The sequence below is a fragment of the Salvia hispanica genome, chromosome 3, assembly GCF_029641045.1.
Source record: "Salvia hispanica isolate PSC_SH4W2 chromosome 3, Shi_PSC_v1, whole genome shotgun sequence".
NCBI classification, from domain to species: Eukaryota; Viridiplantae; Streptophyta; class Magnoliopsida; order Lamiales; family Lamiaceae; genus Salvia; species Salvia hispanica.
In genome coordinates, this window is record NC_142694.1 from 59,679,099 (window position 1) to 59,788,002 (window position 108,904).

At 36.0% G+C, this 108,904-nt stretch overlaps 11 protein-coding genes and 1 pseudogene across 12 annotated transcripts; 5 read left to right on the top strand and 7 right to left on the bottom strand.

Moving 5' to 3' along the window:
* Positions 1 to 2,784: 2,784 nt before the first annotated feature.
* Positions 2,785 to 4,206, bottom strand: LOC125210498 (tryptophan aminotransferase-related protein 2-like; annotated as a pseudogene).
* Positions 4,207 to 12,142: 7,936 nt separating this feature from the next.
* Positions 12,143 to 15,620, top strand: LOC125212770 (kinase-interacting protein 1-like). The gene is made up of 2 exons (XM_048113020.2): positions 12,143 to 12,362; positions 12,733 to 15,620. Exons 1-2 carry the CDS (start codon positions 12,269 to 12,271, stop codon positions 15,501 to 15,503), a joined length of 2,865 nt encoding a protein of 954 aa, XP_047968977.2. The 5' UTR covers positions 12,143 to 12,268; the 3' UTR covers positions 15,504 to 15,620.
* A 771-nt stretch (positions 15,621 to 16,391) lies between these two features.
* On the top strand, positions 16,392 to 16,886 carry LOC125215342 (protein SKIP34). The gene has a single exon (XM_048116729.2). It carries the CDS (start codon positions 16,466 to 16,468, stop codon positions 16,772 to 16,774), a length of 309 nt encoding a protein of 102 aa, XP_047972686.2. The 5' UTR covers positions 16,392 to 16,465; the 3' UTR covers positions 16,775 to 16,886.
* Positions 16,887 to 17,553: 667 nt separating this feature from the next.
* On the bottom strand, positions 17,554 to 20,900 carry LOC125215341 (U-box domain-containing protein kinase family protein). The gene is made up of 8 exons (XM_048116728.2): positions 20,667 to 20,900; positions 20,487 to 20,599; positions 20,286 to 20,416; positions 19,923 to 20,205; positions 19,448 to 19,588; positions 18,832 to 19,362; positions 18,058 to 18,744; positions 17,554 to 17,980 (listed from the first exon to the last, which is right to left on the bottom strand). Exons 1-8 carry the CDS (start codon positions 20,815 to 20,817, stop codon positions 17,798 to 17,800), a joined length of 2,220 nt encoding a protein of 739 aa, XP_047972685.2. The 5' UTR covers positions 20,818 to 20,900; the 3' UTR covers positions 17,554 to 17,797.
* A 15,663-nt stretch (positions 20,901 to 36,563) lies between these two features.
* Positions 36,564 to 40,065, top strand: LOC125216632 (AP2-like ethylene-responsive transcription factor AIL6). The gene is made up of 9 exons (XM_048118388.2): positions 36,564 to 36,969; positions 37,228 to 37,594; positions 37,713 to 37,795; positions 38,603 to 38,611; positions 38,703 to 38,791; positions 38,866 to 38,939; positions 39,028 to 39,078; positions 39,171 to 39,247; positions 39,335 to 40,065. Exons 1-9 carry the CDS (start codon positions 36,819 to 36,821, stop codon positions 39,769 to 39,771), a joined length of 1,338 nt encoding a protein of 445 aa, XP_047974345.2. The 5' UTR covers positions 36,564 to 36,818; the 3' UTR covers positions 39,772 to 40,065.
* On the bottom strand, positions 40,054 to 42,399 carry LOC125216631 (receptor-like cytosolic serine/threonine-protein kinase RBK1). Its single transcript, XM_048118387.2, has 8 exons — positions 42,146 to 42,399; positions 41,680 to 42,081; positions 41,329 to 41,586; positions 41,098 to 41,255; positions 40,948 to 41,027; positions 40,745 to 40,880; positions 40,517 to 40,666; positions 40,054 to 40,447 (listed from the first exon to the last, which is right to left on the bottom strand). Exons 1-8 carry the CDS (start codon positions 42,156 to 42,158, stop codon positions 40,232 to 40,234), a joined length of 1,413 nt encoding a protein of 470 aa, XP_047974344.1. The 5' UTR covers positions 42,159 to 42,399; the 3' UTR covers positions 40,054 to 40,231.
* Positions 42,400 to 47,811: 5,412 nt separating this feature from the next.
* LOC148931175 (uncharacterized) lies at positions 47,812 to 48,869 on the top strand. The gene is made up of 2 exons (XM_089069487.1): positions 47,812 to 48,137; positions 48,214 to 48,869. The coding sequence occupies exons 1-2, from the start codon at positions 47,898 to 47,900 to the stop codon at positions 48,712 to 48,714; spliced, it is 741 nt and encodes a 246-aa protein (XP_088925613.1). The 5' UTR covers positions 47,812 to 47,897; the 3' UTR covers positions 48,715 to 48,869.
* A 5,912-nt stretch (positions 48,870 to 54,781) lies between these two features.
* On the top strand, positions 54,782 to 59,106 carry LOC125214614 (RNA-binding KH domain-containing protein RCF3-like). Its single transcript, XM_048115713.2, has 7 exons — positions 54,782 to 55,639; positions 56,263 to 56,688; positions 56,822 to 57,094; positions 57,548 to 57,820; positions 57,930 to 58,006; positions 58,269 to 58,377; positions 58,659 to 59,106. The coding sequence occupies exons 1-7, from the start codon at positions 54,992 to 54,994 to the stop codon at positions 58,785 to 58,787; spliced, it is 1,935 nt and encodes a 644-aa protein (XP_047971670.2). The 5' UTR covers positions 54,782 to 54,991; the 3' UTR covers positions 58,788 to 59,106.
* Positions 59,107 to 60,562: 1,456 nt separating this feature from the next.
* On the bottom strand, positions 60,563 to 63,701 carry LOC125211950 (1-deoxy-D-xylulose-5-phosphate synthase 2, chloroplastic-like). Its single transcript, XM_048111923.2, has 9 exons — positions 63,544 to 63,701; positions 63,298 to 63,462; positions 63,054 to 63,218; positions 62,536 to 62,958; positions 62,193 to 62,466; positions 61,806 to 62,113; positions 61,457 to 61,738; positions 61,085 to 61,369; positions 60,563 to 60,769 (listed from the first exon to the last, which is right to left on the bottom strand). The coding sequence occupies exons 1-9, from the start codon at positions 63,634 to 63,636 to the stop codon at positions 60,623 to 60,625; spliced, it is 2,142 nt and encodes a 713-aa protein (XP_047967880.2). The 5' UTR covers positions 63,637 to 63,701; the 3' UTR covers positions 60,563 to 60,622.
* A 10,427-nt stretch (positions 63,702 to 74,128) lies between these two features.
* LOC125211618 (putative glycosyltransferase At5g03795) lies at positions 74,129 to 78,378 on the bottom strand. Of its 2 annotated transcripts, none has more exons than XM_048111494.2 (6): positions 77,726 to 78,378; positions 77,332 to 77,640; positions 76,108 to 76,394; positions 75,262 to 75,494; positions 74,679 to 74,770; positions 74,129 to 74,528 (listed from the first exon to the last, which is right to left on the bottom strand). In XM_048111494.2, the coding sequence occupies exons 1-6, from the start codon at positions 77,909 to 77,911 to the stop codon at positions 74,427 to 74,429; spliced, it is 1,209 nt and encodes a 402-aa protein (XP_047967451.1). In that variant the 5' UTR covers positions 77,912 to 78,378; the 3' UTR covers positions 74,129 to 74,426. The 2 variants fall into 2 exon arrangements, with proteins under 2 accessions (XP_047967451.1, XP_047967450.1); XM_048111493.2 differs by having other exon boundaries at positions 74,679 to 74,836; positions 77,726 to 78,374.
* A 14,870-nt stretch (positions 78,379 to 93,248) lies between these two features.
* LOC148931176 (geraniol dehydrogenase 1) lies at positions 93,249 to 95,590 on the bottom strand. The gene is made up of 5 exons (XM_089067776.1): positions 95,347 to 95,590; positions 95,127 to 95,240; positions 93,989 to 94,502; positions 93,739 to 93,892; positions 93,249 to 93,640 (listed from the first exon to the last, which is right to left on the bottom strand). Exons 1-5 carry the CDS (start codon positions 95,442 to 95,444, stop codon positions 93,438 to 93,440), a joined length of 1,083 nt encoding a protein of 360 aa, XP_088923902.1. The 5' UTR covers positions 95,445 to 95,590; the 3' UTR covers positions 93,249 to 93,437.
* A 6,788-nt stretch (positions 95,591 to 102,378) lies between these two features.
* Positions 102,379 to 105,424, bottom strand: LOC125210500 (uncharacterized). The gene is made up of 12 exons (XM_089066743.1): positions 105,291 to 105,424; positions 105,134 to 105,187; positions 104,939 to 105,058; positions 104,754 to 104,873; positions 104,368 to 104,503; positions 104,134 to 104,304; positions 103,719 to 103,871; positions 103,449 to 103,637; positions 103,075 to 103,373; positions 102,882 to 102,998; positions 102,696 to 102,819; positions 102,379 to 102,621 (listed from the first exon to the last, which is right to left on the bottom strand). The coding sequence occupies exons 1-12, from the start codon at positions 105,422 to 105,424 to the stop codon at positions 102,379 to 102,381; spliced, it is 1,860 nt and encodes a 619-aa protein (XP_088922869.1).
* Positions 105,425 to 108,904: the final 3,480 nt, after the last annotated feature.

Consider the following 108,904-nt stretch of genomic DNA (forward strand, 5'->3'; position numbering starts at 1 on the left):
TGCTTGTGAGCACCCCTTCTTTTCTTTGTTTACTCATTTTCACATCTTAGTTCTAACTGGCAGAATCGAAGCAGTTTAATCTTATTCACTGAAATGTAGATGAAAGAGAGTGTGTGTTACTGTGCAAATTTGAACTTCCCAGATCCAGAGAATCCACTAGACATTGGGTCTAGGAACTCAGAGAATCCTCGAATTACCTGTCGTTGGGCACACAATCACTTCCTTCCCCTTTCAAAACCCTCAACCCGCTATGTTAAAAGATTAGTACAGGGAAGCAGGGATCGAATCCACAGAGACGGATGTGTAAGTAAACATGTTAAAAGACCTGGAAACTATTTTTCGCTGCTGCCACGCAATTTTTGGGGTTGAGATTTAGTTCTTAGACTTGGGAAATGAAATGCTATATCATAAAAGCTAAATCTAGGCAAAGATAACAGAACATGCATAATGATGACCAGACGTGTTTGAAATGACTACTAGACCTGGTAAATGACTTCTTAAAACTAACCTAGACAGAGGAAAAGCAAAACGTGGGGACCATTTCCCAAAACAACATGATACGACAGAAAAGCTGCAGATTAACTAACTGAAGATTTAACTAACAGCGACATCGTCTTCTTTAAACTTTAATCACGAAATGCAGAGGGAAAAAAAACAGAGCAAAGCAAGATCGAAATAGGGTAAACTAAATTAAACCGATTAATGCGATCAACTACCGAAACTAAAGCAGATCTACTATTACTAGACGAGGTAAACAAGAAAACATAATTTAAACATCAGAACCATGCATGCGTGAACAGATCCAAACACTGGATGCTTCATCCACTCCAGATCCAAGCCATCCACAACAAACCACAACTAATTCCATCTCCGATCTCACAGATTTAACCAAATTCAGCCGATCAACTACAAATCTCCACGCAATTTAAACTTCAAACTCAGATCAATCACCAATAAGCATCAAAAGTAAACAGAAAATGCAACTATAACGTAAAACGAAACCAAAGCAACAAATTCCATAACAAGTAGTGCAATATCCAACAGAAACTGAGCAAAATACGACCGAATTTCGAACAGCAAAGTCTCGGAAAATCCAGAAACATAAACAGAAAGCAGGTAAAGAGATTGTATCTTCGCCTCTCGTGGAGACGGTGTTACACAACGACCGATAAATTTCTGAACCGTAAACCCCTAGAATGATTCCCCTAAACAGTGTGTGTAGAGAATGCGAAAGGCTGAGCTAAGAGCTGATGGTGAAAAACACGGATCCCCTCATGTTGGGTGTGTGCTCTTATTTATAAGGGATGGAGCTTCTAGATTCTTCCTTGTGCTTCCCATTTTGCCCTCCTTTCGGATGCTCCTTCGTCTGGTAAACTCCTCCTCTTTTCTACTCACTCTCTGCCAGGTTACTTCTCCAGGTGATCCTCTCCTTCTTCCTGGATCTGACAATTTCTTTACACACTTGACTTATAAAACCTTGTTAGACCCTGGAAATCACAGAATTTATCTCCATAATCAATGAATGAAATTAGCCTTATCATTCACCAATAATCTATTTTTAATCCTCCCCATCTTCTCGATTTTGACAATCCCCCAATTTAATGAATCCAGTGAATTTTCTATCATATCAATTCATTTATGCATAACTATATTTTCGACAGTTGTTCGACCCACCCATTTTCCAATCTGAAATCTTTCTCTTCATTGTTGCACATTTCCAATTTTCCATGAACTTTTTTCTACGACAATCCAAATCTCACCAATAGAATTTTTATCACATACAAACTCAAATTATTTCTCTGTTAGTTCTCTCCAAACTGAAATCACACAACATATCATCGTTTATTGTCGCTTCCATCTCTGCAATCTCCAATGAAGAACTGACCTGGCCGTATGTTTTGTTTAGTTTTCAAAATTCCGATGATTCTGATTGTTTCTATTTCATCACTGCAATCTCCTCTCCTGGACTTATCCCAAATTCGGACTCCAAATTTCAAATTTATAAGCCCTGAATTTTAGAGGGTGGAGAACAATGACGAAGTAATTTGTTGTAGGGGAAAGAATACAAGGGCTGGGGATTTGGATAGAGATTCAATTCGGAAAAAAACGGAGAGTTATGCAGGTGTGATTTTGACTGTTGTAGAATAAAACGGCATGAAGAAAAGACACAAATTCATTGAATAGATGAGAGAATTTCACATTGGAAAAATCGATTAAAAAAATAATAATAAGAGGCGCTCACACCAAGTCCCTCAGCATAGTAATAAGATAATATGTTGTATAATTTTATTAAATTTTAAAATTAGAAGAATGGAGAATAAAATGGAATGGAATGGTCATTCCTTAGCTAATGGGAAGGAATGACTATTTCCATGTGGAATGGCATAGTGATTTCTAAGAAAAGAAAATACTACCAAGCAAAGGAATGTCATTTCTACCCCATTCTATTCTACCATACCAAGGTGAGTGAGATTTCATAGTTTGATATACATATATAACATCCAATTTTGTCATTGAAATTTTGGATTTCATTGTAATACTCTACCAATTTAGTACTATAAGAGCAAAGTTGTGATGAGGGGAATTCTGGGATAGATAATATCTCTAGGATATTATTACTTGGTTGTGTAGTGATTTTATTGAATTAAACTAAACTATGAACTTGTAACTGTGGTTTATTTCAAGCTTGAAATTTAACTATAATTGACAATTTGAGAGTTGATGATAGAATTATGTACTTATTGTGACGTATGGCTTTGAATATTAAGATTTTAAAGGGTTTTATTGAATTAAGTTTGGAGGAGTATTTTTGGCACTCACAAAACACCAAAGCACCGAGACCTCTACGCCACATGGCTGAAACAGATGTAAGCTACGATCAAAGGGTACAAAGAGCTAGACGTTTAAAAATGGAGGGAAGCCTCTTTAGAAGCAAATCAACGTCTTTATCCCTGCCCAGCATACTAACCCTAGCATAATTGTTGGGGCACCCGAAAGTCCCGCCTCCTCGTACTCGAATTTTCTCCTCTTCCATTACCTCTTCTAGGTTGACTCCCTCTTGGGCCTTCATCCAGGCATAAGCTGTTCAAAATAGATAATATCATACAATATCGATCACCAATGCGAATGTACAAAATCAAAACAATCGCTAGATGTTTTTTTACCAGGATGGCATTCGTTATAGTCTTGTGTGAAGTTGCAGTGTTTAGGAGGAAAGTCAGGGACCTGCAATACATCAGTTCCTTGAAGAGCTTCTCGCAGCTTCGTCCATCGCTCAGTCATAACACACCGCCCGAACTCGAAGAAATTACTCGGGCAACTGTTGGTGGAGATCATCTCTAAGATGGCGACAGCTCTGAGTTGAGCCTCCTTGGACACCCCAATGGTGCTGATTTCCATGAACCTTACCATCCGCTTCGCCACATCAGGCCTTCACTATCGCCCACCTTCACATAAAAAAAAGAAATTTTTTTTTAAACCAACCACATATAAACAATGTCATTTAATGCCATGAAAACAATGTATTTTTAGGTCCTCTACCCAATCCTGGACCCTGCGTGTCCTGTGCATTTCGACATGGTGAAGAGCATGATGTTTTGGTCAACTGGATTTGTGATGGCCGTGAATTGAGGCCAGTAGTATGCAAGATCATGCACGAGCATTCCATTGGCTCTCTTCAACACAGGGCCCCTTAATTCACCATCAGGATTGTTCGGTGAAGTGACCATCTCTATGTAGGCTTTGTCATCGTTGTAAGCATGAGCATCGCCTCCCCACTTGAACAACCCCGATCTCATGTAGTCTGCTATCTGCGGATAGCACTGCAACCAGCAAAGGCTTAATTAGATCCAAACAATAGCTAAAATGAAACAATCGATGTCAATTGATGAGGATTTAAAGACTGACAGAGTAGAAGGGAGCCGCGGACACAACACTGATGGGGCTTGGGGGGTCGAGGGGTTCAGCCAGGGCGTAAAGGGCGGCTTGGATGAGCTGGCTGGAGCCATTCCCAACCACGATGTGGCGACCTTCCACGACGGCGTTTCCGACCAAATTGTGGAGATTCTTGATTTCTTGCTCGAGTTTAGGGAGCATATACCAGCATAAACTCTTGGGTTTGGCGAAGTAGCTGAGGGCTTCAGATGCTGAAATGGTGATTTTGAAATCATCACCAATTAATTTCCAGTAGGCTTCATACATGGTGGGATCACCCCTGAGATTATAATTCCATATTTCTTTAATTTGTCAAAATATAAAGAGAAAAATGCACACATGAAGCAAAGAAAACACACACTGAAGTAGCACTCAATGTCTGAAAAACATATCAAGAATTGGCGAAAAATAGTGTGTTAGTGCATGCATACACAGGCAAATGATAGATCAAACACAAACACTAATTAAACAAAACTGAACACTCTAATATACATGGAGAGAGAGAGAGAGAGAGAGGGAGGGAGGGAGGGAAGAGAGAGAGAGAGAGAGAGAGAGAGAGAGAGAGAGAGAGCACATAAAATGCTCACTGCACGCAATTTACAAAAAAAAGAGAGATCATAAAACAAAAATAGCAAAAATGAAGAAAAACAAAAACTATGCATACTTATCAAAATCGAGAATGGGAACACTTTGAATCTCAAGGTTAGTGAGCTCCGACTCGGTAGTGTTGATCACTTCAACCTCAGCGGCCGCCGCCATCGCAACCACAGCCACGGAAGCAGCAGCAGATGAAGGGACAGAGCTACTGCAGCTTCAGTGCCCACCATTTTTACTTCTTTTTTTCAAGAAAAATCTAACCAGTTTGATTTTATTTGCAAATTCTCTCTCTTGGACACAATTTTTGGGGCTGCTTCATCCCTTATTTATAGGGGCTGCGCACAGATGCAATTATATCACAATTTTTTTTTCTTCAAATACTTTATTTTATTGTGACTAAAGACTCATCTAACCAAATATTCATTTCTATCTAGCAATATTTAATACTTTTTACCTTGCATTCATAGTTTTTATTCATTTTTTTCTAAGTGGAATTTAATGCAATATGCCACTCTAATTTGAAAGCATGGCCTTTTTGCTACTGGATGATGAGATGAGAACAAAAAATCATGTAACATATCTTTTGATAGTATATTTTTCCATTTGTCTTACTCCTTTTAATATAATCTCTATGTTTAAGATGCAATCTAATTGAAATACTTCATATTAAGATTTATATTATGATATAGTGATATATTATGTTAGAGGAAATGTGAGAGTTTAAATATACTGACTAAATGGTTTCTTACTTCTTTCTTTACTGCAGTAATAGTGTATAATTTCATTGAGTTGACATTATAAGAAGTTTGTCTTTTTCTCATGAAACATTAAATACTTTCTAACAAGACAAAATATAGATAGAAATGGAGTAACTTTATGTTGCTTTTCAGGTATATAATTTCAGTTACAACTTCTCTCCCTTATGGACCCACATTTTTTCAAGGAATATAATTTTGAATAAGGATTACATAGAGACTAAATAAGGATTTAAATAGAGATATATACACTAATAAAATATACTACACTTTTTTTAAGATATACTCGTATAATTTTAAATAAATGATTTTTCTAGTATTTTTAATGAGGGTGTTAAACAATGTGTACCTATATATCTTCTACCAAATGAAATAGTTTGTGTGTTAAAAGATATAAATTATTTATTTTCTATTATAAATTTGTTGTGTGCGTATAATGATTACTCGATAATATATGACAGTATAAACAATGAAATAGTTTGTATGTTAAAAGACATAAATTATTTATGTACTATTATAGATTCGTTCCATGTGTATAATGATTACTCGATAATTTATAATGGTATAAACAGTGAAATAGTTTGTATTAAAATTAATAAATTATTTATATTTTTTATTTTAGATTCGTTGAGTGTGTACAATGAGTACTCGATACAACCAACTAATAACGATGCAAATGCCGAAACTACTTTTATGACAAATATTTCGTTCGGCAACGGTTAATGATATTCCATCATTTGTCAGCTAACAAATTTGTAGGTTAGAAAAGTCGTTGGTCAACGAACGACATATAACGACAATATACTCTTTCTATTTTGGAATTAATGTGTATATAGAAAAGGTCACCCCGCAACAGTCAAGCAATAAATGATTATTTCTCATACTCTATCATGAAAGAATACTGAACATAACGACATAAACGGAGATTCCTAAATATCCTATTTTAGTCCACAATTCCTAACTATCCTATTTTAGCCCAATATGTTTTAACCCAATATGATGAATAGGATGATATAAAAATAAAATACGTAAATTAAATAACAATAGGTAAAAGAAAGAAAAAATGTATTTATAATTGTAATAATTAAATTTAATAAATTACAAAGTTAATGCAATTAAAAACTCCTAACTTAAATAACGGTAAAATGTATATAATCGTAAGCTAACAATAAAATTACTAAAGTACAAGAAACTATAATACAAACTATAATACGAAGACTAAATACTAACGTGTAAAAATAAACGAAAAGGATTTGGGCTCAATTTATATTTTTAATCTTTAAAGCTAAACTATAGCTAGAGTATAAAAATTAAAATTCAGTTACCAACAATTCATTTTTTTCCAGCGATATTTATTGATTTTTTTACCTTACTTTGATGGTTTTTACCTTACCTTATTAATATTCCACTCTAATTTGAAAGCATGGCTCTTTTTGCTACTGGATGATGAGATAAGAACAAAAAATCATGTAATTTGACATATCTTTTGATAGTATATTTTTCCATTTGTCTTACTCCTTTAATACAATATTAATATAATCTCTATGTTTAAGATGTAATCTAATTTACATTCTTGATATTAAGATTTATGTTATGATATAGTGATATATTATGTTGGAGGAATGGTGAGTGTAAATATACAGACTACATGGTTACTTACTTTCTTTATCACATTGAGGGTGTATATTCGTGCGCATGTTTATTGAATATATACTACTATGTGATGTGGAGTAGATCTTACTAACAACTATATTTTCTATAAATTAAAAAGAATGGCTAAAATGTATTTAAATACTTTCTCGGTCCGTCAATATTTGTCTTATTTCGACCCACCACATGCTTTTAGAAATCATAAAAAAAAAAAGTGAATTGAAAGAATAAATGGAATTGGAAAAAGTATTTTTAGTATTATAATGAAATGTGAGTAAAGTGTATTATAGTGGAATGTGAGGTTCACGATCAAAAGTAGCAAAATAAAATTAGACAATTAATAAGGGATGAACGAAAACGAAAAAAATGGGACACATAATAAGGGAAAGAGCAAAACATAACACTTTGATAATTCACAGTCCGTATATAAAAGAGAGAGACCATTATATTAATAATAATAATGTTGCATTGGGATATATGTTTGCATGGCAGTTACAACTCAAGCATTTCAACGAAATCTGAGTATGCATTGAGTTAACATGATGAAGAAGTTTGTCCTTTTCCCATGAAACATTAATTATTTCATAACAAGACAGAATATAGATAGGAATGGAGTTAATTGATGTTGCTTTTTAGGTATATAATTTCAGTTACAACTTCTCTCCCTCATGGACCAATATTTTTTCAAGGAATGTAATTTTGAATAAGGATTAGATAAAGACAAAATAAGGGTTTAAATAGAGATATATACGCTGATAAAATAGAATACACTTTTTTAAAGATTTACTCGTATAATTTTAAATAATTGATTTTTTCTAGTATTTGTAATGGGAGTGTTGAACAATGTGTACCAATATATCTTCTGCCAATGAAATAGTTTGTTTTATAAAATATATAAATTATTTATTTTCTATTATAAATTTGTTGTGTGTGTATAATGATTACTCTATAATACTCCCTTCGTTTTCTAAAAATAGGAAGGTTTGAAACAGCTCGGGTTTTAATGCATAATTTGGTAAAGTAAGAGAGATGGAAGAAAAAAGTAACGGAATTGAAGTTAGTGGATCATGGGGTCCACTTTAAGTTGTTAATTGTAGTGGTATAAGTGGTAAATAAATTGATGTATAGGGGTGTAAAGATTTACTAAAATAGATAGTGGAATGTGAGGTTCACGATCAAAAGTAGCAAAAATAAAATTGGACAATTAATAAGGGACGAATGAAAACGAAAAAAATGGGTCACATAATAAGGGAAAGAGCAATACATAACACTTTGATAATTCACACTCCGTATATAAAAGAGAGATACCATTTATATTAATAATAATAATGTTGCATTGGGATATATGTTTGCATGGCAGTTACAACTCAAGCATTTCAACGAAATCTGAGTATGCATTGAGTTAACATGATGAAGAAGTTTGTCGTTTTCCCATGAAATATTATTTATTTCATAACAAGACGGAATATAGATAGGAATAGAGTTAATTGATGTTGCTTTTCAGGTATATAATTTCAGTTACAACTTCTCTCCCTCATGGACCCATATTTTTTCAAGGAATGTAATTTTGAATAAGGATTAGATAGAGACAAAATATGAATTTAAATAGAGATATATACGCTGATAAAATAGAATACACTTTTTTTAAGATGTACTCGTATAATTTTAAATAATTGATTTTTTCTAGTATTTGTAATGGGAGTGTTGAACATTGTGTACCAATATATCTTCTACTAAATGAAATAGTTTGTTTTATAAAAGATATAAATTATTTATTTTCTATTATAAATTTGTTGTGTGTGTATAATGATTACTCTATATTAGTGTAAACAATGAAATAGTTTGTATGTTAAAAGACATAAATTATTTATTTACTATTATAGATTCATTCCATGTATATAATGATTACTCGATAATATATAATGGTATAAATAGTGAAATAGTTTGTATTAAAATTAATAAATTATTTGTATATTTATTTTAGATTCGTTGAGTATGTATAATAAGTACTCGATAATATATAACAGTATAACCAAAGATTATCTATCTTTTGTCGTGAAAATAGACAGGTTATTGCATGGCCAGGTCCAACAACCAACTAATAACGACACAAATGCCGAAACTACTTTTATGACAAAAATATCATTCGACAACGTTAATGATAACAAACATTTTCCATCATTTGTCAGTTAACTAATTTGTAGCTCAGAAAAGTCGTTGGTCAACCAATGACATATAACGACACACTATACTCTTTCTAATTAATGTGTATACAGAAAAGGTCACCCCGCAACCGTTAAGCAATAAATGATTATTTCTCATATTCTATCATGAAAGAACACTAACCATAACGACATAAACGGAGATTCCTAACTATCCTATTTTAGCCCGCAATTCCTAACTATCCTATTTTAGCCCAATATGTTTTAACCCAATATGGTGAATAGGATGATATAAAAAAAATACGTAAATTAAATAACAATAGGTAAAAGAAAGAAAAAATGTATTGATAATTGTAATAATTAAATTTAATAAATTACAAAGGTAATGTAATTAAAAACTCCTAACTTTAATAACGGTAAAATGTATATAATCGTAAGCTAACAGTAAAATTACTAAAGTACAAGAAAATATAATACGAAGACTAAATATTGACGTGAAAAATGAAACGAGAAGGATTTGGGCTCAATTTAATATTTTTAATATTTAAAGTTAAAACTATAGCTAGAGTATAAAAATTAAAATTCAGTTACCAACGATTCATTTTTTTCCAGTGATATTTAATGATTCTTTTTACTTTACTTTGATGGTTTTAATTCATTTTTATTACATGGGAATTTAATAAAATATTCCACTCTAATATGAAAGCATGGCTCTTTTTACTTAATTTACATGATAAAAATTCACTTCACTTTTCAAGATTAAAACCCGATTTAAAAAAATATTAAATAACTAAAGTAAAGAATTATTTAAAAGAATAATAATATTTCTTAATTGGTTATCCGCATTTAACCCAAACCCAACTTAAGATTTTTGGGCTCTTAACGGATCAACCCAATAAGAATACGAACTCAATAAAATTAGACTAAATCCATTATTTTTATACGAATTTGTATCAGATTATTGTATCAGGTCAAAAATTATCAGTCATAATGTTAGTGTGAAAACACTATAGAGTCTTAGTATCTAACCTAGACATGCCCACGGTTCGTAAACCGGCGGTTCCGAACCGGAACCGCCGGTTCCGGTTTCGGGAAATGTGGAACCGGAACCGAACCGTGAGGCTATTTCACGGTTCCGGTTCAAAAACCGGCGGTTCCGGTTCCGGTTTGGAACTACCGGTTTTCCGACGGTTTTTAACGGTTTTTCACGGTTCCGAACCGCCGGTTTCCGGCGGTTTTTCAAAGTTCCGGCTTAGTTTCACGGTTTTCCGACGGTTTTTCACGGTTCCGGTTTGGAACCGACGGTTCCGACACGGTTTCGGTTCGTAAAATTTGAAACCGGAACCGGCCCACGGTTCAAAATATGGCGATTCCGGTTCAAGAAAAAAGTCACGGTTCAGATTAGAAACCGGAACCGGTGGTTACGGTTCCACGATTAACCGCCGAAACCGAAAACCTTGGGCATCTCTAGTCTAACCTACCTTTTGAGGCAACTCATTAGGGAAAAAAAAAAAAAAAACCTACCTTTTACTTTATAGTCTAACATTTCTATCAAGGGACGCTTTCTGTTAATCTAGGACCGGTGTCCGCTAGTTAATCTAGAAAGCTGTGAAAAGGAAACATGTGCAGAGAAATTCTTGGTTGGTTGGCAGAATTTGCTTGATATTTTGTGAATCTTTCATGATAGATTATTAGCAAAGTAGTCCCACTCTTCCAATAATTTCATATTCCCCCGTTTTATAGAAATATATCGTATTTTCTTTTTTCGTCCATTTCATAGAAATAATTTAAATCTATTTATGGAAATATTTTTCTTCTTCTTTTTTCTTTATTATTTATGACTCCACAATCCACTATAGAATTTTCAACTATTTTTTCTTCTTGTTTCTTACTTTATCAATTACTCCAAATATTAAAACTCGTACCGATCTCAAATAATCTATTTCTATGGGATGGATGGAATATTTTAAATTGATTGACGTGCGAGATACATCCAACATTGATTTTTAGTATGCCTCTTTTAAAATCCAAGTCGTTATACGAGTTTATTTTTTGAATTATGTTGTGTGTAAGCTCCCGTACACCTTTTGTTTTTCGCTTTCCAATAAATTTTGAATTAATAAAAACGCTTTAGCAGTAACATTTTGGTGTCAATGTGTCATGATAATAATTTATGCAAAATATTCTATTTTCACGTTGAAGTGAGCAACTAATTATACATTTTTCAACTTTATCACCGACTACAAACTCTTCAATAATTACAACTACTCCTCCCTATTTTCCACAGCAGTCATATTATAAGTAGTGCATGGGCTTTGTGCCCTTCGTGATGTCAAAACTCTTCATCTCCCGATTTTATTCCAATGCAATTCACGTGATCTATTGGTTGAATGAGAAATATTTTTCCAATTAAATTGTGTACCTAATATAGCTCAGAGTAGGATTTATTTGTTAAACGGGAAATATTTTACAAATTAAATTATGTATTAATTTTTGAAACAAAAAAAATTTATGTATTAATTAATGTAGCTTAGAGTAAGTAGAGTATGTGATTGCCATCTTTGGCAAAATACTTGCATTTTTGCAGAAGTTATAATACTCAACTAATTACTCAAAAGTGAGCTAAATCAAATGGAATCGAAACGTCGATACGCATACTTGATATATATGTCGAGTATCATTATTTTGCCAAATTCGTTTCTGCATTCATCATTCCTAACTAGATTTATGTTACATACTTACATATCATGTTTCATCTACAATCTTATTACCAAATAATAATCGGTTTAACATTACCTTAATGAGTTTGAAAGCAAAATAATAATAAAAAAAAAAAAAAAAAAAAAGAAATTTAAAAATTAAAAAAGAATTCGTACAAGAAAGTGTTGTATACATGGGTGTAAATGAGTTGTGGAGAAAGTGTGGAAAGGCAAAAAGAGGTGCCAGCTTGTTTGAAATGGCAATGGGTGTCACGTTGGCAAAATTGTTATATTAATGTGGAAGCTGAGATTCTTAAAATAGATTGTGCACCGAAAATTCCTCCTAACCGTTCAACCAAATCGTGATGTCTTCACCCAAAATTGTGATGAAAAACAAAACAGAGACGTATTTTTGAGTTTGATTGTTGTTGATCTGTCCCATGTCAATCGTGTAAGAAGGGAGAGATCAGAGATGTTGCAGAGAGCTGCGAACCATGCTTATTCCTGGTGGTGGGCCAGCCACATTCGCACCAAGCAATCCAAATGGCTCGAACAGAGCCTACAAGGTCACACCATATACAATTTTATTACTATTGCATTTGTTGATCATGATCAAGATAAATAGTATTTGTTGTTGTGGGGTTATAATGTCGAACTAATTTCTAGTGCCGAACTGTCGAACCCGTCATGATTAGTTTGTTTTAGGTCATTTTATAAAATCCGAATATGAAAAATACAGACGTCTTTGTAAAATCATTTTAGGTCTGATAGCATGGTCATGCTTAATATGATGACCTAAATACAGACTAAGAATGATATTGGTAATATCAAAAAATGATCTTCGTAGTGTGGTTTTGTGTTTTGCAATAATATAGAGTTCTGCATAGTATAAGAATGAGTTTTGCATATATCACAACTCTGTTGTTGCGTGTGCAGACATGGAAGAGAAGGTACATGGCATGCTCCAGTTGATAGAAGGCGATGGGGACTCGTTCGCGAAGAGGGCGGAGATGTACTACCGCAGGCGGCCCGAGCTCATCTGCGCCGTGGAGGAGGCCTACAAGGTCTTCCGATCCCTAGCTGACCGCTACGACCTTTTATCAAAAGATTTCCAAAATGCCAACCACACCATTGCGACCGTATTCCCCGAGCAGGTCCAGTTTGGCATGGCGGACGACGACGACGTCCTCCCCAAGATGCCCGACAACTTCGTCGTCCCGGAGATCAACATGTCCAAGATCCCCCAAGTCCCCAAGGCTCCCATTAGAGACCTCAAGACCATCATTTCCAAGGCCTCCAAGCAGGTCCAGGCCAAGAAGATGAAGGCGGCTCATACGCGCCAGAAGCCGGTTGTCGAGTCCGGCCTCACCAAGGAGGAGGCAGTTGAAGAGATCAACAAGCTGCAGAAGGAGATTCTGTCGTTGCAGACTATGAAGGAGTTTGTGAAGAGCTCTTACGAGAGTGGGATTGGTAAGTATTGGGGAATTGAGAGCCAGGTGATGGAAATGCAGCAAAGGATATCTAGGTTACAAGATGAGTTCAGTATGGATATTGTGATCGAAGATGATGAGGCTCGGACGCTCATGGCCGAGGCGGCTCTCAAGTCATGCCAAGAGACCTTGGCCATGCTGCAGGAGAAGCAGGAGAAGACTGCTATCGAAGCGATGGATGAGTACGAGAGGATTGAGGCCGCGTGTGAGCGATTGCAGTCTCTCAGGGAGAAGTACAGTCTCGAGCAAACAGATGGTGCACAGGATTCATCACGTGAGTTCAGTAAAGACGTGGCTGCTTTGCTGCAGGAGACCAAAGAGCTCGAGGAGCTGCCCGAGAAACTAGAGGAGAACTTGGACACAAACTCGTTGGCTAGTCTCTCTGCCACTCAGCTAGCAGAAAAGATTGATGTTTTGGTGAATAAGGTGATCACGTTAGAGACGGCTGTGTCGTCTCAAACGGTTCTTGTCAACACGCTGAGGGCCGAGAACGATGACCTTAACACGCAGATCAGGAGCTTGGAGGAGGAGAACGAGAGCCTCGGCGGGGACACTCAGGGGCTGAGCTCCAAGGTGATTCAGATGGAGGAGCAGCTGAACAAGGTGCAAGATTTGAATAAGAATGTAGAGAGCCGCAACAATACTCTTCAAACCAATTTCGCCAAGGCCAAAACCAGCATCGATACTCTTGCGGAGAAGCTCACGAGTGTCAAGCCCGACGATGATCTTGAGCCTTCTCCCGATGTTGTGAAACAATTGACAGATGTCGATGATAATCTGTCAAGCAATGTCGAGGATGAGAAACCGGCCAAGGATGAGATGCCCAACAGTTTGAAGGGAGATGAGGAGGCTGATGTAGATGATGGTGGCCGCGCCACAGAGACAAAACATAGTAGTGTGAAAGAAGACGAAGGAGAAGAAGATGAAGATGAGTTTAAAGATGTAAGAGAAGCACCGAGTGTAGAAGATGAAGAAGAAGAAGAGGAAGTAAACGTGAAGAAGATGCGAAGAAGTTTGACATCCACGCAAGAGAAGGAACACGCGGAGAACGTGGTAAGAAAGGCAACATCATTCTCGGGGCGAAAAACAATACAAAAGATACTGCAGGAGGAATCCGAAAATTCTCCAAGACACAAAGCCAAGGCCGAGGCGAAGGAGAAAGAAGAAGACGACTACAGTTGGCAACAAATTCTCCTCAGCGGAATGGAGGATAGAGAGAAGATCCTCCTAAAAGAATACACCACAATCCTAAGAAACTACAAAGAGGTGAAGAAGAGACTGAACGAGGTGGAGATGAAGGAAAGGGACAGCCACTTCGACACCACCATACAAATGAGGGAGCTCAGGAAAGCCATCTCAAGACGAGACCAAGAAATCACGAACCTCCGCAGAAGGCTCAACGAAGAGATCTCCGAAAATGATAAAGAAGAGGAAGGCGCAAGCGTGACAAAGGACATGAACGAGAAGAACGAGACAGCGACAGTGTACATGGCAAGGAGCCCCTCGCTGACGCTGGTCGAGGAGAAGCTCCGGGCAGACATAGACGCGATACTGGACGAGAACTTGGACTTCTGGTTCAGATTCAGCACCGCGTTCCACCAAATACAAAAGTTCAAGACGGAAGTGAGGGACCTGGACGAGGAGATGTCGAAGCTGCGTGAGAGGCGCAAGACAGACGGGACGCAGCAGCTGAAATCGGAAGTGGTGCCAATTTTCAAGCATTTAAGGGATATAGAGAGCGAGCTGACAGTGTGGCTGGAGCAGAGCGTGCCGCTGAAGGAGGAACTCAGGAGCAGATCCTCGTCTTTGTGTAACATACAAGAGGAGATAACGAAGGCGCTGAGGGAGGGCGTGGAGTGGGACGAGATCAGATTCGGCAGCCACCAGGCGGCCAAGCTGCAAGGGGAAGTGCTAAACATGAAGCAGGAGAATGAGAAGGTGAGGGAGGAGCTGGAGGCGGGGCTCGACCACGTAAGCATGCTGCAGCTGCAGATACAAAAAACGATGACGCTGCTTGATGAAGAGTTTGGGATACAATCGGTGCGGTCGGAGAGGAAGAGTAAGGTGCCACTTAGTTCCTTCATCTTTGGGAGTAAGTCGCAATCTAAGAAGCCTAAGACTTCTATCTTCTCTTGCATGCATCCGAGTAGGAAATACCAGGTCCTTAGAGCTGGGATTCGCTTTTCCTCGAGTAATAACTCCTCTTCTTCCTCTTGACTCTTTTTTGGTTTTTGTATCACTCTTTTTGTGTACTTTGCTCTCATGTACAGGAAATTCAATTTGTATGTTTTTCTTGACAAAACAAAAGTGGATAGTACTTTTAAATTTCTCTTCTTTGTGTGTTTATATGATTCGATGGTAATTGATTCAAGGGTGTGTGAGCCTGTTGGTGATAGTGTGGTAATGTCTAAAATCAAAAGTTTTGGATTCGAGTTCATTATGATAAGACATTTAAACATATACTCTCTTCGTCTCAAAAAAATATAGGCGTATGATATGGCACGAAAATTAAGATAAAATTAATAAAGTAAGACAGGTCGAGGAAGGATAAATATAGTGTTAGTGAATAGTGTGATCCATATTATTATTAGTTTTTTTATAGGACAGATGAAAATGGAAAATGCACATAACTTTATTCGGTGGAGGAGTACTTCTTCCGTCCTAAAAAAAGTAGACTATTTTTAGTCTTTAGGTAGTCTACCAAATTAAACCAAGTCTAAATATGGAAAATTTTTAACGAATAATAATCTTACACATCATTTGTAATGTGGACCTCATAATCTACTAACACTCATTCCACTACTTTTTTCTCATCTCTTTCTTACTTTTTTCTATCTCTCTCATACTTTATAAATTGCACACTGAAGCCCGTGTCATTTACAAGTTAGTCTATTTTTTTAGGACGGATAGAGTATTTTACCTAAAAAACAACTATTATTAATTCATGATAAAACAATTAAATTTGTTTAATTAGAAATAATATTTAATTTGGATTGGTAAAACGTTAATTAGTACTACTGCTCATTGATTGGATTTATTTAAGCAGAATATTCACGTCATATAAGGGCAATAATGTCAATTAGGTTTTGCTAATGATATAGATTATGTCGTGCCCTTGCAATTGAGGTACAACTCTCAGACGAAATCAAGGTACAACTCGACGAAGCTGCAATTGAACCATGTGCTACGGCAACGACCGGCCGCCGACGAGAGATGACCTCTTCGAGACGCCGCCGCCGCAGGAGAACGAAGACAGGGTGATGGCGGTGGAGAATCTGAGGGATCGGCTGGCGGAGACGGAAGCACGGCTGGAGCGAGCTAGGGCACGGGAAGCTGAGCTCAGCTGCTGCCTCGATGAGATGAGAAAGTTCGTCCGCGTTATGGAGATCCTCGAATCCTACCTCCGCCGCCAGTACGCCGAACAGCAAGATCGCCTCGCGCGCTTATACTCTTCTTCTTCTTCTTCGCTTTTGGTACCCTCAAAATAGCTGTTTTTTGCTTATTATTATGCAAAGAAATTAGGGATTATATAATAGTGGAACTAGTTTGGCTATGTATATTTTGGATATGGTGTTTAATGTGATGTGAATATCTGTTTCATTGATGGTGTTGATAAGCTTAGAAGATTGAAATTGGTGTGTTTACATTAGGGCATTCGTTGATTTGGGGATTTCATGTGGCTTTGACATAATCCTTGTTTCTTGGGTTTAATAGACCATTGTATTTGTTTCGTATTGCATTTGTGGAGAAAGAATCAAACTTGCTTGTTTACTCACAGAATTTGAAGTATGGATTAGTTTACTCTTTAAGAAGAAGCTCATTGTTAGTACATTTTTGTAGCCTCTTTGAGATTTCTCAGTGTTAGTATTAGCAGTTTATATTTTCCCAACTTCGTATATAGCTATACCGATTCTGCTGAGGCATCCTCTTATACGTGTGTGGTGGAAATGTTTCGAGCATTTGCGAAAGATATTTTGAGTAATTGAATTTGACTTGTCTGGACGAGATGTTGAAAATTGATGGTTTGGTGCATTGAATTGATGTTGTTATTCTGGAAACAATTATGAAAATATGTGTTTGGATACATTCTTGATGTGTGCTCTAATAATGCACACTGATCTCCTCTGATGATCCAGTGACATTCAACATTCAATCAAAGTGACAGCTTACACAAAAGTGGATTACTTCAAATTCTGTCCAAGTATTTGTGGTTCCTATTTAAAATTATAAGAGATCTAGCATCTAACTTCTACTATATAATTTCAAGTTATGAATGCTGTGCTTCAAATATAATGCTCGTTGTGGGATCCAGAAAAAAAAAAGTACTTTTATGCCTAACTCTGATTGTTCTTCTCTCCAGTTTGAGTGTTCCTTCATTGTTTGTCTAATATACAGGTAGGGGTTTCTTCCTAGCTCCCGTCACAGAATATATAATTTTCACTGAAAAAAAAAGAATGTAATGTGACAGTGGAGTGTTAACACCTTCAGTTCCTTGGCGATACGGATGCAGTCTATCTTTTTTTTCTGCAGTCCTCAATGAGAGACCGCAGAGTGTGATTTGGAACTAGGAGCTTGTGCTTCAGCCTTAAGTTAGTCATGGGTGATGTATCATGTCCTGTTTTCAGCCACTCCTCGATGGCTTCCAATTCGTAGGAAAAGCCATCTGCAGCAAGATGTGGATTCTGCATCACTTCCTGCAAATGAGAAGCAGTGAGAATAATGAAAGAGTATGGTTTCTTTCTAAGTGTCCGATCAGCTGATGGCATATTACCCGATAGATCGGACAAAAGAAAACTTCAGAGACATTGCACGAGTCCTCTGCTCCAGCAGCCTTTTCACTAGGCACAGATGACTCTCTGTTGCCGACTAGCTGGTCAGCTCTTCTCTTTACATCATTCATATCTGTTACCAACATTGCTGTGATGAATTCTTCAGCTATGTTCTTAGACAGACACCTACTTGCGATATTGGAAAGTTCAATAGCCAAATCCATCGGCCATTCTCCAGCCGTACCATCCAAATTTTCAATTGCTGCAGCAGGATCCCCTATTGCACTCCAGTAATTACCTGTCAGAAGTTGCAACACCAAATTCCCAAAAGCCCGGATGTCTAATGTGATATCAGGCTTGTCGTACGACCAAGGACACTTTAGGCCGTATATTTTTGCAACATCAAACCTATCTAGGAGAATCTTGGAGGGTTTCAAGTTACCATGGGCAATTGGATTAGGCTTGACCTTGTGAAGGAAACCTATAACTGAGCAGATTTCAGCTGCAATACGTACCCGAGCATGCCAGGCTAGAGGCTGGTGCTTTCGTTTCCAGCTTCTTCCAGTTGAAAACAATGCATCATGTAAGGTACCGTTGTGCATGTACTCATAAACGATACAGCTCCGCTGAGAGCAGAAGCCGATCATAGCTAGTATATTAGGGTGCTGTACTTGACTATGAAGTTTCACCTGCAATTCGAAGCTAATTGTTAGCATCATTTCCATGAAGTAATTTCTTTTATACAAGTTCTGCAACTATGCTTATTTATACATAACCTTGTTTGTGAAATCTTCCAGGGACTGCTCGTCTGCTGGATCATGCAATTTAATAGCGACCGCTAATTGATTGATTCGGCCCCTATACACATTCTTCCCACGATTCACCCTGAAACGCTCTGAGAAATCTTCAGTGGCAGCTATTATTTCTTCAGGAGAGAACTCTCTGAAACCGAATCCAGAGCCATTCGATCTTGATACTTTTGCTATTGCATCCTTTTCTATGCAGAACTCGATCCTGCGCTGTAAGACATTCTTCTGCTTTCTGAGCTCCTCGATTTCTGTCACCATTTCAGCTCTTGTTTTGACTGCCTTCTCTAGCTGAAGGTCAGCACCTGCTCTAGCAGATGATGACTGATGAAGCTTGAGGGAGAGTTCCTTCTGAAGCTCAACATTCGAGTCGAGCTTGCTTTTTTTCTCGTGCAGTTCGCACTCAAGTTCCAGTATTTCCTCCCTCGTGCTGTCGAGTGTTTTGTTAAGTTCAACCTTCTTTACGATTTCTGCTTGGATGCAGGTCTGAAGCTCCTCAGCCTGTGGAAAACATAGTAGTTTTTGTTCTGAATGATGGAGTGAGAACTATTTTTCTTGCAAGTACGATTCAGAAGCACAGTTTTACCCGTGCATTGCATATGATAGTCGCCCTTTTCGCCTTCTCGCGCCTCACTTTAGCAATATTTGCTATCTTCCTGTTCAGCTGGATTGTGCCTTGTGCATCCCGCATTGTGCGTTCGAGATGCTCGATTCTCGCTGCAGCACCCTACATAATTTTTAAATACTAGTATGATTTTTATAAATTTGATCATGTCAGATGATGTCAATGCTTTTAAATTTCGGAATTTTCTATATTGAACTACAAATAAAGTGGTAATGAACTCCGCGCTATTTTATAATCATGCGTTTGGCGTCTAACGTTTTTAAAATTAGTTTGATATATAATATAACCCTGATTAGACATACATCAAATAATGAGAAACCATAATTATGAATACCTAACCACAAACAAGAGTCAAAAAAGAAAAAGAAATTGAAGGCGAAATATGTGGAATTAAAGTCAAAAAGAGGAAAGATCTAAAATTATTACTCCTGCTTACCATATTTTGTGGTATGCTTATTTGTGTTAAACAACCTACATCCATCTCTCCTTCAACTTGATGCAGAGACAGCAATTCATCTGCATACTGCTCCATTTCATCCCTGCAGTTCTCCCACCGGGCCGGGGCAGACGTGTCTGTAAACATCCTCGTAACACCCTTGTCATCTTCCTCCTCGTCTCTCAAAACGACTCTCTGGCCTTGGCATATCACAAACACCTCGCACGATCTAGGCTTATTGCGAAGGACATAGAACGTCCCGCTTATCGCCCCCCTCGATTTCCTACATATCAGGCGACGCGCCACCTATAAACACTAACAAAAGAAGACGAAGAAGAGAGAGCGAGCAAGAGTGTGCGTTACGGTGATGAAGCCTTGATGTAGGCCAATGAGAGGACTAGTTTGGATATCCCGAGGCTTGAAATGGCTTCCACTATATGCTTGTGCAAAGGCTTCTCATCATGTATCTCTATTTTCATCACCTCTGCCTCAACCTACCACTTCAAATAATCACTACAACTCATACATATTTTTGTAAAACCAAAAAAAAAAAAAAATTTGAACCTTGCCGCAAAAGGCTATGTATTGAGCAAGGATTGCATCCGTCTTGGCTTCCTCGGTTTTGTCGAGAAGCTTCAACTTGTTCTCGCTGACTGAGGTGCTCCGCAGCTTCCCAACTGTGAACGGGAACGGTTATTAATTATGGTTAAGGAAGAGATGAAGAATGAGTAAAGTACATCATACATGGCGTGTAGACGTAGTGTTTGTAGGAGGCGTTTGGTGCATGAAGGATGAGTATTCGGATGCGATGATTGGCCCAACGGCGCAGGGCCCACTGCAGCGTCGAGAAGCCGTCCAACCCCTCCGTTCCAATCGCAACACACACTCTCTCCATCTCCGCCTCAATCTAACATTTGCCTAATAAAAATCATTTGTGTGTAAAAAGATAGGGAAAGGTGGACTTTTTTTATTAGGACTTGTTTGATTTTAACTTTTGTTAGTGTCGTAAGTTAACCAAATACGGCATCAATTCATGTTTAGAAATTGGAGATATGACTTGATCACGAGGATTTTCTTGGTATATTCTCTGACTTAGAAATATTATGACAAACCAAAATTATACATTTGCTCAAAGGAATTTACGAATTGTGGGACAAACTATAATTTGATTGCACTTCGTATTTCTACGAACAATTAACATTTTTAAATAGTATTTGGAAAAATAAGTCAAGGTAGTAGTTAGCTTTTTCTTGATGTCGCTTTCGCATGGGAATCAAAATATCAACACCTGTTGATTAAGATATGAATGTAAATTCTTTCTGATCGACTATTAACCTCACTTAATTCTTTTTAGAAATTAGTTATAGTTTTCAACACCTACTCTTAACATGCACGAGCATGAATAAATATGGAGTAATATGCAGGGGGGACGCAGAAATGAACAATATTAGTAAGGGCTATAGTTTTAAAAATATTGTTTTAGATAATTTATATGATTAATAAGAGCTTTAATATAATTATATGTATAAAATAGGAATAAATTATCAAAAATTATTAAAAATGTTAAAAAATGAATTCATTCAGGGCCGGAGCCCCACTCTCTCTCTCTCTCTCTCTCTCTCTCTCTCTCTCTCTCTCTCTCTCTCTCTCTCTCTCTCTCTCTCTCTCTCTCTCTCTCTCTCTCTCTCTCTCTCTCTCTCTCTCTCTCTCTCTCTCTCTCTATGTTATAATAAAAGATAAAAAAAAAAATTATTGACAAACATATTAAAAAAATAAAATAAAATATTGAAGAGAGTATAAACTTAAAGTTAATTCTTATAATCTTATACTCCCTCCATTCTCAAATACAAAGACTTTGAGGCTGACATAGATTTTAGTGAAAATTTAGTAAGTATGATAAAGAAAAAGAAAAGTAATTACAATAATATTATTTTATTAATAGTGTAACGTGTGATGAGAAAATTTTGCAAAATAGAAAGTAAATTAATTTTGTATGAAGGGCTAAGATTGTAAAAATTAATTTTGTTGCGAATATGTAAAAGCGCAGCCCATAATTTGATTAAGCCTCTAACTTGAATTCAGGTGGTACATAATGCAAGTCTCGGAGTTTAGCCCAATTCAAGGCCAGTGTTTTTAGTATTACTTTAATAAATGCTCTTTTCTTGAAATTATAAATTATGAAATAGTAAATAATAGAGGATGTCAATATTCTATATGGTTTTGTCATTTGTGCTTTATTTGTGTCAAAGAACAGATATATTCAATATATGCAATGCGCATAATATGAGATTTAATATGATACTACAATATAAAATAAAATCATGATTAAATAAATATTACTACGTTTTAATCAAATTTCATGCTTTGTTGGATGAGGGTGATAATTGACTAATTTTGATTAATACAAATAGAGAAGTATTGTTGAAAGATTGGATGAAAAAACAGAAGGATAACTTCCCAAATTTCGTTCCATTTAGCATGAAAAATGTTGGGCCAAATTTAAGTGTCTCTAAACATGCGGGTCCGGGTCAGCTTTTCTTTATAAAACAAATTACGTAGAAACAACTCCAAAACCTAAAATGTTTACAATAGTAGCTAAGTTAATCCTTTTATTTATGATAAAGAAAGAGAAAAATAATTAAAATAATATTATTTTATTAATAGTGTAATATGTGATGAGAAAACTTTGAAAAATAGAAAGTAAATTAATTTTGTAAGAATGCTAAGATTTGGACCATCAGATTTCAAGATTTGATGTTAATAGATGATAAATAACGTCAACACAACTTTAATCGGTTGACAATGTTGACGTTGTGTTAACATTTTCTGTTGACGCTATGTGTCATCTGTCGACATCAAATCCTGATATCCCACGGTCCAGGTCATTATTTGGAGAGATAAACTATAGAAATGTATCAAAGTACTTAATAATAGAGGTGGAGAAAATAATACTACCTCCGTCCTATATTAAGTGTCACATTTAGTGTGAGTACACATTTTAAGAAATGTAAATAAAAGTGGGTTGAATAAGTTAGTGAATTAGGAGTCTTACTTATATATATATTAGTTTTATAATAAAATGTGAGTAGAATTAGTTAGTGGAATATGAGGTCTACTTACCATTTATGGTAAAATTAAAATGTGACTTTTATTATGGGACAGACTGAAATGGCAAATTGTAACACTTATTATGGGACGGAGGTAGTATAAAATATTTAAATAAAATGAATGGTGAGTGAAGAGCTCTGGCATGGATGCTGACATGGCAGAGATATACTAGCAAGCATCAAAGAATACTTAATATGATGATAATTTAATCACATTATAAGCATATTAAAATTTAAAATAATCAATTAGTAGTAGTATTAATTATGCTAACAATAATTAATTCAAGAAGGAGACAGAAGTGCACGTGCGCTTCTCCGCAATCGTCGAGATATTAGAGTCAAAAGATGCCGCGCACGTGCCTCCAGTCAAAGGTCAAAAGCCAGTGATTGCATTGCACGAGCCTATTTTTCTTTTATTCTTTCCTTTTGTATTTAATATTCTATTATACTCCATTATTTAAGTATTCGTAAATTTTAAATGTGTATAAATTATTTCTATAAAGGGGAAAATATTAGACTCCTAAGTCTAGGATAAGAACGATGAGCAGGATCCGTCTTTGATTAAAAATACGCCCATGCATTCACATTTATTTATTTAATTTTAATTTGTAAGTTGAAAATATTGACTATTGTAAATCGTGCTTTGCATGCTCCCTTTTGAATATACACCATAACATACTACTACAAACTATCTGAATGATATTAAAATTAATTAAAGGTTCTGCAAAATTTGAACTTTTTTTATTTTTTACAATATAATTATTATTTTATTTCAGTAATATATAAAACCACGAATTGTTTTATTAATTCGTTGCGATTCTGTACACAATATAGTAAATCTTCAGTGCGGAGGAAAGAGATAGGAGGAATATTGTCAAAATTACTCCACTACTGTTTTAAAATGGAGTGTAATTAAATAACACTTACAAAAAATGTCGTATTATTAGAAGTATAATTATTTGTTTTTTGATAAAGAATTAATTAAGCCATAACAGCCAGAATAACTTTTATTGTTGAGCTATATATTCTTGTACTGAGTATAAGATATAGTAATTGGTTTATTTGGATTATTTAGTTGTTATGTTTGGCATGATTGATTATAAACTGTGTAGATAAACTGAAGCATTATGAAAAACAAAATCCGGTAATTAATACTTTTACAAGGATAATTTATAATAGATGATGATTTTTGAGTGGTATAATAATTATTCAAATTAGTAAAGTTAGAATTGAGTCAAGCTATATATAATAGATCTATAATGCAAATTAAATAGTCATCCCTAGTCCCTCCATCTCAAATCCCTTCTTTGGGCGACCCGCACAATTTTATTTTGTGTTTTAGTTGGAACGAATAAAGTAAGGGAGATGGAATAGAGTAGCGATATATGAATTCTATTTTTAGTAATAGCTTCTTAGGTCGGACAAATTAAAAAGAAAAGTTAATCATTTGAGTGGGATAAAAAAAGTACTTGATTAATTATTTATTTATAAGTAGGAGTACTATGTTTTAGCACTAACACTCCCTATGTGTATATACATACTAGTCAAATACTAGTCAATAGTTAGATTATTTAGTAACAAATTTATTTCTATCAAAGTTGAGCTCCATTTCCATTCAGTGTACCACAATTTGAGTGGCGTCGGTGGCCATGACTAATTATTATGAGACTATCCATCTAGGATTAAGTTGTGAGATGATTTTAGTTGGAGGAAGGAGGCTATGACTAATTATCATGAGACTATCCATCTATAATTAAGTTGTGGGGATCAATCTTATAAACCAAACATGATACATATTTAATTATGAGATTTAGTATTGTCAAACCAAACACCCCTTGTAATACTTATTAAATAAATGGGCCAAGCCAATTTGATCTGATCAGTTCCATAGATATTCGTCTGTGCTCCTGAATCTAGTGAGGTTTGGTGGGTAATTAAGCTTGAGCTTAACTATGCTCTGAGTCGTCAGCTCATTAAACTATTCTTACTCAGAATATGTAATTATGAACCAGATACAATCACCATTTCTATATAATAAAATTTAATTGTTCTAACATCTTTATCTGATACAAAAGTTATTACCGAGATAAGTGAAACACTTCTTTTGGGCACAACATTTAAGGAATTACTCCCTCCGTTCGCCATTAGGAGTCTCATTCCTTGGTGGCACGAATTTTAAGAAATGTTAAGAAAAGTGGGTGGAAAAAAGTTAGTGGAATAGGGGTCCCACTTGTAAATATAGTTTTAAATGAAATGTGAGTAGAATGAGTTAGGTGAAGGTGGGACCCGATTACCATTTATGGTAAAAATGAACTGGGACTCCTATTTGCGGACGGACTAAAATGGAAAAACGGGACTCTTATTCGCGGACGGGGGGAGTAATATTTAAATAGTTAAAATGGAGAGAGTAAAGTATGAGAGAGAAAAGTAAGAGAGTGAAGAGAGAATAAAGTAACATAGATGATTTTTGCTAAAAAGAGAAATATCTCATTTATGGTGGGACATCCCAAAAAGGAATGTGACTCACTTATCTTGAGACGGAGGGAGGGAGTATTATTATCCAAGATAATAGATTATACTCCCTCCGTTTCTTCATAATTGAGTCATTTCCATATATGGTAACTTTTTTCTCTTTCTTACTTTACTCTCTCTTACTTTATTCACTTTATACTTTATTCTTTCTACCTTTTCCTTTCTCTTACTTTTTTATCTATTTATTTAACACACTTAACATTCATTTCTAAAACTCCGTGCCGAAAAGTTTTGCCTCAACTATGAAGAAATAAAGGGAGTAGTACTTATAAACCCATCGTATAATATTTTGAATATGAATCTAATTCTATAGTTGCATTATGTTATAAGTATAAACTTCAAAATATTTGGTATACAATGCTTGAGACTGAGTCCTGCTCATGCTTAAACTTTTAGGAGGGTAAGAGCATTCGCAGCACATAGGTTCCGTCCTGATCCCACGGGACAAGATGGCAGGGGCCGCGTTGCAAGCACCCTGTCTCGCCGAGCTTCACACGAAACAATGAGGAGGCGAGGATTCCCCCCCCACCCCCCACCCCCACGTGGCTCTTTGTGGTTCGTGAAGCCCACTACCTCCCCTGCGAGTGTTGTGAGTGGACTTCTTTTATCCTATTTGAAAATTATAAATATTTATAAATAAATAGTCCATTTGTCCTAGTTAAGATAACTCATTTTTTTCGCACTTATTTTGAAAAAATGACAATAAGTAGTTAAAGTGGATATAAGTTAAAATAGGAGAGAGAATAATGTAAAAGGGACTCTCCTCTATATTATTCTCTCTTTTACTTTACTTTCTCTCCACTTTAACTATTTAAAAGTATCATTTTCCTAAAACACGTGAAAAAAAGAAAGGGATCATCTTAACTGGAACGAAGGGAGTATTTAATTATAATAATTGATTTTATATAAAATATTATAAATTCAAAATCTAATTCCATATTATTACTATTTTTTTTTATTTTTACAATTTTTTTTCATTTTATTGCATTCGTTTTTCCTTTTGTGGGCTTTTCTTTTTCTAATAGCATGCTTATAATTTGTTACTATTATATAGATTTAATTTGAATAATGTTCATGTTTTTTATTTAATGTGAATTTAATTTGAATATTAATCTAAAATTTTAATTAATAGTATTTTGTATGTGAATATTTTATTTAAAATTAATCTCATAATTTAATCAAATTGAAAAAATAATATACTTTGATTTTATATATATTAATAAAAAAAAATATAAAGTAATGAGATCCAAGAATAGTTAAAGAAGGGACGGTGAATTGTGGGGTCTATTTCTTGAGTGAGAGATGCAATAAAAAGTTGTGCGGGCCCAAGAATAGTGTAGGAAATAGTAGTCCCTCCGTCCCTGAAAATTTATCATTTACTTTTATTTTCGTTCGTCCCTAAAAATTGTAACCTTTCACTTTTATCATTTTTGGTAATAGACATCACATTCGACTAATTCATTTTCACTCACATTTTATTATGAAACTATAAAAGTAGGACCCGCATGTCACTTACTTTTTCAACCCTTTTTCTATGCATTTCTTAAAACTCGTACATGGTCAAATAGTGACAAATTACTTTTGTTTTTTATAAACAGAAATTTTTGAAATGGCACGAGTTTGATGGAATAATTAATAAAGTGAAAAAGAAATAGAAAAAAAAGTATCTTTGAAGTAGGAGTATTGTTAATGGATACTGAGTCTTTTATATAAAAAATTTATTTCTAATAGATAAATTAAAATAGAAATAATTTCTATTTTTAAAGGATAAAATTTTTTGGATGATCTATCAAACTAACTAATCAACTTAAAGCATCCGCAATGGTCGGCTAGCGACCGGCTAGCCGATCGGCTAGCCGAACCATTGCAATCGGCCAGAGCGAAATCGGCTAGCGCTTCGGCGTGGGCTGGCCGATCGCTCGTCGCTGGCCGAAGCGCTGACCGATCGGCCAGCGATCGGCCAGCGCCGATTTTTTATTTATTTATTTATTTATTTTTAAAAAAAACCTATATAAACGCAATTTTCGTTTCATTTTCATTTGCACCACTTGTTTTAACGAGTTTCCTCTCTCTCTAACTTTCTGTACAAGAGCATCATCGAGCGATGAGTAACGCGGGTGGTAGCGGTGGTGGTAGTGGTGGTAGTGGTGGGGATCCTGAGGAGTACGAACGGAGGATGAACGAGGCTATGGATGCCTACATGAACCGCGGGATGGAGCGGTACATGCGTATGGTGGAACAGCAGGCGATAACTCGCCCTCCACGAGTTGTCCACCACCGAGCAGTGATTGATCGGGATCACGTAGCTGCACATCAGCGGCTGTACGACGACTACTTTTCAGAGAACCCGCGGTTTCCCGCCAACATGTTCTGGCGGCGTTTTAGAATGCGCAGGGAGTTGTTTATGCGCATCGTTGGCGCATTAGAGCGTCGATATCTGTGTTTCCGCTTCAGGCACGATGCGGCTGGCAGACCCGGCCACACCCCTATTCAAAAGTGCACGGCGGCAATCAGGCAGTTGGCCTACGGAGGCGCGGCAGACATGTGGGATGAGTACCTCCACATCGGGGAGTCGTCAGCCCTGAGATGTCTGAAGGATTTCTGTGGGGGCGTGATCAGCATTTTCGGTGAGCAGTATCTTCGAAGCCCTACTCCCGAAGATTGTCAGAATTTGATGCAGATGCACGGGGAGAAGCATGGGTTCCCCGGGATGTTAGGCAGCATAGATTGTATGCATTGGAAGTGGAAGAACTGTCCGACTGCCTGGAAGGGGGCCTACACGACCGGCTACAAGTCAAAGAACCCCACGATAATCCTCGAGGCCGTAGCTGATTACCGGCTGTGGATCTGGCATGCGTATTTTGGGGTAGTCGGGTCGAACAACGACCTCAACGTCCTGAACTCGTCTCCCCTCTTCAACGAGAAGTGTCAGGGCGTCGGCTCAGCCGTCTCATTTGTGGCCAACGGCAACCGGCATGATATGGGCTACTACTTGGCGGATGGGATATACCCTCGGTGGCCGGTCTTTGTGAAGACGATCCGACAAACAAGTGATGAAAAGAAGGCCTACTTTGCGCAACGACAGGAGTCGGCGCGCAAGGACGTGGAGCGCGCATTTGGTGTGCTCCAGTCTCGATGGGCGGCAATTAAGGGTCCAACGCGTTTGTGGGATGTCGGATGCGTTTCCCAGATAATGTACGCCTGCATTATCCTTCACAACATGATCGTCGAAGACGAAGGCGTACAACTGACTAGTTGGGTCAGTGACGATGAAGCCGGTCCAAGCCACGGAACGGCCACCCCTAGTGTACGACGTGGGGTACCTCTCGATGAAGCCGGCCGCCTTCAGGAATTTGCCAACATGCGCCAAGTGGATGCTCATATTCAACTCCAAAAGGATATAATTGAAGAGTTGTGGGCATGGAGGATTGCACGGCGATAGTTTTTTTTCTTTATTATGCATGTAATTTTTTTTTATCTATGTAACTTTTTTAAATGCAATTAATGAATTTTCCCGTATATGTGTCGTAAATTTAATTCCGTATTTTAATCGTAATTTTAATTCCGTAAATGTAGTATATTTTGAATTATTTTTATTGCGGCTGGCCTATGGCTGACCTAAATCTGATGTGGCAGGTGGTTTTTTTAGTGTTGCTGACGTGGCAGGGGAGAGAATGGTTGGCCTATGGCTGGCCTAAGCACCATTGCGGATGCTCTTATGGACTGAAAATTTTAGATGATCTATCAAACTAACTAATCAACCTATATACGACTGTTTAAACCTATATATATAATCGTGTTATCCGTAAAATCGAAATAAAACTTCTTACTATGTGACTGTATTATCCTTAAACCTCTCTGCAGATTCCTTAATCCATTTATATACAGATCTTTTCAATTTACTTAGTGCGTGTTATGGTCTATAGCAACAGTTTGTTTAGAAATATTTTATAAACTTTAGTTAAATTTTGATATTTTTTGTAAAATTTTAAATTATTCTTAAAATTTAGATTTACATTTTGTTTGTTATTTATCATTAATCATCATAGCTAATTAATTTACGTGCAATTTTTTTTAGCTTACTTGACACTATACTAAATCAACGTAGTTTTTTATGTGATTTTTTATCCTATTTGCCACAATCTTAAAAAGTAATCTAAAATATCATAAATGTTTTATAGTTGCCTAACTAGAACAAGTTTAGCCTAAGATATCATATTTGAATTGAATTGTGAAATAGCAAACAAAATAAAAAATTAGTAATATTTTAAATAAATTTTAAAATTCAAGAAAAATACCAAAATTTGACTGAAATTTACTCCCTCAATCCCATATAAGTCTCACTTTGATCAGGCATGTGTTTTAAGAAATGTAGTGAAAAGTGAATTGAAAAAGTTAGTGGAATGTTGCCTAATTTTATATATTAGTTTTATAATAAAATATGAATATGAATGAGTTAGTGGAATATGAGGTCCACTATCAAAAATAATAAAAAGTGAAATGAGATAAATTATGTTGGACCGACCGAAATGGAAAAATGAGACAGATTATCAAGGACATAGAGAGTATAATTTTAAGAGCATCCCCATCTGTGCTCATTGGCAAAAGCACGGATGTGGGCCCGGGCCCACTTTTATTCATTTTTTATTCCCTTCTCTTAGGCAAGAGCACAACACCCACATCCATGCTCTTCCGCAAGGACAAGCTCAAGGGTCCCACCATTTTACTATTCAATTTAAATAAAAACATTTTCACAATATTAAAATGCATTAAAAATACCCGGAATACCATTACAAATTACAAAAAAAAATTAAAAATTACATAATTCAAATCCTAAAAATTAAAAATTACATTAATTAAAATCCTAAAAAAATTTTAAAAATAAAAAAAAAATAAAAAAAAAACGGTAATAAACGGCTCTATTTTTTCAGAATCCAAAAATAATTTTTTTAAATTTTTGGTATTATTTTTAATTTTTTTTTTTTAAAAAAAGGAAAATCCAACTGCTAAGCCGTTGACTAATCGCGTGCCGCCACGTCAGCCTACTCAGCGGTACGGACGTACTCTTATTATCGAACAGCGTCGTGCCGTCGGCACGGACGGACAGCGCATGTCGCGTCGTCGGCACGGACGACATCCGTCCGTAAGGACACCGCTGCTAATGCTCTAAAGTTCAATGTTCCTCTTTTTTTGTTTAGAATTTATTACTCGATTAATTACTACTCTACTTTAGACGATGCAACGTATCACGGTACGTGTTAACATGGTGATTATTTTGGGATTTCGTAACACGTGCTCAACTCATAGATACACTTCATTTGGTTCATTTGGTAGTACTATAATTTTTTATGAGCAGTGTAACGAGTACAAATGTATAACTCCAAACCTGCAATTGCAACGTTTTATTGTAATGTTAAAATACTTTTTTTTTCAACATAATATTCCTAATATAACTGTTCAAATATAGTCTTTGAAAAAGTCGATCATATACTCATTTTAGAGCCCCCCCTCCCCTGATCAAAACACAAAAAAGTCCAAGAAATAAAAAAGAGAAATATAGAAAATATCGTAATTTCACTATAGTAGCTTAAATAAAAGAAAGTTCATTTCATTCACCCACAACATATAATGACATAATGTGTATCCATTTTTTAAAAATAAAATGCTTCACTAGTTTAACACTCTTTATTCTTTGGACATTTAATGCCATTTTCCCCGCGTAATTCATAATTAATGTTTAAGAAAATTCATCAACATATTGATTTGTTTTGTCCTTTAATGAAAGAATATTCCATTCTAATTAAATAGTGTATATTATACAGTAAATTCTTATTTTAGGGATCAATAAATAAATTATTTCTATAGAAATAACTAAAGGTGCTATGCACTTAAAAGGCGCAAGTTAGTCCGGATAGGTCGGCATTGGTGCCAAAGCCGAGGACTCTCCAACTGCATTGGATTCTCTTTTACACATTTTTACTTTTCGTAGAGATAAATTTCATTTAAATAACTGCTACTATGGTCAATAGTTTAAAATTAATTGTGTACGACTCATTTGACGTGGAACTATAAAATTAATGCTTCATCACATCTACAAGCAACTTGTTTTTCTTAATTTTTCTATTTATAACTTACTACCGATTTGCTATGTTATTTAGGAGTACTATATACTTTTTTATTTCATGACGGTGTAGTTTTGGATTGGTGTCTATGTGCATCATGAGTACAAAATTTAACTAAATTTTGAAAAGAATAATTAATTTTTAAAAATTAATTTAATATCACTTTATAATATGAAATATAATGAATATAGTAAGTATATAATAAGAGTTTGTATAACCAAAAAAAATGAATAAATAAATTTTTAAAATAAGTACACATAAATTAATTATAACATGATTTAATATCTACTATAAAGAAAACAATTACACTTTTAAGATGTTTTTTTAGTATAGTATTAAAAAGATCTAACATCAAACTCAAATCGAGTAAAAAAAACATAATACGGTAACAGTAAAACAACCCTCCTTTTGTTACATAGTACTAGTAGAATTATTTTTCCATTTCGAACATTTCATAGTAATAGAGTTATTTCTTTTCTTTAGTAAAAGTTAACTCCTTTTCTCACTCTAATTTTCCTCTCTTTCTTACTTTATTACTCTTTCCGTCCCAGATAATTGGGACAATTTGACCGGGCACGGATTTTAAGAAATGTAATGGAAAGTGAGTTGAAAAAGTTGGTGGGATATAGATCCTACTTTTAAAGTATTAGTTTTATAATAAAATGTGAGTAGGAATGAGTTAGTGGAATGTGAGGTCTACTACCAAAAATGGTAAAAGTGAAATGGGTCTAATTATTTGGGACGGCCGAAATGGAATACTGGGTCAAATTATCTGGGACAGAGGGAGTATCTTTTTAGTTAATACATTACACACATTTTACTTAATTTCCGTACCTGAAAGAAATGCCTCTATCATTACAGAATGGAGGGAGAATCATAAGTTTTGGAAGAAAATATACACAGTAAATTAATATCAGTAATGTTAGAGTAGTGCAAAGTGCAAGTGTGACTGAATTTATTTGTAAATCAACTTGATATTCCGGTGTTCATATATAATTCAATCATAGAAAAAAAACAAAGACTAAGACTAAGACGCATGGCTAGAGGCCTCAAGTAATAATATATTCTTTACGTCCTTGAAAAATAGACAAAGTGATAGATGACCCGAGTTTTAATATGTTATTGGTAAAATAAAAGAGAGATGTAAAAAAGTAAGAGAGAGAGAGGGAGAGGAAAAATGTAGTAGAAAACTTTACATATTAGTGTGTGTAATTGGTTAAAAACTTTACATATTTAAACTTTGTCTAATTTAGGAAGACGGCAAAGATGGTTAAATTAGTCTATTTTTCGAGGATGAATGTAGGGGTGAGTGAGTATTCGGGTTTCGGTTCGGTTTTTTGCCCAAATCGAACCAAAACCGAAAAACCAAACTTAGTTCAAAATCCAAACCGAACCGAACTTAAAAAACAAACAAAACTGAATAAACCGAACTTATATGAAAAAACCAAAAAACCGAAAAACTGAAAAAATATATATATATATATATATATTAATTAATATATATTTTATTTTATATAATAGAATATATATCTATAAAATATAAAATTAATAGAATATATATAATACATATTATATAGAATATATTAAAAAATATATATGTAGGAGTGTGATCAAATACTATCTAAGTTACAGTAATAACTAATAACTAATATCAATTTTGTATGTTAAAAATATTAACACAAAGACATAAATTTACATGTTGTATTGATATAATTATGTCTTTGTGTAGATAATTTTAATACACAAAATTGAAAGTTATTAGTTATTACTGTAAATTAGTTAGCACATAATATTATATTTAAAATATAATTTGGTATTTTGGTTTTTCGATTTTTTTTGCCGCCCGAACCGAACCGAAAAATCTAAATTTTTGTATTTTCGAACCGACCCGAATTTCAAAATTTCGGTTTGGTTTGGTTCGGTTCGGATATTCGTTTTTCGATTTTTTGCTCACCCCTAGATGGACGTAGTATTTCTTTTTACCAAATAATGGAAATTTACAAACCATATAGTCGACGGACCTTTTTTTAATTCACTCCTTACAAAATTAGTAAATTTTATCATAATTATATCAAAATATTTTAAAAACTTCTCGATAGTGAACGTGAATATCACAACCAACATTTGGATCCCCAATAGTCACATTTCAGTTGACGACTTTTTCATTGCTTATAATTTGAAACCGGAATCTAAGACGCATGGCGCCAAATGCATTTTCAATATTGGGAGAATTAAGAGTGCATTTTCGATATCGACAAATACACAATGCAAATTATACTTAAATTTATTTGTTACAATTAACTAGCTATTATCTAATACACATCAATTTAATATACGTAAAAAAAAATTATTAATTTCATCAGAATATTAGTATATTTTAAAATTTGGAAATTATTTTATAGACATCGATAGTAATACGTAGAATAAAAAAAAATATTATCAATATCATTACGAATATGAGTAAAGAAACTCATACTATTAAATACTACTCCCTCCGTCCGCCGTTAGGAGTTCTATTTGAGTTTGGCATGAATTTTAAAAAATACGAAGGAAAGTAGGTAGAAAAAGATAGTGGAATTTGAGACCCATTTTTGTATATTAATTTTATAATAAAATGTAAGTGAAGTGTGAGGTCTACCTACTATTTATAGTAAAGTGAATTGTGACTCCTAACGACAGATGGACTAAAATGATAAACCGAGACTCCTAATAACGGATGAAGGAAGTACAATATATGAATACATGATCATAAAGGTTTAAAACTTATTTGAGTTGGCAACTTCTCTACTTTTACAGTTTTACTATTGGATTATGGTGAAAATAATTTTATCTTTTCATTTTTTATCAATAGTAATGTTTCCCTCCAAAATGACATTTTTGTAAATAGTCCGAAAACTCTCCTTTCATATTCGTGTAGAAGTATAGATTACAAATAATGTTGCAGATCGCAAGGCCTAATTATTTTACCCTAAAACAAATACACATGTCAATTGAATGTAAATTATATTATTGCATTTGCTTCCGCAACTCGTGGATTGTCCTGAATAGCCCGCTAAATTTAAAGAACAAGTGTTGAAAATTCTAGCCAGATAAAATTACAATCCGATTAATTCGCACTCGATTAGCCCACAACTAAATAGGCACTCGATTAGCCCACAACCTAAATATATACATTGATTATACATGGAGTCATATGTAAGTAGTAGTGAAATACTCCATCCGTTCTATAGTAATAGAGTCATTTTGTCATTTTGGTACGTTCCATAATAATAGAGTCATTTCCCTTTTTAGTAAAAGTCAACACATTTTTGCACACTTACTTTACTCTCTCTAACTTTTTTATTTTCCACTTTATTCTCCCTTTACTTAACTCATCTAACACAATTTTTCTTAATCTCCGTGCCGAAAATAAACGCCTTTATTACTATGGAACGGAGGGAGTATAAGTTAAAAAGTGTAATACTACTACTATAGTATACCACAGTTACCACTTTCTGATTGCTCCAGTTAGCCATGGCGAGACCAAGAGCGTTGTTTGAGAGGGAGAGAGATGGATTATGCAAGACACCTTAAAACAAGGGAATGGAGGGGCATGGCGTGATCACTTTAAATTTACCGCAAACCAAACAAGCCCTAATCACCGGTTCTCTGTTTCTCCTGCTTCTTCGGCCGCTGGTCTCCGTCACACACACAATATCAATCCCCATTACTACTAATTACCACTTAACCTTTTTCACAAGAGTATTAAATATACTATGTTTACCAAAATACGAGCTACACCTACCACTCTACGCCTAAACTCAAATTAATCACTCCTTTTATCACCATGCCTACTATAAACAATTCGTTTTTCAAATAAACGATCACACGCATAATTATTTTGTTTTTTTCTTTTTAATTAACTTGAATATTCAACGGTCTATAAAAATATTCTAAATTCTAGTAGTACTAAATTTTGGAAAAAAAATAACAGGATAATATATTGAAATGTCATAGATGTTATTCCCTCTCTCCTACAAGAGTATCGTATGATTTTTTCTACATAATTAATAAAGTAAAAAATAATAAAAAATGATTAAAATATTATTAGTATAGAATGAGTTTTATTTTATTAAAAAGATAAAAATATTTTAAAATTAGAAAATGCATATTAAAAATGAAAGAGCGTAATATTTATGCGTGATGGAAGGAGTATTAATTTTTAGGAATATGTTAAATTTAACAGCCGAAATAAATGAGCCAGACGTCTAATCACTGGTTTGAACTTTAAAGTCAATAGTGTGTCCGTTTTGATTCATAAAACAAGCAAAGTTAGTTCACAAGATTAGTTAAAGTCAAACACATAATCAAGTTTCCACATAACATTAATTTACTACTAACAGTAGAAGATGTGTGTATAAAAATTCTAAAATCACTAGTAATTACCCGTTTACGTATCCAATTTCCCATTCTCTGTGAAACACATACCTGATACCTATAATTCAGTATTAATTAACTTAGCTAGTTTAGAAAATCAGATAAACATATGCTAAATATAGAAGAAATCTTAAAAAAAGAAGTCGATAGACCGCTAGCCCGCATCTTTCGCGACCCTTGCCTCAGACACATTTTCCTCTGCTCAGAATCCACTACCCAACAAAACACTAAATTTAAAAATAAAAAAATTTAAGAAACCCTTCCAATTCACTTATTAATTCAAAATTTTATCACTTTTAATAAAAGAAAATGTAAAAAAGGATAAAAAAACCCTCTCTCTATCTCTCTCTCATGCAACTAGTTACCTATGGCTAGCTTCCATTTTTATTTAAATTTTTAACCTCAAACTTTTTTAATATAAACACCAAAACCCTCCTCTCACTCATCAGTCATCACCACTTACTTTTACTTATTTCGTGTGATTGCAAGCTGTTGATTGAGTAATTTTTACCAGCCTTCATTTCAAACTCTTGCATGTGCTCTCTCTCTCTCTCTCTCTTGGAGCCATAAATAAACACCCTTTTTCGGCTAGTTTCATTTCATCCTTTGCTTCAACCTTAAGGTGAAAAAAAAATTAATCAATGGATTTTGCTAATTAGCTAGTTGGATAGTTGGATTTACTACTTGTTCAAGATTTTTGAGGAAGAAGAGATATCATCATGGCTCCTGACAACAATTGGCTCTCTTTCTCCCTCTCTTCAATGGAAATGCTCAACTCCTCTTCAATATCATCTTCTTCTTCTCATCATCATCAACCTAATGATTCCCACCATTACTATTCCATGGGAGATAACTACTACACCAACACTGGTACAAACACACACTCACTCTCTCTCTATCTATGTTTTTTGGAATCTTTGAATAGTCCCTTTCCAAAACAACCTCGATGTCTCCGTTTTTTTTTCTTTTGCTCAGATAAACATGTGTGAAAACAAGACCAACAAACTTTTTTTTTTTTTTACTTTTTCTCTAAATTTCTTCTTTCAATACCCACCATTTTTTCGGCTACATTTTTGGCATTTTCTCTAAATTCCTTCTTTTTTTTTTTTTTTTCCTTTTTCAAATCAGCCGCGGCGGAGCAGCAGCATATTTACGGTGGCTACCCTCCGCCGAAGCTGGAGGATTTCTTCGCCGGCGGCGGCGGAGACTCGACGGAAACCCAAGATTCCACCCTGACCCACATCTACGGCGCCGGCGAGAGCTACTTCGGCGGCGACGAGCAGCAAGATCTGAAGAGCATCATCGGATTCCAAGCCTTCTCCGGCGACGCGCAGGCTCACTCGCCGGCGGACTACTCTCCTCACTGCCCCGTCTCCGCCGCCGAAAATGCGCTCTCTCTCGACGTCAACATCGACACCAGCAAAGCTGTCGACAACTGCAAGAAAATCGCGGATACATTTGGGCAGAGAACTTCGATTTACAGAGGCGTCACAAGGTAAAAATAAAAAATTTGAAATTGAAAAAATCCATTTTTTTCTTGATTCAGAGCTTTTTACATGCATGGCCCAGTGAAAAAGATTTGATTTTTAGCTGATTAAAATGGTTTGTTGCAGACATAGATGGACAGGAAGATATGAAGCGCATCTATGGGATAACAGCTGTAGAAGAGAGGGCCAAGCAAGGAAAGGGCGTCAAGGTACAACTACTACTGCTGCTAGTACAACTTAATTCATTTTCTTTGTACTTTCTTCGAGGAATAATCAATACAATGCCCTCGTACGAAGAAAATTAGCAAAATCACATCTTTCAACCACGATGATTGATTTGATGATATGGGCCGCCAATTTCTTGCCCAATAGTTAATGAAAATATTCTTGCGTTAGATTTGATTGTAATAAGTGTAACACAAACATCTGGTCTGTGAACATTACCTCAGCTACTCTGAACTCTGATGGTCTGAATTTTTTTAGCCCTTTTTTCTTTCATGGGAAAATGACTTTTGATGAGGTTTGACCAAAATGAAATTTTGAATGCTCACTTTCTTTTTGAAAATGGGCATCCCTTAAATTGTTAATTTCCTCATACAGAAGTTTCTTGATTCAAGTATAGCTAGCTAGTAGCATTCATATTTTAATAAATGGGGTATGATGATCGCATGAATTGCTGTATTGGGAAAATTGGGACAACGGTAAGTGATGGGAACATGTGAATGTTTTTTGGGGTCTAAAATGCTAACTAGTGGCCTGTGACATTTTGCCAATTTTAGATGCACTCTAGGGTTTGAAATGTGACATAGGTTGAACAAAAATTGATGATGAAAATTGAGTTCGGAATGGTGAAAAAATGATAATGACAAAAAATTGATGATGAAAAATGATTTTATCATAAGGAATCTCATTGCTTTTGTATCGATTTTGTTTGTTTGGTCTAACTCCGTGTATCGTCATTTTGCATGAACCGTGGTCGTGTTGGTGTTGCTCGAAACGCGAAATGTATGCTGCAGTTTATCTAGGTGAGTATTAAGTAACATTTTGTTTTAATGCTTTGTTCAAAATATGCAATTTATGAATGTGAGTATTTATCATGTAATGTGGGGAACGCAGGCGGATACGATAAAGAAGACAAGGCAGCGCGCGCTTATGATTTGGCCGCTCTCAAGTACTGGGGTCCTACGGCTACTACTAATTTCCCGGTATAGTTCTAATCAATCGCCTTTTTCATGCTTGCGGTTTAAAATCCTAGCTAATCCAAGAATCGTGCTTTTAGATATCAAATTACACCAAAGAAGTTGAGGATATGAAGCATATGACCAAACAAGAGTTCATTGCTTCACTAAGAAGGTTTGTGTATACTACTATTACTTGGGAAAAACAGGTCTATTTAGTTATGGCATTTCCCCTAAATCATTATTTTCTTTACTTTATCCAGGAAAAGCAGCGGCTTCTCAAGGGGAGCATCAATGTACAGAGGTGTTACAAGGTGTGGTTTGTCGACATCAAGGTTAATTTGTTTGGTTCGATCATCGAGAAAAAATTGTTGCTAAGCTCGATTTTCGCTTACTTCTTGTGCAGGCATCATCAACAAGGCCGATGGCAAGCAAGGATCGGCCGTGTTGCAGGCAACAAAGATCTCTACCTTGGAACGTTTGGTACGCTCCGATTCCTATCCGTGTCGATGCATCTAATATATAGTAGTACTACTAGGATTGTTGAAACTGACAATTTTGTGTGCCCAGCAACGGAAGAGGAAGCAGCAGAGGCGTACGACATAGCTGCTATCAAATTCCGAGGGATAAACGCCGTCACTAATTTTGAGATGAACCGCTACGACGTTGAGGCAATCGCCAAGAGCCCCCTCCCAATCGGTGGGACAGCGAAGCGGCTGAAGCTCTCACTCGAGGGGGAGGGCAAGGCAGGGAACAGCATGCTGCAAACTCCGTGCAACAGCAGCGGCAGCAGCATCAGTTTCGCCGCTATCCAGCCATCCTCGGGCATCCCGTGTGGCGTGCCGTTAGACAACTCGACACCGTACTACTACCACCACCACAACCTCTTCTACCCCAACAATCCGGTGGCCTCCGACACCTCCAGCTCGGTGTCATTGCTGGGGACGCCAATGAACGTGATGCCGACGCCCGGGGAGTACTTCGTGTGGCCCCACCACACCTATTAACAACAACATCATGCTTAGCTACACTTAGCCAAAGATACTGCTCTTCTACTAATATTTAACCCATAGTCAAGAGGGGATTCGTTGTAGGATTAGTTTCTAGGTAGAAGATGGGAATATGTGGTGTAAGTAGCTTTGGTTTCTTAATTTTAGAAGTATGTTTAATGATGCAAGAAGCAGTTGGTGTGGATTAATTTTCAACCTGTTTTCCACTGCCACAATCTGCTCTTGCAATCACTCAATTTTTGCTAATCATATATAAAAATCACATAATATATAGTACTATATTTATTCTCAGATTCTTGATTGTGTATACTAATCCAAAAGCTATTTGTTTTTGCCATTTCCATGGCAGGGTAGCAACAATACTTAAAACATCAAACACTAGAAAAAAGAGGTGAGAAACACATGAACTTCAACTCTCCTAATTCTCTCTAGTGTTGTTGCTATATATGTACACACACTACTCCATAACTAGCTGCATATGGCGATTTAAATCCGTGAGGTAAGCGGGCGATTCATAGTCCTCTTCATCGCAGGCGTCTATGTGAAGTATCCGTTCCCCCATCGACTTCTGCTTCATGTCATGCATGCTGTCGTCTCTTATCATCTGCACGCGCTCGCCCATGGACTTCTGCTTCATGTCCAGCCCATTATCGCCTTTCAGCAGCTGCACAACCTGCACGAAAACACGAGGGCGTGAAGCGTTTTTGCAGATAGCTCAGCCTAGAAAATGATGGTTATGTACACGGATCATGTTTGGCCGCAGGGTAGGCAGGTGGTGGATGCAGGTTGACGCTGTGAACATTGCGCGCTTCATTTCCACAACGTTGAAATTTCCTCCTAACCTAGGGTCGGCTATCTCATCCACGCTGTTGTTCTCCAAATGAGGCTTCGCCTGGCAGCGAACATGATTATTCAGTCTCGTGTTTCATTTCATCAGTATAAACAGAACTAACTCAGTTTACAAACATACCCACATCACTAGGCTTTGGCTGGAGGAATCAACTGCGCGACGCCCTGTGATCAGCTCGAGCAGAAGAACACCAAAGGCAAACACATCGGTCTTCTCGTTAACCAACCCATGCATGAAGTACTCCGGGGCCATGTACCTAATCTCAACGTAGAAAACATTAGTACGGATACGGTAAAGACACAAGAAAAAACGCGGTCTCATACCCAAAAGTGCCCTCGATTGGAGAAACAACAAGATGAGCCCAGCTCTCCGGAAGCCATTTTGCTAGTCCAAAATCGGATATCTGCAACACACGCAAAGAGCTTCATCGTATCGAATCAATGTACAATATTGAGAAAAAACAGAACAAGAACCTGAGCTTCGTAATCCTCAGAGAGTAAGATGTTTGAGGCAGTTATATCTCGGTGGATTATTCGCCTATGGCAGTTGGAATGCAGGTACTGCAAGCCCTTGGCCACCCCGATAGCCAACTTGTACCGCGTCTCCCACTCCAAACGACAATCTTCCGAGCCTGAAATACTAAACTACACTTGTTCAGAAATGGATCCAGCACCATATTCCAAGGCCAGAGGAAAGAACGTTACCGTGTAGGGCAGTGGCAAGGCTGCCATAGGGCAAGTACTGGAGCACGAGGTACAAGCCCTGATCAGCGCTGAAGCCTATGAGCTTAGCAGTGTTGGGGTGGTCGATGTGGGCAATGATCCCGAGCTCAGCCAAGAAGTCGCCATTCTTTTCCTCGTCGTTCTTCTCCTCCTTCATTATCTTCTTCACTGCCACAACTTGACCATCATTCAACTTCCCCATATAAACTTCAGCATGCCCTCCTTTCCCAATCAACTTATCTACAAAAATGATCAAACAAAAAGGGATAAACCATTTTGCGACAAATCAATTGTGTTATAAGAATAGTAGCATAGAAATAAGCAAAAAATAACCTGAAGCAAAAGAATGTGTAGCATGTCTTAACTCCTCATAGGTGAAATTCCTCCACGACGGTTTAGGCATGATGAAATCTCCGATGTCCTCAGAGTTGCTTCGTCTCCCCTGCATCCTCCTCCTGAGTGGTATCTTGCCCCCTCCGAGCACGGAGATGGTGGGAACCCTCCAGTTGGAGGAGGTCCTCTTGACATGGACGAGCTTCTTTTTCCACTGCAGATCGTCGACGACGTCAATGCCCGATGCCAGCATCTCCAAAACACCCCTCGGAGACGTCTCCCCATCGCTTTCTCCCTTCTTCGCCGCAGATGCAGTCTCGTCCTCTCCTCCTTTTCCTGCCCTCGGCTTCGTTTCATGATGATGCTTCTTCTTCTTCTGCTTTCTTGGAATGTTGTTGCACTCTGCACGCATTTTTTAAACAACAATACATGTATGTGAATGTGATTTTCTCAACCATTAGCTTACCTTCGATCGTCATGGAGAGATGATGGTACGTTCTTGACGCAAGAGAAAGGAGAGGAGATGTGAAATTTGTGTGGAATAATTGAATACAGAGCTTTCTTTTCCTCTCCCGCTTGGCAAGAACAGCGGAGAGGGAGCTTGGAGAGAGAGAAAGAGGTGTTACTTGTGAAATGGTTGATGATCGTTGAAGAGGGAAACCGAAAAACTGGGCTATGTGGTGAAGAGAAGAGCGACTATAAATTAACGATATATTTATGGATCAGAATTTAGTAAAATATTGTTCAAGTTAAATCTATGTGCTTGTGAAATCTATAATCATAATGATTAATTAGGATGTATGTGAATTTGCCTTCGTCACTGCGCCCGCAACTACCGCTTCTACGCTCACAATTAACTACAACGAATTTGTATCCCATTAATGTTTAATGGAGGGTATTATTATTATGTTATGTCAACTGCACAAATAAAAAATCCATCATCATTCCATACCAAATACCTAAGTGACATTAATTTTATGTACTTTACCTATAACTCCTTGGCAAAAAAAACCACCTTCAATTCAATAAAACTAAGGACACAAAATAAACACCCATTAATCATAGAAAGTTGCGGTATATTACTATTATTAAATATATACAAAATAGACCCCATTAATCATTGAAAGTTGCATTATATTACTACTATATGGAATACCATCATAGAATAGGCGTGCAATATACATGTATATTGACGACCTCTTAATGTAATACTTTACGCATAAAAAAAAAGGTTTTTGGCTTTTTAAACAAAAACCTTTCCCCGAATTCTGATTTTTCCCATGAACTGTGAGATTTGTTTTTAAAACCATGAACTTTCATTTCGTTAGGATTTTCCCAATTTGACCCGAATAGCACATTTCCGACCCGAATAGCATAATTCAAAATGTTAAAGTTGTGTTTTGTTTATTCAAAAGTTGTCATTTGTTATGTAATGATTGTGACTGTATGTATTATTGTGACAAATAGGATCCAAGTAATCAATTTAGTGACAAATAGGATTAAAATTGACATGTAGACAACCCGGGTTTCGTCGTTGACCCGCCCGAGGAAAATCCTAACGAAATGAAAGTTCGTGGTTTTAAAAACAAATCTCATAGTTCATGGGAAAAACCAGAATTCGGGTAAATGTTTTGATTTAAAAAGTAAAAAACCCTAAAAAAAATAAGCATATTGCATTAAATATCTCATTTATTTATCTATCATACCAAATTAATGCACATTCATCAATTTGTCTAACATGACTAATCTCCGTCGGGGTCAGACTATCAAATATAGAATATATTAGGGGTCATCTTCTGATGAGTTTATCACCTTAATCCCAAATTGAGACTAAATATGAACCCTTTGATCCAAAAATTAGCTGAGATTGAATAAAAAAAATATCAATAGACTGAATTAACAATCTCAATAAGGGTAAAATAGACAATTTACATAAAATTAATCGCGTGCAGGTTTCAATTTCATTTCTCAAACCATTCACTCACTTTCAACGCAACACTCACGCTGATTTTACTCTCAAACACATCGACGATTTCACTCTCAACCACATCGCCGCCGGACGATTTCACTCTAACCACATCGCCGATTTCACTACTCCAACTACATCTCTCTCACTCAAAAACCAAAGAACAGCTCGAAACTCTCCATCTCCTCCGACGAAAAGCTCGACCTAGGGTAGATTCACAAATTTGAAGAAAAACGACGATAAATATCAAATTTAAGCTTCGAAATATGTTTTGAACTTGCTAGAATTTCAATAGAAACGAAACTAATACATTTATTTTGCAGTGAATGACTTAAAAAAAAGTGCAATGGTTTCAATCGAAAATGCTCCTGCAGAGTCAAGAGGTATTTTTCAATTTGATTTACCGATTTCTGATTTTTTTGCATGCAGTTTGAGATTTCTGATTTCAACAAAGAATTAGGGTTCAGATTTTGGTGAAATATGTTTATAAGCTTCTGTAGTTGTGTTGTTAGTAGATTGATTTCTAATTTGATAACATATGAGAATATGAATCTCCATTTTCTGAAAGCCTGAAGCTCTGATGAATTATTTAGAAGTTCTGTTAATATTAGAAAGCTTTTGTTTACTATATCTAGTACAAATATAGATATTGAGGTAGCTAATTATGTATAATGTGTAAGATATATGTTGATAATGTGTAAGCTATATGTTGATATTGGGTAAGCTGTTGATGATGTCTTAGCTAAATGTTGATAATGTGTAAGCTATATGTTGATATTGGGTAAGCTATATGTTGATGATGTCTTAGCTAAATGTTGATATTGGGTTAGATATATGTTGATATTGGGTTAGATATATGTTGATATTGAGTTAGATATTGAAGCCATTGAGTCTGAAACTTTTGTATTAAAAAATGTGAAATAGGTATTCTTTCTTGTCTATGATAATAAACACTATTATTTAGTGTGTTTTGAGATGAAAGTAGGTAGAATGTCTGTTATAGACAACTATATGCATTTTGAAGAACGAGAGCGGACTGACAAGTATGGAATCACACTTGTCTTGCTGGTAAGTAGTTTTCTAAAACTATATTGAATAACAAAATTTAAACTTGTTGACATATTGATGAAAAATCTATGTTGATATATGACTGCTTGTGTATGGCAGCGGAAATTCTTTTCCATGTATCTTAGCTACAGTTGAAATATAAAGCTTGGAAATGCTGTCAAAGAACTGCAGATGGAACACTTACAGATGCCATGGAAATCATCCATCAATAAGAATGATAGTGCAATATATTTAATGAGACACATGGAGATATACAAGGGAAAAAAGATCAAAGATTGGCAAACAGGACTGCCAATTAGAGGATTGAAGACTCTGAGAATCTTACGTGCCAAATATTTCACAACTCTAGTGACGTCTAGATTCAATTGCAACTGCGAGTTGGTGAAGGAGAAGGAAAAACACCATCTAGCTGAATGCAACAAATTTGGCAAAGTTGATGTGGAAGAACTTATTGCAAATTGGGCAAAACAGTAAGAGCTTTGGAGGATTATAAATAAACTTCTTTTGTTGACATTGAATATTTCTGTTTGTAGAAATACTAATGGCATTACCTATATCATTTTGGACATGTTATGTGAGTGTTCCTTTTGCCAGTATAAGTATCTTAACTCATCTACAAAATATTAAGAAGTACATGATTTAGTATTGTTTCAATGTTGTGTTGATATAATTTTGTTATTCACAGCTATATGAGAATGTGTATAGGCCAATTATTGAGAATTCCAAATAGTGAGAAATTATACCCGAATTATTCAGAATTCCAAATAGTAATATTGAGAAATTATACACGAATAATTGAGAATTCCAAATAGTAATGTTGAGAAATTATACACGAATTATTGAGAATTCCAAATAGTAGTGTTGAGAAACTATACACGAATTATTGAGAGTTCCAAATAGTAATGTTGAGGATTTACAAAGTTGTATTGATGTCATCGTTTACACGAATTATTAAGCAACACGAAATGTTTTGAACAAACTTACCCCTAAAAAATGTCAGTTTACCGACGGAATTACTGATAAGGCTAATTTCATGCATTGGTTATGGGTTTAAATTCTGTAATTTCCCGGGTCTAACAAGGTTTTGTAAGCCAGGTGTGTAGAGAAAATGCCAGATCCAGGAAGAAAGGAGTCTGGCAGAGGAAGTGAGCAGAAAGAAGGAAATTCACCAGACGGAGGAGCATCCTAGATAAAGGGCAGAATGGGAAATACAAGGAATAATCTAGAAGCTCCAATTAGGAGATTGGGCCGTTTGAATTGTTATTACTGCTTAGTTAATTCCATTAGTTTTGGTGACCAGGTTGAATAATTAGAGCCAACAATAATCTATGCTGCATTGAATAATCTATGCTGCATTGGATTTAAATGAATGCAAGAGCATCTATTTGAGCTTAAAAAGAAAGATATGATTATACTCTTGATTGTGAAAATAGAGAAATTAGGAGATTGGGCCGTTTGAATTGTTATTACTGCTTAGTTAATTCCATTAGTTTTGGTGACCAGGTTGAATAATTAGAGCCAACAATAATTTACCTACAGTTACATACATTTGTTGATTTAATGGTAAAGACACATTTTTGAAAACGTCAGTACTATACATATTTGTTTTGCACCGGTTTTCTTTTCCATTTGTAGGGGTTTGACAAATGAGAGTAGAGAAACCATTCCATTTTCTAAATTATTCATATCTTCCCAGTTAATGCATCAGTAATGGTCTTTTTTTTCCTCTCAAAAGAAATTAAATTAAAGAATTTATGATCTCTTTTTCTTCTTATGAAGATATGCCAAGTTTTTACACACATAACACAAATACCAAGTAAACCATAATATTTTTAGTATATTGATTCATTGATGATCCCATCATGTTGTATAGGTGAAATATGACAATGCCATCAAGCTCTCGACGGCGAATTCTATGTGGTCCTGGTGACCCGTCGGTATTGTATCTCCGAAAAGAGCATGTATCACGGAATATATGGGCTGGAGAGAAAGCACCAGTTGTGCGATGTAGAAGGTACTGTGGGCCTATATGGGATGTTCCTATACATCAGCGGGTTTTGCATGTGATTGATGATATGGGATTTGGCGCCATATTAAGGAGTGACAAGCCAAAAGACATCGATCATTATCTTATCACAGCCCTTATTGAACGATGGAGGCTCGAGACACATACGTTTCACTTTCCCGTTGGTGAGGCCACTGTCACTTTGGAAGACGTGGAGGTGTTATGGGGACTAAAAGTGGATGGCAATCCGGTTACGGGTCACATCCCCACCAAGAGTCCGGAATATTGGAAGGAGCATTCCTTGAATTATCTTGGAATTTGTCCTTCTAATAATGAGATAAAGGAAAAGGTTTGGAAGTCGACGACCTTATCAAAGCAATTACGAATAGAGCTAGGCGATGATGAAGAAGATTATATATATGTCCAACGAGCTCGTGTATACTGCTTGCTTCTACTTGGTGGTTTGATGATCCCAAACGCTACAGGCAACAAAATTTCTTTTTTCTATTTGCAATTCCTTGTAGATCCAGAACGGTGTGCTCAATATAATTGGAGGGGGGGGAGGGGTGCGACGCTTGTCGCATTGTATCACAACTTATGCGAAGCTTCATGTGGGAGGAGGACGGAAGTCGGTGGAGCTTGTACGTTACTACAAGTGTGGGCATGGGAAAGAATCTCAAGTATTCGACCAACGTTGACAAGTCCTCCCGACCATGCAGACTACAAGCCATCAGCAAGCGTGTAAGTTGTTGAAATTGTTGTTTTTTTTAACCGTATTTAATCATAATTTTAGTTTAATTTATCCTTGCCATGCTTAAATTGAATGTTTATTAGATGGACTGGTCCTTCTTCATATACAAAGGCACCTCAACATTGTGTTGAGCTTTACAGAGATCAATTCTCTAGGATGCATGCCAATCAGGTAATTTATTATAATTAGTTTAATTCATTTGGTTTGTAGTTTATTTGTATTGACTTAATATGTAGTTCATTTGGAGACCTTATGTTATGCGAGACTTGCCGGCTGTTTGTGTTGAGGGCCGACCTATTTGGGCGTCTATGACATGCCTCATTTGCTGGAATATGGTGGAGCCACACATGCCACATCGAGTCTTGTGACAGTTTGGATCCCCACAACCCATCATCGAGCTTGAAAATAGGTTCCACGGGACAGATTTCATGAAACAAGATCGTCGTGGTAAATCTCAATGGAATTGGGAATCTCACCACCATGAGCAGATTCAACAATGTGACAATCGACACAACTTGGTGTGGATAGATTGGGATTTCACGAATGACCCAAATGAGAGCGAAGCATATATGAATTGGTTTCGCAACATAACGGTGGTGTACTTAACGAAACCTGGCATCCACCCCGACGAGGGAATTCATGAAGGGGCATCTTCTCACCACTTTGCTGTAAGTTAAAATAAATTTGGGTGATATTTTTTGAAGATATGATATGATGAACATGACTAAATTTATATGATTGTAGGTTGAAACTCTTCACCAGTTACATCACTTCATAAGGGGTCGAGATATGACAAACCAGTCGGATTTGGCTACAGTCATGAAGATGATTGAAAACTCTCTCCAAATATGTGGAGAGAGTGAGTTGATGGACATCCATCCTTCCCAACGGTCAGAACTGGACATTGACATGCCTGTGACAAAAAAATCACGGCATCATGCTAAAAAGTCTAGCCAGGGAGCATCCTCATCTTCAAGGAGGGATGTTTGGTTGGGGGATGATTCAGATGACGACTTTGTCGATCCACCTCCACCCACATCTTTGGGTCTAGGTCGTCATTCCAGTGGTACAAGTGATGATATCCGCCCCGATGGTGACTTCCGGACTCCACCTCGAAGTTCAGTGCGCGATACTTTCTTTGATGTGGACTTAGAGACGGCCGTTGTACCAGATACACCGAACCCTCCATCAAAATCTAGTAGGGGGTTACGGGGTTTGTTTATGCGGAGGTCTCGACGAGAGTGATGTATCAATCTTTTTGTTTAGTCGAATCGTGGATATTTTGTAATTTATATATGGTGGTGGTGCTTATTGTCAAAAGCGAACCCTCCATCAAAAGACACCAATCATATTGGCGTGTTTTAGATAAATACTGTTTTAAATTTAATTCAATAAGAAATTGTAACACGCCGATCATGATGGCGTTTTTTCTTAATGAGACGCCAAAGCGGTTGGCGTTTTTCCCATAAATGGAAGAAATAACAAAATGAGTACATTTTTGTAATTGTAGTAGTAGAGTCCCCACACATCCTATTTTCTCCTTAAAATGACTCATAATAATAGAAAAGTAACTCATAAACCTTTGGTGTAACTCTAAGACATCTAAAGTAACTTATTTAACACAAATGTAACTTAAAAGGACCCTTTATTTTGGCGGCTCCATCTGGGACGAAAATGCATCATGTATATTCAATTTGGGCTTCCAAAATGTGATATGTATTGACTTCAAAGTCCAAACTTCATGCATTGGCCTTCGCATTAACTTGAATAATATTCACCATTTCGCCCAATGTAGAATGGTCTTGGACTTGGGCTTTTATTTCAGCAACTAAAAACATCATCCACTCATTTATCTTCTGAGCTCTAGTCCTTGTAATTGGCCCACTTTGATCAAGAGATCCATCTTGTTGTCCTTGTAGATCAGTGAAAGTGCAGGTTTTCGGTGTTGTGTTAAATTAAGGGTGTATCCAACTGATCAGGATGAAAATCCCAACCTAACTGAGTCGTTGGCACGACGACCGGAACCTGGTATCAATAAAATTCCTCAACCCACTCTACTGGCTAGTATAGTCGAGGTAAGGGTCGAATCCCACAGAGATGGACACGTTTAGGATAATTGTGGTGTTAGTCTGGAAGGTTTTGGTACGCATCCAACCTGAACCGGAAATACTTGTACCGACGCTCTAAAGCGTTCACGATATGCATAAATAGATCCTGGTGCATCCTAAAACGTTGCCTGAAAAAGTTGTCCCCAAACCGCGGCTACTCAACAAAATAGTCGTCCCACAACCGTTGGTGTGCAACGACGTGGTCTCGGGGAACTACAGCTCGATGATGGATGGGGCGAGGTACCGCCGGCTGCTGCTGCTGCAAGACTGCTTGTATCATGCGATTTATCTCTCCGGACGTATAGGCCCGCATCTCTTCGTTAATCCGCCGGCATACCTCATCAGCATCCCCACCACTACCACCTGCACCACTACCACCCGCATCAACCATTTCCAAATGTAGAGAGAAATGTAGAGTGAAAGAAGAGAAACTCGTTAATACAAGTGGTGCAAATGAAAATGAAGTGCAACGAGCCGTATATATAGAGTTTTGAAAAAAAAAAGTCAAAAAATCGCTAGTCCGTCCGCTCGTCCGTCGGGAGCCCACAATAGCAGACGGACTAGCGCCATAAGCGACGGATGAGAGGTCGCAATAGTGGACTAGCGCGCCGGACTAGCAGCTAGTGATCGCTAGTTCACGCGCTAGTCTACTATTGTGGATGCTCTAAGGAATTGAGGGAATATAAAGTAGGACTCCTCCCACTAACCTTTTTCAATCATTTTCTACTTTATTTCTTAAAACTTGTGCTTGATCAAATTCGCCTTGTATTAGTGGGCGGAGGGAGTATTAGATACAATACAACTCAATGAGGTCTTATTTGGACCAATGGAGCTCTTGGGTGACACCGTCTTAATGCCGGACATGTCTATCACTACACACTTACCAAATTTTATTAGAACAAGACTTTTCTTAACTTTCGAAAGTAAAAATGGTCCTAGGCTCAAGCTCAATCATGACTTCTAGGGTATAACATAAAGAATTCAAAATCAATTGGATACCCTAATGCATCTGATCATTTTTCTGCCAATATCATCAACTTACAAAGAAATCATGCATTCACTTGCAAAGAGTAGTAGAGACACGCTCTTATTAAAGACTCACATAATTTGGAGTTGATTGCTTAACATATACTGATACGAGGGGACTCGTATCGAGGGATAACTGCGAGAGTTCGTGACGAAGATATTGGTTCGTTCGCGAGGAAATTCCCGTCGAGCAGCCAATTATCGTTCTAGGGTTTTTTTAATAAGAAAACTTGCAAGAAAGATAAAGAACAATAAAAGATAAAAGTAACGATAAAAGATAAACTGAATTGATATTTCTTGAATGATTGAGAAGAATACAATGTCTCTCCTATAAATAGGACTATCCTGACTTAGAGAACAAGAAAATATAGATACTAATAATATATGAAAAGATATGGAAATCAATAACTAAATAAATAATAGATAAGGGGGTAATCCTAGAATATGCTCGTATCAACTCCCCCTCAGTTAAAATTCACCTTGCCCTCAAGGTGGAAACCAAGAAACAACAAGGCAGTGCAACTCTGAAATTAGGTTATCATAGAACACTTCATGACGCTCTTGATGCTGACGAGTCTCCATCATCGGGTTAGCAAGTTGCAGATACAACTGCGCGGCATCTTCTGGTGCAATCATCAATCCTAGTCTACTAAAATTCATGTCGGCACCACTTGTCACAACCACTACATTAACATCCTTGAGACTATAGTACTTGCAAAAGGACTCAGCTCTACTTAAGAAAAGTTTGAAAATAGTCCTTATCTCTTCAAACATATCATTTAGATGATATACAAATAGCACTACGGCTAACAAGACCCATCCCCTCTGTTAAGTCCATGCTGCAAGGACGAAAAGTCTTTTTATCAATCTCTATGACTGCTTTCCCATCAACGAAACCTCCAGCTTGATCCAACTCTACCCTACAGTTAAGGTGCAACAATAACGCCTTTGCATTGGCATCAAAAGGATCAACTCCAATAATTTTCACTTGTGGGAGCACCCACAGAATGTAGGCTTCAATCTTCTTCCAATCCCGAATAAAGTGTTGTGAGGTACTCCCTCCTGGATCAAATGCACAAGACCCAAGTTTTGCACTTAATCGGCTAGGCGAAAGTGAAGCAATATATTCCGGAGAGGCGTCGTCCACCTTTTGACAGTCAATGTGGGCTCGTCGAGCTCCAGCGGTGTCGGGCAGCGGTGTGGCTGAGCAGTCAATAAATCCATCGCAAAGAGGGATCACCCGTGCATCCGCGTCGAGGAAAGTTGATCGATGATTAATACCTAGAACATCACCAACATGCCAAACAACATATACACATGCAATTACCTTCTTCACTTCCTCAATGGAACCATCTTCGTCCTCTTTCAACAAAAAAGAATCAATCTTGTTGCTCAACATTGTAATATCCACCCTATTATGCTCCACAACATGTATAGGTTCTTGGCGTGCAAAAACAACATTACATGAATCATATATGTCATCTTGACTACCATGAATTGGTCCATCAACACTAGAGTGAATAACTTCTTTTGTCTCTTCATCACCAATTGGATCCCGATTAAGTAATTGATCACTTACAATATTATCATAATGAATTTGCTGAGATTGCACTGATTCATGTTCATCAATATCATTGGCAAGGGACTCTATTGAGCCGTACCTGATATCAAGACTGCACGGTGGGGAGCTCTGCGCTGGTGGCTGTTGCAGGCTGCTTGTGATGTCGGGGTTCACGTGCAGTTGCACGACGTACGGTGCAGCGGAGTAAGGCAACAGATCGGTCGAGTGTGACATGCCTAGGGTAGGCGGCTGCGGGTGGCAGGCATACTGTTCTCCAAGGGTGTGCGGCTGGAGCGAGTTTGGCGTGATGTCCAACGTCGAAATGTGGTGTGGGGCGTGATGGAGAACAGCTGGGGCGGCGATAGTCGGCTGCGGTAGGGGACATGATACTGGTGCCGTGTACGGGATGCTAAACCCAGTGTGTGGATCTCCTAGACGATGTTCTTTTGCATCCATCCGGGACACCAATTGCTCGACATCTGCGGTCAAGCGCTCAAGTTGTGAAACCAAGGCAGCCACCGATAGGTTCGGTCCCACTTCCGGCGTCTCCGCGGGTGGAGTACTCCCATGTCGTTTCCCCTTCACAGTGTCACTTTGGTAGTCAATTTCATGGCCCAAAAACCAAGTCTCCTCACTATAGCCAGAATTAGCGTCTTCTTCATATTTAGAAGAATCCCTAAAATCATTAGGACCATATATGGATTCCTTCCCTCCACAATTGAAAGCTGTTGTTGTGCTTTGGTGGTTTAGTGGATACCAGGAGAAGGGTGAGCGTTGCGGTGGCGGCGGCAGCCAGTTAGGAGGGCTGCGTTGCCGTCGGTAGGGATCTAGATCACAAGTCGGCGCTGTTTCATAGCCATAAGACGGCTGGATCAAATCTTGGTGTGGGTGTTGCGATGTGTGTTGTCTCTGCAAGTCCCAGCAGGTAGAAGGCGGCCAGCCGGTTGGGGATTCTTGAACATAGGATCTGTACTCTTGCTGCACGTGATACCACGGTGGGTCCCAACAGGAAAGCGGTCGTGGCTGCGGTGGTTGTGTATGGCGGTGACCGAATTGAGGGTCCTGGTGATAGGGAGTGGGCTGAAATTGATCTGGCGCGTTGAATGATGGCACATCATATGGCAATCCTTGGTTGGGCGATTGCAACTCCCAGACTTGTTGTTGATGGTACATGTTGACGGAGGATGAGAACGGATGAAAGCACCAATTGATACGAGGGGACTCGTATCGAGGGATAACTGCGAGAGTTTATGACGAAGATATTGGTTCGTTCGCGGGGAAATTCCCGTCGAGCAGCCAATTATCGTTCTAAGGTTTTTTAAATAAGAAAACTTGCAAGAAAGATAAAGAACAATAAAAGATAAAAGTAACGATAAAAGATAAACTGAATTGATATTTCTTGAATGATTGAGAAGAATACAATGTCTCTCCTATAAATAGGACTATCCTGACTTAGAGAACAAGAAAATAGAGATACTAATAATATATGAAAAGATATGGAAATCAATAACTAAATAAATAATAGATATGGGGATAATCCTAGAATATGCTCGTATCATATACATATTCATCCACATTTATCTAGATATTGAACCATGCATTTGGGAACACACGCCTAACTATGACTAGTTATTCATGCTTGCATTTTTGTAAATATAATTGTTACTAAAACGTCTCATCCTCACACTTGGCCGTCACTTACCAGTTGATAAGTTGGGACAAGTGGAAGGTAAAGAAAAGACAATAAAAACAATTTACGCAAACACGCATTCTCCCACCCTCACACTTGCCGATACTTCTCAGTAATTCAATCGGCAAGTAGGAGTCGAAAGAAATGCGAAGAGTTTGAGATGTCGTGAACCCACCTCTTGGAGACTAGAGTCGAAAGAGGCAGCCACTAAGGAGTCCACCTTTTGGAGTCTTCATAGCGGTGCAAGGTGTGGATCGAGAAATGCGAAGGGTTTGAGAGGGTTGATGTGTTGTTATGCCATATTTTTCATCTCCCCGTCCCACAATTTGCCGATTGATCTGTTGATAACTACTCCCTCCATCCCGTAAAAATATGTGCACTTTTCATTTTAGTTCGTTCCATAAAAATATGAGCATTCCATTTATGGAAAGTTATCCCGACATATCACCTATATACATCAAGTTATTTACAACTTATATCACCACCAAGGGCAAAGATCCTCTGTCGTGCACAACAAGCAAGGGTTGTGCTAAATGTATACTCACATCCAATTATTTCATAATAAAATAATATTGTGTGAAACAACATCTCATGCTATGCTATGCTATCAGCCGGATCCAAACTCCACCATCAAAACACAAATAATAATCCACTAACAGCATCATATCGATTATTTTGACTAATCATATTTATTCCACTATAATTCTGGCCTATAATTAGAAATTCATGCAAATGAATATATATCTATTTTCAGTATAATTATAAATAATTCCGGTGGGCGTAGTCGGAATTTGATCTGCCGACATAAACTGGGCTGTGAAGTCCAAACCGACAAACTTCAATCTGGAAAATAAACAGTTTTAAGTTTTAACTTTAATTTAAAAACCTAAAAAAATACTACAGAAATTGAACATTTTGTAAAGTCAAATTCTTTACCTCCATCGTAAACCACGTAAAGCACCAAATCATCTGCTAATGCTAATCTCTCTCTTTATTTCCCGAATCCCCTAATCAAAATCCTCAATTACACAATGGAATTCGTTTAAACCTTTCCCCCAATTCACAAGAGCGCGCGCCTCGCCGCCGCCGCCGTCGTTTCAAATCCCTCTGCAGATTTATGCATACCACTTGTCGATAATGGAGGAGACGACTCTCACGACTCCCACGACTTCCTTTCCCCCTCAGAAAATCCCCAAATCGGGGCCCAAGCAGCCGGCGGCCGGCCACCGGAGCTCCGCCGCGGCTAAACAGATCCACCCCGACGCCCCCGCCGCGGGGCAGGCGGCGTACCGCCTCCTGTGCCACGTGCACACCGCCGGCGGCGTGATTGGGAACTCCGGCTCCATAATCAAGCAGCTGGAAACCCTAACCGGCTCGAGGATACGCTTCGAGGAGGGCATCCCCAATTGTCACGAGCGCGTGGTCAACATCGTCGGCGAGGGCGCGATGGAGAGGAAGATATCCGTCGGCGGAGGCGAGGACGAGGATACGGTGAGCGTCTCGAGAGCGCAGGAGGGCTTGATTAGGGTTTTTGAGAGGGTTTTGGAGGTGGAAGGGAGTGCTGGGAAAAATGACAATGGAGGAGACGATAGCGAACATCGCAACAACAACAATAACGGATTGATTGTTTGCCGGTTACTAGCTCCGACAGTTCAGATCGGAGCGCTGATGGGAAAGGGGGGCAAAATTGTCGCCGCCATTCGCAAAAGCACGGGGGCGAAAATTCGTGTTTTCAAGAAAGAGCAGGTTCCCCCTTGTGCTGCACCGGAAGAGGAGCTGATTCAGGTGATTTAGTTCTTGCTATTTTTGGCGATTCTCTCAATGATTGCTTGAATAGATGATGTTGATTGCATATAGTTTGATTAGGAATTTGACTTTTATGTGTATGTAAGCATTGAGTCATGAAATGGTGGGAAGATATTTACATTTCAAACTTAAAAATGGAAAAGTTAGGAAGGATTGTTGTCGTTGTTCACTTACACGAGTTAGGTGGTTTCCTAACTCCCAAAGTTTTTTCCCAATTCGAGTCCGTTTATCTGGGAATAGAGTCAAAATGCATGCCTTCCGTTATCCTGTTTATGTTTCCTTATTGCTGCAGTTAATGCTGGAATGTTTCAATTATTGCTAAATCCAGACATGATCAATTGCCAAAATGTAAGCCTTAGGTAATCAAGTATGTTAATATCTTAGAGTAAAAGATTCGGTCACTTAGTAATAAATGGCTATCACTATAATGTTATTAGGATTTATACATGTTCAATGCTTTTTGTTCCCAATTTGATTTTTTCCCTTGAATGAACGAGCTCAGTTTTGTGCATATAGTTTGAGGCAACCCACCTCTTTATCTAAAAGGGGTATGTTTTCTAGATTATTCTGCCTCAAAGCATATCTTCTCAATTATGTGGCAGATTGTGGGTGGACTTCTCGCTGTTAAGAAAGCACTGCTTGCTGTTTCTCGTCGTCTCCAGGATAGAATCCTTGGTGAAGGAGCTCCTGGCCATATATCCACTCATGGGGCATTACAAAATTCATACTCAGATTTCAATGTGAAAAACAATACTTCCACACTGCCTGTTTCTGATACTGCTGTTGAGCATTGTTCTGTTGACCATTCTTTGTCGGCAGACACTGAAAAGTATCTTAATGTAGATGATAAAAGCTCTCTGAAGAAAGTTATCTTCCGATTTCTTTGCTCTAGTGGAATTGCTGGTGGTGTCATTGGAAAGGGTGCCAACATTGTCAAATATTTGGAAAAAGAAACTGGAGCTTCTATAAAGTTTGCATCTCCAGTGTCGGGGTCAAGGGAACGCCTTGCCATCATCTCTTCTTTGGAGGTTTCCGATCCAGCTTTTACATTTGTTTTCTTTAGATGACATCATCTATTCTCTCTCTATGGTCCTTACCTTGCTGTTACTCTGTCAGTTGTTTCTTCTCGTCACTTTTGTGTTTCGTCTGTCCTCTTTGCAGAGTCCAAATCCGCTGTATTCTCCTGCACAGATCGCTATTGTCCGTGTTTTTTCCAGATGCGTCGAAGTTGCCCTGGACCAGGGGGCGATAGTGAGCTTCGGCCGTGGGGAGAGTGTATCAGCAAGAATTCTCGTTTCATCGAGCCAGCTTAGCAGTATACTGGATGGGGCCGGAAAGCTTGCTACAGATATAAGTCTTGCATCAGGTGCTGAGATACAACTAATGGGAGCGGATCTTCCAGATTTTGCTGGAGTTGGCGATAATGTGGTCCAGGTAGGTCTGAGCTTGAACTGCTACTGCTTATGCATTTAAATCTTGAAACCTCCTAGTTTTGCTCAACCCAAACTAGAATCGTATGTGCTTCTTCCTGGGTAATGGATGGTTGATGTTCCAACTCGTATATGTGTGCTTAAGTAGTAACTGAAAACTTATTGAAATATCTCTTTATTCAAAAGATGCACATCTTCTCTTATAATGTCACTATTTCTTAATGATAGTCTTGTTCTTTTATATTAGAGTCAATTAATTTAATCGTCGCACGATCAACATGAGCATGTTGCAGATGGACATGATTATTTCGTGTAGTTATCCACATATTTTTTTTTTCTGTAGTCAATTAATTTAAGCGTCGCACGATCAACATGAGCATGTTGCAGATGGACATGATTATTTCGTGTAGTTATCCACATATTTTTTTTCTGAACTTGTGCAAGTCTTACTTCACAGATTTCAGGTGACTATGAAAACGTTAAGAGTGCTCTATTTCAACTTGCTGGGAGGCTTCGGGAGAATTTCTTTTCTAGAATAGGATACAAAGGAGCAGGAAGCAGACATAGTTTGTACTCAACTGTTTCCAGCAGCATTCCTATTGGTGGAGAGGGAGCTTTTTCAACACAATCTGCACAACTGTCTAGACTTTCCCATATTGATGAATTGGACCACCTTGGATTTGTGCAGAAATCAAGCAGCTCTTGGCTACCAGGATTGCAGTGGGAACTGGTAATGGTTTTCTTCACGACCCTTTGGCTGTATGATCATATTGTTTCTCTTTCATGAAAACTAGTGCGCTTGTATGATTTCACTGTTCCAAGTGATTTCCTGTTAACAGGCAAACAACATAGAGAGTAAACCAAGACTCGTTGATGGTTCTAAAGAAACTTTTCCTAGTGGGTTCAAGCGAGAAAGGTATGCACCATGCCCTGTAAATAGCCGGTTTCTTAGTAGTATTCTCATCCTTAATGTTAAACTGTGGATTCGGCTGAGTATGTCAAAAATTTAAAAAAAAAAAAAATTCGTGTATCATTGTAATCTAGAGTTGTTATCATTTGTAAAGTTGACCTCAATTGACCATAGCTTGTAGCCTTGTATTGTTATCTTCTAATCGGACTTATAGTTGACTGTTGTATGCTGCTATGTTTTGCTCGATAATTCAATGTTTATTTTGCAGCAATATTGTGAATGAGGGGTCAGAACAAAAGGTCGAAGTTGTGGTTCCCAAGGAAAAGTTTAGCTCTGTGTATGGTGACGATGGAAGCAACCTGACTCGTTTAAGAGAGGTATGCTTCATCTAAAACCCATTCCTTGTTAATTCGTCTTAACCTGCATTACCCTAATACCATCTTTTCAAGAGTCTGCTTTGTGTGTCATTGTGCTGTTTCCATGTTTCCCCGACTTATCTATTTGTATGCCAACTTCTGCAAATGTGAACTCCAGTTTTCTTGTTATTTAAAGTTGAAACGAGTTCTCAAGCTGCGATTTCAACTCTTTGGGCTGTTAACGTCATTCAATGTTATTACTATCATTTCATTCATCATTGAATTATGGTCTCTTTTGGCAGATATCAAGTGCAGTCGTGACAGTGGTAGATCCCAGCCCTGGGGAAAGCAGCGGTAAGGTGATCATATCAGGGACACCCGAATGCATCCGGATTGCTCAGAGCCTACTTCAAGCATTCATCTCATTTTGATGGAGACTGCGTTCTAGGCTGCGATCATTTACATCCGCGGTAAATAGCGAGTGCTAGCATAGCACGTTTTAACTGTGATTAAAGTAGTGTTTCCCACATCAGCACCTATCTGAGGTGTTTTGTATGGTAGATGAAGATCTTTTAACGTGATTTGATGTAAATCCTTTGTAATGCCACTGGGATAGTTTCACCTTTGCAGCTGTAATTATTATGGTAACGACGGATCTTTTGAGTGTGGATGATAACTGATAGTCTTGATTCGTCTGTAAAAAGAGGAGTGAGCTTCAAATTTAGTGTTTGGAAAATGCACTTTGCACAATTTATGTCTCTGAATTATAAAAAATATACTCCAGATCTCTGGATTAGAAAATATAATATGATTTCATTTCTGTTAATTTTCTTAATTTCCGCTTTTACCCTTGAATACTGAATGATTAGTAGAAGAATTCTTGTATTTTTCTATTTTGTTTCTCATACAACAACTCTTTTTTCTCTCTTTTTTACGTGTAATACTATTTAAATACTCCCTCTATCACACAAAAGATATTACACTTGTTGGACGGTACAAGATTTTAGGAGGTTTTATTTAGTGTGTTAAAAGGAGAGAGAAAATATAATTTTTATATTTATGTAGTATAGACTTTTTCTAATAATGAAAATGCAAAGAGAGAATACTAATAGTTGATTTTTCAACAATAGTATAATTTATAATACTCCATCTAGGAGCCATTAATAGTTTCATTTTGATTCTATTCGGGTTTTAAAAAATTGCTTGACTTTGTGAAGAAATATGGAAAAATAAGTTACTCTCTCCGTTTCTTCATAGTTGAGGCGGAATTTTTCGGCACGAAATTTTAGAAATGAATGTTGGGTGTGTTAAATAAATAGATAAAAAAATAAGAGAGAGGAAAAGGTGAAGAAAATAAAGTATAAAGTGCATAAAGCAGAGAGAATAAAGTAAGTGAGAGTAAAGTAAGAAAGAGAAAAAAGTTACCATATGTGGAAATGACTCAATTATGAAGAAACTTCCCGAAATGGAAAAATGATTCAACTATGAAGAAACGGAAAGTAGTTGAATGTGTACTCCTCTTTTATACATTGATTTTATAATAAAATGTGATTATAATGATTTAGGTGAATAGTGGGGTCTATTTACTTAGAATGGAAAAAGATAAATGAGACTTCAAACCGCGGACATCCAAAAATTTCAAAATGAGACATTATTTTATGGACTGAGGGAGTACAATCTTAAATCTTAAATTATATTTAGTTCAAAATTATGTTAGTTTTTCGAAAAATTTGTTATCATTTTAACTTATGGAATAATATTGAAGTATTGAATTCGATGAATGGATGACACCAGCCTAATGACAAATTGGATAAAAAAAATAAAGGAGAAAAAATAAATAAAATATAAAAGAGAAAGAGAAAAAGGCGTAAGTGTATTTTTAAAGGATCAAATTCAACACTCACTCTGAAAAGCGAGAAAAAAATTTCATTGTGTTTCTATGAAAACTATCAGTTTGATTGTCGTGGCACTTTCTTTTTCTTTTCTTTTTGTATAAACGTGATTAACGACAAAATTGTTAATCGTCGAAGCTTCAACCGTTTGAGATTCTCTAACAGATGAGACAACAAAGGCATTTTTTGGTGGGTTGTCTTGACTTGATTATTGTGTTGAATAAGACAATTTTACATTTCTTGTAGTCTGGTGAGCCTGATAAATTTGATTATTAAAAAAAGAAGAGAGACTATTCAATTTCATCATATAGACATAGGAGATAATCACAATCTTGCATATAATTAATTTGTTTCTAACAACACAAATTCTTAATCTATTGAAGTCTGAGTGCCTCCACAGGCCTTCCAACAAGTGACAAAACTGTCCCACAAATATGCCTTGAAGTGAGACCTGCTTCTTCAATCTGATCCTTTGGTGCTCCATGGTCTATGTATCTATCAGGTAGCATCATTGATCTCAGCTGCATTTCAACCAAAACAAGACATAATCAAAACCTAGGATCAACAGTATTCGGTTTCCTAGATAAATAGTGCTAAGATATAATACAATACAAGATTGAGTTGTGAAATTATTTTAGTTGGAAGAGATTGACTATGACTATAATCACATGATTACTCATTTATGATTGAGTTGTGGGATTCAATCTAATGAACCAAACACACTATACTCATTTAAACTCAAGATACAGTCTTGCAAACTGAACGGGCCCGAACTGAATTGGGGGAGTGCATGTGTGTGAATGTATGTAAGTAATAAGAAGGCATTGTTTTGATACCTTGAGGTGACCATCAAGGAGTCCATTAAGGCTTAGAAAATGTGAAACATGGGAGCCGAATCCCCCGATCGAGCCCTCTTCAACCGTGATGAGGATCTCGTGCTCCTTGGCAAGTCGCCGGATTAGATCAGTGTCCAGTGGCTTGCAGAATCTTGCATCCACCACTGTGGGTGCTATGTCGTAGGACTCGAGAACCTTTGCTGCTTCGAGGCACTGCTGCACCGCGGCTCCATACCCTACTATTGCCACCCTGTTCCCTTCTACTAGTATTCTTCCCTTCCCAATCTGTTGACACATTTTTTGAGGTTGAAAATACAAAGATCATAGTAATATGCAATAAAAGATCATTTGTTGTTGGTGTTGTTTACTTACTTCGATTGGTGTTCCTTTGTTATTGTGAGGGAGAGGAACTCCCACGCCGTTCCCTCTTGGGAACCGGAAGCAGCTAGGGCGGTCATCTATGGCTGCAGCCGTTGCAACCATGTGTATGAGCTCAGCCTCATCCGCTGGAGCCATCACCACCATGTTAGGCAGGCAGGCCATGTAGGTGACATCAAACGCGCCACAATGAGTGGGCCCATCAGCCCCAACTAGGCCAGCCCGGTCCATGGCGAACCGGACAGGCAGTTTTTGCAGATCAACATCATGGACCACCTTCACATCACCACACAAAAATGTTAGTACAACTCCAAATGTTCTAGGTACCATAGTTGCTCCTTACCTGGTCGTAGCCTCGTTGAAGGAAGGACGAGTAGATGGCACAAAAGGGCTTGAGGCCCTCAGAGGCCAAGCCGGCTGCAAATGTGACAGCGTGCTGCTCAGCAATCCCGACATCAAAACATCGCTCGGGAAATCGCTTCTGGAAGAAGTTGAGGCCAGTTCCACCCCCCATTGCAGCATGGATCCCCACAATCTTGCTGTCTACCTCAGCTTCTTTCACCAATGCTTCTGCAAAATACTGTGTGTACGAAAGTGTCGACGATTTCGCCTTGTTTTGCTTCCCGGTCGAAGGATCAAACTTGACAACACCTAAAACAAACACGCAAGAACAAGAGATGAGACAACAATACTTCTTATAGAGAAATTTGAGAATTTGGGATTATCTAACCATGCATTCTATCAGCTGCTGCTTCTGCTGGTGGATAGCCCTTCCCTTTCTCTGTCACAATGTGTATGAGAACCGGCCCCGGTGCTGGCATCGCCTTAACCTTCTCAAAAATAGTGACCAAATCATCAATGTTGTGTCCATCCACAGGGCCAATGTAGTACAACCCGAGCTCCTCAAAGAGAGTGGAGCCAGACGCGCTCAGCATCCCCCTCGCGTACTCATCCACCTTAGCCGCCACCTCATGCGCCTGCGGCCCTATCTGCTTCGTTATACTCTGCAAGAGAAACCGGTTTCAGTATCAATCAATCAATCAAACAGACAGAATTATGCAAATTAGGCCTACTTTAGCAGCCTCCCTAAGCTGCCTAAACTTAGGGCTGGCTTGAAGCTTGGTGAGGGCGCTGCTGAGGGCGCCAACAGGGGTGGCAGGGCCATCGAGCGTGGCTGTGGGGAGCGACACCTGCTTGTTGTCATTCAAGACGACGATGAGGTTGGAGTCCAGGAAGCCTGCATTATTCATGGCCTCATAGGCTTGGCCAGCAGTCATGGCTCCGTCTCCAATCACCGACACGACACTGTTGTTTTTCCCTAACAGATCTCTAGCTACAGCCATACCAAGACCAGCAGAAATGCTGGTGGAGCTATGGCCAACACCAAAGGCATCATGAACACTCTCATCCCTCTTGGGAAAGCCGGCCAGTCCCGATGTCTGCCTTATCGTATGCATCTTCGACCGCCTACCCGTCAGAATCTTATGACCGTACGCCTGCACAACACACATCCACATAGTTCTAAAATTTTCATCCAATCAATTAAACAATTAATCACATCCCGAGTAATGCCAAATCAAACACACCCTACCTGATGGCCCACATCCCAGATGAGTTTGTCATCTGGGGTGTTGAAGACGTGGTGGAGCGCGACAGTGAGCTCCACCACGCCGAGGCTGGAGCTCAGGTGGCCCCCGGTTTTCGACACGGTGTACACGATCTCTTGCCTCAGCTCTGCAGCCAACTGTTCCAAATCCTGACCAAAACCATTGAAGAGATTGATTAAATCTAGAGATCTATGATTGCGAAACAACCTTTATCTTTTTATGACTCACCTTCTTGGTGAGATTCTTCATATGAATGGGGTGGTTGATGGTATCTAGCAACGGCGTCGCCGGTTTCTCGCTAGAGAAATCAAGCTTCAATTCCTCCTTGTCTTTCCTCATCGCCATGTTCCTTTCCTCCGATCCCGAACTTGCTCCGCATGCTTTAACACGCATCTACACAACACTTAGCTCAATCAATGCAACATATTCATATAAATATTTGCAGAAAAACAAAAAAAATTGTGAAGAAGTTACCTTTTGTTTTCTTGGAGCATGATTGAGTTTAGGAGGTGAGAAATTTGGTAGTGTAGCTTGGTTTAATCTGATGAAATATCCAGAAACGGCCATGGTGGAAGAGAGTGTGTAAATGAGATCAGTGGAGTTGCTATTTATTTAAGAAGCAACATTTATACTCATTTTTTGGAAATTATACAATTTATTATTTTGTCCTCGTTTTTAACTACACTGCTGTATATGCAGATTCCTTTTATTAAAAAATTTATTTTCGTTTTTTAATATTAATTTCACTAATTCAAAACCAAATTGAAATTGAGATTATTAGTGTGTACAAATTGCAATACATGTAACTTCACAATAATCGTGTGGGGAAGCATCGATTTGCATTCAATATCATTGTGTTAGTTGAATTTGAATACTCACATTCACATAACATGACGATGACGAACAATTTACTTATTATTCCAACTAATTCCATTTAATTTTTTGTTCAAAAATTATTTAATGATTTGAGTCAGCATGTACTAAGCTCCTTTTTTTGTCGCTGGTAGAGGAATCATTTGGGAAAAAAATTCTTGCTCGCGATTTTTAAATCTCATTTGGCTTTATGTGTACTAATATGCATATATATTCTTAATATTCTATGTCTACTATGTCGGATATATATTATTTCAACAAATATGTAATTACAGATTTGTGCTCTCAATAAAAAATTGCTGTCGCATATCCATAATTAATACTACTACTCCGTCAGTCCTTTAATACGGTCCACGGTATTATTTTAAGAAATATAAAGGTAAGTGAGTTGAAAACGGTGATATATGGATCCTACTTTTATATATACCATCTGTTCGTTATTAGGAGTCTCGGTTTATCATTTTAGTCCATCAGCCAATGATTCACTTTTACTATATATGATAGGTCGACCTCACTTTTCACTAACTTTGTTCACATTCTATTAGAAAACTTAGTAGTACACCATATATTTCTCAATTACATTTTCTCAATCACTTTTCTTTATATTTCTTAAAAATCGCGTCGAACTCAAATGAGATTAAAATGAGATTCCTGTATTTTATAATGTGAGAGAGAAATAGTATAAAATGTGGGGTCTATTATCAAAAATACTAAAAGTAAAGTGAGACAATTAATAAAGAACGAACTAAAAATGAAAAACTAAGACACTAATGGGAGATGGATAGAGTTTTTTTTTTCCTATAAAATATACTAGTATTACAATCATGCATGATCAAAAGAAAGATACAATATTGTGTAGCAGTAGTACTCCCACTGTTCATAAATTATTGTCCAAATTTGACTCGACACGAATTTATAGAAATGTGAAGAAAATGTGTTGAAAAGTTAAAGGAATGAGGGTTCCACATTTATATACTAGTTCTATTATAAAATGTGAGTGTAAAGAGTTTGTGGAAAGTGTAGTCCATTTACCAAAAAAAAAAAAAAGCAAAGTAGACAACTTTTTATGAACGTGATAAAATTAGACAACATTTCACTAATACATGGAGTAATAAGTAATTATCTAGTTATATACATTCATTATCTTGAGTAATAAGTAGTAATTATCTAGTTATGTACATTCAGTATCTAGATTCTTAGATATTTTTGGGGTCAACTCGAACATAGTGTCACTTCTAAAATAGCATATATTTAGTGGAATACTGAAAGGACTCAACTTAATCTCAATTTATTTAATCTGTCAGACAAGATTTCATAGCAAGTTACAAATAGGTAAAAACACCTCACTAGTACTAGGAGAAAAAAAAAGAAAAAGATAAATTGTTTTCCTGTTAACTACTTGGAATTGAATATGTACTCCTAGCCCTATTTGATATTGACATTCAATACTTGCAGGCTTTTTTGAAATTAATCATCATCTATTCACTAGTTGAATTTTTCTCAAACAAATGCTTAAAACGTTGGAAATTTATTTGAAACCAAAAGATTTGAGAAAAGATTGAAATTGTTGCAAACCTAAAATTTATGGATTAATACAATCATTATTATTTTTTTTCTCAATTGAAAAGGCTCAAAACCTGTGATGAGTAGATGTGAGTTGTATTTTGCTATTATCAGTCCATTAAATTTATTAGCACTAACAGATTATGGACATATATAAATGATAATCATATTTTTGGTACTTTTATACTATTATTACATATGAGCATATTCGTCTAATCTCATCGGTCCTTCTCTCTCCCCTACACCTAATTTATTGTTTGTCCCATTCTAGACTCTTTTTCTAAGAATTTCTTATTTTATCTCTATCCATTTTTGCACTCAAAAGTCTTCTTACAATTTTTGTTTTATTTTCTCAATCTCCACCAATGGAGTTCTCATATCAACACATGGTGGAAGTTGCATCTTTCTTTTTCAAAAAATCATTAATGACGTTTTTATAGTTCTCCCATATACCTAGATTGACAATTACTACTACTTTTACTTATATCAACAACCACAATTTCTTTATGTCTTAAACGACGCACTGCTAGTACAAATATAACATGAAAATGGCATATTCAATCATCTTTCTCCAACACCAAACATTTCAATTTCTTCAAATAATAGTTCAATGAGAGTTTGTCAATGAATAAGTACTACAGTGAATCCATGCACCAATTTCTCATTTCTCAAGAAATCTTGTGACATCCCAAATAATATATCTTGGAGAAGTGAGTGTGTCGAGGGTGTAAAGGCAAGGCATTTGGCCTTTCATGTAGCCGAGACTTAGTGTAACCTTCAATATTATTATAGTGTGTCTTAAATGCCAAGCTTTTCAAGTATCATCCTTTGGCTTTATAAATAGACTTGAATATGGAGTAGAAGAGTACTCCTACAATAAGCATTCTCTATTCTCTCCACCTTTCTACATCACAACGTGCATTTTAGGAGCATTGTTGGCTCAATCCGAGAGCACTAGCCGGAGAGTAATTTGTCTTGCGGAAAGAGAGTTCTCATTGACTCGACTTATAGTTTGGCCTTTTGTTTTCGTTGTAATTTTCATTCCATTTATTGTTGTACATTGTTTGTACACAGCTAAGGAATTTTATCCCATTATATCTGACAATCGCAAGAGAAATTATTGTACCATTATAAGACAAGATTATGCCAGTCGAAGTTGGTGGAACGTGAACTCCAAAGTTGGAATGAAACAACGGTGGTCGCAATGTTCTTGGACTACGAAATGCTTAATTCTTTAAAAATTTATTCTCTTAAGATCGTGTTTATCATTTATCATTTGAAAGCAACACCAAGATAGATTTGGTAGTACTAATTGGGATGCATATGTTGTTGAACACAAAATGCACCTAGAGTTCATTATATATCTTTAAAAATTTATTCTCTTAAGATCGTGTTTATCATTTATCATTTGAAAGCAACACCAAAATAGATTTGGTAGTACTAATTGGGATGCATATGTTGTTGAACACAAAATGCACCTAGAGTTCATTATAATTGTGTACATATTGTTGAAGACAATATTGTGAAAATTGTTTTAACGTGTTGTTAAAGACAATGAGGACCACAGGTGGTCGCAATGGTCTTCGATGGAAAATCACGATAACAATCCAAAGGAATGGTTTGTTGATATGGGTACCACATGTCATGTGCTCTCGGAAAGAAACACTTAATCTACTTACACATCTGTTGGATGTAGAAATATACGTATGAGATGGTTGGTGTAATGTGTTCTTGAAATTAACATCTGGACAGGTTTTAACTTTTAAGAATGTGCTACTCCCAGACATCTGAAATAACTTGATGCATGTCAGACTTACTTTTAGTAAATCATAGATTTTCATTAGAATTTGAGTATGAAAAGTTATTTTGACCAAGTACAAAAAGTTTATAGGTAAAGGCATCTAGTGAATGGACTTCTTAATTTGAATGTAATGCACTGTGAGAAGATATAAGCAATATTTTCACTATTGAGCAATATCATTCATTCAATATCGAAAAATTCTATCATTTTTATATTTTATACGTCATCTAGGTAAAGAATTAACGATGGCCAAATCCATATAACATAGTATATTAAATTAAAATGTGAATGAAACTTTTTGTATGATTTATACAAAACTTCAAAATTTTATATGAATCGTATAGTTAACCCCTGTCACTCTTTATCGAACTCAATATCATTTTGTTAAGAAACATAAATTATCATCAAAAAAGAAATATCATTGTTCATATGTCATATTATCATTTTTTTTTGCCTTTGATATTATACCATGTAAGTAGAATTTTGTTAGAATGATTATAAAATTACCTTTAATTTGGTATAATCTTTATAAAAATAATTTAAATTTGAAAAATATGTGAAATTCAGAGAAATTAACTTTCATATACGATTTGAAAGAATTAATCATTTGGATCTTACATTCAAATGTTAAAATTTCCATTTACATTAAGAATGAAGGAAAAAGAAATATTAATTGTAGCCACTAAATTCCTAGATCATGTGATTCTGATTGAGTTATTATTATTATTATTATTATTATTATTATTATTATTATTATTATTATTATTATTATTATTATTATTATTATTATTATTATTATTATTATTTAACCAAAAAAAGGTTCAGATTGAGTTACTATTAGTTACTATGTCTTCAACAATATATATGTGCATAGAATCAGAAAGTAAATGAAATTTAATTGTGAGACAAAATAAGATAAGATAACATGGATTATTAATAATAAGGTGATATCTTGCCACGTAAATGACGAAAATAGCCTTAGAGTAAAAAAATTAAAAAGGTAGAAATATCTAAAAATAATATAAAAGGATAAAAATATGTTTACCTTTATATCCAAGTTTTATTAACACTAATAAATTTTATCTAGAATCGACAATATGTAAGTACAATTGCTTAACGACGTTTTTTGTAATTCAGTCCAAAAACAAGCACGTCAGCATTATCGGTGGATAAAGATGTGAGCAAAGGGGTACAAATATGAAGGGATAGAACTATAATCCCAATTATAACACATTAATAGTCATATATTTATTTCACATTCTTGAATCCCAATTATAACTCATCAAGGCCATCTCCAACCATTTACACCAAACTTAAACCCATCATTTTTGAGTATGCGTCAATGTAATTTTATTCTAATCATTAACTCCAAACTCAAACTCAAAAGAATATTAAAACATACTCCCTCCGTTCCATAGTAACAGAGACATTTTGTTTTGAGCACTCATTTTGAAAAAATAATAATAAATAGTTAAAGTGGAGAAAGAGTAAAGTTAGAGAGAGAATATTGTAGATAAGACTCTTCACTACAATATATCTCTCTCTTACTTTACTCTTTCTCCACTTTAACTATTTATTATCATTTTTTCAAAACAAGAGCTCAAAACGAAACGTCTCTATTACTGTGAAACGGGGGGAATATATGAAAGCATTCCATCACTACCAACCAAAAGAAATATTCCAACGAAGAATTCGTCAAGTACTTGTTACACATTGTGATAGAGAAAATGTCCTTTTCATATTATTATGATGCATATTCACATCAATTGTAAAATAAAGGCCTAGTTTGTAATATTTTAAATTTTTTTCAGTAGATACCCAAATTTGATGTTGTACACTAAATTTGGTGTCGTTTAAGGAAAAAACACAAAAAATGAATATGGATTCGGAGCATGGTTGAAGAAGATATTTACACTAAAAATGGGTTTTAGTGTACGGTTGGAGATAACCTAATAATCATATAATTATCGCATTCTTGAATCCACTAGTGATCAAACGGCAAGTTGATTATAAGTCTCCAGCAAACAATTGTCCCGTGTTAAAAGTTTTTCATTTCCTGCATTCATTTTTAAAAAATAAATATAAATAATTAAAGTGATAGAAAAAATAATTATAAATAAAATGATTCTTCTATTATAGAACAGAAGAAATAGTATTTTTGTAGTACTAATTTTCCATTGTTTTGATTTTTGGTATAATACGCTACTATTTTTATGTTTTATGTAATATCCTCAAATAAAAAAAAATCCTTGCTGTTTCTAATTGTTTAGATTTTAATTACAAAAAAAACACCATCAGGAAAAATAGAAGTTAAAGCAAATACAAAAGGTTCACAAAGTTACAAGATATCGAAATGCAGAAAACTCCTGATAGGGTTTAAAAATAAGAAGAGAACATAAAAAAACAAAAATAGGTACTGCCAAAACAGAATAGGTTCACAAGAATGAAACCACAATCTTATCCAACAAATTTGATGCTACTCCAAACTCAAAATTATTAATTAAAAATTATTAAACCATCCAAACTCAAAAGAAGGGAGGAGGGCAAGCTTAAGAAGTTGCTAATTCTCTTTTGAAGGAAGAGGTAAAAAGAAATACTCCGTAGCTATTATATTTATTTCTTTTTTATAAAAATTAATTCTTCAAGAGAAGGGATATTTAAGAATTATATTTATCATAGATATTCTCACCTAAACAAAATTACAATTTTTTAATTAGCTGAGCTAGATAACTAAAAATGTGTTTCTTTTCAAAATATTGAGTAATGTTGATGCATGCATTATATAAAATCAACTTAAAACCTCAATGTTTTTTATTATATTATAGAAAAAAATTGTTTGTAACGCTTCTATCTTTTAATTTCGAAATTTACCGTGGAGGAAAAACCATTGTTTTTTAAAAACTTTAAAAAGTTTCATTCCAAATAATAAAATTCTAACTAGAAAATGGTTAAGATGATTGCTTCCGACAATGCGACAGCAATGCATGACTGTAGTATTCGTAGTTTATTCACTTATAAAAATTTAGAGTGAACTTCAAATTTTGAACTCTTTCTATCTCTTAAAATTAGTAGTCTATCCAAACCTTTTAAACTGGGAGTACAAATTTTATGATAAATAAACATACAACATAGTATTTAATAGCATCACATTGAAAATTGAATCAAGACACAGCGAATAGTAGTTTATTTTAAAATGACCATAAATTAATGTTATTTAATTATGAGAAAGAACAAATTTATATAAACCGTATAGACGGAATAGTTTAATTTTTATGATTCACTTTATTTATACTTGATGTTTTTAATTAAATTGATTATATTTGGGATATACGAAAACTGATTTGATTAAATTAAGTTAGTGTGCGTATGGACACGTACAAGTTTTTAAAATAAAGATAAACATATTTGTTCAATTGAATATATTAATATATTTAAACATATGCATGTTCAATATATGTTCTGCTGCAGAGTCCATTGGAGATAATCAGATAAGTTGTGCATCAGCAAAAGTAATGGCCACGTAGGTTAGATAATGCTGAATTTCATAGTTCTTTAATAGACTTTTATTAGTTTTTTATTAGACTTGTATTACCTATATACATTGATTAAATAGATGAAGGTCGATTGGTTTGTTTTGCGCGCGTTAAAGTGTAGCCCATATTCTATATAATTAATGTGCTTACTATTAAATATGCATATTTCTATAAAATCATGTCACGAGATGCACATTCGCATGTCTACCTGTCACCAAACAAACAAAAAAAATCAGAAAAAATTATATTACCTCTTAATTTAGACGTTTCATATTAATCAAAAAAATAGCCGAGTCAGTCGACACAAATCAGAATCAATTTTAAATGATAAGAAGAAATTAATTTTGTGCTAAAAATATGAAAAACCATAGTTGTTTCATAAAATACACAATTAAATTAATTAGCTTGATGTTGTTTCAATTTGCGAATGGTTGTGTTTATTGTTTTTAATTGTCTCGTGAAGATTGAGATGAATTTAATTTGTAGCACATTTCACCATCATCTTGCAAAATGTTGAGCGTGGACTTCTGTCTAAATCATTACCATGTACATTTAATTATTGTAGAACACTATTTCTTCAACGTTGGCAGATTGTGATGAACGCGGGATATTAATTTCTTGGAGAAAAGTATTTCTTGTCATTTTATATTAAAATGGGATTAATTAGATTTTATTAAAAGGATTCATGATAAGCACACCCCATTCATATTTTATTCATAGAAAATTTGAATAGAAATTACTATTAAAATGCACACGTTAATATCTCGTGTTAGGAGGATAAAATAACAAATTAAATAGATACTTCTACATTATTTTTCATTATTGAGGGGTATTGATTAATTGTTATGATAATATATAAATACGCGTGTTAAGCGATAGAAGGTAACGTGTACGTGTTTAAGGGCGACGTGGTCTCAAATAGGGACAAACATAAAATTGGGAATTGAAATTATTTTAAATTGATGATCTTGGAACTTTAATTAGTTGGCCTACTATTTATTTTTAAAATAATTAATACTAGTAATTTGGAAGAGTTTTGGAACGTCAACTTAACATATACTTCCTCAGATGAAAGAGTTTTGGAACGCCAACTTTAGATGGCATATTGATATAGTTTTTTTTTTTTTTTAATTGAATTGAGGGAAAGTTAAGTAGTTATAATAATATTTTTATTTTAAAAATATGTCAGTGAAAATTGAATATCTAAAATAAGAATTTGTGTCACTGCACAGATAGAGATATAGTACTCCTTAAATAAAAAAATGTAATCGATAAAATATTATCAACAATGTACATAGACGATTTGATTTCTTCTTTATAGTGTGTATTCATTTAATGAGTATCACTTGTTCAAATTTTATGTAACTCATATTACTTGGAAACAATGTGTTTCACGTCCACGATTGAGACATCCTGACAGCTTCACTTTATTTAATTTGGGTTACCTTCCTAAACCCTAAAAATAATTCTTAATGTCAAGCATAGATGTCCTCTATATTTATATGATAAAAAAAACTAGAAAATTACTTATAAACTTTGATTTGCCTATTGTACTTAATTTCAATCAGTTGTGTCATATACTCCTTTCATATTAGTTAATATGATATGTTTTCATGTTTAATACTTCATCAGTTCCAGTTACTTCATCAGTTCCAGTTAAGATATCTTTTTTTTTCCACATATTTTATAAAAATGATAATAAATAGTTAATTGTAAGGATAAAGTAAAGTAACAGAAAAATAATATAAAAGATAGTCTGTACTACATTATTCCCTCACCTAATTTAATTTCTCTCAATTTTAACTATTTATTGTCATTTTTACAAAATAAGTTCGAAAAAAAGGATCATCTTAAATGAGACAGGCAGAGTATGTCTCAAATAATGATATGTTTCTATTTTTGAAAAGAATAGAATCACTTTCTCTTCTCAACTAATATAAACAGCCATTTTTTTTTCTATAATTAAAATATCTATCTCTCTTGATTTAATACATATATCCATCTTTCTTCTTTAATTAAACACATGAATTAATAATTCCTAAAATTTCATTCAAACAAAAAATGGACCATCTTAATTTGTTGAGACGGAATGAATAATATTTTATATTTTTCAATTACTATTATACCTAAATGATACTAAGAATCATCTTCTGTACCAGCTCAAAACATAAAAGAATCATCTTTTGTACCTAAATTTCTTGAATATTGCGGTGAGAATGATTTATTCTATCTATATACTCCCCCGTCCACAATTAATTGATAAAGTATAACTCTTTTTTTATTCATTCACAGTTAATATATATACTTTTTACTAGTTTTAATAATTGACCTCTCATTCGTATAAAACTAATATAATATATAAAGTAAAATTCATATTCAATTAACTTTTTCCATCCACGGCAGGAGCATTTATTATTAAGATAGTAATATTGACCATGAATTTAACCAAATTTTAATAAATTAAAATTTTTAATTTTTTTCTATTGACTCATATACAAAAATATTTTATTGACGTTGAAAACAACATAATTTCATTACTTATAAGAGTATTTTGTTTTGTGTTTCACTTTTTTTTCTTTATTCTCTTTCCATTTTAAAATCAAATGTCATCTCAAGCATCACCAAATACTTTGTTTTATATACACAGGAAATAATAAAAAAATAAATTAAAGTTTAAGATTTAACAATCTATTTACAAATCTCATAAAAGTAATTAAAATTTGACCAAACTTCATATTTTATGTGACTATTATCTCTTTATTATTTAAATCTAAATATTTTAAGCACGCAAATACCACCTAGATAGTACTCTAAGGAAGATGGCCCATGACTTGGGCAGCATGAGATTTTATGAACTCTTATTTTGTTGTTAGGTGGAGAGAATAAAGAGAGAGAGAAAAAAGTAAAGGTAAAGGGATTTCTATTTTAAACAATAGGTCATATAGGTGGGACAAATTAAAAAGGAAAGTGAGCCATCTTCAATGGGACGGAGGGAGGTACTTGCAATTGAGTACTCCATCTGTCCCTTTAAAAATGAAATGTTTTTGTTTTTGAATTGTCCCATTAAAAATAAAACGTTTCCTAAAATGGAATCAACTTTATCTCTATTTTTTCATATCTCTTACTTTACTCTTTTTTATTAACTCACAAAATAACACCACATAAAATCTCGTGCCAATTTCAGAATATTTCATATTTAGTAGGACGGAGAGAATACTTCAGAACATATAGATAAAAGAAAAGAACTACCAAAATCAACTCAATAAGGATAAATAAATTGAGACATCACTGAATTAATGCTCTATTTCCATAAAATAAAAAAAGGAACCATAAATCAGAAATGTTCACCCTGTTAGGATTGGTAAAAAGGAAGAATAACACTACATGGATATAGATGAAATAGTTTACTAGGCACCCCTTCACTCTAAAATTGGTATCGATTCTATCTGCAGATCTAAAACATTTTTAAAAAGTAGACACGAACGAATGAACAAATTGCAACTCACAAGTAGTAATATACAAGTTTTTCAAAGTCACAACCAGCAGAAGCTAGCCATGTGTTGAGATGGAGTTGTGTGATTTAGAAGTTAGTACTTGATTACATGATGGCGTAACCAGAGCTCGTACATGATCATATGGAAGGCGTCGTGACTCACAGCAGGTGAGTTCCAATGGAAGTGTTTTTGGACCTGACAGCAGATCATCGTAAAGAATTAATTTACAATCAGTTACTCTGTGCGCTCAATGCACAAAACCAATATCATGTAGAATAGAGTAGGGAAAGATAAACTACTTAACTCGAGATTTGAATTTACAATCAGTTAAGAATTGAATTGTACCTTATGCAAATTGTTGTGCAATCTGACAAACTCTTCTTGTGTGATATTCTTCAGAATTTGCTTAAGCTGGTAGACATCCTTCTCCTTTAGTACTACCGAAAATTTATGCCAATTTAGTATGTCGTTGAAAGGCAAGTCGTAGTAATTAGAGAGAATCACTGTACAGAACAATTAATAGTTAATCAAACTACAATTATGAAAACATTGAATACTTACAAATAAGTAGTGCATACACAACATATAAAGCAGCACATGTTCATATATATTCTTCAAAATATTGAATACAGAATGATCCATTTTTCTCCCCTTTTCTGCAAAAGTATTTCCATTTCTGACGGTACAAGTCGTGGTTGTATTCAGACGGTAAAATAAATACATATTCATTGCTGTAACTAGATTTCCATTTCTAATACTATGACTATATTCCAATCTTGAGAAATGTTATGCTACACACCTATACAACCATCCGTGAGCACCATTTGTTTAATACACGTTTAGCGACTTTCATGAAACATAAAGGCCAAACCCGCTAAAACTTATTATAACATATACATAGGTGAGAAGAGAGGGGATTAGTTCTCACCAGGTATACATCCATAGTGTATAGAGTCTGCTATACGGGCACTATTGACTTGAGAGCCACCTGGGCAAATGCAGAATTTTGTTCTGTAAAATCTCTTTTGATACACAAGATGCCCAGTGGCCCTGTTAATTCTGTTGTTGGATATGTCAAGTTCAGTATCATTTTCCCATACTTGTGCCAATATGACACGAATCTTGGAATTTCTATGCCCTGCCCAAAAAGCGAGTGTCGTCCTGCAACATATGTTAATTAATTCTTCAAATCCCGTTCTTAACTGATGAATAGAAATGGATAAATGGAACATTGTAAAAGAAAGATTAAACCATACTATTATGGTTCTAAGTGATCAGCTCAATCTACTCAATACCATATATTGCACTAAGGGGGCATTTACTTTGGGTGACAGAACAGCAGCTAAAAGTAATATAGGCTTATGTTGACCTGACCATAATTTCCTGCAAAGGAGAATATGCGTGTAGACAAGAGATAGTAGCTAAGAGTTTAGCAACAGAAAGTCCACTTTTCACCCAGACAGAAGTTTCAGCAAAAATAATACTAAAGTGAATCCCCCTTCGGCACTTTCTCAAGGTTCATGGGGTTTCAAGGAATGAAACGATCTCCTTTCTTTTAAAGCCATGGAGGTTATTAGAATTTTTTATTTTTATTTTGATCTGACCTTCTTCAGATTGTAGATTACTCTCAGAAGCAGATTGGTGAACATATTTCACGCGTGGTAAGGTTAATTAGTTCAGCTAAACAACAGCAAGCACCTTAATAAATCGTATATCAAGAAATTAAAATGCAAGGCAAGGAAAACTTAAGAGGTCCAATTTTTGAAATAAGTACCTATTTTCTATATCATTTTCTCCAGCAGGAAGGGCAAAGGGCTGAAGAACTTGAGGGAGTGCAACATCTTTGTGTGGTATAAACCCAACATCATAGCTGGGGGAGCAAACAACACGAATCGAGTTCTTTATAAGGTTCGGAAGCCCTTCGGTGGCCCTCACACCAACATCATGACAAGTAACAAAAAAGTGATCTGCACCTAGAGTTCTATTCCAATATGGGTATTTGGACATCAATCCCTCCACATAGTCCCGGACAATTATAGTCATGTTCTCATATGAGATACCCTGTATGTTATTGTAAGAAGATCGAAAAATCAGCAATTCAAATCCTCATATATTAGTATTGCAGGTAGAACACGAAAAGGATTACAAGAAAAACTATTCAAGCTAACAATCGCTAATAACTCAACCACATGGAAAGCAATTGAACATAAACATTACCTGTTTTTTATATGAGTTAACTGTGTAAGTCTTTATACATAACAAACATTTTGCCTAGATTAAAGTAGCAGACAATTATCAGTAATGAGATGTGCGGTAGAAATAAGGGCAGTAGCAGAGCTAGTGAAATCACATTAGACCTTTGCTTTTAACCTTTTATAGTAATGAAACAGCTCATGGTGATAAGCCAGGCAGTTGAAGTGGAAGGAGATAGTTGTTTAACCATTTATCACACTTTCTCGCTCAAAGAACAAGATCATTAGGCATGCTGAGGAACAAGTTCAGAAAAAGGAAACAACATCTGCTCAGAAAGTAAGTAGAATTATAGTGCTTAACTGACTTATGAAACTGGATTAGGATGGGTGACTTCAGCTGCCCTTTTCCTAAGTTCTCTAGCTTCGAAGGGATATATAGGTTAACCAGAGGAGCACTTCCTGATTACTTTGGCTGCGTTTTTTTTTGCTTATGAAGACCTAAGCTGAAAACATTCCATTCCCTTCCATTTATACAATTATATGAATACAGGTAGTTTCTTCAGTAGATAGATAAAATAAATTTTTACAAAAGAGAAGAAATAAATATGAAAGCTAATATTTAAAATCGTTCAAAATCAATGCAGTAGGAACTCCAACATCTGAAGCAGCTCAATGATTCGATTTTAACAAAAGGACACAGCATCTACAGAAGTTAAGCATTTAACAAACTCAATGGAAGCTGAATCTCGAAATCAAGCATCAAAAGCAACCGCATTGCCAATGAAAATTGACGAATGTCGACATACCTTTCCTCGCATCTTATGGCAAGAGATCGGGATGAAGAACAGATCCGCCTGATCTGGATCATCCGTCACGAATTTACTATCCCTAAGATTCTGAAAAAAGTATCCTTCGCTCGCGTATTTTCCGGTGAGCTTCCGCGGCGTCTGGTAATAGGTCTTCGGATCCCCATCGGAGTACACGTACACCTTAAATCTCTTCAACATCTCCTCGTAGTTCAACCTAAACACCTTCGGCAAATGATACACATCGCCTTCCTCCGCATCGTCACTCTCCTTTCTCTCTCCCTCCGCAGTATCGCCGTAATCAACATCCTAGAATGAGGAAACGGAGAAATTGATCGAATCGAAACATGAGAATTAGTGAATTGACGCAATTCGTAGGCAGAACAAGTAGTACCTCAGGCAGGGAGGGTTGTACGGTAGAGGTGGTAGTGGTGGAGGATAGGAGAGATGGTGAGTGTAGGGATTTAAGGGAGAGGTAAGTGAAGGAAACGAGGGTTACGATAGCGACAGTGAGGACGGAGCGGCGAAGCGTGCAGAAAGCGGCGAAGGGCGGTTGCTGATGGAGTTTTACCGCGGACATTGGCTGCCGGGGAGAGGAGGCGCCTAGTTCCGTAGATATATCTTCCCAAGCTAAACCAGAGATATTCAAAGAGAGTTCAATTCATTCAGTGCAAGATGGCAGAGTATCACGCATTTACCTATGATTGCTTATTGGTACACCAATCACGATTTCATATTTAAACTTTGTGGCAATGAAATTATGATTACGTGGCATATTTTTTTTATGATTACCGATGAAAGCTCTCGACACTGAGCGGTTCATCGGCGAAGTAGTCAGCAAACAGCCGATTGTGGGTAGCGATGTGGTTCCAGTTGATTGTACGTCGATGCTGGATCCGTCGAGGGACCACTGGCTGCATCTCTTCCCGAATGTGGTTTTCCAGTTCACGGTCTAACTCCGCTCACACATGCTCCCAAATGGCGTTGTCGAGGAGCTTTTCCATTGGATCCTCATCACCATCAAATGCCATCTTTATATAGAAATTTCGTGTAGAGTAGTGAAATGTGAGGAAAATGGATGGAAAAAATGAAATGGGAGTAGGGTATTTATAGAAGAAAAAAAATATGACTTGGCGCCTATTATGTGAGGAAAATGGATGGAAAAAATGAAATGGGAGTAGGGTATTTTATAGAAGAAAAAAAATATGGCTCGGCGCGCAATAGGCGCCGAGCCAGCGCCCAACGATCGCCGAGCTTTCCCTTTCCCCCATGGCTCGGCTGTTGCAATAGGGCCCTAGCCACCACCCTAGCTGCTAAGCGGTGGCTAGGGTCATATTACTAATGTTGTGTTGGGGTTTTGTGCCCTTTGCACAATGGAAAACATTCATAAACAAATAAACCATGCATACAAATTTATTTGACTGATAATGGGACCAATTACTCACATGTTAAACAACCAATTGCATACAAGAACACACATTAATTCATGCTTATGTAATTTAAACCCTAATTCATGAATTCCTACGGTTTAGAATTACCGATCTGATCATCCAAAGAATCGATGATTGCTTGCATCTTCTCCATGTGATGTTCTTCATACTCAACCATGAACCTTCTAATCTGTATCCCGAAACTTAGATAATGACCCTTGAGTGGGCAAAGCTTGTCAGAATCGAAAAGGACTTGATTAAAAAGAAGACAAAATATTAGTTATGTTAAAAACCGATTTTTCGTCCACTCCTGAGCGGGAGCACAAAAATTATGAGTTAATTCACATTAAATTTCCTATCCAATCTTCTTTTATATAGAGTTATGATGAGTCAGATTAGGGATCTATGGAGGTTGGACTTGGGACAAACTTGTTGGACATTTACAAATTAAATTGAGCCTCAATTTAATTCAAAGCTGAACATAATATTATTATAATCCACTATAGTATAATAATATTGATTGCCCGTCCAATCCCAAATTATGAGTAATCCGGGCTTTACCTCTTTCATTTATTATTTCATGTGTTTAAGATATAAATAGCCATTAATTAATTTAAGTCTGCTATTTGATTTTAATTAATTAATATCTTTTCCTAAGAGTTCTCTAGTTCAAAATCTTTATTTATTATTCTTGAATAAATTCCAACCGGCTGAGTTTCTGAATAATAAAACCTTTTTCAAACACCTCGTGATGATATTATCAAACTGGACTCACCCAGCACACGATTCATTATAATGACAATACTAGCACCTCTAGACATTGATCACCACTACCCAAAATATCAGGATTCTTATTACGAAAAAGCAACACCTTTTTGCTAAATCAAAGTAGTGCATAATCAATATCGTTTGTTCAATGTTATGTCAACAATGATTAAAAAATAACAATCACGGAGACCTCGTATTTCAGTAAATAGCAAGAAAAACTTATCTAAACTGTTAGATCCTTCATTGTTATACCACATCAGTGTCGTTTATTTCCTAAGGTAAGGAAACATGTGGACTGACACCGCAACCTTTCACGATAGGTAGCCAAAGCCTATCAAGGTTGTGAAATTCTATTTATCATCTACAAAGAACCAACTGCGTCACCCTATGTGAACGTCGTTCACGACCAATCTACTATGTAGAAGAATTAGACTTGTTTGCTTCTTATACATTTAAAAGTTTTAGAAACATCTTATATGTAACACCCGCCCTTTTTATTTCTTAAGTCTTTTAGAAAACCGACTTATTAGTATTTTTTCTTCGCGCCTAGTCTCTTTTACCACGCGTTGTGATCGAGTTAGAAACATCTTATATGTAACGCCTGCCCTTTTTCTTTCCTAAGTCTTTTAGAAAACCGACTCATTAGTATTTTTTTTCTTCGCGCCTAGTCTCTTTTACCACGAATTGTGGTCGAGCTTTATGTTGGAAGTACGTTTAAGTGGTGAATGAATATAGTTCTACAACAATATTTAATTTTCTTATAGTCCGTTTGTGAAGTCCGAGTTACAAATGAAAGTTCAAAGACGTTTTACATAGAGTTCAATACTAGAATAAAAATAACGACACAACTTCTAACAACGCGAGAGCCGTGTCACGACATGCTCACGCCAGAAAGTCACGGCGGGCAATCGCGCACGCTATCCCAGACAACCTGTCCCTCACTCGCTGAACCTTGCCCGATAATCACGTCATGCGCTCCCGCTACCTACACAAAATAATAGAACACGTGTTAAATACACTTTTGACATCAAATTAAGACGAGACGTTTGACGAAATCACATCACATTAAAGCACGGTTCCCAAACGACGGCACACAGTTTCCAAACTATGACCGTACTTGTTAGCTGTCATTTTAAGTGACGAGATGTAAGATGCTTGCCATTTATGGTATAGTGAATGATTGAGGTGACAACTTGTCTCATTTGGCAAGAAGTCCATAACCTTTGGACAATGTAATTCTTCCATAAATCAAGCTTTTACCCATGTTTTTCCCATGCAGCATTTCTTTTATAATTACTACATCCACTCCATCCTTTAAATCTTTTATTCTACTACAAAAAAAGCACTACACCATCAAATTACACTCAAGTGAGGAATTGGAAATTTTCAAGCAAAGGAACTCTCATCACCACCTTCACTTCTTCATTTCCTCAAGGTATCTCTCTTTTTACCATTTTAAATTTCCTAGTTTTAGATCACATTTTGCTTAGTTCAATTACACCATGATAGTAAATTTCTTTCGAATTATTCTCTTCCTTACCAACATCGATATGCAGAAAATACTTAATTTTTCATATGCAACTTAGCACTTTGATATAGAACTACAAATCCTATTCTTATCATATTCTCCCATGAACATAGCTTAGCCCTTATATGCTTGAACCAATAGACTTTAACGTCAAATCATGTTATCACGTGATTAGACATTTTCATGAAAGACTTAACTTGAGTAAGCCTTGCAAATTTAGTAGACGTGCACAAATTTTAAGAATCAAGGGTAGAAAGTGACTTAGCTTGTAACGGAGAGGGCTGCTCCGGCAGCCACTGCCTCGGGTACACTCATGCCCAAACGGCGCCACAGCTGCCCCACCGGGCAGCTACCGCTGCTGTCACTCGGTAGCTGCCGCTGCCGCTGCTGCCCCTTAGCAGCCTTACACACCGAACTCGTGCTTCCGCCACTGCTGTCACACACGGCCGCTGCTGCCTCACACACACAAACGCTCGTCAGCCGCTGCCCCGTGCATATCTCGCTGCACTCGGTAAGCCGGTGCCTGAAAAAATTTAACCGAGAAAGAGAGAGTTGGGGAAAAAAGAGAGAGAGTCCTAATTTTTTTTTTAAACTTCTTTTTATTAGAGTTCCTTTTCTTTTAGATACTTTAGGGTTCACACTTTGCGCTAAGGTAATTTTTTTTAGTGTGGTCTCTTATTCTCTAATGTGGGCAGAGTTTAGGGAATAAAGGAGAATATCGGGAACTTATTAATTTAGCATTGGGCTCTAAGTGAGGAATGTACCTGTTATTTATTTAATTGTTGGGTTTAATGATTTTATTTTTTCTGTTCGATAATTAAAATGTTTTCGAGTGACCAAATGATTAATTACTTTTAAATTAGAGAGTTGTGTTTTGATAGAATGAAGTTATTATGATTGAACCTCGAACATAGGATACATATTCCATGTATAATTACTTTTAAATTAGAGAGCTGTGTTTTGATAGACTGAAGTTATTATGATTGAACCTCGAACATAGGATACATATTCCATGTAGGATCATTGCATGTCATGCACCTTATGTATGTTCATAAGACTAATTGAATAAATACCCTCTTTCAAGAAGGGCGTGTACAAGGAGTTTGCTTTCAAAGCCGAGCTTGTGTAGAGAAGTAGTACTTTATTGGGAAGCATCGAGGTGGGCTCTATATCCAACACATCATGTGTGGATAAAATTGTCAAGTGTATATATAATGATTTTTGTTTGATAAAATCACACTTACTTTCTTTTCAAATGTTATCGTGCCATAAATTATTTGTTTTATGATGCCTATCAGTTTGACAATACCAAATGAATTAATAAATGAATCGAATTCAGACTCCAATAGGACCAAGATCCTACTCGAGTTAGTGTACACAAAGGAATGGATCGTGAGTCATCATAAAGGTTGGCCGGTAAATGTGATCGTGGAAGGTGGCCACCTTCCCGACACAGAATGAACTATCAGATATGGTGGATTAATGGAATGAACTTAGTCTAATCAGACGAACTTTATGAAAATGAACTTAGTAAACTCGGGTCTTTAAGAAAAACCCCTATGTGTTACTGTGCTGGCATGATAATGATAAATTTTCATATATGTGTAACTTTCGGCAATGTGTCTACTGAGTACCCCGTACTCAGCCCTGCATGTATTTCTTTTAAAGGATTCTCGTGGCATATGTCTTCACACATACGGCCATGTGTTACAACTCCTTCCGCTGTGCACTATTATAGTAATTTATACTCCAATCCGTCTCACTTGTGACATTCGTAACCCAAATCATACGTCATAATGCATAATTACATATTTGATTATAGTTATAGGATATATTTTTATTAGAACTATAGAGCTTTGAGTGGGTTAAGTAAACTACATATTTTATTATAATATATTTTATTATAATATGGTATTTAGAGTTTTGAGTGGGTTAAGTAAACTACATATTTTATTATAATATATTTTATTATAATATGGTATTTAGTAAATTATGTGAGGTTTAAGTAAATTATTACTTTTTTTTTATCTAAAAATATACATTACTGATATTAGCAATCATATATCACATAATTACTTGTAATTGGGTTTTAAAATTAAAACAAGTGTATTATATATTAGGTGTTTATGTATATTAGGTGTTATTACGTGTTGGACTAGGAGTATTTTTGCAATGACTAAGCTATTCTATTTATGTATACGTAAGGTGGGTAGTTCCAATCAATTAAAGTCCAATTTTTTTATTATAGTTGCTTAAAATTTTATTTAACAATATCAATTATAATGTTTATCTTTGTTTGATACGTGTGTGAATTTTAGAGTTAGCAAAAATGAATAGGCGAGAATTCTATTCCCATATCCGACTCTAACTTACCTTATATAAGCCAAAGTGTATTTTTATTTAAAGAAAAAAAAGGGAAGCGAGAACTTGGAGTCCGAAGGATCAAGATTAAATGGGAAGAGGAGTTAGGGGTTCAGGTAGAATACTTATTGTAATCAGGTGTGTATATAAATCACACTTTTGATTTTACATATTTTTATGTGATTGATTGCTATGTGTTAAATTGGAGTGAATATTTGAATTATATGACGTGAGACTAAAATGGTTATGTGTTATTTGATATTGATGGTGGAATATGACGTGGATATGTGATTTGTGTAATGCATATATTTATCTATAATATTGGAGTTAATTGATGGAATATATGGATACGTTATTGGTGCAATGAATATATTGATGTATGATATTGGAATTATTTGAATTATGGAATTAAAGAGGATATGTGACAATCTTGCCCTGGGTCTGATATCAATGGTAATGAAAATAGACTTACGGGTCATATTCAATGATAATGGACCTACGGGTCAAAGAATATATGCAAAGAGGGACCTTCGTAGAAAGGTCAAATCAAAGAGGGGCCTTCGTGGAAAGGTCAATATGCAAAGAGGGGCCTTCGTGGAAAGGTCAAAAAGCAAAGAGGGGCCTTCGTGGAAAGGTCAAAAAGCAAAGAGGGGCCTTCGTGGAAAGGTCAAATAATGAAAATGGACCTTTGGGTCGTATACAATGGAAATCTCGGGCAGATACCAGGCTTGATCTGTCACAGAATAGTGAAAAGGACAGAGAGACATATGCATATGGATATTAAATTATTTATGATATTTATTACTTCCGGTGATATATTTTGATGAAAGAATGTGTTTGATATTTGTGTGTGAAATTAAAGGTAAGGTTTATATGCACTGAGTTGTGGCTCATATAAACCACTAAGGGCATGCTTGGTATGATGGAATGGAATGAGGGTGGAATGGAATGGAGGTTAGAATGGAATGAAGATAGGAATGAAATGCCAATTTCCTTGGATTTCCTTCGCATTTTCATCCATTCACTCATTCATTCCATCACACCAAGCAAATGAATAGAATGGAAGTAGGAATCACATTCCATTCCACCATTCCATTCCAACATACCAAGTAGCCCCTAATATTTTTCAGGAATAAGATATCAATGATGCGTGGATTGATGTGAGTTACAGTTATTATAAGGGTCGGCGGCTAACGCGTTTTGGCAACCTTCTCATCCTCAGCATTTTTGCATATAGATAAATGTGTAGTATATAGAGTGGTGAGAGGGCCCACTACAGTTTAGAATATTTTGAAATATGTACCTGATATAATATGTGGATTTTATGTAGTTAACACGTGGATTATTTATTTTAAATTTTGAATTTATTTATAGTAAATGTATAAGTCATAAGGGTTGAGGTGTGACACCACTAAAGATGACTCACTTTCCTTTTTTGTTTGTCCCAACCAAGATAACACATTACTTAAAATGGAAACACATTTATGTCTACTTTATTCCCTCTCTCTTACTTTACTCTCTCCACTTAACATACAAAATAAAATTGTATAAAATCCCGTGCCGCCTAAGGACGGAGTCATCTTCCTTGGGACGGAGGGAGTACTAGATGGGTCATAAGAATAATGATTAGTGACGAGTGACCTGTGATACACACTTTTGATCTTCATGATCTTTCGTTGACTTGTGAACCTCTTTTATCTTATTGAGAAGTATTTGTGTGTCTTATTGTTAATTCTTTCATTCCCATTCTATCCCCTCTTCTTAATTCCCCCTAGTTATGATTCACCGAGCAATGCTATCCCTCAGCAAGGCGCGGTACGTGACAGAGTGTTATCCGAGCCTAAGTTTTCTTTCCACTCTAAACCCACGAGTCTTCCTTCTTAAATGGTTTGGACTTGATTCACTAGACCATGTGACGACTCAACCAAAGCTGAACACCAGTTCATCACACTCAACGAAAAAAGGTAACTTATGTTTTTTTTAGAAGCAAAAGATGAAAGTGTGAGTTTTTACGTGAAAAGTTTAAGAGGTTGAAGGGAATGAATAAATCTTGAAGTTGACCTTTAGGATTTTATCGTTGAATCAAAGAACATAGAATGTTTGTTGGAACATATATACTAAAAAACATTTTTCGAGTTTATTATGAATTTGATAAATTGCTTGTATATTGTAAACTCTCCTTATTTAATTTGAATAATAAATGTTTTCTTCATGTTGTGCATTTTACTTTAATGGGTATTGACCGTATTTAATTATATAATAAATTGTATAATTAAAGCGCCGGAAAGTAAAATCAGTCTAAGTCTTCTACATTAAAGGTTGGGTCATGGAACAGGTCATCACAGTAGGTGGCCCAGCCGGTACCTTGTAGAAGTAAAACTTTTTCACAACCTAGATAGGCTTTGGCTACCTATCGCGAAAGGTTGCAGTGTCCATCCAAAAGTCGTCTTTACCTTGAGAATGACTAGTGACACTGGTGTGGTATAGCATTGGAAAGATCTAAATAATAGGCACGTCTTTATTGCTATCTACTGTAAGACTTACAATGTCTTGGTGATTTAATATTTCTTAATCTTTGTAATAATATAGGGCACACGTTATTCGATCATACACTGCTTTGACTTATCAGTAGGTGCGGATTTTTCGTAACTCGATATTCCTGATATCTTGGGCAGTAGTAGTTGATAACTAGTATGGTGTCAGTTTTATTATTACATTGAATCGTGTGCCTGCGTAGTTTGACTATATCCCAAAGAGGTGTTCGAGAGAAGTTCTATTATTCGGAAACCCGACCGGTTTGGATTTTATCCAAGAATAAATAGAAAATGAAAGTATATTTTGATATACATCTCGTACTAGACAAACTCTTGGAAATAAAAAGATATTAATTAATTTAAAGTCTATAGCAGACTACAAATTAATTAATGGATATAGAAAGTCTTAGACACGAGATATAATATATTAAAGAGGTTAACCCGGATTGCTTGTAATCACGGATTGGATGGGCAGTCAGTATTTCTTCGATAGTGGCACAAAAAAATTTCATTGGCCTTATATTGAATTATGAGTTATAATTTAATTAGTAAAGAAGGTCCAATTGGGGAAGCCCAATCCAAGCCCCATAGATCCCTAACCTAGCCCATCATAAACTCTATAAATGAGGATGTAAGGAGAGGAAACAAACACACATTACACAACACAACACAAAACCCTAGCCTCCACACTATAGAATTTTCGGCTCCCTCTCTCCCGTAGGGGTTTCGAAAATTCCCTCTTTGTGTGTTTTTTTGGCTTTCTTGTCTTCTCCTTCAAGATCCTTATAATTTCTAAAAGATTCCTCCTACAAGGAATTTAGATTATAGAGTTAAGGGTCATAGGTTAGAAGATCGTTGGTCTTGCATTCATATTCAAGCTTCAAGATCTACACGTGGAGAAGTAGCAAGCCACTTCGATTCTTTGGAGAATCATAATTGTAAGTATTCAACATCATAATTTAATTTAAATTATGTGATTAATTGCGCAATAATATGTCTCTACATGTTCAAGCAAGAAATTGAATCGATCCACATAATCTCCTAAATAGATTCTTTTGTGGATTTATTTAATTTGCAATTTTCGCTGCGATTTACCCCAACACGAACTTAGAATGACATGTATAATTTTATCATTACTTTTCTGAGCAAAGAAAACGAAGAGAATGATGTAACAATGAGTCATTCAACACACAGAAGAAACATATAAGATTGGAGAAGAATGTTTTTATTGCTTAATAGCATGGACTAGTTTTATCGCTCAAGTGTTCTAAACCTTGAGGCATTTGAGTCGACTACCGTCTTAATCCTCGAGAGTGAATGAAACCAACTAATACCCATTGACAACTCTGCTCCTTACGCGTTCTAAAAGTAAACAGTTGGAATGCAAACAGGTCGAGCAGATTTACTCAATCAAACTGGTCAAGCAGAATCTAGACCTAGTCGCTTGTCGTCGGATGCGCTGTAAGAGCTAATATCAAAACCTTAACCCATAATACTATTGATTAGTATAGGGAAATAAGGATCGATCCCACGAGGAGGAATGTGCTAAGAGTGTGTTGGAGGTTGATTCACTTGGATTTTACATGACTTTAGAGGGTAGTTTTACTTGGTTTTGATCATATATTGTGTAATTTGAGACATGGTTATAGCTACTTCTCTATTATGTTAGTATTTTGACCATTTTGTGAAGAATGTGTAGAAAAATGTACAAAATATGTGGATGTGCAGCTGCTCAATGTTCGAGACAGATTATCTGGAGATTTTGAAGTCCGATTCGCATGTAATTCATACCATTCTCTTCGTCTTCGAAAGAGCTTCGTGTGGATATCTTAAACGTCTCAATCGGAGTTCGGTAGAAGAAGTTATGACCGTTTTACCAAGACTGCGCAGAGCAGTGACATAGCTGGCGACCCGCCAGCAAAAGACGAGAAAAATGCCGTAAGCAGCTGGCAACTCGCCAGCTTCGACGCACACCCAACCTGGCGACCCGCTAGCTTCGTCGGACAGCTTATTTCGGGCCCAAAGTCAACCCTAGGTATATATATGCCTAGGAAACGCCTCCAAACACAACTTACACGCCTCCTACCCTAAAAATACCACTTTTTCACCTAGGAATAAGAGAAGAACGAGCAGAGGACGAGTATTCATCGCAAGATTGAAGACGAGGCCTCCAATCCGCCCAATCCAATTCTAGGAGTTTCTACTTTTAGTTTTATTCTTGTTCAAACAATGTTTTTGAATATTTCTTTGAATATTTCTTTGACTTTTGTGTTGAACATGAGTAGCTAAATCCTTCGTAGAGTTCTACGGGGGAGATACAATGATTCTTATGTTTAATTGATTTCCTTTTTCTATGCCTTGGCTCATGTGGTTATTTTGATTTCTTCTGTGCTTATACATTTATTTGACTGATCACCTTATAAATGCATGTGGATTTTACTACAAGAACTGAGAAGTGAGTAGTTTAATTTGAAAGAGAAGAAATTGACGTCTTTGCCAATATAATCGAGTGATTTGAGCCTTTGAATGAAGCTAAGTATCTTAGGAGCTATTAGGAGTTGTTGCCTTAGTTCTAGGAAGGAAACTTCAGTTCTAGATAGCAATCTACAAATTATATGCTTTGAGAAAAGATATAGTTGAACCTTAGTGATAGCTTAATAACCCTTGAGACCCTTTGTTGGCATAGTTAAGAAGTTAGTTGAGCGTAGGATAGTTGTTATCGATCCCGTAGGATTCTACCCTTCTCATCCTTGATCTACATTCGTTTTCTTATTTGCTTTCAGTTCTTTAGTTGTTTTTAATTGTTTTAATCTTGCTTTTAAGTAGATTTAGGAAACCCAAACTTTCCGATTCATCTAGATAGTAGTTGAGGTTGGTTTGTGGTAATTAGGTTGACACTGATTGTCTCTGTGGATACGATACTCTTTGCTTACTATTTGCTACATTAGCCCCGTACACTTGCGGGTATACTTGTGTTAAAAATAAGTTGAGTCAAGTTTTTGGCGCCGTTGCCGGGGACAATTTTGTGTTACTATAGCCTAATATCGTGATAAAAATTAAGATTACTAATTTAGATTTTACTTGCTTTATTTTTCTTTTCTTTTTGAGTTATTTTCACTTTTTTGTTTTTCTTTTTAGGTTGTATGCTCACTCTCTCTAAGGGGCAACCATTAGAGTTATTCGATCCTGAGAACGAAGCATCCAACCGAAGGGGAAACGCTCAGAGAAGGCTCAACCAAAGGCGATCACTTTCGCCTCTCAAGAGAGAACCGCTTACTCCTGTTGCAATAACAATGGCGGACAACGAAGAGAACAATGCACCACATCCAAATCCGATAGTCCAACAACTCCAATTACAACTTGCAGATGTGGTGAAACAGCTGAAAGAAAAAGAGGAACAACAAGCCACAGTGCCAGTGCAAAACATGTACGCTTACAAAGAGGTAGAGAACCCACCAATTGGCAACGATGGGATCGATGCCAATCATTTTGAGCTCAAGCCAGGATTGCTTAATATGGCTGAGGCTAATGCTTTTGCGGGGAAGGCCAATGAAGATCCCAACAAGCATCTTACTAAGTTTATTCAGATTGGTAACACGGTGAAGCTTAATGGGGTAAGAGATGAACAAATCAGACTAAGTCTATTCCCATTTTCCTTGAGAGATGATGCTAGAGATTGGTACGACAGCATGGGGTCAGGATCTGTTAAAACATGGGATGCCATGGTAGACTTATTTTTGGAGAAGTATTTCCCACCCAGCGAAGTTCTAAAGAGGCAAGCAGAGATAATTCAGTCCCAGATGAAACCTCATGAGACAATCCGAGAAGCATGGGCTAGATTCAAGACACTGCTGAAAAGATGCCCCAAGCATGGTCTAAGTCCGGGACACCAAGTCATAACATTTTACAGGGGGTGTACTCCAGATGCAATGCGTGAACTGAATTGGAGCTCATGAGGAGCACTCTTTCAATTAGGGGAGAATGATGCCATGCAAGTGATTGAGAGAGTAGCTTCCACTGATGAAGGATGAAATAATGAAAGAAACAAGTCATACAGGGTGGCCTCTGCTACAGAAGTGATAGGATAGACAGAATGTCAAAGCAGCTAGATCTTTTGACCACTCAGAGGTTTTGGAAAGTGTTGGCTACTGCCTTGCAAACCAAGTAGGTTAAGTTCAAATCTACTGAACTTGGCGGAATTAAAAGATTATTCTATCTAACGGACCTAGGAGACTGGAGGAGTACGAAAACATGCATGAACCTTTGATATGAAGCAAACACTTGAATCTAAACTAAATCAAATGGAAACACCTGTATAAAGCGAGATCATGCCGAAACTTTTCCCAAATAGCCAAACAAAACATAAAAGTAAAGTGGGGACCAATTTCCCTAACTAATTAAGCTGGCAGAAAAGTTGTAAAAAGGCGTCAAGCAAAAAGCAAACTGCAGATTTGGATCCTAACCACCACTGCTTCATCTTCTTCATGTAATCAACGAAAAATAGAGTAAAGCAGAACAACAAACACCATTGAAATAAAGCATGCTTCGGAACAAGACATAAACACGAAATTCAAGCTAGAACTACCAAATCTAGTCTACCTGACCAAGTGGAATTGATAAACGAACAATAGTAAGCCATAATCATGCAGATTCGAAACAACACAGTTGAGATCTACCAACTTAAACTCCACCTAACGTGGATTCACCGAAATCCAATTTCGTCAAACTCAGATCCATGAAATCAAACTCGAATTCAACCGAATTCCAACACCCTACAACTAACAATTGCTAAACGTATCCAATCAAAACACAATAAATCTCAATAGAACGAAATCCAACGGTACACCTGCGGAAACATCCATAACATCAGTTATAACACCAAATTCACAAAAACCAAAGTCAAAATCTAGATTTAACACAAAATAACAACGAGATTCACGAGCTAAAGAGTTCAACACTAGAGAATACTTAAAAACAACAATGGAAACAATACAAACAGAAAATAATAGATTGTTTCTTCGCCCACGTAGGGCGGTGGGACAAGTATCACGAGCTAAAACACCACCAGCTGTCGGAATGGAACTCCCCTCCAAGTGCACAGAATTTAAAACTAAGATTTGTAGTGAATATGACCTTGGGAGACTTGAGCTAAGAAGGAGAGTTGCCTCATTCTTCAATCTCCATCCCTTTATATAGGGAGGCCTGAGGCTTTAATCCCTAAGGCATCCTCTCTCTGATCCCTTAAAGAGGGATTTTTGAAATCTGCTCTTTTTTACCACTTTTGCTCTTATCGCCGTCTTCATGATTCTCCTTGGTCAGTTTTTGGTTTGTGGTACTTCACTTCAAACTCTACTTTATTTTTATATTTTATTTAACTCAATAAACATAACTTTCTTAAATCTTGTGTAGAAAAGAAATATCTCAAGTAATGTAGGACGTAATGTAGGACGGAGGAAATATGTCACAGTACATCTTTTAAAAATTATAATTACCGGCGCTTAACATTATATAATCATCCAGAATATTCATTATTTATACGAACTTCAAAGATGTCACATAGTATAAATTAAAAAAGTTGAAATTATAATCTTGTTTCCCTATTTAATCACTTCATCACCCTCTCTTTTTAACTCATTCCAAAACAACAAAAGCATTATTGAGCTATCTGATTGTATACAAATATAGCATCCGAATAAATGGTCCAAACTTTGGATTGGGATCTTTTAATTTACTTCATCACCCTCTCCTTTTAACTCTTTCCAAAACAACAAAAGCATTATTGAGCTATATGATTGTATACAAATATAGCATCCGAATAAATAGTCCAAACTTTGGATTGGGATCTTTTAATTTATTTCATTGTGATCTCTCTCATTTGCCTATGGTATTAATATTTCATTGTGTTATCAAGTGACACCAAATGCTTTATAGGGTTACATTTAGTCTTCCAAGGTGGGCGTTAAAAGAATCATTAAATGGCCCAAACTTGTACATAATATACACCATTAATCGTATAATTATTCTTTTGCGAATTTAAATAATCAAGTCCAAACTTGAACAAAACAACAAAAGATTATAGGCATGTAGCTGCGTAAAATAGAGCATATTTATTGTAGTTGAAAAAAAATTAGCAATAGTAAATAAATGAACCCAAATTTCTGCTAGAAAAGCCATTTTCGTCCATCACCAATCACCATTTAAAGGGCAAGGTCTTTGTGGGCCAAACCGTTCAGGGTGATCAATATTGATGCCATAAATATCAATAATGGTCCATACCCATAAGCATAATCATATATAGGTGGTGTATTAAATTTCTGGTCGCCAAAGTTAGGTGCCAAACAATTAACGTTAGATTTTTTTTTTTGCTATATTTTATAGCGGTTGTCTTTTTCTATAATATTTTATTTTTAAACAGCCGATTGACCACCACTTGTCTCATATAGCGATCAGGAGTAGAGTGTAGTATTTTTAAAAGGTTGAAACATTTGGTTTGAATTTTAATACACCCTCCGTCACATATTATTTGCAATTTTTTATTTTAGATATAATAAATTTCACAATTTTTTATTTTAGATATAATAAATTTGAGATTGAATTTATAGTGTTATCAAATTAATATTTTAATTAATAGGAAATCATTTAATTAACTCTAATATGTACTATAGTATTAACAAAAATATCATAATTCTTACTTAAAATATAAATAGTGTAAGTCGTTTGGGACGAGTTAAAATTAAAAAATACAAGAAACATGAAACAAATGGAGCAAATTTGTTTAGTTTTCTACAATTCCACAAATTTTATCGTCAATATTGTTTTTTGAATAATATATACTCCATCCGTCCCATGAAATATGTGCAGTTTTTATTTTAATCCGTCGCATAAAATTATGGTCATTCCATTCATGGAAAGTTATCCCAATATATCACTCATATATATTAAGTTATTTACGGCTTATACTACTGTCAAAACAGTAATAATAATATGAGTCTAACTATCAGCTAACACTACTTTTACAGCTTTTCTCCTCATCTCTCTTATTTTACGAATTTATCTTAATTCTCGTGTCATATCATCTGCCCATATTCTTATGGGATAGAGGGAGTACTACTATACCCCTTCCATCTCTTAAAAATAGATAATATGGGAACAATATAAATTTAAATACAAAATTAATAAAATATAAAAGATATAAAAAAGGAAAAAATGGTTTGAATATTATCAACGAAGAATATGCTCCATTTTTTTAGGAAAAAAAAAAAAAAAACTAAAATGGAAGTGTGCTAAACTCAAAGCTGCATACCAAAGTACAACATAGCATATAACAAAGGAGTTCAAAATGTATCACCAAAACATTAAATCTGACATAAAACAGATTGATCACAACCTCAAATTCACCATCAGTAACATGGCCCAAAATGCCAGTCTACATTATTATTCATACTAAAAGATGGAACAAGATCAAGCCATTTTCTGGGCTACTTCTTACTCGGGTTTCAACGAGTTCTCAACATCAATCACGAACCTGTACTTCACATCGGATTTCAACAGCCGATCCATAGCCGTGTTTATGTAGTCTATCGGTATTACCTCCACATCCGCTAGTATGTTGTTCTTGGCAGCGAAATCAATCATTTCCTGTGTCTCCTTCATCCCTCCTATCCCGCTCCCAGCTATCGTCTTCCTACCTGCCATCCCACGAAAATGTTAACTCAAATTTTACAAAAGGCGTGGCTCGGATTGAAACAGAAACAACTAAGATTGCGCAACGCATAATGCCACTAGCCTTGGATCAAGGTGAAAACAGGCAGCTGCAGGGGAGCCTCTGGTGCACCAACCACGATTAGCTTCCCGCTTGGCTTCAGCAGGCTCAGCAATGGCACAACTGGATGGGACGCGGAGACGGTGTCAATGATGCCATCTAGTGTGCCTACAGCAGCCTACCAAGCAGAAAACAGACATACAAAAAGGGTTTACTTTCAACAAGTTAAAGATTTTTTTTGGACGAATAGAGACATGAAATCCATTATCTTCACCTGCATCTGCTCCGGGTCACGACTAACCAAAAACTCATCCACACCAAGGCGTTCAATAGCTTCCTTCTTCTTGCTAAGAGACGTGCTGATAACTGTAACCTTCGACCCAAAAGCCTTAGCGAATTTGACAGCAACGTGCCCTAGCCCACCGAGGCCATTCACACCAATTCTTTGCCCGGGCTTGTCTAGTCCAAAGTACCTCAGTGGGCTGTATGTTGTGATGCCAGCACACAGGAGAGGGGCACCGGCATCTAGGGGGAAGTTGTCAGGCCAACGGATGATGAAGTGCTCGTCCGCAACCATGATATTGGAGTAGCCTCCCCGGTTAATGGTGCCATCCAGATAAGGGAAACCATAAGTTTGTATCTGTTTAGGGCAGTAGTTTTCAAGATCATTGGTGCACTGATCACACTGGCGACACGAGCCAACCAAGACCCCGACACCAACTTTGTCACCAACCTTCACCTTCTCGACCGTGCTACCAACTTCAGTCACAACTCCCACAATCTCATGCCTACACAAGGTTAATTGTTTTGCTTTTAGTGTTCATTCATAAAATCTGAAATTAACAACTATTGCCACACTGCAGTCGAGTCATTTCCTATTTAGCAAAAATCAACTTTCTTCTACCTTACATTACTCTTTCTTACTTTATTCTATCTTTTTCCTTTCTACTTTATTATCCATTTACTTAACTTACTTAACAAATTTTTTCTAAAATAAGAAATACCCCTACTACACATGGACCGAGGGAGTACAATTGTTCCATAAGATGAGATTCAAGCAATAGATGATTTTCAATTGAAAGATGCCATTATTAGTGATTTGCAAAATAAGTATTCGTCTCTAACTCTATCAATCTATCTCTCATGACATCTCCAACCATTTTCGCTAAACTAATACTTATTTTAGTGTAAATCTCCCGTCAAATATAATTTTACTTCAATTATTTAAACTAAACTCAAACTTAAAAAATTATTATCAATATTATGCCTTTTTTTACTCAGAAACTTCGAAAAAGTGATAGGTATTTTTTACTCAAAAACCATAAAATGAGATTGGTTTTTTAGTAGCATTAGAGCTAATTACACGTATCCTATTTTAGGAGGTTTTAATGTATCACTGGAGATGGTCTTACCCGGGAACAACGGGGTACTGAGTAACGCCCCACTCATTCTTGGCCATGTGCAGATCTGAGTGGCAAACACCACAGTACAAAACCTTGAGCTGCACATCTTTCTCACCAGTAGCCCTGCACCACACATCCAATCCAAGCCTCACAAACATGCCAAACTACATATTTTTTGAAAAATCAACAAAAAGTTGTAACCTTTGACAATCCCAGATAGAAAACATACCTCCTGGAGAACTTGAAGGGAGAGAAGCTTCCAGAAGTGTCAGTGGCAGCGTATCCGAAGGCCTTCACAGGGTGCTCTGTTTCTGGGGTCTTCGCCATTTTACGTTTTTGGTATGATTGGTTTGTAACAAGTTAATAAAATATCAAGTAGGAAATGAGATATGTATTGGGGAAGGTGGGCATTTATAGTGGTAGTTCAAGGGCCATAACTATTAACTAGCTTGGCGTTATCCGTAGATACAATGAACTACGCAACTACTACTACTTGATCAATAAATTACCAACAACTTTTTCACACAAATTCTTCACTACTCTTAGGCCGGTGCGGATCTCCTACTTTGCAGGAATGGTCTTAGGCAATCTAAATTAGTTGAGAGAATGATATCGACTTTTGTGGTAGATGTTCCTACCTTTATTTTATACCTTTGTTTGGTACTCCCTCCGTTTCTTCATAGTTGAATCATTTTTCCATTTCGAAAAGTTTCTTTTATAGTTGAGTCATTTTTATATATGGTAACCTTTTTCTCTTTTTTAATTTACTCCCTCTTACTTTATTCTCTCTACTTTAATCACTTTATACTTTATTCTCTCTACTTTTTCCTCTCTCTTACTTTTTTATCTATTTATTTAACACACCCAATATTCCTATCTAAAACTCCGTGTCTAAAAGTTTCGCCTCAACTATGGCGAAACGGAGGGAGTATTTTTCTTCCTTAGGAATCATCATTCTATTCGGAGGAGGGAATAGTCATTCCTTTCATTTAACTAAGGAATAGTCATTCCATTCCATTTTTCTCTTTTATTTTTATTTTAGATTTTAATTATATAAATTTTAGAATTTTTAATTATTACTAATAAAAAACTACACTACACACATTGCACACACCACACACTCTACACACATTGCACACTCCACACACAATTTACACACACTACTCAATTCCATTCCATTTGTATTCATTACATTAACCAAGCACGAGAATGAAATGAAATTCTCATTCTATTTCCATCCCCATTCCATTCTCATCTCCATTTCGTTTCCTCTTTATTCCATTCCATTCATATTTGCTTGATATATTGTAACATCCCAAAGGCTTAGAAGTAATGTATTATTACGTTAAGGAAATCTTTGAATTTAAGCTAATCTCAAAATAATTTTGAAAATAGAGAAGGGTAATAACTAAAGAGAATTAAACTAGTAAATTACTTAAATGTAATCAATCGTTTTTTCAGTAATCTATGTAGGGTTGTGTTAAAATAACAACCATTAGATTTAGGAGCAGATTCAACCTTAGCCTGCCACGTGGTAGACTTGCTTGCCTATGAATCATAGATTGCTTGATTATCTTTGGTTTTGTATCGTAAATTGCTTGAAACCATATGTCGAGTTGCTTGCCTATGTATCGAAGATTGCTTGCCTAAATTATTATTTTAACTATGGTGTCACCATAGTTCTCTGATTTCGTATCTTATATTGCTTGGAACCATATGCCGAATTGCTTGCTTATGTATCACATATTGCTTGCATATGTATTGCAAATTGCATGTCACTTGTTGTCACGTTGTCACGTTAACAGTGGAGTCACCCTAACGCACTCCAATCTATGTATGAAGAAAGAGGTTATAAATATTTATAAAATTATGTCAAACAATAGGGATATGCATAAATTAAATCATATATTTCCATAAATCGGAAATTTAGACACGGAGATATCTTTATCTCCAATACTTTCTTGAATCTGGAAGAATTATCTATTATAATGATATAGTGTGTGTATCATGCCATGTGGCCTACTTCAAATCCATGTATTAAAAAAAAATAAAAAATCACAATAATAGTAATAGGGGGGAGATGAAGGGGCTTCTCCCACAAGTATTCTCGGCAACACAATTTGACAGTGGTTTCTTTTATCAACTTTCACTGGGTTTTTCTCGTATTATCGATTACATCGTTGATTCCATCGCATGTACGAGGCTAAAATAAGGGGGTGTTATGTTAAGGTTATTTTCCTTAACAATGATCGGCGGCGGCTGCTCGTCGATCACTTCGGTTCCGGCGCCCTAGCTGGGGTAGTCGGACAATCAAGATTCACGTTGTGCGCGGTTCTTCGTCGGGCAGCGAGAATCTAGGGTTTGGATATAATACAATTATGTGTGGGCAAATAATATTTTCATTCATTGATTGAATACAATATCTCCTATTTATAATACTAGAATACTACTACCCTAATTTATTAAATAAGAAAACAAAGATATGGAAAAAGTATGGTGAAATAAAAGATAACTAAATAATTGAGATTTCCTAAGATATGAGATCGTATCAACTCCCCCACGGTTGAAATCCACCTTGTCCTCAAGGTGGAAACCATGAACCAAAGACGAGAGTTGAAAACAGAAGCTTTGGCGAGGCGTCTCCTCCTGGATCAAACACATACCGAAAAGCTGAACGTATCCCTCGATCATCTCCATCAAAAATCAACCAAGTTGACCTAATGTGGCCGACAAAATTCCATGCCAAAATGAAAAGCATGTCCACACCTCCAAGAATGCTCAAACATGGCGTGTCATTGCGCGGAGGGATCAACCTTGCATCGGTGTCGAGCGATGTTGATCGATGATTCATACTTGGACCATCACCGACATTCAAATCCACATAAACACAAGCAATTACGGGCAAACCGGTGTAAGCACCATCTCCTTTCTTGCCCCAACAATTCCCAACAACATATTTGGATGACACTTGAACGTCATTGAGTGAGGCGACAACCTTCTTCACTTCATTAATGGAATCGTCCTCCTCTACATCATCTAACAATGCCACTTCCCGATGTGTTGGAGGTGTGGGATCACCAATCTTCTCATCATATACCCCGACGAGCACTTGCAGCAACATATTTTCGGTCTTGACGATCTCTTCCAGGGACTCGTCGATTGGAACATCAACATCAAGATTAGCGCCCCCATTGTGAGCAGCGTTGTTGGGAACATCCTCAACTAGATTTTCGTCATCAATATTCTCCTAAAACCACGCATTCAACTGGGCGAGAAGGTTGGCTTGCTCCAATCTATAAATACACAATTTCTCGTCGTAATCACTAACTGATCTAGTTGGGTTGGGCAAGGCGAACAAACCTTGAGACTTGGAATATTGGGCAGACCACGCTGCTTCCCCGAATCAATAAACCTATTGGACAGTTGAGGCGGGTGCGTGAAGCCAGACCGTGGCGGGGCAACGACAGCCAACGGAGCTGTGCGGTGACTCAACGGTCGGTTAGACTGCGTAGGCTGCAAGGTCTGCGGGCAGCGAGAGTCGGTTGGATCCCAACGACTAGGCGGACCTAGTGCTGGCTGACCATAATCCGAATATCCTCGCGATGCACGACAATGCGGTGGTTCCCAACAAGAGGGCTGCCGCGACCGTGGTGGGTCGTAGGGCTCGAAACTCGGCAGTGGTTGGTTACTCGTCGACGTGTGATAGTTATGCTTTGCATGGTAATTGTGTGGCGGCTGATCATAGGGTGGAAAACCCTGTGACTGTCTGGAGGGTCCCAGCAGGTTGCACGTTGTGGCTGGACCGGCTGGTAGGGACGGAACAGTTGCGCAGGCTGAGGGAGTTCGTATTGACGACGACGATAGTGGACGTAGTCGTATGACATGATGGTGGTCTGACTTTGACGCGGCCCGCAGGAATCCTTTCCGTCGGGCGTTGCAGAAGTAGAGTTGTCCGGCAGCTAGAGCTCGACGGACAGGCGGGACTCAACAACCTAAGCAGTTGTTGTGCGTGGAATGTATTCCGTCGGGCAGCGGCGTAGCTACGGTTCGAGACGGTGGGAGGGTAAGATCACGATGAAAGCACCAGTTGTTAAGATTATTTTCCTTAACAACGATTGGCGGCGGCTGCTCGTCGATCACTTCGGTTCCGGCGCCCTAGCTCGGGTCGTCGGACAATCAAGATTCACGGTGTGCGCGGTTCTCCGTCGGGCAGCGAGTAATCTAGGGTTTGGATATAACACAATTATGTGTGAGCAAATAATATTTTCATTCATTGATTAATTGATTGATTGAATTAATACAAGATCTCATATTTATAATACTAGAATACTATTACCCTAACTTATTGAATAAGAAAACAAATATATGAAAAAGATATGGTGAAGTAAAAGATAACTAAATAATTGAGATTTCCTAAGATATGGGATCGTATCATGTTACATATATTCTTTCCTTAGAAATTATTATTCCCTTACAAATGAGAATATTTATTCCATCCATTTAGCTGAAAAATGGTAATTCCATTTTATTCTTCTTGTTTTAAATTTTAATAAAATTATAATCCCAATAGATAGCATCTAAAACGTAATGAATTTTAATGCACAATTGGTTAAGTAAGAAACACAAATAGCAAGAAAAAATGATTTGAGTATTGTTAGTAGAAATGGGTCCACTTGATTAGAGGGAAAAAGTTTCCTTAAATAGAATTGATCTATTTTTAAGGGACATCCCAAAATGACAAATATGGTCTATTTTTAAGGGAAAGATGAATTACAACATATTATAATATATTAGTATAGCATTATATTTCAACTCAATCTCATCTCAATTTTATTATTTTTAAATTTTATAATAAACCTAAAATTTTGAAATTTTATACTCCCTTCGTCTGTAAAAAGTATGAATATTTGGTTCGGCACAATTTTAATACATAATTGGTAAAGTAAGAGAGAGATAGAGAGAAAAAGTAATTAATGTATTCTTAGTGGATAATGAGTCCCACCTTAGAGGCAAGAGTTTCCAATATTAGAATGTTCACACTTTTACGGGACGAACTAAAATAATTGTTCATACTTTTCAAGAACGGGGAGAAGAACATTACTAATTTTATATAATTCACAATGTTGTTTACATTGACAATATATCTCTTTATCTCTCTCATACACACACACACACTCATTTACGTGTATACAAAATAATATGATTCAAAATATTTGGAAAAATATTTTTGAATAAATCATTTTTTTAGTAAAATAAACATATTAATTATTCATATTTTATTTTATATCATTCCTATATTATTTGTAGTCATCAAGTATATGAATAAAATCAACTAAAGAATAACAATTTCATTCATTTTATATTCCTTCTCATAACCAAGCAAGATAATGGAATGATATTTTTTATTAATAAATTAATTTCTTTGTGAGCTATAATTTATATTTGATTCTAAAAAGTAAAATATATATATATATATAAATGGTGTAAGTGCACAGTCCTTTAGTTTGCAAGAGTTTTAAGTAGGAATGTCAATCCAACCTAAAAACCATGTGCCAATCCAAATAGCCAATAAAAATTAGCATGTTAGGCTGTAACTTTGCAACCCGAATACAAAAATGGACTAAACGGATTAACCTATTAGGGTTGCCGGGGTAAACGGTTTAGGACGGGCTGTATTAATAATACTCCGATAGGAAACAAATGACAACATTTTTTAAGGACACAATCAAAGGTTACAAATAACACCACTCTTGATTGACAAAATCTTGATTATTCCGAAAGACTTAATGATAATGTATTATAAGTTCAATAACTATAAGATACACCTAACTCTCTCAAAATGCACAATTTACTAAATACACTGTCTAACGTAAACAAATCCCCATAATTTAAGCTTATAGCAAATTCATACAATGACATGTAAGCAGCAAAAAAAATTAGTATGAGACATAATATGAATCAAATATTCGATATTTCCTATTTGATTCTGGACATTTTATCATAGTTTTAGACTCATATTTGGTTTAAATTTCCTTATAGGTCGAGAATCGATAAAGCTAGGACAAAGTTTGGTGCAAGAAATAGGTATATGCAGTGAGTTTCTAGCGGCTGAATGAGTTTGTCACCATATTCTACCCGATCGGGTGCACTGCCTAGTTTGGCCAGAGACTTCCACCCGATTGGATGACTTTGTTACCATATCCTATCTGGTCAGGTGGCGCAAAATAGTTATCATGAGAACCAGTTTTTATTACACTTTTTGGGTAGTTTCCCCCCATGATTCACTACACGCAAAATTGAGGAAAATCACCAAGAAATAGTGGAGATAAGTAGGAGAAGAAGATACACCATCCGATCGTACTTCACGTCTTGTATACGAAGTATCCCAACAATTGGGGAAAATCATGAGTTCTGCAGCTTTCTACTTTAGCATGTGTGACCAGTTTTTCTTAGTTGCTCCTAGCTAGCACTAGTATGATGAATTGATTGTATGATTTGTTGAAAATTTATGGTTAATCATTTTACTTTGGTTATTTATCTACTATTCTGATTTAATATATGCTATTTTATGCTGCATTTGAAATAATATGTTCTTTGCCTTCTTCTAACGTCTCTTTAACTTGTAAACTAGATGATAACATAGATGACAAACTTAGAGAATTTTATCTTGCTTAGGGAGTAATGCATAAGTGTGCATATGTTTGATAGATTCTTCACAGTTAAATTAGTTTGATGAGATATATGATGTGTCATGTGTTCAACTAACCATAAGAATGGTTGGCCTTTTGAAATTAAGTCCTCCCGGATCCATGTTAATAGAGTCATTTTACTATTTTTGGAAATTCTAAGTTAATTGAGTCATTTCTATTAATGGCAAAAAGTAACTCTCTCTTTTACTTTATTTTCTCTTAATCTTCTTACTTTATTCACTATTCATTTAACATACTATTCTTAAACTCCGTAGCGAAAAGAAATGCTTCTATTAATAAGGAACGGAGGGAGTACTTATGCTTCAGCAAGAAAGGCAATAATATTCTTTACGTTTTGAATTTCTTTACTTTGGACCTTTATTCTTTGCATTTAGTTTGTAATTTTATCTATCCATATTGTTCAACTCCATGTGGTTCGACTCTGAAATACTATAGTTGTCACTTATTCTTGCAATAATTGCAGCTATAAGGAAAATAATTAAACTTATTATATTTATTACTTTATTTCGTGTAAAATACTCATCAAGACACAACATAACTAAGCTAACTCATCAAGCAGATGGCGCTTCCAAGCGAATATAATCATAGATAACACCCGGAAAAGGAGTCCCAGCATTAACTTGCTTGATATATATTACGTTGACTCGTTTCGCCACAAGTTGTGATCCCGGCACGTTCGCACTGAAGAGCCAATATCTCGCGTGAATCCCATGCCTTGCTATTGCATTCTCCCTCCCGATTCTCCCCGTTGAAAAATGAGGCTTAACACCTGTATTCGCCTCGTTGATCCACACCTTATAACATAAATGTATGATATTTCAATCAAATTAGTATAAGTGTAAAGAGAGTAATGTGAATATATCCGTACTTGTAGTTGAGCATTGTGCGCGGCCGCAAGGGCAATCCTCAATGTATAAATTCCTGTGCTCACAGTTTTCAAATAGAACTTGATTTGCCACGTCGTTGGTACGTAGACATTGTTGACAGTTTTCCTGAAAATGATGCAATGTGAGAGTTGGTAAAATGTTGTTAAAATAGATTATTGTGATGGTACCTAGTGACATGGGCGAAGAACCAATCTCTTGCATAGTTGCTGAAACCAACGACGTAGATTAGATCATTTTTCGGGTACAAATCTGTGTATCTTTCCCATAAACCATACTGTCTGAACCTGGATTATAAGTTGTTGATAAGAAATTAATTATGGAATGTGATTTAAGTGATTTTTTGTTAAATGTGGAGCTTACTTTTGTGTGGATCTGAGGTATAGCTTGTTGACGAGACTGGGGGCAGGATCAGGAATGTAGAACTCTGATCCAGTTCGATCAGGGATCCCGATTTCCCACAAAGTTGGTCCGTTTCTTGGAGAATAGTACACAAGATTACCTATTTGAATCACACTACCTGGTTTGATTATAATATAACCGTTGTGTTTGAAGTCTCCGATGAACCCTGGAACCGAAGCGTACAAGTTATAAATGCCCGCTCGAACACCTGTTATTGCGAAACTCCCATCTTGACCTGCCTCTGTCCAGAATTGATAGCCCTGAGAAAAACAATCCTCTTATTTAGCTGGTAAGACGTTTTCTCTTGTAACCATAGTTGAACCATTATTGTTCACCTTATAATTATCTTGCCATGATCCCGCAGCTCCGGGAGGGGCCAGGACAACATATGCTGATCTTGCTGGCTTCGCGGGGCCGACATCTTGCACGAAAAGCCTTCCACGGACCGAGCCTCGTTGCCTGGAGTGAGGAAAGTCTGGTGATAATGGGAACTCATACGGCCATTTCGCTATCTCAGCTGCCGTCTGATCATCATTCATTTCGTTTGTGAGCAGAGACAGTTTGATTGGACGGATACATAATTTACAAGGGGAGAAAAAAGAGACCTGTCTCTTCGCATCTTGCCACAGAGTAGTTGGCTGAGTTGCTGCATCTGAATTAAGATATACAAAAATAGGGCCAAACACCTTTTTCCATGGCTCCTTGTTTTGTAAGAAAACTCCAAAGCTCGGCCCAGCATAGTGGTCGCTGAAGAATATCTGTAGGTAGACGAGACAATCATGCATCATTTAACCTAACCGTGCTACTACTCTTCTTTTGTCATTTTAGTATGTTCTATAAAATTATTACTTCTATATTACTACTAATAAGGTGAGTCTCACTTTCCACTATTACTACATCAATTACTTTTATCTTTCTCTTTTGTACTTTACTAATATCGCATTAAAATGTCTAAGTCCATATATTTAGGGAATGGAGGGAGTAGATCAAATTCGAATAGTCTAGGATAGGTTTCCTCACAGATAAGGAAGTCGGGCCGACATGAGAAGTAAGATCCGGTTTCAGGGGACCTCCAGCGCGAAACTCGTCACTCGGTGTTATGACCCAGAATCCCACATTGGGTCCAGAGCTAATCCACCCATGCACATGACTATCCTTGTTATCGCTTGAGTACTGATACTTGTCATCCACCTGCACAACCAGAGAATTCAGTCTCCTGCAATCCATAACATTAAAATTATATTCATACATTACCTCTCCTTTCAATGATGGATTGCTTGGATTTGTTAGCAAAACTGCTTCCTTATAAGCAAGAACCTTCCCAAATTTCCTGTCATCTTCCGTAGGCATAATCCTCTGCCTCTCATCCGAGATCGCCATGTAACGAAACCTAACACAGTAATTCCAGATTACAAACGTCAATTGGTAGATTCAACATTCTATATCAAAGAAGAATGCATAGACGGAAGTTGATGATTCGTTGATTAATTGTAGTTAGTATTTTACTTGGTTGATTTAATTCAAATTTTATTGAAACTGATACCATATATTTAATCAATAAATTTAATACAAACTTAATCCAGAGAAATAAACTGAAAGTACCATAGGTCACATAAGATTATAAATATTCTTACACATACCTCTTCTTGTCGAGCTTGAACGCGAGTCTTGCTCTGTCGATGTTAAGAGCAGGCCATCCTGCCACGTGCTCGAATATTGCATACGCATAGAAACCAGAGCTTCCACGCAATACTATATACCTGCACACAAAAAGAATGAGTGACATAATTTTCAGGACGATCGATCTCTGAATTCGGACAATCACCTCTTGTCTATGTTGAGAGGGACGACATTTCGGCCGGCCGAGGGGTTCCATTTCAAGGTGAAGGAAACTTCAATTTGATCAAATGTTTGTGCTATAATCTTAAATTGCGTACATGCCAGCCTGCAAATTCACAGAAAAAAATCTATGTTCGGATACATAAAAAGTAGTAATAAACTGCAAACTCTAAATATTTACGGGTCAATAACATTTTTGCCTATCCCTGGCGCATCCCACCCTATATCCCAATACCTACATTTGAAAACAACATAGGAAAGAGGTCAGTTGAAAGCAGCAACAAAATTCAACAAGAAAAATTCAAAATTCTTCAATGACTTTATTTTTTGTTACTGACCCTCTTTGTGAGTCTTTAAACTCAGGTTCGAGGACGTTGGCGATGCCCTTATATGACACACCGGCGATCTGGCCCGACGGATTTAGCAGACTGAGTTTAACAATGCCGTTGTCTAGCTCCACCTGATTTTTCATTTATATTTTTAATCATGTTAATTACTTAAAATTTGTGTTTTCGATTCGAAATTTTGTAGATATGAAATTTTCATTTTAGAATTGAAGCTTACAATGCCAGGTGAAAAACGCAGTTGGAGTGGAGAAGCTGCGGTTACATTGCTTTGAAGCAGCCTGCATTCATGAAATAAGACCTTAATTTTATAATTTTTGTCAAGGTGTAATCAATTGCAAACTGCACTACAAAATGGGGACCAAAATCAGATTTTAATCTATATTTTCTGGTGAAGATGCGGTTTACAGTATAATAGAACTCATAATAATTTTGATAATGAATCTCATATTCTATTACCTTATTTAATTCATCATTTAAAATAGAACTCAAATTCTAATAACGTTTTCAATTCACTTTTCACTATATTTCTTAGAATTTGAGCCGAATCAAACGACTTCAATTAATGGGGACTGAGAAAGTACATATTTTTTCTTTCTCTCTTATAGCATGAAAATGGGAGTATGTGGTAATGTCTAGAGGTGGTGAAAAATATTCAATTAAAATACTTTCTATTTTAAAAAATTGTATTTCTCTCTAAAAAGTTGGGATTCATTTTTCTAATATATACAAAATTTTCTCAAATAAACATGACCATTCGAAATATTTTGTATGATATACTATATGAAAAATTAATTACAGTCTATACTGTACCGACCCACCCTATGAATAAAACATTCAAATATAAAGATTTTAACAACAAACGACAAAATTTTTTGTATCCGTGACTAGGCCTGTCAAATTGGGTACCCGCGGATACCCGATCTGAAATTTTCGGGTACCCGATCCCAAAATTCCCAAAATCCAATATCCAATACTCGACCCGAATTTTATTTCGGGTACCCGGATACCCGACTCGGGTATCCAGTCCCAATTGTGATTTTGAATTTTTTTTTATTTTTAAAATAAACTACAAACTTTTAGAATTTATTTAATATTATTTAATTCAAATTTAATACAAAGTTGAAATACTAATATTCAAGTAAAATAACTACAAATTTTTAGAAATATAAAATTCTTATAGTAGCTCGAACTTAAAAGAAAATAACTACAAACTTTGAAAAATACAAAATTCATAAATTATACTACATATTAACATCTTTCATGCATCCACAATAAGTCTATAACCATCAAAATTCATAAGTTTAAACATTCATCCTTTATAAATATCACAATTCAATAATTCATAAGAATCAAGATCTAACAATAATATCATCAAAAAATTCAAAATTATAAATATCACAAGTCAATGAAATTAAAATGTAATTAAAAAATTAAATTACATATCTTATATGCTAACTATTAAGTATTAATTAAATTATAGTTACGAAATTAAATTACATTTAATTATAATAAAAATATAATTTATAAATTTTAGAAAATAAATCGGATAATTCGGGCATACCCGATCGGATATCGGGTAACCCGATACCCGATAATCCAAAATTCTCACTACCCGATCCCGATCCGATACCCAAAAAATCGGATTTCGGGTATCTAATTATCCGACTTTTTCGGGTTTGGATATCGGGTATCTAATACCCGATATCCATTTTAACAGGCCTATCCGTGACCGTGATACTGATAAGCGAAATTGACCAAAATGTGTAAATATAGAAAAATGACATGGTAACAATATAGTTGACTTTCGGTTGTATTAAATTAATCTCTTCAACTCATTAAAATAGTAGGTTTAACACCAAAAATAAAAGACTAAAAAATACATGTTGCGTGCTAACCTGTGTGAAGGAATTGCAGTAGTGGAATCGACAAAAAAGAAGGAAAAAAACATGAATCCAAAACATCCCATTAATAAGCAATTTCGAGTCGTCTCCATATTAACCAGTTTCCCTTTAATTTTATTGTAAATGTAATTTTTGGCACTATATTTTTTGTTTACTCTAACTTTTGCAGCAATTTATGATCCAAGGAATGAGAGTGGCAGAGTGCTGATGTTGGTGAATATACAATAGCCATCTACGTGTTTTATTTAGAAATGTATCTGATACTATACGATTTTTAGACGTTTAAATAGCAGTAAATGGAATCATTTTTTAAATAAGGTCGAGAATATTTTTAAATAAATGCTTGGTTCCTACAATTTTATCAACTGAATACTTTTCGAATTTGTTTTTAATTTTTAAGATTTGAAAGTTTTTTTGGGGTCAAAGTTATATTTAAAGTTTCTACATTTTATATGAAATTTTGGTATTAATTTCATGTTTCTTTGCTTGAGTGCAAGCAGTACGTATTTTTGAAAAATAGACCAAGTCCAACTGCCATCAGTTAAATTGACACTAAAATTTTGTAAAATAATCACTTAGAACGTAAAATAAAGCATATTAATTTGAAGATAAATTATTTTAATCTTTTATTTGTCAGGATACTTTTATTTGCATTCTTTAATTTTACTCTAATTTTAATTGGGATACAAAAATAAAAACGTTTTTAAAGCTTTAATAATATATTTAAAAACACAAATTAACCAAACATGTCCTTCAAAGGTCTACTGTTTTTTATAGCGCCTTTATTAATTGTATAACTAATTTGGCTTGGATTTTTTACGTAACTTTTGAAAAAAAATCAATATAGATCAATAATTTGAGAACTTGATATTTTTTTAAGAGAGAAAATAAATTTATACTATATATACTTAGTGCTCTTCAATTTTTAATCAAATAAGATTGGTTTATGCCTTTTTGGTTGGATTCTTTTACAAACTAAATAATGTATTACTAATTTGCCCCTCCTGCTTCAACTGTAGAGGAAACCACATCAGTATTTTTTATTCATTCATAGTATAATTTTAGGAAAATATATAATTAAATTTATTCATGAAAATCACCATTATTATTAAAAGATTCTTATAAAATTAACTATTCACAATCCTTAAACTATCAAATGGTATAAATGAATTATTCCACTTCTTTATAATAATATTGAAATTATGTAAAAAATACTCCTTTTATTTCGAACTTGTCTTGCATCACACCATATATATAGAAAAATGATATGTCTCATACTTTATTTTTTATTAAAATTTAAAATAGGAAAATACTTATTAAAATTATTTATTTAAATTTATAAAAAATATTTCTATTAATATTATGTATTTAAATTTATAAAAATGAAATTTTTTCATTAAAAAAAATTTAACATTTTTCCTTTGAAACTGAGTTAGAAAGTTTCATTTTACATTTCTTAAATAGGATGAGTGGTTAATGTCAAATGAAAGTGATACTCTCTCCGTTCCATGCTAATAGAGTTATTTTTCTATTTTGGGAAGTTTCAAGTTAATTGCGTCAATTCTATTTTTGGCAAAAAATAATTCTTCCTTTTACTTTATTCTTTCTTCATCTCTCTTACTATATTCTCTCTTTTTCTTCATCCATTTAACACACTATTCTTATACTCCGTGCCAAAAAGAAATGACTCTATTAACAAGGAAC

Excerpts from the sequence above, each read along its gene's own strand:
- LOC148931175 (XM_089069487.1), top strand. The coding sequence starts at position 47,898 with ATGAAACAAGATCGTCGTGGTAAATCTCAATGGAATTGGGAATCTCAC. Across the intron at positions 48,138-48,213 it reads CATCTTCTCACCACTTTGCT|GTTGAAACTCTTCACCAGTT; the intron begins GTAAGTTAAAAT and ends ATATGATTGTAG.
- LOC125215341 (XM_048116728.2), bottom strand. The coding sequence starts at position 20,817 with ATGGAGAGAGTGTGTGTTGCGATTGGAACGGAGGGGTTGGACGGCTTC. Across the intron at positions 20,600-20,666 it reads ACACTACGTCTACACGCCAT|TTGGGAAGCTGCGGAGCACC; the intron begins GTATGATGTACT and ends TCCCGTTCACAG. Across the intron at positions 19,589-19,922 it reads TAAGCATACCACAAAATATG|GGTGCTGCAGCGAGAATCGA; the intron begins GTAAGCAGGAGT and ends AAAATTATGTAG.
- LOC125210500 (XM_089066743.1), bottom strand. The coding sequence starts at position 105,424 with ATGAAAAATCAGGTGGAGCTAGACAACGGCATTGTTAAACTCAGTCTG. Across the intron at positions 105,188-105,290 it reads TTTAAAGACTCACAAAGAGG|GTATTGGGATATAGGGTGGG; the intron begins GTCAGTAACAAA and ends TTTCAAATGTAG. Across the intron at positions 105,059-105,133 it reads GGCAAAAATGTTATTGACCC|GCTGGCATGTACGCAATTTA; the intron begins GTAAATATTTAG and ends GTGAATTTGCAG.
- LOC125214614 (XM_048115713.2), top strand. The coding sequence starts at position 54,992 with ATGGAGGAGACGACTCTCACGACTCCCACGACTTCCTTTCCCCCTCAG. Across the intron at positions 55,640-56,262 it reads CGGAAGAGGAGCTGATTCAG|ATTGTGGGTGGACTTCTCGC; the intron begins GTGATTTAGTTC and ends ATTATGTGGCAG. Across the intron at positions 57,821-57,929 it reads CAGGATTGCAGTGGGAACTG|GCAAACAACATAGAGAGTAA; the intron begins GTAATGGTTTTC and ends TCCTGTTAACAG.
- LOC125215342 (XM_048116729.2), top strand. The coding sequence starts at position 16,466 with ATGTGCTACGGCAACGACCGGCCGCCGACGAGAGATGACCTCTTCGAG.
- LOC125216631 (XM_048118387.2), bottom strand. Across the intron at positions 41,028-41,097 it reads CTGAGGATTACGAAGCTCAG|ATATCCGATTTTGGACTAGC; the intron begins GTTCTTGTTCTG and ends CGTGTGTTGCAG. Across the intron at positions 40,881-40,947 it reads CCAATCGAGGGCACTTTTGG|GTACATGGCCCCGGAGTACT; the intron begins GTATGAGACCGC and ends CGTTGAGATTAG.
- LOC125211618 (XM_048111493.2), bottom strand. The coding sequence starts at position 77,911 with ATGTCCGCGGTAAAACTCCATCAGCAACCGCCCTTCGCCGCTTTCTGC. Across the intron at positions 77,641-77,725 it reads TACAACCCTCCCTGCCTGAG|GATGTTGATTACGGCGATAC; the intron begins GTACTACTTGTT and ends TCCTCATTCTAG. Across the intron at positions 76,395-77,331 it reads GCCATAAGATGCGAGGAAAG|GGTATCTCATATGAGAACAT; the intron begins GTATGTCGACAT and ends AATAACATACAG.
- LOC125216632 (XM_048118388.2), top strand. The coding sequence starts at position 36,819 with ATGGCTCCTGACAACAATTGGCTCTCTTTCTCCCTCTCTTCAATGGAA. Across the intron at positions 38,792-38,865 it reads CGGCTACTACTAATTTCCCG|ATATCAAATTACACCAAAGA; the intron begins GTATAGTTCTAA and ends TCGTGCTTTTAG. Across the intron at positions 38,940-39,027 it reads TTCATTGCTTCACTAAGAAG|GAAAAGCAGCGGCTTCTCAA; the intron begins GTTTGTGTATAC and ends TACTTTATCCAG.
- LOC125212770 (XM_048113020.2), top strand. The coding sequence starts at position 12,269 with ATGTTGCAGAGAGCTGCGAACCATGCTTATTCCTGGTGGTGGGCCAGC. Across the intron at positions 12,363-12,732 it reads GCTCGAACAGAGCCTACAAG|ACATGGAAGAGAAGGTACAT; the intron begins GTCACACCATAT and ends TTGCGTGTGCAG.
- LOC125211950 (XM_048111923.2), bottom strand. The coding sequence starts at position 63,636 with ATGGCCGTTTCTGGATATTTCATCAGATTAAACCAAGCTACACTACCA. Across the intron at positions 62,467-62,535 it reads AGCTTAGGGAGGCTGCTAAA|AGTATAACGAAGCAGATAGG; the intron begins GTAGGCCTAATT and ends TTTCTCTTGCAG. Across the intron at positions 61,739-61,805 it reads TTCAACGAGGCTACGACCAG|GTGGTCCATGATGTTGATCT; the intron begins GTAAGGAGCAAC and ends GGTGATGTGAAG.
- LOC148931176 (XM_089067776.1), bottom strand. The coding sequence starts at position 95,444 with ATGGCGAAGACCCCAGAAACAGAGCACCCTGTGAAGGCCTTCGGATAC. Across the intron at positions 95,241-95,346 it reads CCCTTCAAGTTCTCCAGGAG|GGCTACTGGTGAGAAAGATG; the intron begins GTATGTTTTCTA and ends TGTGTGGTGCAG. Across the intron at positions 93,641-93,738 it reads TGTTTTCACCTTGATCCAAG|GTAGGAAGACGATAGCTGGG; the intron begins GCTAGTGGCATT and ends GTGGGATGGCAG.